The sequence below is a fragment of the Schistocerca nitens genome, chromosome 2, assembly GCF_023898315.1.
Source record: "Schistocerca nitens isolate TAMUIC-IGC-003100 chromosome 2, iqSchNite1.1, whole genome shotgun sequence".
Taxonomy (NCBI): Eukaryota; Metazoa; Arthropoda; class Insecta; order Orthoptera; family Acrididae; genus Schistocerca; species Schistocerca nitens.
The window spans coordinates 933,924,183-934,046,078 of NC_064615.1; the positions used below are offsets into that span (position 1 = coordinate 933,924,183).

General features: G+C 40.5%; 1 protein-coding gene across 1 annotated transcript; it reads left to right on the forward strand.

Moving 5' to 3' along the window:
* Positions 1 to 19,713: 19,713 nt before the first annotated feature.
* On the forward strand, positions 19,714 to 121,695 carry LOC126237255 (caspase-1-like). The gene is made up of 6 exons (XM_049947172.1): positions 19,714 to 19,871; positions 64,459 to 64,598; positions 80,053 to 80,276; positions 84,793 to 84,971; positions 102,864 to 102,990; positions 120,807 to 121,695. The coding sequence occupies exons 2-6, from the start codon at positions 64,459 to 64,461 to the stop codon at positions 121,514 to 121,516; spliced, it is 1,380 nt and encodes a 459-aa protein (XP_049803129.1). The 5' UTR covers positions 19,714 to 19,871; the 3' UTR covers positions 121,517 to 121,695.
* Positions 121,696 to 121,896: the final 201 nt, after the last annotated feature.

Consider the following 121,896-nt stretch of genomic DNA (forward strand, 5'->3'; position numbering starts at 1 on the left):
TTTTCGGTTACAGAAAGCCTCTTTGGGATCATAATAGATGAAATGCATGCCAAATTCGAAATTACAACTGCTACGATGTTCTCAGAGAATGCTCGTCCTCGCAGATCGGTTATAGAAAAGGTTGTGGAAATGGAAATGAAGTTCCATGCTTCTTTACAGAGCGTAGGGGAACGATGCGGGAGATCCGTACCGCCTTACTAGGCAAGGTCCTAGTGGAGGTGGTTTGCCATTGCCTTCCTCCGACGGTGATGAGAATGAATGATGATGATGAAGACGACACAACAACACCCAGTCATCTCGAGGCAGAAAAAATCTCTGACCCCGCCGGGAATCGAAGCCGGGACCCCGTGCTCGGGAAGCGAGAACGCTACCGCGAGACAACGAGCAGCGGACTTGCCGTGGTATTAATGAACTGCAGGAGCATCCAAGGAATGCTCCAAGAATTTGTATTGCTTATTGAAGGACAATGTTAGGAAAACAACGTTGATTCAAGTGAATAGCAATGAAATCCTAAGTTAAGATTGGAGTATTTATCGTAAGGATAGGTTAGTCGACAGTGGTGGCGGCGTATTTATTGCAGAAAAAGAACTCGATAATATCTAGCGACGTTATAACGGATTCCGAATGTGAATTAATCTTGGTCAAGGTAAGCATCAAATGTCGGTCAAAAATAGTAATCGGATGCTTTTATAAACCGCCTGGGTCAGAAACTGTACTGGTAGAACGCTTCAGAAAGACAAATGTTGATGGTGTTAGGACAGCAACCAGTCACATATTTACTTTCAGTTCCTTCATTCAAAGGGTACTGTTAACTGGTTTCGAATCGTTGTGATTCATCTTCAGACGGTTTACATGCTTTCCTTATGAAATGTGGTATGTTTTTTACAGATTAATTGTCCTAAAATATAATTATACATGTCATAAGGAAAGCATGTAAACCGCCTGAAGATGAATCACAACGATTCGAAACCAGTAACGGTACCCTTTGAATAAGGGAACTGAAAGTAAATTTGCGGCTGGTTGCTGTCCTAACACCATCAACATTTGTCTTCAAATAACAGCCACGGACTCCAACCATGTCATCATATGACAAAATTGCTTCAGAGAGAACTTGCAGAATATCGTTAAAATTATCCTGGTCATGCTATTGTAACGGTGGGTGACTTCAGCTTGCCAAGTATAGATTGGGAAAGTCAAACTATCAAAACTGGCGCGAGAGACAGGGAATGAGGTGACGATATTCTGAATGTATTATCCGAAAATTACTTCGAGCAGATAGCTAGAGAACCAACTCATGAAAGTAACGTCTTTGACCTCCTAGCAACAAACATATCTCAATTTACCGAAACAGTTAACAAAGACGAAGATATCAGTGATCATAAGGCTGTGGTAATAGCTACTATGACTACGGGCTTTACAATGGATGTTAGGACAAGACGATATTTTTGATTAGCAAGAGTGATAATATACAAATTACAGAGTATCTGAGTAGTCAGCGTCAAATATTCAGTGATAAGCAAGAAGATGTGGAGCACAAATGGAAAAAAAGTCCAAAAGCATCGTTCAATATGCCATGGACAACTATGCTCTGAGCAACGTCTTGAGGTATGGGAAAGATTAACCGTGGTTTAATAGCTGTGGTAGAAAACTGCTACATAAACAAAGAGAGCTTCATCGCAGACTCAAGTCAAAAGCCGAAAGAAGGGAATAAGGAGAACAACGAGAGAAACGTTCAAAGACTCCGAAAGTAAAATTTTGTCAACCGATCTGAGTAAAAACGCTAAGTGGTTTTTCTCTTATGTAAAGTCAGTAAGCGGTTCAAAATCCTCTATTCATTCGCACAGTGACCATATTGACACTTGGAACGGAAGATAACAGAGTGAAGGTCGAAATGCTGAATTCGGTCTTTCTAAACTGTTTCACCGCAGAAGATAGTAACACGGTTGATCCTTTCATCGTAGTATGAATGCCGAAATAGCAGCTACGAGATCTGTTGAAAAAATTTCGGAATTTTGTCCACAAAATTTTTCTGCGCTTACCGTTCACTTATTGTGCATGGTCTCCGAAACACACTCCTCCACAATTGATACGCCGCTCCCAAAGCCGTTTCTTCCCCCTCCGGAAGCAGTCTTGGTACGTCTCTCGCTGGATCACGCGAAGTGCTGTCTGCGAATTTTATCTCGTCTACCGTTACAAATCTTCGTCCTTTCGACGGGGTTTTTCAACTTTGGAGGTAAAAAAATGTCCGCAGGGCGCCGGTCTTGATAGTATGGAGGATGAGACAGCCTAGTGATTTCGCTTTTTGTGCAACAGTCACGCACCAACTAGGATGAAGCTGCGGGTGCGCTATCGCGACGCAAGAGCCATGAATTGTCTCGCCACATTTCAGTCCGTTTGCTTCTCAAATTTTCTCGGAGGTGTCGCAACACGTCCCGGTAGTATCATCTATTAACAGTTTGTCCCTTTTTGTTTTGGAGAACAGAACCTTTCCCGACCCATTGTGAAGACTGAACCTTGGTCTCGACGTCATACCGGAGACCGACGTCTCATCACCAGTTATGATTGTCTTAAGGAACTTCTCGTTCTCATTTGAACGATCCAAAATCTCTTCATAGATTGCGAGGTGAAGGTCTTTCTGGTTTTGACTCATGAGCCTTAGGACGAACTTCGCGGCAACACGATGCATTCCAACATGCTGTGCCGGGATGTCATGACATGATCCAACTGAAATGTTACATTCTTCTGCACTCTCTGGGACAGTCAGCATTAGATTGGCACGATCAGTTTCGTTGACGTTCCTGATATGAGCGTTGCCGGTAGACGTCGAAGGGCGTCCTGAACGCGGGTCATCTTTAACTTCCATCCGGCCACTTTTAAGCCGTGTGAACCATTCCTAACACCGAGTACGACTTAGGCACTCATCACCGTAGGGTTCCTGCATTATTTGGTGTGTCTCTTTAAACCTTTTCTTGAGTTTCACGCAAAATTTATTGCACGCACGTTGCTCGTCTAACTCTGCCATCTCGAAATTCGCAAACTGTGTGACACAACGTTCTACGTAATACAGCTCTGAACAATAACTAACAAACATACAAAAACGAGACTTCAAGCAGTTACACATTAAACAGAGGCACGTGTAGGGATGCCAACCGCATTTCGCTCAAACCTACTATCGGCTTGAAATTACAAATGTTCCGGAATTTTCTGGACAGACCTCGTATTGAGATAACCGAGCGCAGAATAGAAGAGCGAGTATAATCGCTTATTATTGGAAAGGCATCAGAACCAGATGAGGTACCTATAAGATTCTACAAAGATTAAGCGAAATAACTTTCTCCCCTTTCGTCAGCCGTTCACTGTAGATTGCTGGAGAAACGAACGATCATAGGTGAGATATAGAAAATTATAGGCGTATGGGGTGCGACAATAAAGTAATGAGACCGATTTTCTTTGCAAGATGTGGCAACCCTGCAGAGTTCCGTAGGCACAATATCTTTGACCTTGTACTATAAGCTGCTTCTAGTCCAAGCGGCACATCGATGCAACTGCTCAGTCGTGAGTTGTGCTGTAATGATTTAATACGTGTGTGTGTCTCTCGTCACGGAAATGGAACAGCATAATATTGCGCAACGGTATGCCATTTCTTTTTGCATTAAATTGGGTGAAAACGCGACGACAACTTACGCTAAGCTTCAGAATGCTTTTGGAGAGGAAGTTATGTCAAGAGCTCGAGTTTTTCGTTGACATAAAATGTTTAGTGAAGGCAGAACGAATGTTGAAGATGAAGACCGCAGTGGACGATCATCAACCTCACAGACAGATGTCAACTTGGCCAGGGTGCGTGAACTCGTACGATCTGATCGAATATTATCTGTGAAAATGATTGCAGAAGAATTGAACGTCAATCGAGAAACGGTTCGTCTAATAATAACTGAAGATCTTGGTATGAGAAAGATATGTGCAAAAATGACCCCCAAAAACCTCACACCACAACAGCGAGAAACACGGAAAAATGTGGCAGCCGATCCGTTAGAGCAAACGGAAATCAATCCAGAATTGTTGAGCCGTGTTGTCACTGGTGATGAAAGTTGGTTTTTTCAGTACGATCCAGAGACAAAACGCCAAAGTTCGCAATGGTGCTCAAAGGGATCACCCAGACAAAAAAAGCTCGCATGTCAAAGTCAAAAGTGAAATGCATTCTTGTGTGCTTCTTTGATTGCAAGGGAATTGTTCAGAAAGAGTGGGCGCCTCCTGGACAAACAGTTAACCAATATTACTACAAAGAAATTTCAGAAAGACTTTGTAAAAGAGTTCTTCGTGTCAGTGCCAACATTGCTGGTAATTGGATTCTGCATCACGATAATGCACCATCCCATACTGCCCTGTAAGTACAGCAATTTTTAACCTAAAAACAAATTTCAGTACTACCACAGCCACCTTATTCACCAGATATCGCTCCGTGCGACTTTTTTCTATTTCCAAGAGTCAAAACGGCGGTCAAGGGACACCATTTTCAAAAAACACAAGATGTCCAAAAAGGTGTGACGAGGGCCTTGGAGGATATTAGAGAAGATGAGTTTCAGAAATGTTACCATGAATAGCAGAAGCGCTGGAAAAAATGTGTGCAGTCAGAAGGGAACTACTTTGAAGGAGACAACACTAAACTTGACTAAAAAGGTAACTAACATTTTTTTCACATCAGGCTCATTATTGTCGCACCTCGTATATCATGGATGTCAATCTGTTGTAGAATTATGGAACATTTTTTGTGCTCCTTATTATGACGTTTCCGGAGAACGAAAATCTCCTCTAGAAAAATCAACGTGCATTCCGCAAACAGAGGTCTTGCGAAACTCAGCTCGCTCTGTGTCTGCATGAACTCCCTAGCGCTTCAGACAACGGCGCTGAGGTTGATGCTGTTTTCCTTGACTTCAGGAAGGCATTTGAAACTGTGCCGCACTGCAGTTTTGTGAAAAAGATACGAGCTTACCGAGTATCGGACCAGATTTGCGACTGGATTCAGGACTTCCATAGAGATAGAACTCAACACTTTGCTCTTAACGGAACAAAATCGGCAGATGTGAACTTAATTTCCGGAGTACCCCAAGGAACTGTGATAGGACCGTTACAGTTTACAACATATACAGTGTGGCGCACGAAATGTGTTACCAATTGTTCCTTTCACAATTTACGACGCACATTAGATATCCCGCTGGGATCTCTACAGCAGTACCAGCAGAGCTTGGAAAAACAAATGAGGTACGAAATGACGTGTAATTCACGATACTGCCGCTAGGAGACTAGTAAGCAGCAATGGCTGACAATGGAAGACTGACGACACAGCAACGATCGGCAATTGTGTTACTTTTTAATGAAATGAAAAGCCTTGTGTAACTCAGAGGCGTTTTCGACAACAGTTTAACACACGATGGGTCCCTTGCAAGAAGACCATCCACAGGTTGTACGATATATTTGTACAGGAAGGAACAGTATTGGAAGCGAAGCGACCTCGGCCTAAGCCTGTTTGTTCGCCGGAGATTATTGAAGCGGTACGAGTTGCTGTACAGAGAAGTCCCGGGAAATCGTGTAGAAAGGCTGCAGTGCAAGTGGGAATATACAGACGCTCCGTTCAATGCATTCTTAAAAGTGACCTGCATATGAACCCATACAAGAAGACCTGTGCACAGAAGCTCACTGAAGAACACAAGCAGTAGAGACTACTGTTTGCTCAGTGGGCGGAGGATAGGGAAGAAACTCTCAAGAATGTTTGGTTTTCAGATGAGGCGCATTTTAATTTAGACGGTGTGGTTAACAAACAAAATGTACGCTTTTGGGCCACTGAAAACCCACAAGTGCTTTATGAACGACAACATTATGCTCCGAGGATTACAGCATGAGCAGCAATTTCCAGTCACGGACTTATTGGACCCTTTTTCTTTGAAGAAACTGTGAACAGCGAGCGTTATTTGAGCAAGCTTCGTAATAGCTTCATTCCACAGCTTCTTGCTACTGCCTTGCCCTTCAACACGCAGTGGTTCATGCAAGATAGAGCAAGGCCACATACTGCAAACACTGTGTTGGAGTTTTTACACGAGCATTTCGACATGCAGATCATTTCACTCAGGTTTCCAGGTCGCTTCAATGAAGGACAAAATTGGCCCTCCAATGGTCCAGACCTCAATCGATGTGACTTTTTTCTTTGGGGGTACCTAAAGGAAAAAATTTTCCCGAAACGTCCACGTGATTTAATGGAGCTCAGAAGACTTATTCTTCAAGCTTGCAGTGAAATTACGGAAGACATGTGGCGTAGGGTAATCACTAACTTCAGTGTTCGTTTGAAGGAAGTTAGGAAACGAAATGGTGGACATATTGAGTATGTGCTAAGTTAGAACAAATCTCCATGGACGGCTCTTCATTGTAGTATATGTTCCTTTCAGATTGTATTGACAATAAAGTTTACATTCAAAAACAAAATGGTAACACATTTCGTGCGCCACCCTGTATATATATGATATAGTAGAAAGCGTCGGATGCTCTTTAAGACAGTTTGCAGATAATGCTTTTATCTGTAAGAAACTAGCAATTCCAGAAGACTATCGATTTGCAGAAGGACCTGCAGAGTATTGATCAATGGTGAGGGATCTGGCAGTTGACCCAGAATGTAAATAAATGTAACATAATGCGCATACATAGGATAAGAAATCCACTACTCTACAACTACATCATTGATGTCAGATTGCTGGAAACAGTATCTATTGTATAATATCCACGAGGAACTATCGAGAGCGACCTTAAGTGGAATGATCTCATTAAAAAAAGGTCGTAGGAAAAGCAGACGCCAGACAGATTCATAGGAAGATTCTTTCGGAAATGTAACTCGTGCACGAAGGAAGTGGCACTTGTTCGACCGATTCTCGAGTACTGCTCATCGATCTGGGATTCTTACTGTGTAGGACTGGTAGAACAGATAGAGAAGATCTGACGAAGAGTGGAGCCTTTCGTTACAAGATAGTCTAGTCCTCTCGAGAGCAGTACAGAGATGCTCAACAAACTCCAGTGGCAGACATTACGAGACACTCGTAGCGCATTACGGCGAGGTTTACTATTCAAGTTTCGAGAGAGCACTTTTTGGGAAGTGTCGGAGAAAATGTTACTTCTTCCCACATACCATCACGCGAAATGACCACGACGAGAAATTCGAAAGTGGAGCAGAGAAGGTATCAGAAGTACCCTCCGCCACACATCGTTACGTGGCTTTCGGAGTATGACGTAGATGTAGATGCAGATTATGAACTCTGGTACATAGTTAAAAAAACATGAATTGAGTCATTCAAACTTAGTTTGACTCGTTGCTCAGCTGTGTTTAAATTTCATACCCTGTACATCCCGAAATCACCTATAAATTTAATCATGTATTCTTCCGACTAAGCTGTATTTACACAATAAGTAAAATTTCGTTATTTCCTATACCTCCTGTTTTCTTAGCGTTATTATCATTCGGGTACTTATGTTATCCATTACAATACGCTTAATCCATGTCAGCCAAACGAATTATAATTTCTTCTTAAGGAAGTAGCAAAACGGCTATTTCCTTGTAGTTTGTTGAATGCTTGAGATATGGTCTGCCATGCAAATAAACTACTAGATGTCTGAAATGAAACCTAATCTGATTTGACGGAATCTCATCAGCAGTCGGTTATCTGTACTCAAAGCTATGATCTCACGTCATCTCACGTGCCAACCGTGTCCGTAACTGCAATGAGTCAGATTATGACTCCACTCTGCTTTCCACCTGAGCCTACACAGGCAATAGCTGTTTCCTGTCGCATCCACCCTTCACTATTTACAGCAACATTTGAACCTCATTTTGCACTAAGAGGACACAAGTCATGAGGCAGCCACTGCAAAAACTGTGTCGCTTGTATCAGCTCTGTGCGAATGCACAACCCCGACACTTCTCTTTCTGTTATTGTACCGCAATGGAAAACCAGCAGGGCCGACCTCGCAAGGTCATCGTCCATTTCGAAATTGTTTCTGTAGAGAGAACCTCTTCCGCTATAGCATCACCACAGTCTAACGACAATTATGTTTAGAACGTTCTAAACTTTCAGAATTCTTTGAATACATCAATTTCAGTGGATAAGGTTCTTCACTTAGACATGTGGTTTTGTATGAGGTAAGGTGTAAAGAAAATATAAAAGAATTTTTCTGCCATGACATAAATTATTTTTCTTATCGTAGAGAAATAATATTAATGCAATTTTTCGTTATGTGCACAAAGCTTCTTGCTGCTGAAAGAAAACACGTTTAAAATTGTTTGTTAAAATGGAAGAAAAATTAAAAAATTAAAATGTAACGTTTCGTCGATGACAATGCCATCAGGGACACAGGGAAGCGTGAGGGAAGAAAATTGGCTGTAACCTATTCAAAAAAATCATTCCATTGTCTGCTTAAGCTCTTTGGGGGAAACCATGGAAAACCTTAAGGTGGATGACTGGACTGGGATGAAAAGTCTGTAAATACTGTAATGGCAATAAAAGAGGGTTTTAAAAATATTTTGCATCACACTCCTTTACGGTGCCCTTTTATTAAAATAATACGCCACACTGCGTAATGGGATCAAGCTTTTATGTATCATCTGTGATGTAGGTGTGATTCACTGATTAAATGAATAACTGTTAGTCTAGAAATCCAGAGATGTGGGATTCAATTCACATTTGGCCGCAAAATTTTTTTCTGTTACTTATTGTTTCTTTCACCCTGAGCAATGATTTGTTAAAGTCGGTAATGTACCGCGATCCGGAATCCTCATTAAACTGCATGCCGCCCTATAATTGCTTGGGTTATTCAAATCAAAGGTCGGAGGAAAGTAAAGGCACATCACCTCTGAAAGAAATGCGTGAGCAAAATTATGAGACTGCTTTTCTTTATCTACCAAAGTTTTCATTTTTTCACACATTACTGTCCCCTTCAAAGTAGTTCCCTTCGGCAGCTATACACTGGCGGAGTCTTTGTTTCCAATCTTCGCAGCACGCTGAAAGGCTTCAACTGGTAGGGCCTTTAACATGTCGGTCACATTCTTTTGAAGGTTCTCCAGAGTTCCAAAATGACTTACTTTTACGACATTTTTCAGGTTCAAGAAAAGAAAAAAGTCACAAGGACTCAGGTCAGCTGAACAGTGAGGCTGTGAAACAGCAGGTATACCTTTGAGGTCAAATATGGCCGTGTGACATGGGTCTTTGTCATGATGCTGCGTCCACTTGTCTGCAGTGTCCGGTCTTACTCAATTACCCCTTTTCTTGAGCCTTTCAAGGACATCTACAGCGTGGCGCACGAAACGTGTTACCATTTTGTTTTTGAATATAAACTTTATTGTCAATACAATCTGAAAGGAACATATACTACAATGAAGAGCCGTCCATGGAGATTTGTTCTAACTTAGCACATACTCAATATGTCCACCATTTCGTTTCCTAACTTCCTTCAAACGAACACTGAAGTTACGACACATGTCTTCCGTACACTGTAAGCTTGAAGAATAAGTCTTCTGAGCTCCATTAAATCACGTGGACGTTTCGGGAAAATTTTTTCCTTTAGGTACCCCCAAAGAAAAAAGTCACATCGATTGAGGTCTGGACTATTGGGGGCCAATTTTGTGAGTCATTGAAGCGACCTGGAAACCTGAGTGATGTGATCCGCATGTCGAAGTGCTCGTGTAAAAACTCCAACACAGTGTTTGCAGTATGTGGCCTTGCTCCATCTTGCATGAACCACTGCGTGTTGAAGGGCAAGGCAGTAGCAAGAAGCTGTGGAATGAAACTATTACGAAGCTTGCTCAAATAACGCTCGCTGTTCACAGTTTCTTCAAAGAAAAAGGGTCCAATAAGTTCGTGACTGGAAATTGCTGCCCACGCTGTAATCCTCGGAGCATAATGTTGTCGTTCATAAAGCACTTGTGGGTTTTCAGTGGCCCAAAAGCGTACATTTTGTTTGTTAACCACACCATCTAAATGAAAATGCGCCTCGTCTGAAAACCAAACGTTGTTGAGAGTTTCTTCCCTATCCTCCTCCCACTGAGCAAACAGTAGTCTCTACTGCTTGTGTTCTTCAGTGAGCTTCTGTGCACAGGTATGTATGTATGTATGGGTACATATGGAGGTCACTTTTAAGAATGCGGTGAACGGAGCGTCTGGATATTCCCAGTTGCACTGCTGCCTTTCTACACGATTTCCCGGGTCTTCTCTGTACAGCAACTCGTACCGCTTCAATATTCTCCGGCGAACAAACAGGCTTAGGCCGAGGTCGCTTCGCTTCCAATACTGTTCCTTCCTGTACAAATATATCGTACAACCTGTGGATGGTCTTCTTGCAAGGGACCCATCGTGTGTTAAACTGTTGTCGAAAACGCCTCTGAGTTACAACAAGGCTTTTCATTTCATTAAGAAGTAACACAATTGCCGATCGTTGCTGTGTCGTCAGTCTTCCATTGTCAGCCATTGCTGCTTACTAGTCTCCTAGCGGCAGTATCGTGAATTACACGTCATTTCGTAACTCATTTGTTTTTCCAAGCTCTGCTGGTACTGCTGTAGAGATCCCAGCGGGATATCTAATGTGCGTCGTAAATTGTGAAAGGAACAATTGGTAACACATTTCGTGCGCCACCTTGTATGTAGGACAGTTGGTTAACAGTTCGTCCTGGAGGAACAAATTCTTTGTGCACGGTACCCCTACTGCCTAAAAAGCAGATTAGCGTTGTTTCGATATTTGATTTGCTCATTCGAGCTTTTTTCGGTCGAGGAGATGTCTCAGCTTCCCACTCCTCACTTTTCCGCTTTGACTCAGGATCGTACCCAAAAATCCAGGATTGATCATCTGTGATCACACGACAGAACCATTCGTGGTCATTGGCAGTCCTCTCAAGGTACCATTTTGGCACAAAATGTGCAAAACTTCGGTTAAAATTTGATGTACGGTGAAAGTGTTTAACAGGTCACCCATCATCCCAATTGCTAAACATCGGTTTCACCTCACAAGATCATGCTCACGTTCGACGTTTTCGTCTGTTTTTGAAGTTGAAGATCTCCGTGAATGAGGTTCATCTTCAGTGTGTTTTTGGCCTTCCAAAAGTGATTTGTGCCAACGAAAAACTTGTGTTCTTGATAAGGATGTTCCTCACGGGCCTGTTTCAACTTTACAAAGGTCTCACTCGCCGTTTCCTGAAGCTTAACACAAAACTTGCTGGCGAACGTTGCTGTGAATTCTGCTGTTCTCCTTTCGCAACGCCTAACAAAAACACAACTTCACTGATGGAGCTCTCAAAAATCACGTGATGGCTGTACGGTGCTGAGGCTCAGACTGAGCATCTGGAAAGGAGGAACAGTCGGTCTGCACAAATAGAACAACACAGCGCAGCTCGTATAGTGAAGCACTGTGGTGTTCAAACCATTCTGGTTGACAACGGCTAGACACACTACGGTGCAGGTAGGCAGATCAAGTTCTTATCAGGCACCTTGCAATTGATTAGCACAACAAACGATCAAAACAGTACTGTTCATAACAACAATAAGAACATCTTGAATAATAACCGCTTGGCCACTCTTGTAAATAATTTGTTTATCGACCGGTTTCGTAGCTTTGAAACCACATCATCAGGACAGATCTGTTAAATTAGAAAAAGCGTTCGCTACAATTGCCGTCTGTTATAGTTACAAGCAATAAAGAGAAACAGAGCAAGTTACCTACATATTAAATCATGACATTAAACTTGCTATATGGATAGGACCGAACACTCCTTGTCTTTGAATAAATGACGAAATTAGCGATTCGTCAGGTAAGCGGAAAGCGTGACTCCACGATTCCTCAAGTGTGTCTAGATTTAAAAAAAAAAAAAAAAAAAAAAAAAAAAAACTATAAGAATCGTCAAGAAATATCCGTCCGACCTAGTAGGACATAAAACCATTAATGGGCTGGAACACCCAGCCAGAAAACAAAAACACCTATCATGAACCCGGAGAGAACCACAGTAGGTCGAACATAACCGGTTAACCATAAGATGAGGGTGCAAATCCACCAAAACTGCCTAGAGAGTAATTAAAAACATGTGGGAACTATTGACAAGAGCCCACGTAGTATTAGTATAAAATCGTTAACTGATGGGGAATTTACATGCTGGTGAAAATGACATACCATAAATATAGCATACCGTACTGCATGGAGATGTAGGCAAGGGAGTTCCCAGGTAAGGACTGAGCGGGGAATCATATCGGTGGCGGCCCACAAGACCAGACAAGAGGTTATCTGCATAAAAATAAGAATGTTTTTCTTCTTCTTTACGACCACAAGTACAATCCTCGACAAAAAAGCGACTGTTGTCCCTTGACAGGTCGTGGGTAGTCTTTTTTTTTCAACTCATCAGTATTCTGACTGGTTTGATGCGGTCCGCCCTGAATTCCTTTCCTGTGCTGATCTTTTAATCCTAGAGTAGTAGTAGCAACCTGCATCCCCAATTATTTGGTGGAGCTACCCCGGTCTCTGTCTTCCTCTACAGTTTTTACCGTTTTCAGCTCCCATAGAAGTTATTTCCCAGTGTCTTAATAGATGTCCTATCATACTGTCTCTTTTTCTTGCCAGTATTTTCCACATATTCCCTTTCCTCGCCTATTCTGCGGGGAAGCTCCTCATTCCTTACGTTTATCATCCACCTAATTTTCAACATTCTTCTGTAGCACTACATCCCAAAAGCCTGTATTCTCTTCTGTTCCGGTTTCGCCACAGTCCATGTCGCACTGCCATACAATTCTGTACTCCAAACGTACTTTCTCAGAAATTTCGTCCTCAAATTAAGAGCTGTGTTTGATACTAGTAGACTTCTCCTGGCCAGGAATGTCCTTTTTGCCAGTGCTAGACACCTTCCATGGCCTCCTTGCTCCGTCCATCATGAGGTATTTTGCTGCCTAAGTAGCAGATTTCCTCAATTTCACCTGCTTCATGATCCCCATTTCTGATGTTAAGTTTCTCACTGTTCTCATTTCTGCTATTTCTCATTACTTTCGTCTTTTTTCGACTTACTCCCAATCCGTATACTGTACTCATCAGACTGTTCATTCCATTCAACAGATCCTTTAATTCTTCTTCACTTTGACTGAGGATAGCAATGTCATCAGCGAATCTTATGATCTATATCCTTTCACCTTGAATTTTAATTCCAATCTGGAACCTTTCTTTTATTTCCGTAATCTGCTTCAAAGTAATGATAGAAAATCAGGTGTGAAAAACTAAATCCCTGTTGTAATGCAAAGAGTATGTGGGCGAGTTATTCGTCCACCTAGGCCTAAAACTGGGGAGAGATGAATTTGTTGCACGGCTGTACCCTAGCGGACTCAGGCAAGAATAAACCTAATGTAAACATTACACTAGGTATTCTTCCGCGTTTGGTGGACCCTCATTGGATTTAGTTTCACGTGGAGCAGAAGCCAACTTGTCTCGGGTACAGTCAAGTACGATAGTGAGGATACGTTTTGTGCAGTGCGTTACGCGTACATGGACTCAGCGATAATACGGAACAACAGCTTTACCGGCGCATTTAACTTGGAAAGCACTGGCTAGCCACTTGGTCCAACTGACCTGCAGTGATGAGAACAGTTATAGTAAAGAAGTGAAAAGAGACGAGCCGAGAACGATATAGCCTTGAATGTCATTTAATTCTTGAACAGAAGGAAATAATGGTAAAACTGGCGGTACACTTCTTTGGTGATATGAAGGAAAACAGCCGGCCGCGGTGGTCTAGCGGTTCTGGCGCTGCAGTCCGGAACCGCGGGACTGCTACGGTCGCAGGTTCGAATCCTGCCTCGGGCATGGGTGTGTGTGATGTCCTTAGGTTAGTTAGGTTTAAATAGTTCTAAGTTCTAGGGGACTTATGACCTAAGATGTTGAGTCCCATAGTGCTCAGAGCCATTTGAACCATTTTTTGAAGGAAAACATGTTCTCGATCTTAGCTAACATAGTACTGTAATTAACACGGGTATAATGAAAATTCCTGACTTTAACAAGGGTAATTTTTCTGCATGAGCTATGTGCGGTGTAAAAGCGCACTGCTGGGATTTCACCATGTAGTTAAATATTGTAGCCACTGAAGCTATTACAGTCAGTCGTCTGGTAATCTCTGAATTTCTTCCATATCGGACTCCGAGGAAAGCGGTACATTTCAATACTGCTACGCTGATAACGAGCCACCAAAAAGCCCAAATTTCCTCCTCCTCCTCTTTTGTGACGTGCTGTTCTGCATTTCGCCATCGTTCAGCAGTGACGTGTCACAAAGATGCGTGCATTAGTTCCAGTAAGTTTGGCAGCTTAAATGTCTTGATATTTCGCGCGACAAATCCCTTAACTTGCCTCCAGATCAGTTCTATTGGGTTCAGATACCAGTGGTACGATGACAACTGTAAAAATGCAGCATTTATAATGACGTGCTCGAAGCCCTGAAAATTGTTTTCCATGTTTCTACGACGCTTATCACTCTGGCTCGTGTGAGACAACATCTGTCCCATAAAACAGTGGGAATATTTAAAAAAAGAGTATTTGAGTTTTCATTTTTCTCCAAAAAATTTAAAAGTGTAATGTTTTCTTGACTTCAAAATCTGTAACAATATTTTATAATATATCGATAATTAAGAATGTGTATTTGCAATGGAAACAAGAATTCTCCATATGATATGTAATTAGAAACAAGAAGACGTGCATTTTTCTTCAAAAAATGATGGTTAAGTGTGAGCTAATTACCATATTTTGTTAAATTTCATATTTAAATGCTTTCGTTGTTCAAACGGAACAAAAAAGTTGTTGATCACATACGGTTTCGCAGCAGCGCACACCAGTTCACTCGACTATCCAAAATGACGGTACCGATAATACCAAGCTTGCAGTTGTAATTGCGGCTCTTATATTTATTGTACGATATTTCTCAACAGATGAATACACTAAGCGGATTCAGAAGGATGTAGGTTGCAGTAGGTACTGGGAGATGAAGAAGCTTGCACAGGATAAAGTAGCATGGAGAGCTGCATCAAACCAGTCTCAGGACTGAAGACCACAACAACAACAACATTTCTCAACAAACGTCAAAGCTAATTTTTCTCTGTAATGTTGTGAAAAACATTAAGAACAAGTTCGCCATTCATTGAGAAGGGAGTACTTACTAGCGGATACTTTGGATTTGGAAGGATTGGTTTTTGGGATAAGACTGAGAGGAAGAAGGAGATACAAGATGATAGACGACATAAAGGGAAGAGGAAATTATCCAGACCTGAAGAGGATGGCAGAAGACCGGACAGCCTGGAGAACTGCCTTTTGGCAGAACACTGATGATGATGATGATGATGTTTGTAGCCATTAACGGTGTTCCGCGCGCGTGTTTCACTACGAAGCAGGAAGCAGTGTTATCAATTTTCGCGGTAAATACGAACAGTGAGAAAATCAGAGCACAAGCAGCGCTTACCGAGTCTGTGACTGTACACGATTTTTGAAATAAAAATTACGTAGCTAAAGTATGATTAAGAAAAACGTTGATGGCTGTTAATACATTAGAATGTCTTAAGGTTTCATTTACAGTGAAATAGTAATAAGATATGTAATACATAAGTTGGACCTGCTTCCAAGAGCGGAACAACACCAGTATACGAGAATTAAGGCTGCTGACGAACCATCACGTTTGTGTTTGTTTACATAAGGTCTATTCTGATGATGAACAGAGTATAGTTGACCGTTTCCGCCCCAGGCGAGCTCAGGTGCAGAGACAATCAGCGCGCGTGCCATAAACGGGTAAATCCCTGAGCTGGGAATTTGGACGGTTGATGCTCGCATTGCCTTTCTGCAGAATATGCTCCAGCAAATGCCGTAGTGTCAGACACTCTTAAATATGGCCAAGTTACAGCTCTTTGAGATTCGATAATAACTCACATCAAATATTAATGCAAATCTGAATACATTTGCAATCTCAGATAAATGAGGTGCATCCAATGACACAACAACTTTTCAATATATATAAGGCAGAAATTAATATTTCACAGTGAACAAATATTTACGCAATGAACTTCTAAATTAAAAAAAATGCGACAGTACATTCAAAGTACTCTCATCAGTCACCCAACATAAGCCGAAGCAGCAACCATTGCACTTTGTGAAGGCTATATACAGTTGCCCACGAAGGAATAAATTTTACCAGCAACGAGTGATAGGGCGGAGTCGTTAAAAAAATAGATTCATGTTGCGAGGAATTAAGCTCGAAGGTCCATCGCGCGTCATTGATTTAGGTTGCCCATAGTTAACTTAAAACATTTCAGACTCATATCAGGTCATTTCCTTCAAAATGGAGTTGGAGAGTCTATGTACAGAGAGAGAGAGAGAGAGAGAGAGAGAGAGAGAGAGAGGGGGGGGGGAGGGGGGGGGAGAGAGAGAGAGTGATTCGTGAAATCGTACGTGATAGGCTGCTCAGCTTCGACGCCATTTTTGCGTGGGCCTCCCTCGATTCGTATGTTCGCAGTGTTTTCTGGGGTTGAATTGTAGTTTCGAAGACTACTGGAAATCTGTTTCGGTCTATAGCATACCATGTCTACAGATTTCTTGTCTTGGGAGGAAAACAAATCGAATCTAAAATTTATGGGCAGTATTATCTACATAACATTTCGCCTGTAATTCAGTAAGTAGCAATCAACATTATAAATCGTGATGTTCGCGGTACGATTCTCGCTGTCTCAAAATTACTTTTTTTTTACTTTTATTTGAATTGCACTTGTCGAATTAAAATGTTAATTAAGACATCGTTGATCATAATCCTTTTATGTTTAATTACTAAACGCACGAAAATGCGACTATCCAAAGTAACAGAAGTTTCGTTTTTGAAAATCAGCTACTTTAAAACTGTTTTACCATGCTTACATTCTTTAGCGTTTCTGAACATCGTACATAGGTATATCTTCTGGATTTTGCTGGTATCAGAAAAGTTTCTAGATCCACAATGATCCCATCCAAAGTATATTAGCTGGGAAAGAAACAACTCTATTAAATTTAGAGGATACTAACTTCAACAATGAATATACAATCAGGAAACTCTGAAATCGCTTCAGAGTGGCTAAAATAATATAAATGAAACTCTGTTTTTTCCTGCTCGAGTCCCATTTTTCCGGAAAGTCGTCATAAATAGTTAATACACTGTATCACGCAACACTTTAATTCACTCCACATTAAATGTATAGTAGTCACATACGAAATAACAAACCTAGAATTTCTGCTGTAATGTGTGTCATATCCATATCTTGTGACAGTCAACAGACGACAGCATTTCCCGCGCGCATTCTGGCAAAACAGTCTGTGCATGTTATCTATGGTATAACGAGCAATGACCACTCACCCTCTCTGTATGCAGGGTGTTACAAAAAGGTACGGCCAGACTTTCAGGAAACATTCCTCACACACAAATAAAGAAAAGATGTTATGTGGACATGTTTCCGGAAACGCTTAATTTCCATGTTAGAGCTCATTTTAGTTTCGTCAGTATGTACTGTACTTCCTCGATTCACCGCCAGTTGGCCCAACTGAAGGAAGGTAATGTTGACTTGGGTGCTTGTGTTGACATGCGACTCATTGCTCTACAGTACTAGCGCCAAGCACATCAGTACGTAGCATCAACAGGTTAGTGTTAATCACGAACGTGGTTTTGCGGTCAGTGCAATGTTTACAAATGCGGAGTTGGCAGATGCCCATTTGATGTATGGATTAGCACAGGGCAATAGCCGTGGCGCGGTACATTTGTATCGAGACATTTCCAGAACGAAGGTGTCCCGACAGGAAGACATTCGAAGTAATTGATCGGCGTCTTAGGGAGCACGGAATATTCCAGCGGATGACTCGCGACTGGGGAAGACCTAGAACGACGAGAACACCTGCAATGGACGAGGCAATTCTTCGTGCAATTGACGATAACCCTAATGTCAGCGTCAGAGAAGTTGCTGCTGTACAAGGTAACGTTGACCACGTCACTGTATGGAGAGTGCTACGGGAGAACCAGTTGTTTCCGTAGCATGTACAGCGTGTGCAGGCACTATCAGCAGCTGATTGGCCTCCACGGGTACACTTCTGCGAATGGTTCATCCAACAATGTGACAATCCTCATTTCAGTGCAAATGTTCTCTTTACGGATGAGGCTTCATTCCAACGTGATCAAAATGGTTCAAATGGCTCTTAGCACTATGGGACTCAACTGCTGAGGTCATTAGTCCCCTAGAGCTTAGAACTACTTAAACCTAACTAACCTAAGGACATCACACACATCCATGCCCGAGGCAGGATTCGAACCTGCGACCGTAGCGGTCGCGCGGTTCCAGACTGTAGCGCCTTGAACCGCTCGGCCACTCCGGCCGGCAACGTGATCAAATTGTAAATTTTCACAATCAACATGTGTGGGCTGACGAGAATCCGCACGCAGTTGTGCAATCACGTCATCAACACAGATTTTCTGTGAGCGTTTGGGCAGGCATCGTTGGTGATGTCTTGATTGGGCCACATGTTCTTCCACCTACGCTCAATGGAGCACGTTATCATGATTTCATACGGGATACTCTACCTGTGCTGCTAGAATATGTGCCTTTACAAGTACGACACAACATGTGGTTCATGCACGATGGAGCTCCTGCACATTTCAGTCGAAGTGTTCATACGCTTCTCAACAACAGATTCGGTGACCGATGGATTGGTAGAGGCGGACCAATTCCATGGCCTCCACGCTCTCCTGACCTCAACCCTTTTGACTTTCATTTATGGGGGCATTTGAAAGCTCTTGTCTACGCAACCCCGGTACCAAATGTAGAAACTCTTCGTGCTCGTATTGTGGACGGCTGTGATACAATACGCCATTCTCCAGGGCTGCATCAGCGCATCAGGGATTCCATGCGACGGTGGGTGGATGCATGTATCCTCGCTAACGGAGGACATTTTGAACATGTCCTGTAACGAAGTGTTTGAAGTCACGCTGGTACGTTCTGTTGCTGTGTGTTTCCATTCCATGATTAATGTGATTTGAAGAGAAGTAATAAAATGAGCTCTAAGATGGAAAGTAAGCGTTTCCGGACACATGTCCACATAATATATTTTCTTTCTTTGTGTGTGAGGAATGTTTTCTGAAAGTTTGGCCGTACCTTTTTGTAACTCCCTGTATAGACCCTCCAGCCATAGTTCGTATGCTGCTCCAGTGTTATCCAAATGACCTAATGTTTCGTTCCTCATTTTTTCCGTAGCTCCCCTAATTCGCTATAAGTAAACGCTCCGGCATCGTTTCATCGAAAAATACACGACCGATTTCCTTCCATATCTTTCCGTCAATTCACATTTGTGCTCTGTCTCTACCTACCTAGTCGGCGGCTGAATGCTTCTTTCCTTTTCCAGTTAGGTTAATGTTCAATTATTGTTTCTACGGTGAGCAATGTTAATTTCAGAAAAAAATCGTGATTTCCTGCCAGCTTGCGTAATACTGGAGCACGTGTGGTGGAACCCAGTGACTGCTATTCGTAGTTAGCACAGTCGGCTACTTCCCTGTTAGCATTCTTCGTTCTCTGAACGCGGCGTATTTGCGCGCCAATACACCGGCCTTCTTCTGATGTGTGTTGCCAGTGAACTCGTTTGCCGGCCGTGAGAAGACCGATATCGTGTATCACAGATAAGGATGGCCCGCCATACCGATACACAGAGCACATCGCATCCCGACGGCACAACGACGCCGTCGTTCCATCGATAGAATCACACTCGCAGTGTCTGTCACTTGCAGTCGTCATTCGGCTGCCAAGCTAGACAGGCGGTGATTTGACTACAGGACAATCGCTAAGGTAAGGAAATATCACCACGACAGACGTGACGACATTACAATTCGTATTGTCCAACAGCTATATCCCGGCAGTGTGCTAAGCACGAAGGTATTTTTATTTATTTGTTTATTTTTCATTTAGAAGTATCTTCTGCAGTTCCCAACTAAGTTACTGCATCTACATTTACGTACAAACTTTGCAAATCACATTGAAGTGCATGGCAGAGGATGCTTAGCACTGAAGCACATATTAGTGTTTTTCGTGTTCTAATAGCGAAAAAATTCATTGCTTGATGCCCCTGTAATTAGTCTAATCTTCTCATCGCGGTCCCCACTCGTACATTAAGTAGGTGTTTAAAGTATATTCCAGCGTTCCTCGGTTAGTACAGGTTCCTGAAACATTGTAAGTAGGCTTTCGTGGGATAATTAGCATCCGTCAAGCTTCTGGCAATTCAGGCTTTTAAGCATTTCCGTGACGCTCGCCTTTGAGTCAAACAAACCTGTGACCATTCGTGCTGCCGTTCTTTGTATACATTCAATAACCACTGCCAGTTCTATCTTCAATGTGTCCTGCACACTCGAGCAGTATTCTAAGATGCGTCGCATTAGTATTTTTTAAGCAGACTCCTAGTATCCCGCCAATGAACCGGAGTTTGCCACCTGCTTTATCTGCGACTGAGCCTATGGGCTCATTCCACATCATGTCCATACAGATTGTTACATCCACGTATGTGAGTTGACTGATTCCAGTTGTAACTCGTTCATATTTTAATCATAGACTGCTACTTTTCTTGCTTTAGTCACACGTGTAGTTTTACATTTCTGTACCTCTAATGCCTGGATATCTGTGCAGCTTTTTTCAAGACACCACCGTGGAAACTTTGCATTACATAGCTACATATTCTCCTACGTTCAGATGCAATCTTTGATACTTTAGGTACTTTTCATTTCTATCCGTACAGGCTTGAAATTCTAGTAATAAAATAGATAGAGGGAGAAAGACTGTGAACTACGGTTGAGTTGATAAGTCTGGTAAATTTCCTTGGAAGAACGAAACATTTTTGAAGTGCCTTCGTGGTTGATAAGTATGATTATTCCAAGGATCGTGTGAAGAATTTCAATAATGTATAGCGTACAATTGATTGTTGACAGCGTCTGAATTGGTCAATGTGTAGACTGCAATTGAAAATGGAAAAAACAGAATTCCGTGCTGTTATTAAACATTTTCATTTGAAGGGTTGGATTGCTGCACAAACCACAACAGAAGTGGATTAAGCTCACGCGGACTCCTTCATCACTGAGAACCATTTGCTTTTGGGTTAAAGAATTTAAACGTATTCGGTCAAGCACCAGCCGTCGAATGAGGCCACAATAAAAGTAACCATTGACAAAATCCATGATTTGGTAATGCAAGACCGCCAAATTAAAATTCATGAGATTCCTGAGATTGTCGGCATCTCAGATTAGCGAGTGTGTAACATTCTGCACGGATAGTTGGCTTTTTGTGCGAGGTGAGAGCTGCGATCGCTTACAGTCGACCGAAAGCGCATCCGGCACAATCTACATCCACGTGGATTGCAAATCACACTTAAGTGCCTGGCAGAGGATTCATCGAACCACCTTCACAATAATTCTCTATTATTCCAATCTCGAACAGCTCGCCGGAAAGACGAACACCTATATCTTTCCGTGCGAGCTCTGATTTCCTTATTTTATTATAATGATGGCGTCAACAAGATATTTTCGCATTCGCAGATGGGAGTTGGTGATCGAAATTTCGTGAGAAGATTCCGCCGCAAAGAAAAGCGCCATTGTTTTAATGATTTCCACCCCAAATTCTGTATCATGTCAGGAACACTCCCCTATTTCGTGATAATACAAAACATGCTGCCTTTCCTTGAACTTTCTTGATATTCTCCATTAATCCCATCTGCTTAGGGTCCCAGACCGCGCAGCAGTATTCCAGAGGAGGACGGACAAGCGTAATGTGGGCAATCTCCTTAGTAGAACTGTTACATTTTCTAAGTGTCTAAGTGTCAGTCTTTGGTTTGCATTCCCCACAATATTTTCTGTGTGGTCTTTCCCATTTACATTGTTCGTAATTGTAATTTTTAAGTACTTAGTTGAATTTACGCACTTTAGATCTGACTGATTTATAGTGTAATCGAAGTTTAACGGATTCCTTTTAGCACTCATATGGATGACCTCACACCTTTCATTATTTAGGTCAAATTCCAGGTTTTGGACCATTCAGATGTCTTTCCTAAATCGTTTTGAAACTTGTTTTGATATTCTGATGAGTTTATTAGACGATAAACGTCACCATCGTCTGCAAACAACCTAATTCCCCTGCTCAGATTGTCTCCTCAATCTTTTATGTAGATAAGGAACAGCAGAGGACGTATAACACTACTTTGATGAACGCCAGACGCGCGGTTCTAGGCGCTACAGTCTGGAACCGCGTGACCGCTACGGTCGCAGGTTCGAATCCTGCCTCGGGCATGGATGTGTGTGATGTCCTTAGGTTAGTTAGGTTTAAGAAGTTCTAAGTTCTAGGGGACTGATGACCTCAAATGTTGAGTCCCATAGTGCTCAGAACCATTTGAACCATTTTTGGAACGCCAGAAATCACTTCCGTTGTACTCCATGGCTTTCCGTCAATTACTACGAAATGTGACCTCTCTGAAGGAAAGTCACGAATCCAGTCATACAACTGAGATGATATTCCATTAGCACGCGATTTCACTACAAGTCGCTTGTGCGGTATAGTGTCAAAAACGTTTTGGAAATCTATAAATACGGAATCAATTTAAAATCCCTTGTCAATAGCACTCAACACTTCGTGTGTGTAAAGAGCTAGTTGTGTTTCACAAGAACGATGTTTTTTAAATCCGTGTTGATTGTGCATGAATAGACAGTTCTCTTCGACGAAATTCGTAATGTTCGAATGCAATATATGATCCAAAATCCAGCTGCATATTGACGTTAATGATATAGACATATAATTTAATGGGTTACTCCTACGAACTTTCTTGAAAGGCTGTGTTCAGTAACTCTGTTTTCGCAGCACTGTCGTCGACAATATTTCCATTGCTATCGCGCAGGAAGTGCATTTACTGGTCTTGCCCCCTAGCAGACTTTATATAGCACACAATCTCTTTGGTTTTTCTGACAGGTTTTGAGATAAAGTATCGTTGTGGAAACTGTTATAAGCATCTTTCATTGACGTACGCGCTAAATTTCGAGCTTCTGTAAAAGATCGCCAATCTTGGAGATTTTGCGTTCGTTTAAATGTGGCATGCTTTTTTCGTTGTTTCTGCAGCAGTGTTCTGATCTGTTTTGTGTACCAAGGGGTATAGTTCAACAAAATGTCTGGCGATGTTTAATCGCAATACGTAGGACATTTTGCGCCAGTTTGTGACTGTTGGTGAAACCTGAATTCATCATTACACACCAGGGTCAAAACGGCAGTCAAAACAATGGACAAATTCTGGTGGAAGGGCACCGAAGAAGGCGAAGACCATTTAGTCAGCTGTTAAGGCGAGGGCCACTGTTTTTTGGGATTTCGAAGGAATAATCCTCACAGATACCATGGAAAAGGCACAACCACAACGGAACCTATTATGCTTCACTGTTTGATCGTTTGAAACTTGCTTTGGCTGAAAAAAGGCCAAGATTGGCACGCAAAAATGTGCTGTTTCACCGGTATAATGCACCATCCCACACATCAGCGATGCCAATGGCGAAAGCGCAAGTTCCTCATCCACCCTATTCATCAGAATTAGGCCAAAATGACTTCTTCTTGTTCCCTAACATGAAACCTTGCTGGGAAGAAATTTTCATCAGCCTTGGAAGTGATAGTTGCAGTCAACGAGTATTTTGCAGAATGTGACAGAATCTATTTTTCCGATGGGCCGAAAAAGTCTGAAGATCACTGGACCCTGTGTATACTCAAAAGAGACAACTGCTAGAAGTAAAGTGAATTGTCTACGTAACATTTTTCTTGCTTTTTTTTATCAGACTTATCAGGCCGCCCTCGTACAATGTGTGTTTCAACTTCATGGTAGTTACTCAATTGTTTCAATTAAACTTCCTGGCAGGTTAAAACTGTGTGCCCGACCGAGACTCGAACTCGGGACCTTTGCCTAAATTGTATCGACCTTTTGCTAGAAATAATACACCTACTTACGAGTGTGCTTTAACATTGGCGAATAAAACCAAGTAATTTATTTTGTACATATATATTTTACTCTTATCAGTATTTGAAATGTCAGAGATTTATGTCCGCTTCATAAGTTACGCGCTGTTAAGCTATTAATTTCGAGATTGTTCTGACTCATTAGGAATTAAATACTTGTCAGCAAAGAAAACCGCGTTTTTTCGAGATTTTCCAGCAGTTTCTATTGGTGTAGAGCAGGTTTAGTACTTCGTAATAGGACGAGGTTTAGAAGTAGTTCGTGCGGAAGTGCACAAGAAAACTTACAGGAGCCGAACGTACTCGAATAATTGATGTCACATGCCTCCTCGCTAGATTCTTCACTTTTGTCTGTATCATGCGCTGGACAGAATTGTGCATACTCCATTTACCTGCTGCGATATTTGCCACTATTGTATCACATTGGTGGTTTACCTCTTCTCTGGAAAAGCGGAGAAAGTCGGAATACGGAAGATATCTATTTACAAGAGTGTTAGCGCAATTTGCGGTCGCAGTTGCAACTGAGCTGTGATATGTTTGAGCTGTTGCTGATTACATAAATGTATAAACTGTCGTCGCCAATTACACTGTAAGCTACGAAGATGCAATATTCCGCCCACAGTGGACCATGCCTAAAATGATATTGTGAATTTAGCAACTTTAGTCGTCGTAAACAGTGTTCCTCTAATTAATGTAGTTATTTGCAGTGTATGCTATGGTCGACACACGCCACGCTGTACCGAAGGTCACCTAAAGAAGTGTCCGATGTGGCATCTAGGGGAACCCGACAGACATTACGCATGAGCAAGGAAACCAATATAATAGTGACCGTCGTCTGCGTTACATTAACCTAGGCTGTTAATCCGTCCGTTTTGGTGTTACCAGTTTCGTAGCGCGTCACGTTAATCTCATTGTCAACGTAACTGTGTGATAATGAATCCTGCAAATATAGTGAGCATGATTGTCAGCCATTACAAACACAAAAGAAGATCCACAGAATTACAGTAAAGGAGATAAATGCAGCAGCATTCGTAATCAGTGTGTCAGATGAAACAGTGGCAACCAATGATAATAACATACGAGTACATCACGAAAATACAATAGACTATATTGTGAAAAAACTTTTGCATGTTCCAGGATCTGATAGTGACGAAGAGTTGTTACGAAATGATGGAAGCCAGTCGTCTGCTTATCTGCCAAGCCCACTGAAGAGGAAGAAGTGGGATGATATAACCTTTGAAAAGGCAAAGGAGATAATTGCATTCCGGTATTTAGGGGAAACTGAAATATTAGGCTTCAATACAGTACAGAAACGATATCGTGTGGTGCAAGACATAGGCCTACGCCATCTACGATAATTACGTCACGTGGTAGAGAAATGGGAGGAAGGCCAGGACTCAAAACTTAAGCTGCTTCACGATTACGTAGATGAAAAATTCAGGTTGGCGGCAACTGTTGTAGGCGCTAATGTTCACGACAGGGATATTCGTGCTTGGTGTTTTGTTAACGCCCGAGAAATAGGACTGGCTCGATTCACTGGATCTGTCCATGGATTAATTGCAAGGTTTAAATGGAGACACATCTTGGCTCCCGGGCAATAACAAAATATGTAACCACTAAAGCCTGGAATACAAATGGTGACGTGAATGAAAGACGTGACAGATTTCGCAAGGAGGTAACGTCCTTAATGAACGCCATGTAACTATACGGATTTATAACACCGATCGGAGTGGTGTACGGAACGAACTTCACTCATCGCGAAATCCGCATTTCAAGGGAGAAAAGTCGGTAGAACTTCGATGATCGTACAACTCAATCTTACACCATCCAACCCGTTACGTCGGCAAGTGAATGCGTGCTTCCAAAGATGCTGGTAATTTACCAGGGACCTAGAGGTAAGTTTGGAATGCGAGTAGTGCAACGCATGCTGAAACCGCAAAATCTGATCCAAGTTGCCTCGAAGTCCGGCCTAATCACGAAACAAATACTGACGCGATTCTTTCAAGATGTCAACTTCCCATACGCAGCGAAGGAATCTCTTCTTCTGGTTCATTTGCGAGGTGTATATCGTGACAGGGCTCATATCGATGCTATCCGACCGCAAAACTCGGTGTACACATTTCAGACCGTCCCTCCTTGATGAGCATCTTACGTTCACCCACTTGATGTACTATTTTCCAACAGTTCAAGGCGGAGGTGAAGCGGATTGAAGATCACAGTATCCATAACGACAATCAGCTCACACCACCGTCGAGGTTTCAACGTCGTTCTACACAATCAGTTCTATTCTCCAGTCCTCGCAGACTTTGTTCGCTACTCCTGGACTGTAGATGGGTATGATGACTTCAAACCAGAGAGTATTCAGACATCGCCCGAACGTATTTTTGGTGTTCAAAAGCAGTGTGACTCGGAAAACTGCATCATGAGAGCATTCATGAAGTTCGTCTGCTGTTAACGGCATTTTATACTCTGTGGTCACATTCATCCTCGTAATATTTCGCCAAGAGCTACCAGCAACCCATTTTTTGAACTCGATGACTGAACATACGTATAACTGTCAAGTTCAGTGTAATTTTCGATTACAAATACTGTGCGCTTATTTGTAATATACATGTAAAAGTCTTACACGCTTCTTTGTTGCGATTGCAGTCGCGGCTTGCGCTAATTCCCTTGTTAGTTGTGATGAATACCTGAGTGCCCCTTTAACGACAATGCGTGAATGGATCTATTTTCTTTCTTGACTTTCGTTATTAACCCTACCACACCGTAATCAGATTTCCTCTTCAATGCCTAATTGCTCCACAGCACTATTATCAGCTAAAATTTGTTTTCCTCCATTACCTGATAAATAACATAAACGTTGCTTAATTGTGGTTGCTTCTGCAGCACAAACGTAACTGAATTGTTACAATGAAAACTTTTTCGTTATCTGTAAGGCGGGGAAATACTTATAATATCGGCAACCAACGCCCAGGTGTGCTTTGGAACCACAGCACAGATATGCTGCAAATCTGGCTATCCTCTTTATTCACACGTTGCGTTGTTTCCCATAGCCGCCGAGGAAAATAATTTCTGCGCCACCCTTGTCAACCTCTTTCTATACCTGCATCTACGTACATATTCCGCAAGCCACCGTGTGGTGCATGGCAGAGGGTACCGTGTTCCACTAATAATGATTTCCTTTTGTTCCACTCGCAAACAGAGCGAGGAAAAACTATTGTCTATATGCCTTCGAATGAGCCGTAATTTCTTTTTCTTATCTTCGTGGTCCTTAAGCGAAATGTGTACGTTGTCGGCAGTGTTCTACAGTCAGCTTCAAATGCCAGTTCCCTAAATTTTCTCATTAATGTTTCGCGAAAAGAACGTGGCCTTCCCTCCAGGGATTCCCATTTGAGTTCATGAATCATCTCCGTAATACTAGCGCGTTGATCTAACCTACCATAAACAAATCTAACAGCCGCCTCTGAATTGCTTCGATGTCTTCCTTTAATCTGACCTGGTGGAGATCCCAAACACAAAAATTACTCAAAAATGGGACGCACTAATGTTCTATACGCGGTCTCCTATATCGATGAGTTCCACTTTCCTAAAATTCTCCCAGGTAACCGAAGTTGGTCATTCGCCTACTCTACTACAATCCTTACGCGCTCGTTTCATTTCACATCGATTTGAAACGTTACGCCTAGATGGGTGTTACAAGCAGCACACGACTAATGCTGTATTTGAACATTAGGGATTGATTTTCCTACTCATCTGGATTAATCTACATTTTTATACATTTTGAGCAAGCTGCCATTCATCACACCAACTAGAAATTTATCTGTTGATCCATGGTGGAAATGGGACAGCGAGTGGTCACATATTTACCAAAGAAAAATTTCTAACCAGCTGTATGTTTTCAGAAGTTGTTATTTTGTTATGCTGACCAGTTTCGAGATCTCATTAATGCCATCTTCAGACCGCTATGCACTTCATGTGTAGAGAATCAGATACGGCGATGCCTATACAGGGTGGTCCATTGATCGTGAGCGGACCAAATATCTCACGAAATAAGCGTCAAACGAAAAAACTGCAAAGTACGAAACTTGTCTAGCTTGAAGGGGGAAACCAGATGGCGCTATGGTTGGCCCGCTAGATGGCGCTGCCATAGGTCAAACGGATATCAACTGCGTTTTTTTTAATAGTAACCCCCATTTTTATTGCATATTCCTGCACTACGTAAAGAAATATGAATGTTTTAGTTGGACCACTTTTATCGCTTTGTGATACATGGCGCTGTAATAGTCACAAACATATGGCTTACAATTTTAGACGAAAAATTGGTAACAGGTAGGTTTTTTAAATTGAAATACGGAACGTAGGTACGTTTGAACATTTTATTTCGGTTGTTCCAGTGTGATACATGTACCTTTTGTGAACTTATCATTTCTGAGAACGAATGTTGTTACAGCGTGATTACCTGTAAATACCACATTAATGCAATAAATGCTCAAAACGCTGTCCGTCGACCTCTATGCCTTTGGCGAGACGTGTAACGACATTCCTCTCAACAGCGAGTAGTTCGCCTTCCGTAATGTTCGCACATGCATTGACAATGCGCTGACGCATGTTGTCAGGCGTTGTCGGTGGATCACGATAGCAATATCCTTCAACTTTCCCCACAGAAAGAAATCCGGGGACGTCAGATCCGGTGAACGTGCGGGCCATGGTATGGTGCTTCGACGACCAATCCACCTGTCATGAAATATGCTATTCAATACCGCTTCAACCGCACGCGAGATATATGCCGGACATCCATCATGTTGGAAGTACATCGCCATTCTGTCGCGCATTGAAACATCTTGTAGTAACATCGGTAGAACATTACGTAGGAAATCAGGATACATTGCACCATTTAGATTGCCATTGATAAAATGGGGGCCAGTTATCCTTCCTCCCATATTGCCGCACCATACATTAACCCGCCAAGGTAGCTGATGTTCCACTTTTCGCAGCCTTCGTGGATTTTCCGTTGCCAAATGGAATGACGCTTCGTCGCTAAATAGAACGCGTGCAAAAAATCTGTCATCGTCCCGTAATTTCTCTTGTGCCCAGTGGCAGAACTGTACACGACATTCAAAGTCGTCGCCATGCAGTTCCTGGTGCATAGAAATATGGTACGTATGCAATCGATGTTGATGTAGGATTCTCAACACCGACGTTTTTGAGATTCCCGATTCTCGCGCAATTTGTCTGCTACTGATTTGCGGATTGGCCGCGACAGCAGCTAAAACACTTACTTGGGCATCACCATTTGTTGCAGGTCGTGGCTGACGTTTCACACGTGGCTGAACACTTCCTGTTTCCTTAAATAGCGTAACTATCCGGCGAACGGTTCGGACACTTGGATGATGTCGTCCAGGATACCGAGCAGCATACATAGCACACGCCCGTTGGGCATTTTGATCACAATAGCCATACATCAACACGATATCGACCTTTTCCGCAATTGGTAAACGGTCCATTTTAACACGGGTAATGTATCTCGAAGCAAATACCGTCCGCACTGGCGGAATGTTACGTGATACCACGGTCTTATACGTTTGTGACTATTACAGCGCCATCTATCACAAAGCGAAAAAAGTGGTCCAACTAAAACATTCATATTTCTTTACGTAGTACAGGAATATGTAATAAACAATGGGGGTTCCTATTTTAAAAAACGCAGTTGATATCCGTTTGACCTATGGCAGCGCCATCTAGCGGGCCAACCATAGCGCCATCTAGTTTCCCCCTTCAAGCTAGACGAGTTTCGTTCTTTGTAGTTTTTTCGTTTGATGCTTATTTCGTGAGATATTTGGCCCGGTCACTATCAATGGACCACCCTGTAATACGGGAGTCATCAATACTTGGATTCTGTGCTGATTCTCTGTACATGGAGTACATAGGGGCTTGAAGATGACATTGAGGAAATCCCAAAATTGACCGTGAAAACAAAGTAACAAATTCTGAAAACATACGACTCTATGGTGCTATTTCTTTGGTAAACCAGAAATTTTGTTTTACGTCATCTTGTATCGCCCTACAGTCACTCCACGAGAACACCCTCCCCTAAACCATAGTGCCATTAGCAGACAACCGCAAACTGCTGCTCACCCTGTCCGTCAGGTAATTTATGTATATACAGAATAACAGCCGCCCTATCACACTTGCCTGGGGCGCTCCTGATGTTACTCTTGTCTCAGAGGAACACTCGTTATCGAGGACAACGTACGGGTTTTAAGCGAGAGTAATTTAGTGGAATGTAGCCTTGTATGAAAGTGAAACGTGACCGTAAAACAGTTCAGGCAAGAAGAGGATAGAAGGTTTTGAAATGTGATGCTATAGAAGAATGCAGATTAGATACATACATCGAACAACAAATGAGTAGGTACTGAATCGAACTGGGAAAAAAGAAATTTACAGCAAAATTTGACTAAAAGGATGAATCGGTTGATAGGACATGCCTTGAGGCGTGGAGGAGTCGTCAGTTTGGTAATGCAAGTGTTGGGAGGTAAACGTTTTAAAGGGAGACCAAGAGGTGAACACAACATGCCAGGTTCAAATACATGTAGGTCGCGGTAGTTACGCAGAGATGAAGAAGCTTCCACAGGATAGAGCAGCATGAAGAGCTGCATTAAACCAGTCTTCGGACTGAAGACCACAACAACAATAACAGCAACTTAAAAATAATATACACTCATCTAACGTCTCTTGTCTCTCCAGAAACACAGTGCATCGGAAAGTTTGGCACAGTGTAAGGTGGAAACGTAGTAAAGCCGCTCCTTCCTCTAATTACACGTCTGCTTCGTGCCGTTAACAGTATTTTCACCCTAAGATGCAGAAATGTTTTCTTCGCTGCCGTGGAAAACCTTCTGAAACATAGAACATAAACTTCGAAAATAGCGATAAGGGAGCCCTAGTTTTCTTCAAAGAGCCAAATAAACTCGCGTTAAGGGATATCTGCTCTCTGCGGGGTCCACGAGAAATACGGATCCCGCAAAGAACTTGTGACGTCACACTAATCAGCTTGTCCGCCACACTTCCCATCGCTCGGCTAGGTGCAGGGCTCACAGGAAATCAATGTGTAATAGAAAAGGTACCCGCTAAAAGTCTTAAGTCTGCTATCGAGAGCTTGCTTGCATTTAAATGCGCAGTCAAGAGTAAACTCGCCTGAAATATGTAGTTACTCGGCCCCCGCTGCTGGTACTCGTAAGGCCTGCAGTACGCGCCACAGCCTGTCTTTCTCGTGGGCCTCGCCTCCCTCCTAATTATGACTCGCGAGGGAAATTGCTTACTACGAAGTGGATCGAAAATGTTCTCGGTGACCATTGCTAGAAGAGGTCCCTGTGTCAATATACCCTTGATTTGGTGGTCTGTTGCAACTGCCTTCCGGTCGGTAGGCCAAGCGGTTCTAGGCGCTTCGGTCTGGAACCGCGTGTCTGCTACGGTCGCAGGTTCGAATCCTGCCTCGGGCATTGATGTGTGTGATGTCCTTAGGTTAGTTAGGTTTAAGTAGTTCTAAGTTCTAGGGGACTGATGACCTCAGATGTTAAGTCCCATTGTGCTCAGAGCCATTTGAACCATTTGGAGCAACTGCCTATATGTACTGGGTGATCAAAAAGTCAGTATAAATTTGAAAACCGAATAAATCACGGAATAATTTAGATAGAGAGGTACAAATTGACACACATGCTTGGAATGACATGGCGTTTTATTAGAACCAAAAAAATACAAATGTTCAAAAAATGTCCGACAGATGGCGCTTCATCTGATTAGAATAGCAATAATTAGCATAACAAAGTAAGACATAGCAAAGATGATGTTCTTTACAGGAAATGCTCAATGTGCCCACCATCATTCATCAACAATAGCTGTAGTCGATGAATAATGTTGTGAACAGCACTGTAAAGTATGTCCGGAGTTACGGTGAGGCATTGGCGTCGGATGTTGTCTTTCAGCATCCCTAGAGATGTCGGTCGATCACGATACACTTGCGACTTCAGGTAATCCCAAAGCCAATAATCGCACGTACTGAGGTCTGGGGACCTGGGAGGCCAAGCTTGACGAAAGTGGCGGCTGAACACACGATCATCACCAAACGACGCGCGCAAGAGATCTTTCGCGCGTCTAGCAAAATGTGGTGGAGCGCCATCCTGCATAAACATCGTACGTTCCAGCAGGTGTTTATCAGCCACGCTGGGGATGATGCGATTCTGTAACATTTCGGTGTACCTCTCACCCGTCACGGCAGCAGTTTTGCTGTCCAACGCCATCTGTCAGACATTTCGTGAACTTTGTTTTTTTTTTTTTTTGTTCTAATAAAAACCCATGTCATTCCAAGCATGTGTATAATTTTTACCTCTCTATCTACATTATTCCGTGGTTTATTAAGTTTTCAAATTTATACTGACTTTTTGATCACCCTGTATATACACTGAAGAGCCAAAGAAACTGGTACACCTGGCTAAAATCACGTAGGGCCCCAGCGAGCGCGCAGAAGTGCCGCAGCAGGACGTGACATGGACTCGTATAATGTCTGAAGTAGTGCTAGAGGGAACTGACACCATGAATCCTGCAGGGCTGTCCATAAATTCGTAAAGAGTACGAGGGGGTGGAAATCTCAACAGCACGTGGCAAGACATCCCAAATATGCTCAATAACGTTAATGTCTGGGGATTTTGGTGGCAACCAGAAGTTTTTAAACTCAGAAGAGTGTTCCTGGAACCACTGTGTAGCAATTCTGGACGTCTGGGGTGTTGTAATATCCTGCTGGAATTTCCCAAGTCTGTCGGAATGCACAGTGGATGTGAATGGATGCAGGTGATCAGGCAGGATGCTTACGTACGTGTCACCTGTCAGAGCCGTAGCTAGACGTATCAGGGGTCCCATTTCACTCCAAACTGCACACGGCCCACACCATTACAGAGCCTCCACCAGCTTGAACAGTTCCCTGCTGACATCCAGGGTCCATGGATTCATGAAGTTGTCTCAGTACCCGTACACGTCCATCCGCTCGATACAATTTGAAACGAGACTCGTCCGACCAGTCAACATGTTTCCAGTCATCAACAGTCCAATGTCGGTATTGACGGGCCCAGGCGAGGCGTAAAGCTTTATGTCGTGCAGTCATCAAGGGTACACGAGTGGGCCTTCGGCTCCGAAAGCCCATATCGATGATGTTTCGCTGAATGGTTCGCACGCTGACACTTTTTGATGGCCTAGCATTGAAATCTGCAGCGATTTTCGGAAGGGTTGCACTTCTGTCACGTTAAACGATTCTCTTCAGTCGTCGTTGGTCCCGTTCTTGCAGGATCTTTTTCCGGCCGCAGCCATGTCGCAGATTTGATGTTTTACCGGATTCCTGATATTCACGGTACACTCGTGAAGTGGACGTACGGGAAAATCACCACTTCATCGCTACCTCGGGGATGCCGTCTCCCATCGCTTGTGCGCCAGCTATAACACCACATTCAAACTCACTTAAATCTTGATAACCTGCCATTGTAGCAGCAGTAACTGATGAAACAACGGCGCCTTTTTTTTATATATATATAGAGGTGGAGCCCCTCCACGCCCACACCGGCATGATGGCCAACACAAAAGGTCTACTGCCATCTCTGCATAAGAGTTAGTATTCACTAAAGTGAGGTGTCGCAGGATGTGGGTATTGCGATGTTTGCGTACGTCTGGTTAAGATTAACCATTAATACGCGCTCATCTGGAGATAGATTGGTCGAAATCTGACGAAGGGTAGCGGTTTTAAGGGTAGAGGAAAAAAAGTGCCAAGGCAAGAGCCAAGGGAAAAAAACCTCTGCGATAGTTAGGTCGGGTGGTAAGAGTAGTAGCGGTTGTCTTGCTGCCTGCGATAGGTTGTGCAAGGATAGGCTTTGTTAGTAGTGAGTATCATGCATGTCGATACCTTGACGTTGTGCGTTTGTGCTGCTCGGCGGCTGGCGCTGGGTGCTGGTACAGAGTCCTCGTTCAGCGTCCTGCAACCTGCAACAGTTAGGTTTGTTATCGATCTTGTGTCCGATAGGTCATATACCGGAAGCACAGTGTGAGGGGATGTTGGCAGATTGTTTGTGCGTCTGTGGGCGAGCTCGTCGGTGTCCCTGCTGTGGCCTGTTGGTCGGCTCTAATAGCAGCTGGTAGTTGCCAGTCAGTGTTGCTGATATGCAGGGGCTTACCGACGTTTGTCGCTGTTTGCGTATGTTAGTTTACCATAGGTGGCTATGCCCTAGCTAGCAGTGTCTTTGGCCGCTTGTGCTTCCACCTGTGGTTGTGGTTCTTCACGTTCACATCTACGACGTACTAGGCTCTAACCCAAGCTATTTGCTTGGGCGAGTCAGATTGCGTATCAATTTTTGAAGAGAGATGTTAAATCCGTCTCCTCGTGTACTCCTTCACAACGGCGCCAGACGTTTGTTGTCTTATATAGGTGTTGCCGACCGCAGTGCTGTATTCTACCTGTTTACATATATCTGTATTTGAGTACAAATGCCTATACCAGTTTCTTTGGCGCTTCAGTGTATGATCAGTACCCGAACTATCTACAGCTTCAATAGTTAACTAATGAGAAAGAACGTTATCTAAGGTTGGAATAAAATAGGTACTATGAATTACGAACAACTTAAATTGGATGGAACACATAAAAAATGTGGGGAAGGCTCACCAAAGCCTACGTTTTATTGGCAGGACACTTAGAAAATATAACAGTCCTGCTAAGGAGACTGCCTACACTACGCTTGACCGTCCTCTTTTAGAATACTGCTGCGCGGTGTGGGATCCTTACCAGATAGGACTGACGGAGTACATCGAAAAAGTTCAAAGAAAGGCAGCACGTTTTGTACTATCGCGAAATATGGGAGAGAGTCACAGAAATGATACAGGATTTGGGCTGGAAATCATTAAAAGAAAGGCGTTTTTCGTTGCGACCAATCTTCTCACGAAATTCCAATCACCAACTTTCTCCTCCGAATGCGAAAATATCTTATTGGTACCGACCTACCTAGGGAGGAACGATCACCACGATCAAATAAGGGAAGTCAGAGCTCGTACGGAAAGATAAAGGTGTTCATTCTTTCCGCGCGATATACGATATTGGAATAATAGAGAATTCTGAAGGTGGCTCGATGAACCCTCTGTCAGGCACTTGATTTGGTGATTTGCAGAGTATCCATGTTGATGTAGACGTAGATGTACTAGACTCTCATTCGGAAGTAGTGGGATTCAAATCTCCGTCTGGCTATTCAAAACTATGTATTTTATGGTTTCCCTACAATCACTTCATGTGAATGGTATCATAATTCCTGCAACAGGGGTACCACACATCTCTTTCTCCGTTTGTGTTCGTCTGCGCCAGCACTCCGCTGCTCATTACCTCACCGTCAATGGGATGTTAAAGTCTAATCCCCGTTAGTCGCTTCCTATCCATTGTCCTTTCTGTGAATAACGCCACATTTTCTGTAACTTTGTCTGCAATACATCCCCAGATCTTCAACCTATCTTTTCCGAACTTTTTCTAACAGCAGATCGTTGCAAACTCTATATTAGATTCTCTGCTGACACGATGTTGCAGTATGTCTGAACGATTCATTTAGACGCCTACTACGAAAGTAGTAGACTACGAGGGTAAAACCTGTAGGGGAAACCGAGATTGGAATACATCTATAAAATAATTGCTGCTCAGAGATGAAAATGTTGGCACCAGAGAGCAAATCGTCGCAGGACGCATCAAACCAGTCAAAATACTGACGGCTAAAAAGAAAAAAAAAAAGAAAAACAGAGAGAGAGAGAGAGAGAGAGAGAGAGAGAGAAACTTTGAGTCCTCTGCAAGTTTAGCTCGGACTGCTCAAGCGGTTGTACGCTGCTCACAAAGACACGCCCTTAGGTCAATAGGGGCCACTGAGTGATCATACTTTTTAATCCGCATTGTACCAGTTACTCTACACATTGGCAGGAGTAGGTTCAAATGGCTCTGAGCACTATGGGACTTAACATCTGAGGTCATCAGTCCCCTAGAACTTCGAACTACTTAAATCCAACTAACCTAAGGACATCACACACATCCACGCCCGAGGAAGGATTCGAACCTGCGTCCGTAGCGGTCGCCCGGTTCCAGACTGAAGCGTCTAGAACCGCATGGCCACACCGGCCGGCTGACAGGAGTAGGAACCTACGCCTAAGTTCCTCCCGCTTTTAATAGATCATAACTCAATCCTGTCGGCCTTTGTGGCTGCCTCTTCAACAACAAAACGACGTTTGGAGAGTTTTCTCTGAAGGTTACGTATACGACTATTGACGACACTTGTCAATGTAATGTGTTAACGCATCCACGAATTGTTTACATGCTCCACACAATCCATGGATCCTTGTATGACTTGCACTTTGTATCATAATGACGCGAAATGAGTTGACAGGCCAGTTAAATGATTCGCATTAAAATGTGTTCCATACGCTGGTCATTTAGTAAGTATGTCACTTGGGAATAAAAATAGTTAATAAAACTGAAAGCCTATATTGTCTTTGCACTACACAAGATACAAGCTACTAAGGACAAAAGAACAGGAGGTCTCCTGGAGGAACTTTATTAGCACACTTTCAGATTCGGTTTGGTTATATGTCAAGCTTTTCACACTGAGATGACAAAAGTCATGGGATAGCGATATACACATATACAAGTGGGGATAGTATCGCATATACAAGTTACAAAAGGGCAGTGCATTGGCAGAGCTATCATTTGTACTCAGGTGATTCATGCAAAAAGGTTTCCGAGGTGATCACGGCCGCACGACGTGAATTAACAGACTTTGAAAGCGCGATGGTAGCTAGAGTTAGAACCATAGCACATTCCGTTTCGTAAATCGTTAGGGACTTCAGTTTTCCGGAATCAACAGTATCAAGAGTGTGCCGAAAATACCACATTTCAGGCATTATTTCTCACCACGGACAATGCAGTGGCCGACGGCCGTCACTTAACGCCCTAGAGGGCTAACAGACCATCAACACTGCGTGAAATAACGGAAGATATCAGTGTGGGGCGTACGACGAACGTATCCCTTCGAGCAGAGCGGCGAATCTGGCGTTAATGCGCTGTGGCAGCAGACGACCAACTCGAATGCCTCTGCTAACAACACGACATCGCCTGCAGGCCCTCTCCTGGGCTCGTGATCATATCAGATAGATCCTAGACGACTGGAAAACCGTGACCTGGTCAGATAAGCTCCGATTCCAGTTGGGAAGAACTGATGGTAGGATTCGATTGTTGCGCAGACCCTACAAAGCCATGGACCCAGTTTGTCAACAAGGCACTGTGCAAGCTGGTGGTGGCTCCATAAAGGCGTGGGCATTGACTGGAAATAGTTATGTTCGGCTACCTGGAGACCATTTGCAGCCATCCATGGACTTCATGTTCCCAAACAATGATGGAATTTTTATGGATGAAAATGCGCCATGCAACTGGGCCACTATTGTTTGCATTTGGTTTGAATATTCTGGACATTTCGAGTGAATGATCGGGCCACTCAGATCTCCCGACATGGATCCCATCGAAGGTTTATGTGACAAAATCTAGAGGTCAGTTCGTGCACTAAATCCTACACCGGCAACACTTTCGCAACAATGGACTACCATAGAGGCAGCATAGCTCAATATTTCTGCAGGGGCTAACAACGACTTGTTGAGTCCACGTCACGTCGAGTTGTTGCACTACATCATTTCATCCCCATCAACGCGCATGTCGCCGAAGTGGCGTCAAATCGAAAGACTTGCACCAGGCGAGCGGTCTACCCGACGGGAGGCCCTCGTCACACGCCATTATTATTATACCGGGCAAAAGTAGGTCCAACACGATATTAGGAGGTATGCTATGACTTTTGTCACCTGTATATATTCCGTATTAAAGGAAAGACTGTGCAGCGGGTTTCTCATTCAGAAATAGGGTATGAATTTTGTTTGTTTGTAAGAAAATCGTGGTATGCCTTGTGTAAGAAAGATATACTTTTAACAGTACGTGTCAGCTTTTTTGAGTGCGGCAGGTTCGTGACCTACTGAGCCTGCAATTTATCGTTCCACGAATTGCTGCTCATAGCATTATCGGATAAAAATCAGATTCAGGAGGGCCATAGTCTGCACCACCAGGATTTCAACAGCCCCATGCGACTAGCGCCCGAAAGGGCAGACATAGCTATATGGGTTGTGCAAAATCGTACAGCTACGTCAAGTATCTTGAGTTAGGAAATGGGCTTGTTTGCACCAAGACCAGTGTGATGAAGTCTGGAGAATCACAGACTGTCACACGAAGTCCATTGTTACCACTGTTACGGCGTCGCTTAAAGCAGCAACAGAGAGAGGCGCGCCGACGATAGTGCACCAATAATAGCACAGGACAGACGAGTGCTACTGTGTGCCGGTTCACACAGCATCACGATGGACATATCCACACGAGGATTCTCTGAGGAGAATGGACGCTGCCAAACTGCATTCGTTACCAGCATACCTGGCATGATGCTATGGTGTGTCGTTGGGTGCACAATACAGTCACCTATTATTAGCCGCTAATTTGGACAGTAGGCGTTACATTCCTGGCGCTTTAAGACTGGTGGCTGTACACCATCTTTGAGGTACCAGTGAAGTCGACTCTCAACAAGATAACGGAAGATGGTATGTTGCCTGTGCTGACCTTACCTATCTCGGTACAGATCTGCGACTGTTGCACTGACCAGCACGTTCCCCAGATCTCCCACCCACTGAGAACTTCTGGCCATGGGTTGCTGAGTGATTGACACGCCATCATACTCCAGTCACTACGACCAATGAACTCTGACGTAGAATGGAACCAGGGTGGTATGACGTACTCGAATCTGCCATTCTAACTCAGTTCAACTCGATGTACAGCTCAGTTAGAGACACTGTTGCTGTTAGAGGTCGCAGCTCTCTGTACCAAATTCTGTACCCTGTATATTTCCAAATCACTAACGAATATTGTATTGTGTTCTTCCTGCTATATTATGTATGGTGTCACACCCAACTTTGTCACCTCAGAAGCAAAATGTGAATAATGCAGTTGTCCAGGGATCCACACCTACGTCAAGAACTCACACAATGGGCAAGAATGCACAATCCCTACAAGTAAATGAAAATCATTTTTAACACAAAGTTGCCTTTTTTATGGTACATACAAACTATAGGTACAGTAAGTGAAGGCAGACTTGGTTTCAGTGCTCTAAACCTTAGAACTTCTAAAATACGAAGACTTGAAACGATGGCAACGGCGCCACAGTTTCTGCCGCAATGCACATGCAATAGTTGCTTACACACTACTGGCCATTAAAATTGCTACACCAAGAAGAAATGCAAATGATAAACGGGTATTCATTGGACAAATATACTACACTAGAACTGACATGTGATTACGTTTTCACGCAATTTGGGTGCATAGATCCTGAGAAATCAGTACCCAGAACAACCACCTCTGGCCGTAATAACGGCCTGGATACGCCTGGGCATTGAGTCAATCTCAGCTTGAATGGCGTGTACAGGTACAGCTGCCCATGCAGCTTCAACACGATACCACAGTTCATCAAGAGTAGTAACTGGCGTATTGTGACGAGCCAGTTGCTCTGCCACCATTGACCAGACGTTTTCAATTGGTGAGAGATCTGGAGAATGTGCTGACCAGGGCAGCAGTCGAACATTTTCTGTATCCAGAAAGGCCCGTACAGGACATGCAACATGCGGTCGTGCATGATCTTGCTGAAATGTAGGGATTCGCAGGGATCGAATAAAGGGTATAGCCACGGGTCGTAACACATCTGAAATGTGACGTCCACTGTTCAAAGTGCCGTCAATGCGAACAAGAGGTGACCGAGACGTGTAACCAATGGCACCCCATACCATCACGCCGGGTGAAACGCCAGTATGGCGATGACGAATACACGCTTCCAATGTGCGTTCACCGCGATGTCGTCAACCACGGATGCGACCATCATGATGCTGTAAACAGAACCTGGATTCATCCAAAAAAATGACGTTTTGCCATTCTTGCACCCAGGTTCGTCGTTGAGTACACCATCGCAGGCGCTCCTGTCTGTGATGGAACGTCAAGGGTAACCGCAGCCACGCTTTCGGAGCTGATAGTCCATGCTGCTGCAAACGTCGTCGAATTGTTCGTGCAGGTGGTTGTTGTCTTGCAAACGTCCCCATCTGTCGACTCAGGGATCGAGACGTGGCTGCACGATCCGTTAGAGCCATGCGGATAAGATGCCTGTCATCTCGACTGCTGGCGATACGAGGCCGTTGGGATCCAGCACGGCGTTCCGTATTACCCTTCTGAACCCACCGATTCCATATTCTGCTAACAGTCATTGGACCTCGACCAATGGGAGCAGCAATGTCGCGATACGGTAAACCGCAATCGCGTTAGGCTACAATCCGACCTTTATCAAAGTCGGAAACGTGATGGTACGCATTTCACCTCCTTACACGAGGCATCACGACAACGTTTCACCAGGCAACACCGGTCAGCTGCTGTATGTGTATGAGAAATCACTTGGGAACTTTCGTCATGTCAGCACGTTGTAGGTGTCGCCACTGGCGCCAACCTTGTGTGAATGCTCTGAAAAGCTAATCATTTGCATATCACAGCATCTTATTCCTGTCGGTTAAATTTCACGTCTGTAGCACGTCATCTTCGTGGTATAGCAATTTTAATGGCCAGTAGTGTAGCAAACTTCAGTACAATGCAGGCAACCCGCATTACGGCAATATGGCAGAAACTGTGGTAGCGTTTCATTTCCATAGAAAATTGTGCATTCCTGTCCATTGTATGAGCCCCCGACATAGCTGCATACGTGCCCGGAAACATGAGGTGATCGTTAGGTGGGGCGCCCTGTATATGCGCAATTAGTAAAATCTTGTTTTTTGCCATCGTTGTTGTTGTTGTTCTAATGGCCAGCAACGAATTATTGTTATTATGGACCGAACTGTAATAGATTATGTACGACAAAATTTTGGGAGACTGTATTCCATTGTTGAAATTCGCTAATCTTGGTTTACTTCCTAACCTTCCCCACGAGACAGCAATTTACACGAAATATTGAAATTTTCGGTTGCTGTTTATGAAACACCAAGAAATAGATATCTGCCTCTGGGCTGTGTGTGGCGATGGAGGCTTATTCGACAGTCTGGGATAATAACAATAAGTGCAAGTGGAATATTCTGGCGATAAAGCACAACATCTTATCATAGAAATATCTTGGGCAGAATATGAATGTGACTGATAACGTTGCCTGTGGACCGGGGATACATGTTTCCTCAATGGGATTAACTTTAATCCAAGATTACGAAACTGTTATGGAGTAACTAGTTGAACTATCAGAGCTCATTGGTTTTCCTTTTCCACACACTGGGTATCGCAAATCTCTACCACTGCGCCATGTGGCGCAATGGCAAGAGATCAGTCTGGTATTCGGGAGGATGGCGATTCGCCTCTCCCTCTGGTCAACCAGATTTAGGTTTCTCGTGATTTTCGTAAATCGTTTAAGGAGAATGCCGATATGGTTCCTTTGAAAGGGCACGGTGTACTTGTTTCCCCCAGTTCGAGCCAGTACTCCATCTCTAACGACACCTTCGTTGATAGTACGTTAAACACCATCTTCATTCCTTTCTTCAAAATACACTATCTGATCAAAATTATCCGGACACCCGTATGCAATGCGGAGCGGATCACCAGATTCAAAACTGCGAAAATTGGCAATTGACCCTAAATAACGAAAAGTGTCATTCAAATGAGTGCTAAAAGGAATCCGTTAAAATAAAATCAGTCAAATCTAAAGGCCGTAAATTCAACTAATTACCTACGAATTACAATTAAGAACAACTTAAATTGGAAAGAAGACGTAGAAAATGTTTTGGGGAAGGCAAACCAAAGACTGTGTTTTATTGGCAGGACGCTTAGAAAATGCAACAGACCTACCAAGGAGACTGCCTACACTACGTTTGTCCGTCCTCCTCTGGAATAGCCGGCCGAAGTGGCCGTGCGGTTAAAGGCGCTGCAGTCTGGAACCGCAAGACCGCTACGGTCGCAGGTTCGAATCCTGCCTCGGGCATGGATGTTTGTGATGTCCTTAGGTTAGTTAGGTTTAACTAGTTCTAAGTTCTAGGGGACTAATGACCTCAGAAGTTGAGTCCCATAGTGCTCAGAGCCATTGAACCTCTGGAATACCGCTGCGCGGTCTGGGATCCTTGCCAGATAGGATAAACGGAATACATCGAGAAAGTTCAAAGAAGAGCAGCACGTTTTGTATTATGGTGAAATAGGGGAGACAGTGTCACCGAATTGACACAGGATTTGGGGTGGAAATCATTAAAACAAAGGCGTTTTTCGTTGCTGCGGAATCTTCTCACGAAATTTCAATCACTAACTTTCTCCTCCCAAAGCGAAAATATTTCGTTGACGCCGACCTACATAGGGAGAAAGGATCATCATAATAAAATCAGGAAAATAAGAGCTCGCACGGGAAGATGTAGGTGTTCGTTTTTTCCGCGCGCTGTTCGAGATTGGAATAACAGAGAATTACTGTGAAGGTTGTTCGATGAACCCTTTGCCAGGCATTTAAGTGTGATTTGCAGAGTATCCACTTAGACGTAGATGTCACCTGAGTGACAAATCCATCACGGACATTTCAGTCCTTCTGAAGCTGCTCAGGTGATTGTGAAGTGGAAACGCGAAAGAACAACCACAGTTAAACCAGCAGACCTCGCATACTGATGGACAGAGATCGTCGACAATTATTACAGGTGGTGGTTGTAAAAAAATCACCATAAATCAACAGAAGGAATCACTTGTCTGTTCCACAGTGCTACCAGCAGTGCCGTTATCACAATGACTTTGCATAGGAAGTTAAAAATAATGATATACATTGTTCGATGATGATGTTTGGTTTGTGGGACGCTCAACTGCACGGTTATCAGCGCCCGTACAAGTTCCCAACCTTTGCTCAGTCCAGTCTCGCCACTTTCAAGAATGATGATGAAATGATGAGAACAGCACAAACACCCAGTCATCTCGAGGCAGGTAAAAATCCCAGACCTAGCGGGCATCGAACCCGAGACCCCATGCTCGGGAAGCTACAACGCGACCGCGAGACCACGAGCTGCGGGCTGCAGTGACCGAGCAGCTCCCCATAAGTAAATAGGATATATGTGGACTCTGAAGCAAAGTAGTTCACCAATGATGTCACCAATGAGTCACGTGATTTACCCATCCCTCCCGTATCCCTCTGACATTGACCAGTTGCCCTATGTATATAATGGCGGGAAATTCAAAAAAATTGCAGGAAATTTAAAAATAGCCTAAATATGACCCTCCCCCAGCCACTCTTGCGACGTCACTGTGGAAGTATGTTTGCTGTCCTAAGTTTAAATTGGTGGGAAATTCAAAAACGGCCGGCCGTTGTGGTCGAGCGGTACTAGGCTCTTCAGTCTGGAACAGCGCGACTGCTACGGACGCACGTTCGAATCCTGCCTCGGGCATGGCTGTGTGTGATGTCCTTAGGTTAGTTAGGTTTAAGTAGTCCTAAGTTCTAGGGGACTTGTGACCCCAGATGTTAAGTCCCATAGTGCTCAGTGTCATTTGAACCATTTGAATTCAAAAAGCAAAGATGTTGTATGCTGGTGGAAGAAGGTCACTTGTGCTAATTGTAGAAGACAAGATAGCCACAGGGTTCTCCCCTAACATCACTGTGGAAGTAGGTCAATTATCTAGGTATAGAGTCCAAGAGAGTGACCTCGTATCCTGCCCAGTCTCTATGACATCTGAATCTGAGTTGCTGGGGCAAAGGGCAAAGCGGCTGTCTGTTAACTTATTTAACACGTTTTCCTTAACTATTATTCGCTCTATTTCTGGCAGTCAGGTGACTTACAAATTTGCAGCGTTTCCTCTCTGATAACACCATTTGAACAGTTGTGACACAAAGTTTTAGTTTGGAAGGAAATTCAAAATTACCAACACATATGTCATGCAGAATCCTGTCATTTCAATTCAAAAATCGTAAGCCCACTTTTCCTCTAAGTTTAAACAACGACACATCTCGAACAAGTTGTTTTGGAGCTTACTTTAGAACTGGGTGGTTGTCACTATGTGGTTATCACTATCACCTGTTCTAACCAATTCTAAATCCACTAGTGTTATGTTTAAACAATATTCCTCTGACTTTAAAGTTGAAACAATCCCTCCCTCACCACTCTGACATCTGTTTAAACAATTTAATCTTCAACTACACTAGTGGCCATTAAAATTGCTACACCACGAAGAAATGCAGATGATAAACGGGCATTCATTGGACAAATATATTATACTAGAACTGACATGTGATTACATTTTCACGCAATTTGGGTGCATAGATCCTGAGAAATCAGTACCCAGACAACCACCTCTGGCCATAATAACGGCCTTTGTACGCCTGGGCATTGAGTCAAACAGAGCTTGGATGGCGTGTACAGGTACAGCTGCCCATGCAGCTTCAACACGATACCACAGTTCATCAAGAGAAGTGACTGGCGTATTGTGACGAGCCAGTTGCTCTGCCACCATTGACCAGACGTTTTCAGTTGATTAGAGATCTGCAGAATGCGCTGGCCAGGGCAGCAGTCGAACATTTTCTGTATCCAGAAAGGCCCGTACAGGACCTGCAACATGCGGTCGTGAATTATCCTCCTGAAATGTAGGGTTTCGCAGGGATTGAATGAAGGGTAGAGCCACGGGTCATAACACATCTGAAATGTAACGTCCACTGTTCAAAGTGTCGTCAATGCGAACAAGAGGTGACCGAGACGTGTGACCAATTTCACCCAATACCATCATGCTGGGTGATACGCCGGTATGGCGATGACGAATACACGCTTCCAATGTGCGTTCACCGCTATGTCACCAAACACGGATGCGACCATCATGAGGCTGTAAACAGAACCTCGATTCATCCGAAAAAATGACGTTTTGCTATTCGTGCACCCAGGTTCGTCGTTGAGTACACCATCGCAGGCGCTCCTGTCAGTGATGCAGCGTCAAGGGCAACCGCAGCCACGGTCTCCGAGCTGATAGTCCATGCTGCTGGAAACGTCGTCGAACTGTTCGTGCAGATGGTTGTTGTCTTGCAAACGGACCCATCTGTTGACTCAGGGATCGAGACGTGGCTGCACGATCCGTTACAGCCATGCGGATAAGATGAATGTCATCTCTACTGCTAGTGACACGAGGCCATTGGGATCCAGCACGGCGTTCCGTATTACCCTCCTGAACCCACCGATTCCATATTTTGCTAACAGTCATTGGATCTCGACCAACGCGAGCAGCAATGTCGTGATACGATAAACCGCAATCGCGTTAGGCTACAATCCGACCTTTATCAAAGTCGGAATCGCGATGGTACGCATTTCTCCTCCTTACACGAGGCATCACAACAACGTTTCACCAGGCAACGCAGGTTGGAAACTTTCCTCATGTCAGCACGTTGTAGGTGTCGCCACCTTGCGTGAATGCTCTGAAAAGATAATCATTTGCATATCACAGCATCTTCTTCCTTTCGGTTAAATTTCGCGTCTGCAGCACGTCATCTTCATGGTGTAGTAAATTTAATGGCCAGTAGTGTAGCTACCTTAAATTTCAGACCCAAGAGCGCACTTCTCCTAAGTTTGAAATGGTGGGAAATTTCACAAAATTCACTTGCCCTAAGTTTAAAAATGCCTATAAATTCATAATCTACTCATCCTAAGTTTAAAATGATGGGAAGCCCTACTGATTTTCAGAACTGTTCAGCAGCACTTGACGTGTGAACGCCAATGGATGACGTAACTATAAAGAGTCAGTGTTGTTTCTGTCGTCTTCAGTCCGAAGAGTGTTTTGATGCAGCTCTCCATGCTACTAAATATGCTGCTTCTGCATTTGTAGCCATTCCCTGTGTGGTGTCACCGCTAGACACCACACTGGCTAGGTGGTAACTTAAATCGGCCGCGGTCCTGTAGTACATGTCGGACCCGCGTGTCGCCACTGTGTAATCGCAATCCTAGCGCCACCACATGGCAGGTCACAAGACACGGACATGACCTCGCCCCAGTTGTACGGACGACATAGCTTGCGACCAGACCTACCAAGTCTTCCTCTCATTTGCAGAGAGACTGATAGAATAGCCTTCAGCTTATTCCATAGCTACTACCTAGCAAGGCGCCATGTGTATCAGTGCTTATAGCTTACTACTATTCAAGAGATGTATTCCAACAAGAGAATAAAGTTAAGTATATTATTCCAGCTACGTACTTTTCTTCTTATTCATTAATAAGTCTCATGTTCCAGTACTTCACGCCCGTCTGCGTTAGTTTAGCGTGCACTTTCAGCCACTTCGATCTACAAGGTGTTGGCCCCGCTGTCGACACATCACCCTGTAATGCCAAAATACAGCATACCGTACACGAAAAGCTTCTGCTTCAAAAGTAAGATTAAATCGACAAGCTTTCTTGGTACGTGTACGGAGTTGTTTGACACATCCGTGACTAGATAAGAGCGAACTCGACAGACAAGTTTGCTTCTTTAGGAGGACCTTAACAAGTTTTGAAAAGTATCATTGTCCATTCAAGGAAAGTTGATGTAATCATCGGGTCCTGAGGGTAATATTTCCTTTAGCAGATATTCATGGACAAATCTCTCATTTTAAGCCATTCTCTGGACTAGAGTCTTGTTTTCTTCTTCTTTTTACGCCAGGACTGGTTTGTCTGTATTTGCGGCCGTTCTCAATACTGTCAAAATACTGCGTCTGCTTCAAATTGTGGTTAAACTGACAAATGTTTGAACGTGTACGAGCTTGCCTGGCAAATCCGTGACTAGACAAGAGCAATTTCGTCAAACACGTTTCATCGTTTACGGAGGCCTTTAGTCAAATCCGCGGCATGTGGTGGTATGCTGAGTCACACACGTTGTAGGCATCCTTGCAGGCCCGGCTGATAATATTAGAACAGCGTAGGAACTACATCATACTGTTCATGAAAACACCCACACCTCTGCAGTGAAAAATATCCCTTACGTATCTTCCTGATACAAAATTATTTCAGTCGTCAGGGATGAGGTAACATCGAAACGGACTGAAGATACTCAACTGTAAGGTTTGTGTGTGCTGAAACAGTCGTCTTTGTCGTCATGAATGCGACACTATTGATTCCTCTGTAAATGTGAAAGGATTTCGTGATCATAATCGTAATGGTTTGATGTGTTTTTCGCAATTTCACATGTTTAACGATATTTTATCTCGCAACTACATTATGTCACTGTATTTAGCGAGTGATATATCTGTCATATAAGTAAGAAACCAGGGTCACTATTCTTTCAACTACTTAGTTTCTGAACAGGCTGACACCACAGAGTCAGTTTTTAACGCGGCAGATGGCAACACCTACGTCATACGGTTCATAAAAGCATCTGCCAAACTTCTGCATTGGTTTGATATGTTTTATGCAGTTTCACATGGTGAAGGGAGTTGTTCGTGGTGACGATGAGGGGGGCTTACAACAACTGCTGGCGAGTGCACAGCTACCTGACTACTCAAGACAAAAAATAAGTGAAAGTGCATCACAGTGTAAACATGTTGTGTTGCTCTATATTTGGAAGACGGTTTTGAGGTCTGGCATACCCAACAGTCATACTAGCTGATACGTACCGGTAAAACAATCAAAATGGTGTCATTAAAGTAAACAGAAATGTTAATTTTACTTACAGCAGTTTTCAGAATTGGTAAATAAAATAAGGTGAGCTGTCCAGTGAAGATACATGTATTTCTTTTCTTGCAGCAATTGTCACAACATGGACATAAGACTGTGTAAGATTTCTCTCAGCAATCACTAAATAATTGTTTTATTTCTTTTGCAACTGTTGTTAAAGTAGAGAAATGCATCGAAAACAGTGCATGGACACGATAAATTAGGCAGTTTATTTGTTTCATTTGTGAGTAGGTATTGTTGCTTTTTACGAATCTGTACTGCCGTGAACGAGCTGGCCCATTGAAATGTTTGCTGGACGCCTTTCAAACTTCTTTCGCTCGTCCTGCATCATTTCTGTTTGTGTTTCGTAAGTCATGCAATTCAGTCGTAATACATACGAATTCCACTTCGTCGACAGCCGCCGTGTTCGTTATGATGGCAAGGTTGTAACTGACGCTATCTGGGCATAACTATTGTGCAATAATATTGTGCTGTTCTTGGTCTCTCTTTTTCGCGCTATTTATTGATACCACATTTTTGCGAAATAAATATTGAGCGTGTGAGAGTCCCTTTGCGTTTTCATATTGGAGCTTATGCACATTTTTCAGTGAGAATATTTTCATAAATGCAGTAAGTAAACAAAGTTGGGAAGATTACAGTTTAACGTCCTGTCGACAAAGAGGTCTTTTTTTGACGATGGGGAAGGAAATTGACTGTGCCCTTCAAAAGGGCCTGAATCGAGTTAGGAAATCGCCCCGACGATTGAAAGCATAAGGGAACTGAAGAAGATCTAGGGAAGAAACCTAAATCAGACTGGCCAGACGAGCATTTGCACCGTCCTCCTCTCGAATACTGGTCCAATGTGCTAACCACTGCGCCATCTCGCTCGGTACGGTATTTAAACAAAAAGAAAAATTTTTGACGGAAAACTTTCTGTTATACAAGCTGCTTGTGAGAAACGACAACGGCCTTCAAGCAGTGGTAACACCGGTTCCCGTCAGATAACCGAAGTTTAGCACTGTCGGGCTGGGCTAGCACTTGGATGGGTGACCATCCGGTCTGCTGAGCGCTGTTGGCAAGCGGGGTGAACTCAGCCCTTGTGAGGCAAACTTAGGAGCTACTTGATTGAGAAGTAGCGGCTCCGGTCTCGTAAACTGACATACGGCCGGGAGAGCGGTGTGCTGACCACATGTCTCTCCATATCCGCAACCAGTGACGCCTGTGGGCTGAGGATGACATGGCGGCCAGTCGATACCGTTGGGCCTTCATGGCCTGTGCGGGAGGAGTTTAGTTTAGTTTGTGAGAAACACCATTTGTACAGATTACTTCGTATTCTAGAAATGGAATGGAGCAACCAGTCATAAGCGTCCTAATCCAGGCGTATAGCGAGGATTAAACTCACAAACCGCTGTATCATTATAAGGTGCGTCGGCAGTCGTTTATTTGTGAGAAAATGTTCATATAACTTTACATGTGTGATTTTCGATTTGTATACGTAACGCCTTAACTGACGAAATTTTACGTTTGATTTGGTAGCATCTTTTGCTTTATTTAATTTTTTTTTTTTTCGGCATACCAGTAAAGGGAAACTAGCATTAGTTGGAGGAAGAGTACAGACACAAATGAAAAAACAGTTGTTTAATTATTACTATCGACTAGGTAAAATTTCCTCCTGCCATTACCGTGTCACTTGAGTGAATTCCTTCCTGCATCATCGACTGCAGCTTGTTAAAGTAAGCCACGTCCATTCTTATGAAGTTCCAAAATTCCTGCAGATCTTCCCACCTCAATTCCTTCATTAATAAGGAATACGCTGTCCAGTCACATTAATGTGAGCACCTGTCAAAAGCCTGAATAAGCACGTTCTGCTTCACTGACCTATGCGAGAAACGCATGGAGAGAGTCCGTGGAGTTGTGAAAGGTACCAACAAAGATGGGGAGCCATGCTGACCCCTGTGCTGTGGCCAGCTACAGTAGGTGTTTCTTGGCCGAGGATCTGTTATGTGTACTGCCTGGTCGAGTTGGTACAAAAGATACTCAACTGGGTTTAAATCTGGTGTTTGGTGGCCAGGGGAAGACGGTAAACTCATCTCAGTACTCTTCTAACCACACACATACACGGTGAGTTATGTGACACATTGCATTGTTCTGCTGGTAGATGCCATTGTGCCAAGGAAAAACAAATTGCATGTGGGGGCCGGCTTGATCCCCAAGGATAGATTCATACTTGTGTTGATCCAATCTGCCTTCCAAAGTGATGAAACCACCCAGGGAATGGCACAAGAACATTCCCCATTTCATAATGCTCTTTCCTGCAGCCTGGACGCTTCTGACAATCTTTGTGAGGCAGTACACGCAAATGGCCATCTGTCCGATGGTTCATACAACATCATTAATCTGAAAAGGCTACCTGTCGCCACTCAGTGGACGTCCAGTTGTGACACTGGCATGCTAATTCCAGCCTTCATCGCCGGCCGGAGTGGCCGTGCGGTTCTAGGCGCTACAGTTTGGAACCGAGCGACTGCTACGGTCGCAGGTTCGAATCCTGCCTCGGGCATGGATGTGTGTGATGTCCTTAGGTTAGTTAGATTTAATTATTTCTAAGTTCTAGGCGACTGATGACCTCAGATGTTAAGTCGCATAGTGCTCAGAGCCATTTGAACCAGTTTTTGAACCAGCCTTCATCACTGATGAACAGCAGTCAGCATGAGTGCGTGAACCAGGCACCTGTCGTGGAGGCCCATATGCAGCAACATTCACAGAGTGGTCATTGAGGAGACACTGTTGGTAGCCCCTTGGTTCATCTTGGAGGTCAGTTATTCAACAAAATGGCTCTGAGCACTATGGGACTTAACTTCTGAGGTCACCAGTCCCCTAGAACTTAGAACTACTTAAACCTAACTAACCTAAGGACATCACACACATCCATGCCCGAGGCAGGATTCGAACCTTATCGATGGAGGCAAACAAACAGTTTACAGGTTTAGTGGTTTTGGAAATGCTTCCACCACTGGCCTGAAAGCCAATGATCTTGCCCTTTTAAATGTCAGATATATCGCTGCTTTGCTCATTACGACAGCTACCGCACTGTTGTCCACATCTGCCCGACATGCTTGATATACCCTCCACTGCAAGTGCTGCCACCTGCCATCTGTGGGTTGTTATTGCAAATTGACTTTGAACATAGGCAGTGGACACATGAATGTGACTGGACCCTGTGTATCCCTCTGCCTTCATCCCTTCTTCCCAGCCAGTGTCAAACCTAACAACATTTGGCTTTTTGTCATCATCATCATCATCATCATCATCATCATCATCATCATCATCGTCATTCTACCCAGAACCTATGGGTTACAGACTCAGCCAGGACAACAGCTCCAGAAACAACTGCATCCTCCATGTGCAAAATGCTGTATATCCATCAATTCAGATTAATCATTGCTTGTGGAAATAAGTGCCATAATATGAAATGAACAGTTCATTAATGAACAGAAACCCTGAGCTCTCAGAAATCTTCTTTTGAATCCAAATTATCTGCTGAAGCCACAATAGTGGTCTCAAGCAAAGCATTTGATTCTGTAAACCATACAATACTGCTGGAAAAACTATTGTGTTATGGCATTAGGGATCTGGAGCTCTCCCTCATTAAATCATATCTCAGTAACAGAAAGCAAACTGTAAGCTACAACGGTCAAAAGTCACAGTTACTGAATGTCACTAGAGGTGTTCCCCAAGGATCAGTGCTTGGGCCATTACTGTTTCTAATATTTATAAATGATCTGCGCAGCAATATGCCATGCAAATATGTGCTTTACACAGATGATACAACTTTCATCAATTCAGGGAAGGACATAAATAAACTAAAGGAGCAAAGTAAAGATTTTCTCATATTATCCAATATGTGGTTCGAAGCCAATGAGTTAGCTATTAACTATGAAAAAACTGTAAATATATCCTTCAGCTTATCCAATGCTGATATTGAGTACACTTCTATCAAACTTCTTGGCATATACTTAGATACAAAATTAACCTGGCAGAGTCACATAGACAACATATCTCGAAAGCTTTTGTGAGTTATCTATCTACTGAAAAAATTACGCACCTGTGTTTGTGAAAGTCTGCTGATTAATTCCTATTATGCATTCTTTCATTGCCATATTAGCTATGGTATTCTTCTATGGGGTAATTCTCCATGGTCCAGGAAAATTTTTATTTAGCAGAAGAAAGCCATCAGGAGCATCTCTGGGATTACCAAAAATAACATATCATGTAGGTCATACTTCAAAGAATTACAGATAATGACAGTCCCTTCTCTTTTTATATACAGCTGCCTTTTGTACATAAAAGAAAACTTTAACAGTTTCAACCTTAGGCAGTCCGTTCATAATCATAACACTCGTCAAACATTTAAGATAGACATATCAACAACTCGACTCAAGAAAACACAAGACAGTTATGAATACATGGGAGTAAGGCTTTTCAACACATTACCTGTGCAGGCACATTGTGTCTCTCTTAATATATTTAAAAGTAAAACTAAAAAATGGCAGAAAGACAAAGCTTTTAACAGTGTTAAAGAATTTGAAAACTCTTCAAAAATAGACCTGACTTACGAAACAACTTGCAACTCTGTTTGTACCTCTTCCTTAGCTTTTTTGGTCTGTGTAGTTCCACATTTAACTGTTAAACATGTGGAGAAATCCTTATGTATGAAATGTATTCTTTTATTATACACATTCTTTAAAATGCACACTTTAGTTATGTGGGATATCTTTATGTATCAAATATATTCCTTTATTATGTATGTTCTTTTAAAATGTATACTTTAGCTTCGTGTGATACCTCACAATAGTTATATTTCTTAATATGTAAATTGTACATTACTCATGACGACATCGATTGCGTGTAAATGCTTAAAGATGGATAAATAAATAAATAAATGTTTAATTTGAATGAGCGACTTTAGAAGAAATCAGACATTCCCGTCTGAGTTTCCCACGTTATTGCCATCTAGTGCACAGGCGTGGATTCGCATCATAAATATCCCATGTGTATCGCGTAATTGGTTGACATGAAGCAGTCTGCATTTCTAAACACAAGTGCTTGATGTGCTGCTACAAGAGGTGTACTCCTAAGTGATTTCTTTTATTTTACTCTTCCCTGTTATGTTTTACTTTTAAATCCTAGTGTAAGTCACAGACACAGAGATAGTGAAACAAATAATCTACACAATACATGAAATGTATTTGCAGTTGCAAATACAAACAACCATCAGCTGTTTAAGGGAATGACGACAATGAAAATTTGTGCCAGACTGGGACTCAAAAGATGATTTCCTGCTTTATGCGAGCAGTCACCTTAACTGCTTTGGCTATCTGCAAGTGACTCACAGGCAGATGCAATCTCCCGTATGTCATCGTTCCTGCATCACAATCTGTACTCGTACATACATACATTATGTAATTCCTGTACAGGGAGGACTTTTTAATTGAAAGTTGCTGCCTGGTATTGGTGAATGAATAGGATGTTGCAGTGCCTGTGTTATTAAGAAGAATGATGCATGCATGCCCAAAAGAACAGGCACTGCAGCAACTATGCTGTTATGAAATACATGGAATGTATTCACAGCTGCGAATACATTTCATGTATTTTGTAACGATCGCAGGAATGACAACATATGGAAGACTGAGTCTGCCCATGAGTCATGCACAGATAGCTAAAACAGTTAAGATGACTGCTCGCGTAAAGCGGGAAATTAAGGTTTGAGTCCTAATGTGGCACAAATTTTCATTGTTGTCATTCCCCTGATGGTTGTTAGTATTTGCAACTGCAAATACATTGCCTGTTCCTTCACAGCTGCAAATATGAACAACCATCCACTGCTTAAGGGAATGACAACAATGAAAATTTGTGCTGGGGTGGGATTCGAACCCGGATTTCCTGCTTTATGTGAATGGTCACCTTAACCAATTTGGCTATCTGTGCTTGACTCATGGCAAGACCCAAACTTCCATATGTGGTTGTTCCTGCATTGCAACCTATACATACACACACATTATGTAATTCTCATATGAAGGAGGACATTTTAATTTAAATTTGCTACCTGGTATTGACAGATAAATACAGTACTGCAGTACCTGTGTTATTAAGAAGAATAGGTATTCTCTCGAACATTCAGAGCTGAGCATGACTTTTCTGGCAGGATACGTTGTCTTGCTGTTTAGTTCAACGTTGTTCAAGCACACCATTCACATGCCTTTACATGAGGAGAAGGCAGTAGTTGTTCAGTTTCACATGAAATGGTTGCTGGCAGTTGAGTTGCACCAGAAAAATGAGGGCAGTTTGCCAATATTGATAAAATATGAATTTTGAAGTTTTCACTCATGTGACAGGCAACAGTGAGTGATTAAATGGTGTATTCATGGATGGTGAATGTAATTGCACATGACATCAATGGGCAACTCTGCATCACAAATCTCACTCAGCAACATCCATTAATATATTATTGCTTTAACAATTGTTAAGATTATCTGAATGTGACAGCTTAATTTGGATTTTAATTTGGGAAAGTAATGTGACAATGGCAGACTTCAGTGTGAAAGTGGAACTGAATTTAATTGCTAATATGAATAGGATTGTGTCCAGTCATTGTTAGGAAATGTGTTACTTGTGGACTCAGCAAATGGAAGAGATGGTATCAATTGTTATCCTTTCAAAACAACCTTTTCACTTGAACTGAAGAACTGATGACATTAATATCACTCTGTAAAGAAAAGAAGTACATTTACATTTGGGCAACATTCTTGGGTTTCATTAGAAGCCTGTTGTCTCTGTTAACTGTTGTCGTATCCTGTCATGGTCACCAACAACAACCTTCTTTATGTTTTGATGATTCTTTATTGAAGCAGTTTTCTTTGCAGTGACTGGGATTGGATAAGGAATAGTTAACAGAGAGAACAAGTTTCATATGAAACATACACATGCTGCCTAAATGAAAATGTGTCTCATTTCTTTATGAATATTATTATCATAAGTTCTTCATTTTAAGTGAAAAGGTTTATTTGAAAGAATAAAGTTTGTACCACTTATTGTGTTTCTAAATAATACACCTTGCTACTTCTATATTGCTTTTCCAAATTAATCTGTCACTTTGTAATGGTTCAACGTAGCCTTAGTAACTGTTCATGTAATAACATTGCCCACCATCAGATACTACTGGCTAGATGACTGATTTCATGTGTTATTATGCACACCCTATGTGAATAAACTGATTAATTACTTCCAAATTCATATTTAATCAATGTCTGTGTAGTGGACTGACAAGGCAGCCAGTCCACAGAGACGGGTAGCCGAAAGGGCACACGTACACACATGCCAACTGGCGCGAAGTCTGGAACAGGATTCGTAATGAATGTGATAAAGAAAAGAACGTAGCTACTAGAACACTTAACTTTTATATCGTCCTTTGGTATACAGCATTCTTGATGATACAAGTGAGACTATCTTGAGATACATGCAATGGTACAAATGGCGCCTTGATAGGTCGTAGCCATTAACTTAGCTGAAGGCTATTCTAACTGTCTCTCGGCAAATGAGAGAAAGGCTTCGTCAGTGTAGTCACTAGCAACGTCGTCGTACAACTGGGGCGAGTGCTAGTACGTCTCTCGAGACCTGCCTTGTGGTGGCGCTAGGTCTGCGATCCTGACAGTGGTGACACGCGGGTCCGACATGTACTAATGGACCGCGGCCGATTTAAGCTACCACCTAGCAAGTGTGGTGTCTGGCGGTGACACCACATTCCTCCCCCGCAAATCGGCGAACGGTCGTGTGATAAGGCTTCCGCCCGCCGTGGGGAAGACCCCATGTTGACGTATGCGATGAGGTGGGGAGCCTAACAACAGGCGAGGCTGTGCCACCCGCACCCTGCCATTCGGTCCGAGGGGAGCTAGGAAACGCCTGAAAACCTAGTCCAGGGTGCACGTCAACACGCGGTGTATGCGCCCGTAATGAGACAGGAGGGGCCGAAGGGTCGACCTCCATTGCGTCGGGGGATCCGACACGCGATGACGACATCGGGTCCGGAGCGGGCAAGAGTTCCATGGCGGAGAACAGCTGGTCACGGGAAGCGATCGGCGGCGCGTGACCCAGGGAGGCGCTGGGCGGCTGCAGCGAAGCGTCCACTGCGGGCGGCGCCGGCAGCGGATGCGGCGGCGGCGCGACGCCATGAGGCGAAATGGAAGGCATCGTCGGTAACACCTGGGGATGAGGCGAGCCAGTAGATGGGTCCCCAGGGCGCTGACCGGACGGCACCATCGCTGAAAGCAGACGGGGAGCGGCAGAACCCAGGTGACGGCAGAGGCGCAGCTGATTGAGATGCCGACGCACCTCACCAGAGGCCCCCAAAACCAGATACATAGCGCGGCCGAGGCAGCGAAGAATGCGCCCTGCGAGCCAACACCGTGAACCTCAATAGTGGCGATAAAATACAACGTCACCAGGAGCAAAAACAGGAGTCTGCCGCAGCACAGGAACCTGATGCGGCGGATGTAACAAAGACATCAAGGTTCGATGAGGACGACCGTGGAGCAACTCAGCCGGCGAGCGACCATCGCGGGGCTGAGAGCGATACGAAGACAAAAAGAGCAACAATGCGTCCTCCCGTGAATGCAACTCTTTCAACTTCAACATCTGTGACTTGAAAGTCCGGACCAATCGTTCAGCAGCACCGTTTGACTGAGGCGAAAACGGCGCGGATGTCAGATGTTGAATACCATTGGCCGTGCAGAATGACTGAAATTCTGCGGACATGAATTGTGGGCCATTGTCGGAAACAATAGTCTGTGGAAGACCTTCAATGCAAAAAATAGCAGATAACGCTTGGATGGTGGCAGATGACGTCGTGGAAGACATCCGGACAACAAAAGGAAAATTACTGAAAGAATCGACCACAACCAACCATCGAGCATTCCAGAATGGGCCAGCAAAATTTATGTGCAAGCGTTGCCAAGGGGAAGTGGCGTGCAGCCATGCAAAGAATTTCCGCGGCGGCGCGGATTGTTGTTCGGCACACGCCATGCAAGAAGAGCACATATTCGTAACCGCAGCATCGATTCCGAACCAAGTACAGTGCTGATGAGCAAGTTGTTTCATTCGAACTATACCCCAATGTCCTTGGTGAAGAAGCCGTAAGACAGAGGACTGTAACGAACGTGGGACCACGACTCTGGACTGATCATTATCAGAACGCAACAACAAAACACCACGTCGTACAAAAAGTCTCGACTTGTGAGCAAAAAATTGGCGAACCAGCGGATCCTCGATCCGTGACTTTGACAAGGGCCATTGCGTAGCAACAAAACGCAAAACAGTAGCAAGGACAGGGTCAGCAGCTGTGGCTGCAGTTGCACGACGCAAATCCCATCCTCGTCGCCAATGTAGTGGACTTACAAGGCAGCCAGTCCACAGAGACAGGTAGCCGAAAGGGCACACGTACACACACGCCGACTGGCGCGAAGTCTGGAACAGGATTCGTAATGAATGTGATAAAGAAAAGAACGTAGCTACTAGACCACTTAACTTTTATATCGTCCTTTGGTATACAGCATTCTTGATGATACAAGTGAGACTATCTTGAGATACATGCAATGGTACAAATGGCGCCTTGATAGGTCGTAGCCATTAACTTAGCTGAAGGCTATTCTAACTGTCTCTCGGCAAATGAGAGAAAGGCTTCGTCAGTGTAGTCGCTAGCAACGTCGTTGTACAACTGGGGCGAGTGCTAGTACGTCTCTCGAGACCTGCCTTGTGGTGGCGCTAGGTCTGCGATCCTGACAGGGGCGACACGCGGGTCCGACATGTACTAATGGACCGCGGCCGATTTAAGCTACCACCTAGCAAGTGTGGTGTCTGGCGGTGACACCACAGTCTGCAAAGTTTTCTGGTACAGCTCAATAGTATAAAACCATTCCAGTGAAATTTGTATCTAACCATTTTTAGGAAGTGTGTTACTTGTGAACTCAGTAATTGAACCTGAACAACTTTTGACTTTGCCTTACATTTAGGGAAGTGAATGGTAGCTCAGTGTTGAACAAAACAGCAAGAGGAAAAGGCAACTCAGCTCTGAATATTCCAAAGAACCAGAGATGCATAAGGGGTACAGCTGACTATGTCATATCACTATCGACAATAGCACCCCTTACAGTCACATAGAACAATATTGGTGACTGTAATACAACCAATGGTGCACTCAAGTTGGTAACTGCATCCCATTGTGGGAGGGGGGGGGGGGGGGGGAGGAGGAGGTGCATTTGCCACATAACTACTGTTATTGTAAATAAAAAGAACACTTTATTTTCCAAATGAAATCTTTGAACACTTCATTTCCATGTATATTTGATTTACAGCACTGCCAATCCAGAGCTTATCATGATGTCACAAAACTGTTATTTGAGTGTGCTTAGTGGATACTCCTAATTGTGCATTGATCTGAAACTTCCTGGCAGATGAAAACTGTGAATCAGACTGGAGCTTGAACCTAGAACCTTTGTTCAAGCCTGGCAAAAGTTCTGCTAAATGAGCTATTCAGGCTCACTCCTGATCTGTCCTCACCAGTACTTCTCTCTACCTTCCAAACATCACAGAAGTTCTCCTACATACCTTGTGGAACAAGCTCTCTTGGGTGGAAGGGTATTGTGGGTAAATGGCTTAGCCACAGCCTATGCAATTGTTTCTATAATAAATTTTCACTTTTAAGTGGAATGTACAAAGATCTAAACTTGTTCATATACAGCCTTTCCAAAAGGAGACCTAAGAAATGTATGCTGAGGTTTTGACACGGGGAATGTCTCATGTAGAACCCTTAAGCAGGAAAAACAACATGTAGATAAATTGAGGAAGGACTGTACATAACAAAGAAAACTGTAACAGCAAAAATTCCAAACTAAGACAAGTAAATCCTAATTATCATCATATGTAGATATTGTGTACTCAAAAATGTGGTGAGTAAAATGGAATGGGACTGAAACAAATGACTAAATACAGATAGAGAAAATAAATGTGTTAAAAAGAGAATAAACTCACATGGAAAAAATAAACAAAAATAAATGAAATAAAACATAGTTGTATTAAATTTATTGATGAATGATGGGCAATTGACAGAGAGAATTATAATATTGGCAGATAGATGCAGACTCTGAAAAATTGGATAAAAAGGAAACAAAAGAACAGCAGACAAAGCTGAGTACAATCAAAAGCAGGAATGAAGAACAATAATCAGACAATGCGGTTAGGGAATGAGGGAGAAAGAAGACTTATGAGGGCTGAGGAAAGCAGAAGCAGGCAGAAAATGAATTAAATAAAACACATTTTACTGTCACTCATACAAAAAAATACGTTTAAGTCAAAATGTTTTTATGTAAATTGAAGATGGAAAGAGGACAAATGAAAGGAAAGGGAAGGGACTAATGATACCAGCTGCATCGGGACTTTACACAGAATCATTGGCAGCGAGTGAATATGTGGGCCAGACCAGGCTCATCTTCTACTTACAAGGCAGCTGTTTTAACCACTGCACCTCCTGGACACAGCGTTTATCACAAATGCAGGGACTATCTCACCACGCTCCCTGGCTGACCCATACTCCCACCTGGCACTAACAATGCACAGTCACATTCTTTATCCCTCATGCTCACTGGTTTTATGTTCCTGCTGGAGATCAAATGTAAATGTGCATCCACACTGAAGGCTATGGATTCACTGCCCATTGAGGCAAATCAGTTTTATGAATGTGTGGTGTCTGTTCTAGAATGCATATGTTATGTAAAGTGAAGCTGGTAAGGGGTGACAGGAAAGGAAAAGGAAGGAATTAATGATATCAGCATTATGTGGAATCGGCGGTGATGAGTGGGAATGTGTGCTGGACTGGGACTCAATCCCGGGATCTCCACTTACTGGGCAGTAGCATTAACCAGTCTATCATCCAGACACAGTGTTTACTGCAAATGCGTGGACTATCTCAGCACACTCCCCGACCGAGCCGCACTCCCACTTAGTGCCACCTGCACGCAGGCCCCGTCCACGTCCTCTGTGCTCACTAATTTTAATTTCCCACTGGAGGTCGAATGTAAATGTGCACCCACATTGAAAGTTGTGGATGCATTGCCTTTGAGGCAAATCAGTTATATGAATAATCCACAATCTTCAGTGCAGATACACATTTATGTTCGACCGCCAGTGGGAATCTAAAATTAGCAAGCATGGAGGACACGGATGGGGTCTGTGGGTATGTAGCGCTAGTTGGGAGTGTGGGTCAGCTGGGGAGCATGCCAAGAAATTCTCAGCATTTACAATGAACACTGAATCTGGGTGGTGCAGAGGTTAAGGCAAATGCCAAGTGAACCAGAGATCCCTGATTTGCGTCCCAGTTTCGCACTCATTTTCACTTGTCACCACTGATTTTGCATTGAATCATGAGGCAGCTGATGTCATTAGTTCCTTCCATTTCCTCTCCTTTCTTCCCCTTCCAGCATCAATTTATATAGTATGCATCACAACTGCAGATTCTGTATTCTATCTATTCTTTCAGATATGTCTGACAGGACAGACAACATGTATGCATACAGTCTCTGTTGTTTTAATGGCTGAATGTTGAAGGGTTACCTTGTGAGACATAACTATTCCTTCAAATTATATGGATTTTTTCTTGATTAATGAGCTGTGAGAAATTGTTGTTAGTAGTATGGAAAGGGGGCTCAGCTGTTACATTTAATTTTCTGACAGATTTAATAGCTTGTGACTCATTTAGTCTGTTTCCGTTTATGACTTCCCTCATATTGCCAGGAAATGTGGTGCGAGCAGCGTGTTGTACTGGTTAGCAATGTCAGCTGGCAGGCCCCTAGCTCAGGGGCAGACCAACAAATATTTGTTATTTAGTATTCATTGTTTCTGGAAGGTTATTTGTTGTTTGTATAAATACCAGCATTCTGGAATATTCTGTTTGGATAGACAGCTGCACTCTCTGCCCAGGAGTTCAGTTCTGCTCTGGCTGTACATTAGTGGTGGTACTAAATATGCTTTCAGTAGTAAGTGTTGAGCTTCGTTGGCGAATCTGCCTTTGGATTTGGACTTGATTGTGGTTTATACATGACATTGTCTGGTGCAGTCTCTGGGTATTTCAAAACATCTTCATCATCAGGACCTGGAATAGGGGCTGTTCTGTATAGATTCAGCAAGGTGATGAACAGATGACAGGTTATGCCTCCAGATTATTGTCCAAGTGCAACTTGAACTACTTTACAACCAAGAAAGAGTGCTTTGCAGTTGTTTGGACCATCAACAACTTCCAGTCATACTTACTTGGCACACTGTTCAGCATTGTGATGAACCACTGTTCTCTATAGTGGCTGAGTAGCCTGAAGGATTCATTGGGTTGACTGGCAAGATGGGCACTGAGGCTCTGGAAGTACAACATCACAGTGGTACACAGAAGTGGTTGCAGACACAGTGGTGCCAACTGCCTTTCAAGGAATCCTCTGATGGAACAGCACAATGATTCAAATCTCAGTCATCTACATCTAAATCTATGTCCATACTCTGCAAACCATCACTACGTGCATGGCAGAGGGTATGTCCCATTGTACCAGTTATTAGGGTTCCTTCCTGTTCCCTTCATGTGTGAAGTGGGGAAAGAATGATTGTTTGAATGCTGTGATTATTCTAATTTTGTGTTACATCAAATTATATGGACTTTTCCTTGATTTGTGAACTGTGAGAAACTGTTGCTTTATATAACATTGCTGCTGAACCGAGGGAAGCTCCAGCAGTGCTGAGAACTATAGAAGTCTTGGAAGAAGAAATCAGCCAAATAATTCCAATTAATTAACATTGTATAAGAGGAACTATGATCTAATGGGGTGAAAGTGGTTGCTTTTCATACCAGCTCATCTACAGAAAGCTGTGCTGAAATTTTTCCATGACACTTCGACATCTGGTCACATGAGGCTCATGAAGATGCAGGTATCACCAACCATGTCTCTGCTGAACCATTAGACACTATGTGAACCACCGTACAAAATGCCAACAGTTTAAATATATGCTGCAGTTGCCTCCAGGGCAACTGTTACCAATCCTGTCTGCAATCCAGAAGAGCGGAATCAACTTTTTGGAGAGTTTTGCTGAAGTCAATGAATGTGACTCATTGGATAATGGTCTGCACTGACTACCTCACCCACAATGCTATCACTGAAGCTGTGCTGACTGCAGAAGCTCCAGAAATTATGAAGTTCCTTGTAGAACACATCGTTTTTAAGTAAGGGTTTCCATAAGATGATCTCTGACTGTGGAAAAGTTTTCCACTCAACACTAGTATCAGAGGTAATTTCACACTGTAACATCACCCACAGGATGACATCTGCCTATCATCTACAGATGAATAGCTTCACAGAATGCCTTAATAAAACATTGGCAGATATGCTCCTGATGTACACCGTTATTGAACAGAAAGATTGGAATGCATTACTGCTTATTGTGACATTCCCATACAATGCAGCAAACCAAGACATTTCAGGCTTCACACAGCTGTTTCTGCTCCATGGTTGCAAGGCCAAAACCACAATGGATACACTGTTCCCATTTCAGCCAGTGATATTTAGCATGACTAAGTGAAACATCTCATCACTGGTATCGAAGAAGCAAGATAGCTGGCTCGTATACAGATCCTAGACACCTGGGAGAATGACCAAGAGTGCTACACTTCCAAGTGCTGGCCAGTGAGATTCAGCCCTGGTGACTTATTTCACATCGTTAAACCTGTGCAGAGAGTAGGAATTTCAGAAAAGTTACTAAATTGCTACTTTGTACCTTATTGTATTTTTGTCACTTCCTGGACATTACATGTGAAGTTGAAGATTATGGCCCCTCATCAAGAAGACAAAAGCGCAGAGATGTCATCCATGTCCTCCATATGAATCCCTACTACAGTTCTGAGTTGAGTTGCAGATGGACAATGGGAGGTTCAATGAAACCGAAGACTCACTTGACAATTGTGAATGATGACTGCTGCTCTGCCTGTGTTAGCATCCTGTGCACATTGCCCGTCAGTGTCCACCACTCCACTACTATCATTGTCTGTGCTGATGCCGCCTGGATGCAATGGTATGGGAAGTGGTGCTCAGCTGTGAATTATAGCATCCAATGTCCACACTATCATCATTGGATGTGGACCTCTCTGCACAGCAATGCATTTTCTTTTTCTAGTCTCACTACAGGGCTTCACACCCGACTCAATTGTAGGCCATTATTTATATTAATTAGGCCATCTTGGACCCTAATTTCAGTGGCCTCTTTAACTGCACAATCCCAGAAGAAGGAGGGTACATAAATATCTTGGTTTTGTTATAATTCATAATATGGCCAATTTTTATACTATGGTCACTCACAACTGATTTGGTGGTCTGGTGTAATTCATTATGGTGTTTACCTTCAAGACACCTCTCTCCTACTGTGCATACTGTTTCCCCACTATATACTTTGCCACAATCACAGGGAATGTGATATACCCCTGGACTGCAAAGGCCTAGATTATTCTTTATTGAACCTAGTAGTGTCTAGGTCTTTGGCAGTGGATGAAATACACAATTAACATTGTGTTGCTCCAAGACTCTGCCAACCTCTCTGGTGCTATTGCAAACAAATGGGATGTACACTAGCAATTTTTTCCTCTTCTTTTTATTCCTCGTGTTATCTAGGTACAACCCCATTTTTTATCCGCTTGCTGCTGTATCCATTTATTTGGAATATTGCCTCCAGTACTTCAGCTCAGTTGGAAGGTGGTTTGGTCACAGATGTATTGCATCCTTTGAGATAGTGTACATAAAATGCCTTCACACTGGGAGCTATAGTGACTGCTGGAGGCATGTAGACACAAACCAGTGTGTGTAGGCTTTCAGTACACAGTGTGACCCAGCTTGCCATTGGGTTTCATTTCACTAGGACATCAAAAATGACAGTGTGCCATTATGTTCTACCTCCATACTAAACTGTATGTTTGAGTGAAGCAAGCTGGGGTTGTGGACAAATTCACTTAAGCTATCCCACCCCTGTGGCCATACAGTGAATGTGTCATCCTTGTAATGGTGGAAATAAATTGTTCTTAGTTGGGCTTGCTCCATGGCTTCTCCTAAAAGTCTTCCAATTTCGACACAACCAATGACAGAAGACACTCCATAGTGATGCCATCCTTCTGTTCACAACAATTCCCACTGAACTTAAGTAAGCTGAGGTGAGCACAGGGTCTCATCACGTTGGTACTAAATTTCTTGCTTGTTAATTCCATGGAGTCCTTTTGTGGTACTCCTGTGAAGATGTACACCATGCCAGTACTTACCAACAGGTTGCTGTCATTGGTTCTGTCACTTACACATGCATAAACACATTTTCATTGCAATAACCACAAAGTGTTTATGGAATTACCTTCAGCAAAACAAGAGTTTTATTGTTAAGAATGGATTATATAATATCTATCTCTCGAACAATAATAATAAAAAAATGGTAGTTCGGTAATGTTCACATTCTAAACATAAAATTTTAACATTTTTTCACAATAGATCACATTCTGATAGAACATTTACAAATTTCAATTTGAAATGAATTTCAGATGGCCGCATCCAGCCCCAAAAAAATTAGTAATACAGCTTCCCATGTGAAACATACAGAATCTGATGCCCATAGTTTCATTGTGACAGAGCAGATATTTCCTTCAAGTCAAGGACAAGAAGACTCAACACCAGAACAGAGGTAAGGTGGCTCATCAGAGAAGAAATCTCATTTATGTAGTTTTGCTATGAATGAAAAAACATTATCTGCTGGTATTGTTAGTTTTCTCTACACAAAATTTCAACTATTTTTTTTATAACTTCGGTGCGGTAGGTGCCTAAGAATGTAAAGTAGATATCACAAAACAAGTAACAAACATACAAATATTGATGAAAAACCTGATCTATGCAGTTTATATAATTTGCATTGTAACTATAATACTTTAGAAATGTCGACAGTTGGAGAAGAAGTGAAGTTCTGCACAATAATGGAATCATAATGCTATTAAAAGAAGTTGCTTGGAGAAGATTAAATTAGATGGATCCATAGTGAGGAGATTCTCAAGAATGACTTCTATAAAATGTTATAAAACAAAAATACATTACACATATTTACAAAAAAGAGATGTAATGATGTTACTTCCACAGATACCAGGTGCAATGATCCTCATGCATGTGGAATAAGTCCAAAACATTTCAAACAAATTTTCATTTCAGAGAAATAACAAACTTGTCACAAAATATGCAAATGTATAAAACTTGGGTACATACAGTAATTATTAGGCTAATGCAGTTTAATATCCCATATAGGAATGAATATTAAATAAGAAAAATTGAGACTTTGTATTGCATTTCAGAACAAAATATTTTACACACTGGAGTCAATGTCACAGTGGAATATACAGCTAAAGCTATTCATACTTAATTTGTAATCCAATATTTTAGGCATACTGAATGTTGCTTTTAGTTGTGAAATTTGTCTGGATTTCATTTTAATATGTGGTAAATAACTCACATATAAAATAAAAACTCAACACATATTTTTAATATATATGAAGACAGTAACTGTCCTCGAAAGAATAGATTACTGTTGTTGACCGTGCAGCTTTTCCCTGCATTAATGATGACTAACTGAAACCCTCAGCTGCCGACAGGTGTTGTTGATATACCGCGATGTGGACAGCTGAAAATGTGTGCCCCAACCGGGACTCGAACCCGGGATCTCCTGCTTACATGGCAGATGCTCTATCCATCTGAGTCACCGAGGACACAGATCTAAGCAGGAGATCCCAGGTTCGAGTTCCGGTTGGGGCACACATTTTCAGCTGTCCACATCGAGGTATATCAACAACACCTGTCGGCAGCTGAGGGTTTCAGTTAGTCATCATATATTTTTAAGTTGCATCTTCAATCTTTAATGTGCCTCAGCCAACATTTAAGAAACATATACAGGTACTGTCCAAAATACAACCTGATTAGCACTTCCTACTGACAAATAGCAGCTGACCATTCACTTGTGACCTCTGGTACCAGATGTATATAGCATTTAACAGTGACAATTCTTTACAAACATTGTTACATTTGCAAACTTGAATGAAAAACAATTACAAATTTTGACATTAGGGTAATTCAGGTACAAATCAATGAAAAACATAATCAGTATACATAGATTAAAACTGCAACGATTGCGACTTCAATTTGTAATGGGCTTCAGCTAACTTTAAGAAACATGTACAGATGTTGCCCAAAATAGAGCCTGATTAACACTTCTTACTGACTACTCACTTGTGACCTCTAGCAGCCTGGTGTATATAGCATTTAACAATAATAGTTGCTTACAAACAGTGTTACATTTTAATGAAAAACAATTACAAAATTGAAAATAAGGCTAACTGAGCTACAAATTAATGAACAGCATAAGTAATATACATAGATTAATTGCACAAAATCAAGAAATATGTTTACATCAGAAAAACTGAAAAATAGACAACTACAGCAATACTTAAATGTTATTTCTTATTACATGCTTTTTAATTGCAACACATAGTTCTGAAACTGGTTCCTCTTTAATCTTAATTGTATGGTTTCTCAGTTCAATAATAAAAAGAAAATTAATTTGCACATGAACTCCTACTGTCACTGGACAGAAACACAATATAAAAGTAAAAACATTACTTATCTTTTATTCCACACACTAATTCCAATCAGGCCCACTAGTTATATTATTACGACATGCAGCACACACTCAGGCACAAATAATCATCCGTTTTAAAATTCATTGCTTTGATTTCCATGAATGGTTTACTTACAAGTAACTTTGCTTGTATATTGGCTGAAACTCAAAATAGTTTTCATAAATATGTCAGTTTCACACATGAACAATCACAGTTCCAAACACTGTATTGTAATATCCCACATATGGAATTAATATTAATTGAGACTTAAGATGTGAAACTAGGTGCTGCATTTCAGAATGGAAATTTTTACACATTGGATTCAATGTCATAGTGGCATATACAATTCAAACAATTCATAGTAAATTTATTATCACTAATTAATGTAAATGTACTGAATATTGCTCTTAATCATAACAATTTGCCTGGATTCTGTTTGCATATGTGCTAGATAACTGACATGTAAAATAAAACTCAAACATATTGTTTTAGAATATTACAGCTTAAGTTGTACCGAGTTTTAGAAAAACTTTTTCATAAAGCTTCAGATAGTTTTTTGCAAACAATGTGTACAGATCTCGTCAAAAATATGACTTGATTAGCACTGCCTACAGACGACTAGCAAATAAGTATTCATTTTTGGGCTAAGACAGGGTGTAAACGGTATAGGCCGCCAAAAAAATCCTGTTAGCAGAATTCAAGTAATTGCTTTAAAATATCTAGTGACATGTTTGTCCATTTCCTACCATTGTCCCAGGGGGGTGGGGGGGGGGGGGGGTGGGGGGGAATACAGTTTATCTCAGGTCAATGTTTTTGGAAAAGTAGAACCTGGACAGTGTACACAGATTAGACATGACCTGTGGAAATATTATGCACAGTAGATGGAGAGAATTCATTAAACAGGATCAAAACACAATAGGGTGCCTGCTCCACCCCTCCCCCAACACAGGTACACTTATGTAAACAGTTGGTTTGTATTATTTATCACTGCGCATATTGACATCATGAGAGTCACAAGCATGTAGGCAACAATGGCCTGCGTGATTGAGTCACAGTAAGGTGCTGACCATCAGCAGTCATCGAGTTCCCTGTGCAGATGTTATTGCAACTCTGTTAAACATGAGGATGGAAGGTAAATTTATTATACCTGAACTATGCAATATTCATTTAATTTATGGTGAGGTAAAGTGCGTTGCGAGGGCAACTGTATTAATTTATCAAGAACGCTTCCCACGACATAGATTTCCTGCACAATCGATATTTGTTGCTGTTCACCAAAGGACTGTATCCGAGATGTACTGCCTGTATAGTTTTGGCAGCTTATACCATTTGAGCCCTGTATATAGCATTTAACAATGGTGGCTCTTTACAATTCATTTGTAACAAAGTACTACATTTAATTCTGTATGCGACCACATGCATTGTGTACCAGAGTTGGAAGAGCAAGATTTCCCTCTGTGATGAGGATTCTCAGAGCAGTTTTTGTTACAAAGTGTGCAGCATGATTTTGTAAACAAAATACTCATCACACATGAAGCATGTTTCATTTGTGATGGAATAACTAATTTCCATAACATGCACATGTGGAGTGTACACAATCCATGCCAAGTAACAGCAATATGTTTTCAGCACTGCTTTTGCGTAAATATATGGGTGGGCATAATTGATGATTACACTATTGGGCCTTTCGTTTTACCTACATGATTGACTGGTAACAATTATCAAACCTTTCTAGAGGGGCCTTTGCTGCTGACTTTATTAGAAAATATTCCATTAGCCATACATCTTAAGATGTGGCTACCCCATCACGGTGCTCCACCCCACATTGGTCACAGAGTGTGAAGATTTTTGAATAGATGATTTTGAAGATGATGGATACAGGTTTCAGTCCACATCAATGGCCAGCGCACAGTCCCAATTTAAATCCACTGAATTTTTACTTTTGGCACCATATGAAGAAACTTATTTATTCTCAGCAAGTAAACAATGTGGATCAACTTATGCAGAAGATTTTCCATGCTGTCAACACCACAAAAGCAAATGTACATGTGTGTGTGTGTGATTGAGTGCAATGAAACTGGGTTTAACATAATGAAGCATGTGCTGTATCGAATGGTGAGCATTTTGAATAGTAATTATAGTACTGGTGTCACAGGTAACAAAGTAATGTGGGTTTAATTTTTGTTACTGTAGTGTTGTAGAAAAGTAAAATCATCTTAATTTAATTTCATTATGATATTGTTATAAAAAGAGGAAACAGTTGATTGTAATTAATGCATAACAAATTAAATAGTAATTGGTTGACTTTGCACTAAAGGAAACATATTTTATTTGACGTTAACTTTTCTTTACTATCACTACTTTCATTATGGTAATGTTGTAAAAAAGAAAACATTCGGTTGTACTTAATTCATTCTTTGTGTAAAACAAATTAGACATTCTTGACAACTCACTATGTGTTTACATTGCTTGTTTTGATAGTACCTAGCCACCGCGCCACGTCATTGTACCTATTACCTTTCTCTGGCAGCCATGTTGATGTCAGTAATACACAAGCTAGGTTATGTGCTGTCAGTTGACAATGTAAACAGAAATGCATGTACTATCAAACCTACAAATATCTGTCTATTAGGAATACAAAAATAAAGAATGTGATTCAACAATATTTCATTAGACTTTTTTGCCTAGCATACCGAGATGTACTGCCTGTATAGTTTTGGCAGCTTATACCATTTACGCCCTGCATATAGCATTTAACAATATTTCCCAACAAATGAATCTTAATTAGTAAAAATAAGATACAGTTTAAAAACAAAAAATACTGGGGTTAGATGGTACATCTACTAGACTAATTAAATGCTGCCTACAGTGGGTAGTAAAGTCTCTGACTTTAATACACTGAGGTGAAAAAAGTCATGGGATAGTGATAAGCACATATACAGATGGCTGTAGTATTAGATACATGAGGTATAGATGGGCAGCACATTGGTGGAGGTGTCATTTGATTCATGTGAAAAGGTTGCCAATGTGATTATGGCCACAAGTCAGAAACTGACAGACTTTGAATGCGGAATGGTGGTTGGAGATAGACAAATGGAACATTTCATTTTGTAAAGCATTAGTGAATTCAATATTCAGAGATCCACAGTAACAAAAGTGTGCCAAGAATACCAAACTTCAAACATTGTCATTCACGCTGGACAACACAGTGGCTGATGGCTTTCATTTAATGATTCAGAGCAGTGCCATTTGCAGAGAGTTGTCAGTGCTAACAGACAAGAAACACTGCATCAAATAACCACAGAAATCAATGTGGGATGTATGACTAATGTATCCATTAGGACAGTGCAGCAAAATTTGGCATTAATGGGCTATGGCAGCAGGTGACAGATGTGAGTCTCACTGCTAACAGCACAACATCAGTAACAGGGCCTCTAATGTGCTTGTGACCATATCAATTGGATGTTAGATGATTGGAAAATTGTGGCCTGGTCAGATGAGCCATAATTTCAGTCGGTAAGAGCTAATGGTAGGGTTTGTGTATAGGCAGACACCATGAAGTCATGGACCCATGTTGTCAACAAGGCACTGGCAAGCTGGTGGTGGCTCCATAATTGTGTGGGCTGTGTTTATATGGAATGGACTGGGGTCCTCTGTTCAAACTGAATTGATCATTGACTGGAGATTGTTTTGCTCGGCTACTGGTTTGCAGCCATTCATGGACTTCCATGTTCCCAAACAATGATGGAATTTTTATGGATGACAATACACCCTGTCACCAGGCTACAATTTTTCCCATTGGTTTGAAGAACATTCTGGACAGTTCAAGTAAATGATTTTGCCACCCATCAAACATTTATGGGGTGTAATCGAGAGGTGAGTTTGTGTACAAAATCCTGCACAGGCAACACTTTAGCTATTATGGACAGGTATAGAGGCAGCATGGCTGAGTATTTCTGCAGGGGACTTCCAATGACTTATTAAGTCCATGCCACATTGAGTTACTACATTATGTTGGGCAAAAGGAGACCTGACACAATATTAAGAGGTTCCTCAAGACTTTTGTCACCTCGGTGTAGACTTAGCTATGAAAGAGGTGAGGAGACATAGAACCACTGGCTCTTCCACCCAATAATATCGCTGCCCTACTGCAGCAAAAACAACTGTGCCTTTGCCAGATCAGTCCTCTGTAGTACATGTTCTATGCTACATGCATTGTGTATATGCTGCGGGAATAAAAGTATTTTGGTAAATGACAGGAGTGGGAGTGATTATTTATCATTGTAATTACCACATGCTGCCCACTACGTACATAGGAATTGTTTCAATATCTTTAGGCACCATGGAAGATCTGTTATTCCAAATAACAGAAAGTGTAATTGTTTTGAATCATGTTCACACTTTTACTTATAAAATACTTTATTAAAATATACATATGTTCACTTTACAAAAGACACACGAAGACTATCCATTGCGCCTCATCACTCACGCATATATACACAAACATAGCTGTCACCACAATCGATACTTCTCGAACATACTCGATATAACTTATTCTAGAACGATGTTCTGGAACTTTCTCATATCCGATATAAATGTATTACATAATTCCAACACACCTCCTTACATTTATATTGCGATGTTTAACATATTCCTAATTTTAATGAATTTTTCTTTACATAACGACTTTGTGAATATATCTGCAACATTTTCATTTGAATCTACTTTAACAATATCAATGAGTCCCTGTAAATAATACTCATTCACAAAATGGTAATGCACTTCTATGTATTTTGAATTCTTTGTAAAATTACCAAACTTCGCTATATTTAATGCTCCTGAATTATCTTCATATATGACGATAGGTTTTTCAAATTTAACATTAAAAATGTCTAAAATATCATGTACAAGTTTCACCTCGCTTACAGCTTCAGACAATGCTACATATTCTGCGAAAGTTGAGGCCTTTGTAACATTCGCTTGTTTTCTTGACTTCCAAAATACGACATTACCAAATAATCTAATTACATAACCAGAAGTTGACTTTCTATCCACACTATCACCTGCCCAATCTGAATCCACAAAACAATCTAATATCTCAGCACTTTCATTCCTACAATAGTTTAATTTCAAATCTTTAGTTAAATATAAATATTTCAAAATTCTCAAAGCATATTTAAAATGAGTACTACTGTAACAACTTTGGAATCTGCTCAAGTAATTCACACTATAGCTAATATCTGGTCTAGTGCCCGAACTTACGTACAAGAGTGCACCTATCAAGTTTCTATATCTAACGTCATTACAATCTTCATACGCTGGTTCTAACTTTAAATTTACTTCCATTGGAGTTTTGTACAAGATCGAATCTTCAATTTTATATTTCGCAGCTAACGAATCAATATATTTTTCTTGACTCAAACTCATAACTCTTGTTTCACAATCATAATTAATATCGATGCCAAGATATCTTTTTACCTCGCCTAAATCTTTCATATTAAATCGTTTTGACAATAAGTTCTTAATCTTAACAATTTTTTCTTTTCTCACACAGCAAGTGAGCAAATCGTCGACAAAAATAATCAAATAAATCAAGACATCTCCATCTCGCAATACATAAAGACAATAATCATATTTACTCCTTTTAAAACCTAAACTTCTTAAAAACTCATCAAGACAATTGTACCAAGCTCGTGAGCTTTCTTGCAAACCATACAATGCTTTATACAATTTACAGACTCTATCTGTACCATCATCATATCCTCTTGGCTGCTTTACATAAACTTCAGATAAAACTTTACAATTTAGAAACGCAGTCTCTATGTCCATTTGTTCTATAACCAAACCTTCTTGACAACAGTATGACAACAAAATCTTTAATGTTTGCATATTGGTTACTGGAGAATAAATATCCTCAACGACTTCTTTTTGTTGAAACCCCCTGACAACTAATCTTGCTTTGTAAACACTTTCTGATTTCTTTGTGAAAACCCACTTTACATCAATGGCTTCTTTATCAACTGGTTTATCTACTAATTCCCATGTTTTTTTTTTGTTCAAACAATCAATTTCCTTATTCATCGCTTTTTCCCAATAATTTGATTCGGCGCTGTTAATCGCCTCCTCAAAGCTTTCCGGACTATTTGCACTGCAAAAGTTTACATAAATAAAATTGCTGTAAACATAATCATTTAATATTTTTGGTTTTCTTTCTGTAGATGATCTCCTCAACTCAAGTACTTTCTCTGGTTCATGATTATCAGAAAGCTTTTCATTTTTCTCAATTTCCTTCTGTTTTTCTATTAGTTCAGTTTCATTTTCTATACTTTCGTGTTCAGAATCACTAGAATATTCACTTACTGAATCATAATCTTTAAACCCAATACATTTAACACCACTTTCAACAATGTCCACATGTTGAGCAACAACTATCTTATTATTTATTAGCACTCTGTAGCCTACTTCACAATAACCCATTAAAACCCCCAAATTGGCTTTCCTATCCCATTTCGACTTCCTCAGTTGCTCAGGTACTCTTACAAAAACTCTACTCCCATACAACTTCAAATGATTAACATTAGGTCTTTTCCCCAGTAATATCTCATAAGGAGTTTTCTTTTCAATGGTGTTAGCTAAAGTTCTGTTTTTGAGGTACGCTGCTGCACAAACCACTTCAGGCCAAAATCTCGTGTCTACTTGCGCTTCGGCTAGCAGACACCGAGACATGTCCATGATGGATCTGTTATACCTTTCAGCAGTACCATTAAGCTCATGCACATAAGGTGGACAAGCATTCAATACAATTCCTTTTTGTCTCACAAATTCATAGACATTTTCATTTAAATATTCCTTCCCATTGTCACATCTTATCTTTTTAACAGTTTTCCCAGTGAGATTCTCAACTTCATTAATTTACTCTACAAAACAATTGTATACTTGATCTTTAGATTTTATGGTGTAAACACAAGCTGCCTTACTGTAATCATCAATGAAAGAAAGAAAATATCTTTCCCCATGCATTCCAGTAGTTGAGTGAGGCCCATTTAGATCTGTGTGAACAATTTCTAAGATTTCTTTTGCTTTGGTTCTATTATTTTTAAAAGGAACATCATGCATTTTGTTTTCGATACAGATTTTACATTTCATAAATTCTGATTCTAGTTCTGAAGGAACCCCATCTAACAATTGATGTTTACATAAAGTATTTAGATAATTGAAATTAACATGTCCCAAAATGCGGTGCCATTTTTCCTTTGTTGTCATATTATTGTCTTTACTCATAACATTAACATTAACTTCTCCTTTATTAATAGTACTACTCATTTTATACAACCGACTCTCTTTCCATGCAATCGCAATCAATCCATTAGCTTTATCAAAAATTTTAGCATTATTCCCTACCGATACAATTTTGTGATTATCTGTAATTTTGGCATAACTGATCAAGTTCTTGTCTATGTCTTTTACAAAGAAAACATCTTGCATATTAATTGGAACCATTTGATCATAGACAGGAAAATTACTAATTACATTACCAACTTTAGTAGCTTGCAAAATTTTTCCATCAGCAATTTTTACATTTATAGGTTGTTTTAAAGTTATACTCTTAGAAAAATATTCCTCATTACAGCCAGTACAGCCACTGTCTAATAACCAATTGATTTGAATTTGATTGTTGTTACTTGACTCTACTGTTCTATTTTGACCTATCATAGAATTAACCTCTGTTATAAAACTACTCATACCATGATCACTCTGATGGTAACCTTGCTTGCTGTGATGCCGACCGCTGCTAAAACCATGCTGCTCTCCTCGACCACGTTGCCTGCTGCCATAACCTCCACGCTGCATGTTGCCGTAATTTCCACGCTGTACATTGCTATAGCCTCCACGCTGCATATTTCCATTACCTCTGTCGCTACTTTGAAAATGTACTCCACGATGCCATGTGCCTCTGTTACTTGTTCTTCCCTGGTTACAATCACGTTTGAAGTGACCTGCTTTGCCGCATCGATAACATACTTGCTCCTGATTTCTTGAATTCAATTTTCTTTCTGTGTGAAATGCATTTGATTTTACCTCTTCATTTCCAGTTTTTGCATTCAATAATTGAATCTTACTTTTAACGTATTCAACTGTCTGATCCTCTTCCTTCAAGACGTCCACTAAGTCCCCAATATAGCTCATTGACTTTGGTAACGTTCGCAGCATATAATTTAACTTCTCCTTTTCCGTTACTTTAGCGCCTGCAGATTTCAGCTCATTTACAGTTTTTTCAAATGCACTGAAAAATGTCCCCGTATCGCTGTAATCACTTAACCTCAATTTGTCCAACTTGTTTCTGCATAATATTTGAAGGGCTGTAGACTCTTTCGAATATAATTCATCAAATTTCTTCATGATCTCGAAAGCACTTTCTCTGTCACTCACGAATTCTAGTTGCTTATTTGTGATTGCACCATAAATATAGTTGATAGCCTTCAAGTCCTCTTCATCCCACGTTTCGTTGTCTGAGCTCACTTTTGCCCTCGTAGTCACTGTACGGCATTTCTTCATTTTTAGGTACATGATTATCCGCTGCGTCCAGTTCCCATAGTCCTCGCCATCAAATACAGGAATAGTTATATCAGCCATGTCGAACTTTCTGAATAACACGCGACGGCCACAATATAATATTTAACTTTTACTTTTCTTTTCAATAACCACGCTCTGCTACCATGTTTTGAATCACGTTCACACTTTTACTTATAAAAAACTTTATTAAAATATACATATGTTCAGTTAACAAAAGACACACGAAGACTATCTATTGCGCCTCATCACTCACGCACTCACGCATATATACACAAACATCGCTGTCACCACAATCGATACTTCTCGAACATACTCGATATAACTTATTCTAGAACGATGTTCTGGAACTTTCTCATATCCGATATAAATGTATTACATAATTCCAACAATAATTAAAGGTGAATATTAAATTTTGTAGAAAATTGCTATATTTTAAATGATGAACAGCATGGGTCTTTGAAGGTTAGATCTATCAAAACAGCAATAGCTGAGTTTTTAGTGTTTGTAACTAAGGCACTAAATGAACAGTTGAAAGTCTGCAGTATGTTCTTTGGCTGTTTTGAATCCTTTTATTGGGTATGCAACAACATTTTAGAAAAGCTTCAGTGCTGTGGTATAAGGCAAAAGCAATTGATATTCTAAAATCATTCATGGAAAATGGAGAATAGTGTGTAGAAATAAAACATAAAGTGTAGAATATTGTTAAAAATTTCTATTCAGATTTTGAATTTGTTAAATATAGGTGGAGGTGGGACACAGTGTAAAAGAAAAGTTATTTTCTTACATTTTGAAAAATCTATTTGTGAGAACATTATTGTTTTTCTGTACTTTTCGTTAAAGATCCCTTAACAATCATTTAAAGTTCACAAAGTCAGTTTAGTTTTGAAATTGGTATATTTATTGAGATTATTAAGTATGATTGTAAACTGTTACACTGTGCACTGGTACAGGGCAGAGTGTAACAAACACTGGGATGCAAATGTAACAGGCATGAGAAACTACATTCATGTTGGTATAAATTTACAAGTTACAAATAATCCTAGATAAAATTAATATTTAGAATCTTTAAAAATAGTTTAAGTTTTTTAATATATTCATCAAACATTAAAACATCAAACATTAAAACATCAAATATAGGGCATCCATGCTGCCTTCTGGTTTCCTCCAACCACATAGCTTTTGGTCAAATCATTATTACACTTTCTCCTTACATATGTGTTGTATCAGCTACCTGAGGATGTAGAAATGTGTTTGGATTATTGACCTCCCTATGGACAAATATCACTTCAGCCACCAACGTTATCCTTGTTTGTGATCGCTTTACCTATATAGTAAAATGGATTCTTGTCAGGGAACCCAACTAAACCATAATCATCTTGAACATGTGGCCTAATGTATTCTTCATTGGCCTCATTTTGATCTTTAATATCTTGTTGGAGTAATCTAAAGATTCACACGTTTTGTCTTCCAGTATTACTGGGAAGTCAGACTCTCTGAATACATATTCCTCTAGGCAGTTTTAGCTTCCTTTTCCTCTTTCATCTTCTGCTGCCTTGAACAATTGTCTAACACAATTTTAACTGGGTTATCTGTTGCAATGCAATGCATTCCATTCAATCTATTGTCTTCAGTTGGTCACTCTTTCACAAGCTTTAAGGAAACCTCTAAAAAACATCAGGACCAACTACATTCTGGTATGTTCCTCTGTTGTTATATTAGGCGATCTTCCTGCAACTCACATTGACCCTCATCATTGTCAGTGGCTCCTAGAGTAGGCATTCACATCACTGTAACAATTTTACATTGTGTCCCCTAAGGGCAGTATTATATAATTTCATAACTTTCAATAAAAGTGTAAAATGTTACGCAATGTAGTATGATGCAGTAGATCTGATTGTGGCCATAATCCTGAAAATTACAGCAACTGTTCATAAGTATAAACGGTAGAGACAATATTATATTTGATAAAAATTTGCTTCAAATACCACAAAACACTTTTTTTTATTACACACCAGAGATGAATCTTAACCACTTCCGAAGTACACTAGCCAAAAGTGGTAACAAATGACAATTGAAAATAGAAAAAATGCTACCAATCTACACACAAGAATGTTACACCCTGCCCCATGTTACACTTCCGCTATGTTGTCTCAAGGATTAATGCTGTACCCAGTACTTTTCATTTTGTATGCAAATGTTGTACTCAAAATAGAAGGTTGTAATACTGTCGTGTGCAGATGACACTTCACTTCTTATGAGTAGTGTTTCAATAGATGATTTTTCAAAAGAAATCTTCTCTAAATATGAAAAACTGAAATGTTGCATTTGCAAAAGTAATTTTTTTTATATAAATGTCACAAAAACCACATATATGCAAATAAATGCAAACAAAACATGCAGCTTTAATATTTCCATCAAGCTTGGACAGTTGATATAAAAGGCACAGAAAGTTGTAAATTCCTGGGTGTTGTGGTGGAGAGGTACTTACCATGGGAGAATTTTATAAATCACATGTTGTAAAATGAGTTCAAGCATGCTCTGGATGAGAAAAATGCCAAGGAAAATAAACATATAAACACTACTAGCAATGTAATATAGGCTGGTCCATTCACAAGAATCACATGGCATCATAGTTTGGGGAAATGCTTCAAATGTCTGCATACAAAGATTTTTAAAGCTACAAAAGAGAAGTGTAATAAGTGTAGCAAAATTATCTCATAGAGTTTTCTGCAGAAATAAATCAAGGGATTAAACATATTAATCCTCATTATACACATATGAAAAGTTATCTACATAAAACTAGCTGCAGATGATGCAGTTATCTATAGTGAAGTACTATCCGTAATAAACTGCTTAAATGATCTGTCAGATCTAGATAAGATTTTAGAGTAGTATAGAGACTGTCAACTTGCTTTAAATGTTCAGATATATAAAATTTTGCACTTCACAAAACAAAAATTAGTATCCCATGATTATAATATCAGTGAGCCACTGTTGGAATTGGCCAACTCGTACAAACACCTAAGTGTAACACTTTGTAGGGATATGAAATGGAATGATCACAGAGGTTCAGCTGTGTGTAAAGCAGGTGGTAGATTTCAGTTTATTGGTAGAATACTGGGGAAGTGTAATCAATCTACAAAGGAGATTGCTTACGAATCACTTATGTGATCAGCTCTAGAATATTGCTCAAGTTTGTGGAACCTGTACCAGACAGGACTAACAGGGGGTACTGAATGTACAGCGAAGGGCAGCGTGAACTGTCACAGGTTTGTTTAATTCATGGGAGAGTGTCACAGAGATATTGAAAATGGATGTAAACTATCCCAAGAAAGTCTATGAACAAAGTTTCAAGGACCAGCTTTAAATGATTACTCTAGGAATATACTACAACCCTCTACGTCTTGCCCACATAGGGATTGTGAGGATAGGATTAGAATAATTACTACAGGCACAGAGGCATACAAACAATCATTCCTCCTGCACTCTATATGTGAACAGAACAGGAAGAAACCCTAATAAGTGGTACAGTGGGTCATACCCTCTGCCATGCACCTCATGGTTGTTTGCAGATGTAAATGTAGAGCCATCAGTAAATGGAGATACTGAAAAATAGGCTTTCTTCAGATACTTTTTACTTCTCAGGTTGTAATCTCCTCCCATACACCAGTAAATTTTTAGCCTCTTCATAAAAATTTATTTGTTTCAAAAGCATCGAGAGGTGTAAGATGTACAAATAACTTTTTTACTTATCTTCATTTTTTCATTGTTGACTGCAGCCAGTCACATCTAGGGGTAATTCTTCAGGCTTCAGAATTGTCATTATTTTTATCATACTACTATTCTGCATTTGTCTGACAACCTTAAAGGTATTTACCATATAGTTTTAATCCTTGGACTTTTTTCATCTGGTAAAATACATAAGTTTGGGAAATACTGCTAAAGGTGCTGTTCTTCTTCCTGTTTAAAAATAATACAATGCTGCAAACACTATTTTTATAAAAATAAATTTACCTCAGTAAGAAAGTTGATTTTATACGCAGACCAATAGAAGAATTAAAATACTTCGTATAAACGAAATATTGGTAAAATATAGTATTATAAATGTATGTCATTCTATCAAATTTCAGCTTCCTCTTTGTAAAGTTAGATTCATTTGGATGAAGCTATAATTCTAATCAATGATACATATCCATATACATGTACCTTTGGCTAAGTTTTATGTTTTTTGGCACCTGTTTGAAGTTTTAATTATTTTGTTTCTATGATGTGGGTAATTATCTTTTATCAAATTTATATTGTTGTGTCAGAAGTTCAAAATGTGGAAAATTGAGCACAAGTGCTTGGCTTTTTTGTTTCTGCAAGTGCTGTGGTGTTGTGAATTTTGTTATTAAATCAAGTTTCTTGGTTAACAGCAGATACTTACAATACCCCAATCCAAACTCCACTCCCACCAAAACCCTGCACCTCACTGTTGCTTTTCTAATTGCCTCATCTTTCCTTTCACAAGTCCATAGAATAATCACGTTCATTTTAGAACAACCTTTTCTCAATGACCCATAAAAAAGAAACTTCTAACAGCACAACAGTGAAATTCAGTATCTACTGTTAGTTGTTGTTATTTGGATCGAATTTTCCATGTCTGAAAAAAGTATGAAGAATTTTCTCCATCTTCACACAAACAGAATGTCACCCATGTTTGCTGGAGATGTAAAGATTATGATTGGATCATGGCTGAAATGAATACATTAAACATATGACTGAATATCAGTATTTGGAACTGTTAAGTCACCACATTTTATTTTTGCTATGTAATGTCTATGGTGTGAACATAGTACCACTTAGTTTCATGCCAAAATATTTTGTGTTTAATTTCTTTAGTAACACACATTTTCTTATCATTTTCAGAATAGTACCAGCAGAGTCTGATGATGTATATCCCAAACAGGGTCAAAAAAGATTAGCACTCATATTCAATCATGAAGAGTTCCTGCAACCATCCAACAGAGAAAGAAGTGGTACACAAGTTGACAGGCAAAGTCTTCAGGAATGCTTCAAGAAATACAACTTTGATATAGAACCTTTGAAAGATAACATGAAAAAAGCTGAAATTCAAGAAAAATTAAAAGAGGGTAAGTGAATTAGATTAATTATACTTAAAGAATAGCTTTTTAACCATTTAAATTTAATGTTCTCTGCAGGAAACTAATCACAATCAGTAGCAGTTTCAGTCAATCATCTTCAGAGTGCACATAAAAATTTAAAAAATTAAAATTACTCTATAACCTCAATGCAACACATGCAATAAAACTAGAGAAAACCAAATGTTTCTGAACTAGACCAAACCTGTTAACCTATATTGCAACCATAAGACATCATTAACATTAGTATTAATTTTGCTGCATCATCTAAAATAGCCAAGATGGTTTCAGCCACATAGCTGAAGGACCTTGGTAAACTGCAGTGACTTGAACTTGCATCCACAATCAACTGTAATGGTTTGAGGAATTCCAATCCTCAAAAACTGCTAACCGTACACCAGTTGGGTAGTGAACATTGAATATATGTATGGGTAATTTGTCAACAAGAAATAATTCCCATAGAAAAACTGTGGATATGATGATTATTCAGTATGTTCTTTTTATCACACATGCACTAAGTTGTAACAAAACAAAGAAATACAAAGAATATCTAACAAAACTCATATCAATAATAAAGACTCTCTGCTACTTGTTCAGGAAGAGATGTCACTACACCAGCCCCCACCCTCCCTCTTAATGTGAGTAGCTCGTCAGAATAATCATGTTGGTCTCTGGAGTCTCCAGGGAGGCTGCACTGTCACAAAGTGTCATTGTCTCAGGACAGGTAGGTGGAAAAACTGACAGGCCAGTGCTGCAGAGGCTGCTCCTTGTAGAGGTAAGCAGGCTTTAGTCACTTTATGAAGACTTTTATGCCTGCTGTTTTGGCCTATTTTGAAAATGTTCCATGTTTTGAAAGCATACTGTAGGGACCTGTATATGATGAGTGTAATGGTGAGCACATAGTATCATCTCCAAGCTAGGCATGTGATGCTATAAGCAGATCTTTATGGATGAAAACCTTTCTCTCTCCATCCCTCACAGGTGGAGCTGCATGCAAACTTCTCATCTGGAGGTGAACTGCATTCAAACTCTGTCACTGTTTCTGGAGTGGTCAGCTGGAGTGGTGCTGGTAAAATGAATTCAACTGGCACACACAACCGCTCATCATATACCAATTGGGTGGTGAACATTGCAGATCCTCATTTATTGATGTGCAGAGGCCTAACAATATCAGTGGCAAAGCATGCAACCACACTGATGTGTATCACATCAGTGCTGCATTTAGCATGTGATGTAGCTTCCCCACCATTCCATTATAGAAGGATGGTAGCTATTGCTGCAAAGATGGTTGCATCCATGTAGCTGAAGTACCTAGTTAAACTGCAGTGACTCAAACTGGTATCCACAATCAGTTGTAATGGTTTGAGGAATTCCAAACCTCAAAAACCATGTAAACAACAACACTTTTGTGGATGCCTCTGTGGAGAGCTTCGGGCCACCTTATAGAATGATCCACTACAGTAATCAGGTAGTGGTGACCAGTAGAGTAAAGTAATGGTACTGCTTCGCCCACATAGGAGGGGGTACCCCCCCCCCCCAAAAAAAAAGACTATAGATTTTTTGAAAAGCTATAGATTTTTTGAAAAGCTATAGATTTTCAAATTGTTTACAAAACATCCTTGTTCCCTCCAAAATACTCTCCATTACAACTGATACATTTGTCCCACTGGTGCTTCCACATTTCGAAATGTTTTTTTAGTCATCTTTAGAAATGGTTGACAGCTTCTCCCTCAGTTTTTTCCTTGTCCTCTTCATTGTTGTCAAATCACATCCTTTCATGTCCCTTTTCATGTGTGGAAATAAGAAAAAGTTGCATAGAGCCATGTCAGGTGTGTAACGTGCCTGGGGCAGCAGAACCATGCCATTTTTAGCCAAAAACAGTCTACGAGATGGCTGTGTGTGCAGGTTCATTGTCAAGGTGGAAGAACCAGACTCCTTTCTGCCACAAATTTAGTCTTTTGTGACAAACACTGTTGTGCAATCATCTTAAAACTTCCAAATAAAAGGTCTGATTGATGGTTTGACCTGAGGGAACAAACTCTGAATGACTCAGGCAGTTGATGGATCTCCAGAACAAGGTTTGTCATCAGTCAACATGTCGCCATTTTTAAACTGAGCAAACCACTAGTACACTTGATTTTTTACCCATCTCATCAGCTTGTTATGCTGTTTTCAACATTAAAACAATTTCAGCAGTATTTTAACTGAGTAGAAAACAAAATATCCCAGCTGCACATTGTTCTCTTAAACTTGCCATCATAAAAAATGAAAGACGAACAAAACGGCGCTAGCAAAAACAACCATAGCAGATGAACAGAACAGGCCAGGTTAACAGCACAGGTGGCATTGATCTAAGAATGAGTTGCACTATACATGCCTAGTGGCAGAAATGCTTACTACACAGGCTCTCCTCATGCAATGTTATTCCAGTTTCTTTTGGGTACCCCCTCATATAAACTTGAAAACCTTCCTTTTGGCAATGGAAAATCTGCAGTCGGTATGAGGGTATGTCAGCTGACTTTCCTGCATTACCATTGGAGGCAGGAGCATGCTAAGCTCAGCAGTCCCTCTGGATTCCTGGACACACCAAGTTGCTTGCCAATAATTTTAGTATTGCCTGGATGAGCCAAATTATGCAGTGCCCAGAAAACTACGCGCCAAGATTCTGAGGGGACTGTACTGGCATTGTTTGTCCCAGTATTTGTCACATCAGGTACTCATGGCACAATTTGAGAGAGAAATATGTTGCACCTGCAGGACCATGTGTTGACTTTGGAGTAAGTCATGCGGTACTGTGTCCTCTTGTTGCTTGGTTGCTCTATCAGCCCAGGGGTCTGCCTGGAGGCTGATGCAGTTTCGTGGCAAGCAGTCTGTGACAATGATGTTTCTACATGAATTTTGCCACAAATTGGTTGTAAACTAGGCTATATATTCTGCTTGTTTACAACACTGCTATGGTGAGCCATGAACCATTGCACATAGAAAAATACAAGTTAGTGGTTTGTGGTCAGTAAAAACTACAAATTGTCTTCTTTTCACAAAGAATCAAAAATGTTTAATGGTCATGTAAATTACCAGCAATTCGTAATCAGTAGCAGTCCCTTTCTTCTGCTGTGGCATAAAGCTCTCCGAGTTGACAAACATTGCTCTCAAAACGCCTCTTACTATTACACTGCCTGCATTTTGATATAATTATTACAAAATATTCCTTTAATAATTTGATGTTTTAACACATATTGTAATATTACCTACTACTAACAAATTAAAAAGGTAAACATATTTCTGTCCAATTTAACAATATGTAGTTGTATTCATTTATATATGAGGCACCTGTGTACTTCACAAACAGAACTGATCAGTTACAACTGAACAAGCTGAATCACAATGTAGGTCCCATGTGTTGTGTACCGATTTGCATTTTAATATATGAGTGTTTATTATACCATTCATTTGAATACTGACCCTCTCTAGTTACCAAACCAATCCACTACACCAGGTCATGCCTGTTAGCATCTTAAGCCTTTAACTGCTCTTGATGTGTTAATGCGCATGCCTTTGTACCTGTCCCTATGTGCTCTGAACATGTTTACACCCACCACAAGTCCTTCTACCTGGTACTCTGAACATGTCTACGCATAGAAACATTCAGATTACCAGGCAGAGGGATTGGTGGCACATGTAAACACATTCAGAGCACACAGGGACAGTACAAAGGTGCGCACGTTAACACGTGTAGAGCAGTTAAAGGATTAATATATCAGTAACTTTAATTATTTTTCTTGCACTTTGTTCATTGTAAGTTTTGGCCTCTTTTCACAGATATATCTGGATAATACATTTGTTGCAATGAATTTGATGCCTCATCTGTTATCGTATACTCAGTTTCCTCTTTATCAACTGTAGTGTTTTGTACATAATTTTCTTGAATTCAAAGTCTTGACATTATGATGTATCAAGCAGGCTTTGCAGTAGAATGTTAATTGTAGTGTCATTCCTATTATTCATGTTGACACACTTTCTGCCTTTGTCCTTGTGAATTAGTGTTATTCAAATTAATTAATCTTTATTTGTGCTGAATGCGTTTAGCAGTTATTAACTTAATACCCAGTTTCATTTTACATATTAGATTGCTATTGTTATAAGTTCTGAAAAGATTGCATAATGCATTTGTTGTTTGGTACAACTTACTTAATGTCACTCTGGTAGTCAAATCAATTACATACCCAACTGCCCTTTTAGTAGATATTTAGAATACACATTTCATTATCGCTTGTATTCATTCCCCACGGGAGTGTTTCTTTTGACAGCACACAGACTCAGAATTAACTCCCACAGTTAGAAAAGAATTAAAAACCTATAACCTGTAAGCTTGAATGTTTTAGCAATAAATAAATACTATTTCTTAGAAATAAAATCCTTACATTCTGATGAGTGAGTCAAAAATATTTATAAGTCAATACAATGCTTATTGTAGTTCAGGTGTTTATGTATTTGTATGTGTTAACAGTTGCCGAGAGAGATCATTCTGATACTGACTGCCTTGCTGTGGCTGTGCTCACACATGGGAATGATAGAGGAGGTCTGGCTGCTTATGATGACTGGTACACTGAAGAAGAATTGATTGGATCTTTCACATCCAATAAATGCCTTTCACTTACAGGAAAGCCGAAATTATTTTTTATTCAGGTAATAGAGCTCTTATATTGGAAGACATGATATATAATTCTGCAGGAAATAAAAGTGTTCGAAATAATGATGTTAAGATCACTATGACTTTGAAATGCCAGTGAACTGAATTTGATTTTTGTTGGTCCCAGAAATCCCAGTGTGTGCTGTTACACGTAGATATGTGACAAGTCATAATTATCATTTACATGAATATTATAACTAACTCATAACAAGAAAAACAACTGTTACTTTTGTAGAATCAATAAGTCATTTAAAAACTTACGGAATTTAACAAAACATTTAACTTGATTATTTTAAATTCATAATAAAAAAAATTATAACAATAAAACATTTAACTTGATTATGAAAAGGAAAGTTGCCACTTGCCATATAGCGGAAATGCTGAGTTGCAGACAGGTGCAGCAAAAAGACTGTCACAAATAAGGCTTTTGGCCCATAGTCCTTTGTCAAAAATAGATCACACACACACACACACACACACACACACACACACACACACACACACACACACACACACACAAAATCAAGCAAATGTAACTAACACACACGAGTGCAGTCTTAGGCAACTGTAGCTACAAGTGTGGCTACAGTTGCCTTAAACAGCAGCCATGCTTGTACGAGTAGCATTTGCATGACTGTGTGTGTGTGTGTGTGTGTGTGTGTGTGTGTGTGTGTGTGTGTGTGTGTGTGTGTGTGTGTGAGTGAGTGTGTGCGTGTGTGCATGTGTGTCTGTCATCTATTTTTGAAGAAGGCCTTACAGGCCGGAAGCTTTATCTGTGACAGTCTTTGTTATGCCTATCTGCAACTCAGTATCTCCACTACATGGTGAGTGGCAACTTTCCTTTTCATAATACTGTTACATTTCATACTGGATTTTCCACTGTTTGATAAACATTTAAGTTGGTTATTTTAAACTCATAATAAGAAAAATTGCGTTTACATATGTGGAATGAAATAAATTAGCTATAACTAATGGTATAAGGGGCAGTCAAAGGGAAAAAAGACAGATGGAAAAAAAAGTTAAGTAAGCTGTTTAATATTTCAAAAGTAATCGCCATAACTGTATATACATTTATCCTACTGTGAGACAAGATGGTCAATGCCTCTGTGGAAAAATGTTTACAGATGCCTACAAAACCATTTATGTACTCAGGTGTGCACCTATTCATCCAAAGCAAATCAACAGCCTCGAATGTCTTTCTTATGAGAAGGATAGCTGCTGCTCACCATATTGTGGAGATTCTGAGTCGCAGATAGGCACAATGAAAGGACTGTCAGAAAGTGAGATTCCATCCAACAAGGCCTTTGTTAAAAACAGACAACATGTAGACACACACACACACACACACACACACACACACACACACACACACAACTCACACACTCACATGACCACTGGCTGTTGAAGCCAGACTGAGAGCAGCAGTGCATGATGGAAGATGCAAGCAGGTGGTGGGGTAAGGAGGAGGCTAAAGTGCGCGTCATTTATGACGGCGGCCGATTTAGGTTCGTTCTGCGCATCTGACGTCACAAAACACAGTCAGCCAATGAACAGAGAACGACGTTGCCAGAGCTCGACTGCAGTGCAGAGCATGGACGAGTGTCTTCAGCTTTAGAAACGTTCACTCATAAATAAAGTAATTGAACAAAAGCAATGTCTTGATAGCAGACTTTCTTTTATAGAAAGTTTGGAAAAAGCATTTTTTATACCAATTGCTTCATATTCTATTAATTAATTAAACCAAACAAGCAATAAGCCTCCTAATTCAGGTGATAGCAAGGAAAGGTGTTTGTATCATTCTCACTAAACACTTTTTCGCACTAAAGAACAATGGTAATTGTTATTTCCTATTGTACTTCGACGAAATGTGAGTAATTCATAGTCATACCAACAGTGTTTGTCGGTATTTTGCGTGACATTTTAAAGTCCTACAGGAGACGTGTTGAATGACGAGCTGCGTTAGCGTAATGGTTAAAGTGTGTGCCTGCTAAGCGAAAGGTTTTGAGTTAGCTGGCACGGTAACTCAGCGTGTTCGGTCAGAGGGTTAGCTGCCCTCTGTAATAAAAAAACTGAGGAAATAAAAAAATTTTGAACGTTATTCGGTGCTTAATATTTTCTTTATGAATTTTATACGTTTGAATATAATTTTTTGAAATTTCTAGTGGCAACTAAAGTCGACCATATGGAAAGTATACGCTATGGACTTTTACCTCTGCAAACTCTTCAAAATTTCGTGCAATGGTTTACTACATCTAATGCTCCACAATAACTGCATTGAACATCGAAACAAAATTAAGTCATTTATGGGGGGAAGGTATCAGTCAAGAAGATGTGTAAAAATCAAATTTTTGGGGCGAATAGTTTTTATGAAATCGAATGATAAAGTGTGTCAAAGCAGTCGAAACACCATGTGTCTGCACAGGCGAGCAATGCAATGATGACAAAATCGCACACATCGCGGAATGTGGGGAGCACGTCTCTGTAGCAGCGAAAGGGTTAATGTGGCCGTGGTGGCTTTACTTCATCAAATGCACGCTCCCCCCTAAACGTAAGTTTGCGAACTATACTATGGCGCTGCTTCTCTTGGCGCGTACAACAGGCAACGCAGCTATCTCCCACGTCTGGGCGGGCATGCACGAACCGCCAAGATAAAAGAATTGAACTATAGGGCAGGGAGATGGAGGGGGAGGAGGAGAGGGAGAGGAAGAGTGAGGAATAGCAGGGTAGTGGTTGGAGATGGTAAAGTGCTGCTTCTGGGAGCTTTCAGGAATGAGGTGGAGAGAGGGTAGGGCAGCTAGGTGCAGTTGGCAGGTTAGACAGAGAGTGAGAGGGAGGGGGCTGGGGGGGGAGGGAGGAGGAGGGGTTAGTGGAAAAGGAGAGAAGTAAAAAGACTGAGGGCTATGTAATGCTGGAATGAGAACTGGGAAGGGACTAGATTGGCAAGGGCAATGACTAACGAAAATTGAAGCCAGGAGGCAGGAGGGTTATGGGAACATAGGATATGTTGCAGGGAGAGTTCCCACCTGCGCAATTCAGAAAAGCTGGTGTTTGTAGGAAGGATCCAGATGGTACAGGCTATGAAGCAGTCATTGAAATGAAGAATGTCATGTTGGGCAGCATGCTCAGCAACTGGGTGTCCATCTCTTCCTTGACCACAGCTTTGTTGGTGGGCATTCATGTGGACAGACAGCTTGTTGGTTGTCATGCCCCTGTAGAATGCTGGTTAACTCGAAGATCACATGGTTGGTATCACTGCATTTGATGGGATCAGTGATGCCTGTGACCTGTGTGGAGTTGCTGGTGATGGGGGGATGAACGGGACAGGTGTTGCATCTAGGTCTGTTACAAGGAGCCATCAGCCAAGGGGTTGAGAGCAGGGGTTGTGGGGAATGGATGAGGATATTGCATAGGTTCAATGGGCAGCAGAATACCACTGTGAGAGAGGTGGGAAGGATAGTGGGTAGGTGAGAGGTAGTCGAAACCCTGGTGGAGGATGTGATTCAGTTGCTCCAGTCCCAGGTGTTACTGAGTCAGAAGGGAAACGATCCTTTGTGACCAGACAGTGGGACTTTGGGAGATGATGGGTGACTGGAGAGATAAGGTACTGGAGATTTGTTTTTCTACAAGGCTGGGAGGGTCTGTGCAGGCCTCAGTGAGACCCTTGGTATATTTTGAGAGGGACCGCTTGTCACTACAGATGCGGTGTCCATGGGTGGGTAGGCTGTATGGAACAGACGTCTTTGTGTGAAACGGGTGGCAACTGGTAGGTGGTAGGTTTGATGTGGACAAAGGTATTGATGTAGCCATCTTTGAAGTGGAGATCAACGTTGAGGAAGGTGGCTTCTTGGGTTGAGGAGGACCAGGTGAAGTGAATAGGAGAGAAGGTATTGAGGTTCTGGAGGAATGTAGTTAGGGTGGCCTCCCCCTCAATCTAGATCATGAAGATGTCATCAATTAATCTGAACCAGGTAAGGGGTATGGGATTCTGAGTATTTAGGAAGGATTGCTCTAGATGGCCCATGTATAGGTTGGAATAGGATGGTGTCATGTGGGTGCCCATAGCCATACCCTGGATTTGTTTGTAGGGCCATGTCCTACGTGAGTGACAGAAGCAAGCGACAGCGAGCAACTTCCAGCAACAATCAGCAGCATCGGGCAAAAAGCTCAGGTGCCCTGCTTGCGAGCGACCATGTCACGCTACAAGATAGCTGCTTAGAGCCAACCAGCTGTTTCTATATAATGGCATCCCTAAACTGTAGAGTAGCTGCAGAGTAAGGCTACTGAATTAGGTTTTCTTAAGAAAATAAAGCAAAAAGGAATGCTTTGCATGAAATCTACAAAGGGAGGAATCTCCATGGAGAATTTCATAAATATCATCAACTATGAAGATCACCAGATAAATTCTTCGAATACACGTGAATGAGCAGAGGAGCATTTGAATATCTCATCAATAAATTAAATATGAATATTTTTTTACATGATCAACAACTTTTAACGGCCAATAAATGCGGAGCAATGACTACTATATGACTGACTATGCTAAATACAAATATATGTTCATGGATTGATTCCAGTTAAAAGCTAGCCGTGATGCAGAAGTAGCGTATACAGTTCATGATCACGTGTTATTGCCAGGTCCTGGGTTCGACTCTGGATCGTTTTTGTATTTTTATTGACTCATTTACAATTCTGTATACTAAGTTTTGTGTACACTGTTTACACTGTATTGCTAAGTATATTTTCAAGGTCTTGCCAAAGAACTTGACCCTCACACCTGTCCCAGTATATTACACGCATTTAACTCCTAATAAATTACAATGAACCAAGAAACTTTACAGATATTTGATGTTGTGAATGTAATTCATCAGCAGTCAATGTTAAGGCCAAGTGTTTCAATTACTCTAAATAGTCTGTAAAAGTAAAGCTTAAAAAATTTTTGAAAAGAAAGTCAAACGTTTTGTTTAATGATTTGTCGAAAGGTATGAAATAAAAAAGATTAGGGAAACATTTGGTGCACTTCATTTTCTGTTCATGATTTAGAGCATCATTCAAAGGCATGTAGAATGTTTCTGTGATCTACTTATTTCTTTTACACAAATCATTTCATAAAATATTTGATTGATTTTGTTCATTTTTTAATTTCAAGTTTTATTCAAAAAGCATGATCTTTAACTGACTCCTCATTTGCCTTCCTAATGTACTTGATTCAAAGGAAGCCTTTTTGACATTTAAATACCACACCAATGTATCTCGTATGTGCAAAATAGCTAGGTCTTGAACAGATGAAATTTTTGACACTTAATTTAGAACAGCTTTTTGTGAAGTATTTCAATTTTTCCTCAGCTTATTAATTAAGTTTTCGTTAATTACCCTGATTACTTTCAAGCAGTTATATATTTTCATGCCAAACTAGACCTCATGTTGGTCACTTTGATACCCTGTTTACCTGTTTCTCTCCCTTTGTTTGGCTATGAAAATTTGAACAAAACCTCATGGTGTAAGTTATAGGGAGTCTTGTTTTCGCTCTGCTCACACGTTTACAAAAACATATTGAGTGTTAATCATATGATAAAATAGTCCTTCCTGCATGCTGTCATTTCCAAAATTCGTCATTTTGCTATCTTGAACCTTTTATGAGATACGACGATTTTTACCACTTGATTCCCGAAATGCAGGAAGGGTTCAGATGTGCCGCGAGCGACCCATCCACAGATACAACAACCAATATCTCAAGAATGAAAAGAGATATCATTCCAGTCTCAACTTTAAATACAATTTAGATATAATGGTTACATTTCATACCCAATTATGTATGGCCTTAAATGAACTATACGGAAAGTCTACACAGTGTGATTTTACCTCTGCAAATTCTTAAAAATTTCGTGCAGCCATGTACTCAATTTCATGCAGCACAGTAACTATGACAAATAATGAAAATAAATTCAGATCTTTATCGTTTAAAGAGATCAAGCTATAGGTTGTGGAAGAATCAAATTTTTTCACCAAATTGTTTTCTTAAAATCTGATGTTAAGTAATTCATAGCTGCTGTCGTGTCCGCTCCACTGCTTTGCCGAGAAGACATGTGGCTGTTGCCCTCTGTTCCATGTGCTGCAGTTGCAGCAGGAGACAGGCAGTGACACAGACATCACTCATGTAGCACACATCCGGAACTACACATACGGTCGTGTTTTGTCGCCTGAAGCTGTCGCGCGCTGTCACGCTTCTGTCGCTCACATAGGACATGGCCTAGGTAGTGCCTTCAAAGGAGAAGTATTTGTGGGTGAGGATATTATTGGTCATGGTAGCTAGGAATAAGATTGTTGGTCAGGAATGTGTTGGGCATTGGGAAAGTAATTGTTCAATAGCAGTTAGGCCATGGGCATTAAGGATGTTAGTGTAAAGAGAGGTGGCATCAATAGTGATGAGCAGTGCACCATGTGGTAAAGGAACGGGAACTGTGGAGAGTTGGTGGAGGATATGGTTGGTATCATTTATATAGGAGGGTGGGTTGCAGGCAATAGGCTGAAGTTGTTGATCTACAAGAGCAGAGATTCCCTCTGTGCGGCCACAGTAATCGGCCACAATGGTGCATCCTGGGTGGTTGGGTTTATAGACTTTAGGAAGCATGTAGAACGTAGGAGTGCGGGGAGTGGTAGGGGTGAGGAGGGAGATGGACTCTGGCAGCGGTTCTGGGATGGGCCTAAGAATTTGAGGAAAGACTTGAGATCTGGCTGCCGCCCTTCCTTCCACAATGACTACCATCTGTTCCAATTCCATCAGTCCTTAACCATCACTAGGAACAAGAAACAAGAGTAGTAGCAGTAAGCTGGTAGTTCCAGTCATTTCTCATTACTGGAGCACATAGAGTAGCACAGACCAATGTACTTGGAACAGGGCAATCAAGGTGGTCCCACAGAGTCTCAATTGGGCTTAAATCAGAGGAGTGTGGTGACCAGCGGAGTATAAAAAACTCATTCCAGTGCTCTTCAAACTATGTATGTACACTGCGAGCTGTGTGACACATTGAATTGCTCTGCTGGTAGGTGCCATCATGCTGAAGAAAAACAAACTGCATGTAGAGATAGCTATGGTCCACAAGGGTAGATGCAAACTTGTGTTGATCCATTGTGCCTTCCACAATGATGAGCTCATGAAGCGAATGCCACAAAAACATTCATCAGACCATTAAGCACCCTCCCCCAGCTTACACCTCTCCAATGGTCCAACACTCATTTGTCGAATGGAGCATGAAATGTGATTCATCTGGAAAGGCCACAAGTCACCACTCAGTGGATGTCCAGCTGTCGCATAGGTGTGCAAATTCCAGCCTTTGTTGCTGATGAACAGCTGTCAGGACTGGTGCATGAAACAGGTGCCTCCAGCAGAGGCCCATTCTCAGCAATGTTCACTGAATGGTCATTGAAGGGACTTTGTCAGTAATCCCTTGGTTTATCTGGTCAGTCAGTTGCTCAATAGCTGCAAGTATATTTGCCAGTCCCCATCAACACAGCTGTCATTCACCCCTGTCATCTATGGCCCTTGGTGCACCATAGCTGCCTTGGCACCAGTTTTGGATAGCACCATTTTACCATGCACGGGCTGTTGTAACCATGGTAGCACTTGAACAGATTACAAAGTTATCGATTTCAGAAATGCTTCCACTCTTGGTCTGAAAGTGAATGATGCTCCATTTCCACATTACGACAACAACTGCACTGTTTCCACATCCCAGTGACATGCTTTATATACCCTCCATTGCTGGTGCTACCAAGTGGCATCCGTGAGTGGTTATTGGAAGTTGACATTGAACATAGGCAGTTGTGACATTAATGTCACTTGACCATGCATATTAATGACTTTCCAGGAAATATCATGCATGGAAACAAAATTGTGTTTGGTGAAAACAACAATATAATAATCATGGATAAGATACCAGAGCTAATGCTGTATGAAGCTGATTACATGCTAAAATATGTACACAAATACTCAAAGGAGAATAAAGTAACACTTAAAATAAAAAAGAGAAAGAGTGTGACTTCCTATATGAACAAAAATAATAACAATATTAAATTAAATTTAAATAGTGACTCAGTAAGTTGCATTAAGTAACAGAAAATTTTTGGGAATAGCTATAGACAACCAACTGAAGGAGTGAAAACATACAATATAGATAGCAAAAAGCATTCCGCCTCATGCTATGCTCTAAGGATAGTAGGATTAGTGTGTAGTAGTAACTGCCTTAAAGTAACTTACTGTGCATATGTTCAGTCAGAAATTAGATATGCTATGTTTCTGGGCTTAATATGAAGTATTAAATAATAGAAGAAGAGGAGCAGAAAAGAAAGAGAAGTGGATTTTTTAAAGTCACTACTTTTCTAGTACTATAAAAATAAAAGTAAAAGAATAATCTAGAAGTTATCTGCATAATAAACCAAATGAACAGATTAGCACTTATCACTGAGACCAGCACAGAACCTTTGGTTATTAAAGTTCAAGTTCATAATTTATTTGAGAAGTGGTGAAGGCTTATTTAACCATTACATTTAGAACTTAATTGAAGTATTTTGTAAATAAAATTAAATACTGGTCGAATAACAATACGTTTGGATCAAAGAAGACTACTCACAAAAAAGCAGAAGTGTTGAGTTGTCCACAGGTGCACACAAAAAGAAAGAAAACTTAAAAGCTTACCCGCACACACATGCAACTCTGTCCCTACATAGCACCAGCTGGATGCATAATGCCAGTGCTGAATTTTGGCAGGTGAACTAGGTTGGGGTGGAGTTTGTATCAGCTGGGGTGTATAGAATGAGAGAGAAGCAGGAGGTAGGGACAAGAATTGGTGTGAGTGGCTTGTGGCTCAGAGGGAGGCAGCTGGAGGGAGCGGTGGCTGGTGCATGGTTGTCAGAGCCATCGGGGAGCTGTGCTCACTGAAGGTGATGTGGGGACATGAATTGGGAGAGGGTGACAGGACAGGAAAAGGGAAAATTGTTGGGTGGAGAGTGTGGGGACAGTGGATCATCAGGAATTGAGACAAGAATGATTATGGAAGCAAAGAATGTGTTGCTAGGATAACACCCAACTGTGTTGTTTAGAGAAGCTAGTAATGGAGGCAAGGAGCCAGATGGCCCAGGTTGTGCCACCAGGTGGTCAACTTTGTTCTTGACAAAAGTTTGTCAGTGACTACTCATCCTGGTTGGTGGCACACTGACATAAAAAGCTGTGCAGTGTTTGCAGCTGAGTTTATCTTTTACATGGATGCTTTCACACGTGGCCCAGCCTCTGATGGGATAGGATAAGTCTGTGAGAGGACTGGAGTAGGAAGCACTGGCTGGGTGGATTGGACAGATCTTGCACATTGGTCTTCTGCAGGCATATGATCCCTGTGGCAAGGGTTTGGGAGTGGGAGTGCCATAGGAATGGACTACCATGTTGTGTAGGTTGGGTGAGTGATAGAATACTGCTCTAGAAAGAGTGGAAAGGATAGTGGGTAGAACATCCTGCATTACATGGCGTGATGAGAGATAATCAAAGTCTTGATGAAGAATGTGATTCAGTTGTTCTAGTTCTGGGAGATACTGAGTGATGATGGGGCACTCCCTGTAGCTGGTTCTTGGGGTGGTGGGAGGATTAGGGGTGTGTGAGGATATGGCATGGGAAATCTTTTTACAGGCTAGGTTTGGTGGATAGTGCCTGTCTGTAAAGACCTTCATGAGACCTTCAGTATACGGGGCAAGGAAGTTCTTATCTGTGCAGATACATTTTCCACAGATGGAAATCTGTATGGGAGGGATTTTTTGGTGTGGAAGGAATGGCAGCTGTCAAAATTCAGTTACTGTTGCTGGTTAGTGGGTTTTATGTGGACAGAGGTGTGGATGGAGCTGTCAGAGAGTTGGAGATCAGTGTCTAGGAAGGTGGCACATTGTCTTGAGGATGACCACATGAAGTAAATGGAAGAAAAGGTGTTGAGGTGTGAAAGAATGAGGATAGGAAGGTTTCCTCTAGGTGACCTGTAAACAGGTTGGCATAAGAGGGTGCCATCTGGGTGCCCATTGCTGTGCCATGGATTTGTTTGTATACATTCCCTTCAAATAAAAAGTAGTTGTGTGTCAGGACATAGTTAGTAAGGTGTGTAAAGAGTGAGGTATAGGGTTTGGAGACTGAAGGACATTGGGAGATGTAGTATTCAATAGTGGCAAGGCCATGGGCATGAGGGATGTTGGTGTATTGGGAGGTGGCATCTGCTATGGTGCCCAAGGGCACCAGCCACAACACACATGACAGCTGTAATGTGCAAGTCATGGAAAGGAATGCTCATGCAGTCTGTAGCAGCCATGTGGGATTTTCAAGAATACCCCCAGATTGCTAGGAGGTGCATGAGGAGCTGTGGACCACCACGTACCTTGCCAGGCAACAGCAAGAGATCACTAACAACATTAGAAGACCACATCTACATCCAGTCATGAGTTACTAGGTGGTAACATGCCTCTTCCTGGAGAATAGCTATTTAAGGAAACCCAGGGACCACTACAGACAGTTACTGTCAATGAGACGTGGATGATTCATTCGCCAGCCGTTTGCAGTCCTTCAATTAAGCTCTAGTTGATGTGCCATCGGTGAAAACCGTGTAACACCAAAAAGCAGGCTTCTGCATTGGAAAACAGCTCTTTGAATGTTGGTAATTTCAGTTCTTAGTTCTGGCTCCAGGGAGTTATTAGTTGGAGCCAAATCCACAGAACTGTATTTGGTTGGAACCACACAAGAGGCAGAGTTAATTTGTAATTATAAATTGTGATGAACAGAGTTTTTTTATTATTTGATTAAGGGCAATAAAGAACTGGGACTCTCTTTCAATTCAGAATAATGGACAGATTTTGTAACATCGACACCAAAAAATTCCACACATGCAGTCTGGCCACCCTTGGACAATATATTGTCAGTGATGAGAACTCCCTTGCCCAGTATGCCGATTGTCTCATGAAGGGTTTCACAGACAGGCATTACCCCCTAAACCTAGTCTGTTTCTGTGCCATATCCTATGCACCCGTCATCCTCCCACCACTCCCCAGAATCAGCTATAAAGGAGAGCTCCCTCTTTGCCCAATATTACCCTGGTGTGGAACAAATAAACCATATCTTCATCAGGACTTTGGTTTTCTCTCATCATACCTACCCAACATACAAAACATTGTCATCCATTCTTATGCCACTCCCACTCCCAAACTTTGGCACAGGGATCATATCCCTGTGAAAGACCAAGGTTCAAGACCTGTCATATCCACCCTTCCAGCACTTCCTCTCATAGGCTTGTCCTACTCCACGAGAGACTGGGCCATCAGTGAAAGCAGCCATGTCAAATATAAACTCAGCTGCAAACACTGCACAGCTTTTTATGTCAGTATGACTACCAACCAGCTGTCCACCAGGATGAATGCTCACTGACAAGCTGTTGTCAAGAACAAAGTTGACCTCCCAGTGGCACAACTTGCAGCTGAGTATAACATGCTCAATTTCAATGGCTGCTTCACATCCTTGGCTATCCTCCATCACCAGCTTCTCTGAACTAGGTAGATGGAAATTATCCTCACAACACAACCTTTGCTTCCAGATTTTCCTGGACTCATATCCCTGCACCACCTTCAATGTGCACTGCTCCCCACTGGCTCTGACAATGCACATCACATGCCTAGCCTGTGTACCTGCCACCACTTCCACCTCCAGTCCTAGCTGGCAAACAGGCTGCCTCCCTCTGAGACACTAGACACCAACCTCTGACCCCTATCCCCGCCTCCCACCTCTCTCTTCCCTTAACCACCCTGCCCAACACAACCCTCACTCCAAACTAGTCCACCTGGCAAAACGCACACACGCAACCAGTCCCATGTAGGGGCACAGATGTGTGTATGTGTGCACATATGGGTGCGTACACATATGTGCATGTGCATGTATGTGTGTGAGCACATTTAATTGTGTGTGTGGGGGGGGGGTGCATGTGTGGGTGGGTGTGATGGTGGTTAGGCGGATGGGTGGGTTGGTGGATGGGGGACTGGGTTGGTGGGTGGGTGGGTGTGAGTGTTTCCTGTGTATATCTGTACCCTAGCTCAAAAAAAGATTTCTCCGAAAGTTAGCCTATTTTCTTTCTTTTTTGTGTGTGCCCATTGACAACTCAGCAATTGAAGGATTTTATTGTATTTCTGTTTTTATGTTTACTGATATTTAATTTATTTTCATTAATTTTTCATCTCCATTTATGTACTTTTTGATAAGTATACTAGTACTGTTGCACAAAGCTGAAAAAGAATATTAATCTATAAATATACTACCCCATCATGTTATGTAAGATGTATGGAATATTCTGCTGCCATCAGTTTTTCCTAGATGCTAGAAGGTACTCACTACATGCAGTGTCAGTCCTAGAAATGGATTATTTATTATAATTATCTTGCCTCTCATGACACTAAAGGAAATATATATCATTCAAATGTTTGTCTCACACGCACTTCAGGGAAACAGAATGAGTCAAAGTAAACATTAAGAGATGCAATTTGTAGAAACTTAATCTATATTAACAATAAATTATACAGCTTAATACAATTTGTGCTTACTTGAGCTGAAGGTAACTTATTACATTAGCAGGAAAGCTGTTACTTTAAAGAAAACTGAAGCATCTTCAGTTAAATATTGGTTGCTTAATACTCACTTCAGTACATTAGTATTTTTCAAAGAAATTTGATACCTATAAATGTAACAACAGAGACCTTTCTCCAATCCACTACTACTTACAGCTTTACAATTCCTTGAATCTAGTGACTAGATAATTTATGGTAAGAAATAATGAGTTATGTTTTAAATTTAATTTTGAACTGGTTGGGAATTTTAATTTTTTTCTTTACGTTAAATCAGAAATTGCTGAATACCTTAGTATCAGAGAACATAAAGCCACTCTGGACACTAGACAAGGAGGTGAGGTCAATAAGAAACTTATTTTTGTTGTTATTCTGCAAATCATGGATCAACAGAAAAAGATTTTTGTTATCAGCAACAAATACCATTAAGGAGTAAATGCACTGGGAAGTGAATATCCTTAGGCACACCTGTACAAGACATATGGTTATCTATGAGGAGCGTACAATAAGTAATGCAGCACTCTTTTTGTCAGCCGGTTTCAGTTGAAAATATGCAGAATTTGTTAGGGGATATTGTGGAATATTCCTGCTTCAGCTCCTATGGTGTCATGAAGTTCCAATAGGATGTGGCACTGTGCATAGCCTTCAAAATAGCATCTGTAACAAAGGTGCATTTCAAGCAGAGAGTTATCATTGAGTTTCTTTTGGCTGAAAACCAGAGCACCACAGATATTCATAGGTGCTTGCAGAATGTCAATAGAGACCTGGCAGTGAACAAAATCATGGTAAGTTGTTGAGTGAGTCCTGTACGAGTAATCATTGCAACAAGGTTGTGCAAACCTGTCTGATCTTCCATTTGCCAGCTGGCCACACAATGCTATGCTGCCCTCAGGAAACTAAAGAAAAGGCTTCAGCTTGTTTGTTATCAACTTCTCCTTTTCCATGACAACACAAGGCCTCACAAATGTCTGTGCACCCAAGAGCAGCTCAAAAAATTTCATTGGTCTGTTCTGACATCCTCCCTACAGCCTAGATGTTGCACAGTTCTGCTTCCAACTGTTTGGCCAATGAAGGATGCACTCTGTGGGGAACAATGCGTGGATGATGTGGAGGTTATTGGTGCAGCAAGACATTGGCTTTGACCTCAACCAACAAGTACTGTCATGTGGGCATACAGGCCCTCCCAGTAAGGTGACATAAGACCATCACACTGAATGTAGAGTATGCTGAAAAATAGGGTTTTGTAGCCAAAAGAGTGGACAATAATATGGTGTATTGTAATCCTGAATAAAACCAATCTACTTTCAGAAAAATTGTGTTGCATTACTTTCTGAATGCACTTCATATTTCTCATAATATTCTTAGTGCTCACTTCAGATGAGTCAATTATTCTTATCCTTTAGGTGATTTCCCCATAAGATAGTTCTACAAAATAAAAAGGGGGTGAAAATATGTTAAATAAACCAACTCTTTTGTCTTTAAGGAAACAAAATGAGAGATACTTTTAAGAGCAAAACACCCTGAACTGAGGTCCTCCATCATAATAAGGTTTAAAGAATACAGTGCAGTTTAGTGAGAGTGACTACCAAAAGCTTTTGTTACAGTAGAAATACTTAAAGTATGTGGCATTTGTGGACATGCAGCATAATGGATTAAATCATATGTGAACATCAGAAATTACAATATGGGGAAACTCCATCAGCAGTAACACAAAAAAAAAAAAATATCTTTTGTAGTCCAGAAAAGGAATATTTGAACCATTCCTACTAAAGAATAAGCTCGGTCTTGCATAAATGCTTTTCAGATGATTCTAGAAAGTGGTTATATGTGGCTGATTTTGTTCTTTATTAGTAATGGTCCAAATATTGGCATCCCCATTTATGTATCTATAAACTTGTCAAAAGTAGTTTTGTATCATCATATCTCTCTTTTTTTCCTTAGTAATCTTTTGATCTTAGAATGCTGTTACATACAAATACCCGTGTGATGGCTATAAAAGTAAACCTGCATTCTCTATGTGCTTCAGCAGAGAGTGCAGCATCCCCATACATAAAGGTGACAATGTGGCTTGTGTACACTGTCTGTCAACATGCACTGCAGGGCCAGTGCTTGCTTAGACCATTTGCCCATTGTCCTTTTATACAAAGATGTACTTTCTGCAGAAAATGTTACTCATAGACTAAGATTTCCTGCAGAAATTAATAAAATGTCTGACAAAAAGTCTAAAAGATATTATGAGCAAGAAGAGCATCCAAAAGGTCTATTTAATTCATGACAAATTTTATAGTGTAAATAATTGTACAACTACATAAAGTTTCTGCTGTATGTACTGTGGATACTTACATGAAAGAGTGGTTGTAAATAAGCACATAACAACAGTATCTTATGGTATTAACACCATAATATGTAAGAACAGAGAAACATTTGTTATAATGCTCCTTATCATATTTTTTCATTATTCATTTTAAATTATGAAGTGTTAGCTATATTTTAAGATTTCTTGGTAAGATGCTGCCTTGTTTTGTTTTGCAAGTACACACTGTGCATAATTTAGTCAGATGGGAAAATATTAAAATCAGTCAATTTGGTACTACTCAACAGTCACTACATACAGTGTTATATGCACACCAGATGTTTTGGTGTCATCACTGCAGTGGCACATCAGTCACTATACTTGTGATCGGTCAACAGCATACACTCTGCAGGCTCCACAAAGTGAAAAATTGAGCAGATGCACTGATTTCCATTGCAGTTTCCCCAAAAATATTTATAAGCCTTTCTTGGATATGAGTTTGTGTTTCACTTTTAGCATTTATCAATTCTGTCTCGGCCCTTCATATGATACATATGTCAGTGCTGGTAATTTTCTCAAACATTACTCTGCTGCCACCCACCACAAATTTATTTGTTATTACAGTACTCTACAAGGTAAAAATTACTTATACATATAAAACTCCGAAAGAAATAATCATTTACAAAACTTATTTGTATAGGGTGTTATCAAGTCTTTGTATCAAACATCTAGGGATGATATATTACATCATGGGGAACAACTTTCTTTAGAGACAAAATTTTGCTGATGCTTCCTGGTGACACTAGGCATCTTTGGCATTAGCTATGCCCCAGACAGGCAGCACAGCATAGGGACCCTGCTTCATGTGCATGGCTTGTGAGTTGCCCATAATCCAGTTGTCTGTTCCACATGAAAGATGTCTTTCTCCATTTAGAGACTTTCATTCCTTAGGTTTTCTTGTTGAAAATCAGTCTATCAGTTTACAAGGTAGGTAATATGCAGCTCACCTGGTTAGTAGACACCACTATTTTGGTGAAATCTCGTCAACCCAGGGCTGGCAAATACTAAAGGAGACTTAGCATTGCTCAAAAGCATCAACAAACATTTTGACACTAATGAAAATTGTACCCAATGATGTGATCTGTCACCCTTAGATGTTTGATGCAAAGACTTTGCAACACCCAGTATAATGAATATGATGTTTCTCTCTCCCCCCGAATCATATGCCTTGTTATTGTGAGTTGGTTCATGTTCGTCAACAATGCAGATAGCCATGCTATGCCAGAGTGGTAGGTGTATACAGGTCAGACTAACATATGGTTCGTGCAGAGAGGTAGCAGCCTAGTTAGTAGTTACAGGGGTAAAAGTCTTTGACAATATAATGCAATAGGATAGATAAAAAAATCTACTCACCAAGTGGTGCTGGGAGAACACACATATAAAAAAAAAGGTTTCAGGTATGCAAGCTTGCAGAGCCAGTGGCTCCTTCTTCCAGCAGAAGGGTTGAAGAGGACGGAAGAGGGGTGAAGGAAAAGAACTGGAGAGGTTTAGGAAAAGGGGTTACTGTTGTTATGGTCTTCAGTTTGAAGACAGGTTTGTTGCAGCTTTCCATGCTATTCTTTCCTGGGCAAGCGTCTTCATCTTGGAATTACTACTGCAACTTGCATCTCTCTGAACCTGCTTACTGTATTCATCTTTTGGTCTCCCTCTGTGATCTCAGGAAAAGGAGTGGAGTTCAAAAATTGATTTTTGATGCATCCAGTTACATTATTTTGTCAAGAATCAATTATTTAGGGGTAATAGTCTGGATTACAGATTGATCTGGCTTTGCAATATTAGCCCCAGTAGTGCGTTGCTTGTGGGTGCTGAGGACAGGTAAAAAGCAAGGGGAAACTACAGCTATTAAAACATCCTGTTCTGATTAAGTAAGTAAAATAGTCCTCCATTGTGATCACCAGGTGGGGAGCACTCAGGAGATGTTGTCATCAGAAAAAATGAATCTATTATTCTATGGGTCAGTGAATGTTAGACACCTTAAACTTATTGATAGTTTAAAGAATTTGAAAAGAGAAATGGATTGGTTGAAGGGATGTAGTGAGAATTAGTGAAATGTGGTGCTAGGAAGAACAGGATTTCAGGTCAAGTATGTAGCCTACAGAGGTATCAACATGAAATCAAATAATGATAATGGAATACCGTAGCTACCAGGGATAAAATACAAGGAGGGAAACGCTAACTATGACCTGTGTATAAACCAGACTGAATTACAAGAGTTGATGGATATAAAAGGGAGGCAGCTATTGTGAAAAGAGTGAGATAGGGCTGTAGCCTGTGCTGCACATTATTCAATCTGTACAATGTCCAACCAGTAAAGGAAACCAAAGAGATACTTGGAAAGGAATTAAAATTCAGTGAGAATAAAAAACTTTAAGATTTACCAATGAAATAGTAATTCAGTCAGAGATATCAGGATCAGATGATTAGTTGAATGGTATGGGTGGTGTCTTCAGAAGAGGTTGTGAGATGAACATTAACATAAGTAAAACAAGGCTAACAGAGTGTAGCTTAATTAAATCGGGTAAATGGAAATGCCATGTGACAAGGGCCTCCAGTCAGGTAGACCATTCGCTTGGTGCATGTCTGTCAAGTTGACGCCACTTCAGCAACTTGTGCATTGATGGGGATGAAATGATGATGATAAGGACAACACAACACCCAGTCCCTGAGCAGAGAAAATCTCCGACCCAGCCAGGAATCAAACCTGGGCCGTTAGGTATGACATTCCATTGTGCTGACCAATCAGCTACCAGAGGTGGACAAAATGAGAAAAACTGCTTATAAATATCATTTCTCAGATTTACACTTGCATAAAAATGTCCTGTCTGTTCATAACTAATTTATTATTCTTTGCATAAAAATGTCCTGTCTGTTCATAACTAATTTATTATTCTTTGCTTTATTTCTCAAGGCATGTAGAGGAGATAAAACATCTGTTGCTGCTGGAACAATTAACATTCAAGCAGATTCCTCTGAATCAAATGTGTTTTCAGTTCCTGAGGAAGCAGATATTTTAGTGTTCTACAGCACATACGAAGGTTTGTTAAATTTTAATTCTGCTAGAGATGTTAAATTATTCTAGTACATGAAATCATAATAACAACATAGAATTAATCAATTTTCAAAAATATAATGTAATTGGATAGATAAAAAATCTGCTTACCAAGCAATGGTGGGAGAACACGCTTATAAAAATATTGAAATTTGCAACCTTTTTGACCCAATGGCTCCTTCTTGTGGCAGAAGGGGAAGAAAGAGGGGTTCAGGAAAAGGACTGGTGAGGCTTAGGAAAAAGGGTAGAATTTGGAAATGTCACCCAGAACCCCAGATTGGGGGAGACTTTGCTTTCATCCCATCTGGTAAGTCTCCTCTGTTCTGGGATTCTGAGTGACCTTTCTGAACTCTTCCCCTTCTCCTAAACCTCATCAGTCCTTTTCCATCACCCCACTTCCCCTTTCTTCCAGAGGAAGGAGCCACTAGGCATGAAAGCTTGAAAACTTTAATACTGTGTCTTTTCCAGCTACTGCTTGGTGAGTAGATTTTTTTTTATCTATCCTATTACACTATAATGCAGCTGGACAGCATATTGTAAAAAATTTGATTATTCTTGTTGTTCTATTAGGTTATAACTACATAAAAGAGTTTATTGTAATATGACTCACAATATGACATTGGATCTCGTTTTGCTTAAATCATATTAAATCATAGGGTATATCTGTAGGGACTAAATAGGAAGGAGTTTACAAGGACTAATAGGAAGTTTCAGAGAAATGACGATGTCGAAAGTTTCTACATATTTTAAAGAAGAATGAAAGATTAAAGTCTAAAACGCCATTGATAAAGTGGTCATTCAAGATAAAGGGAACTAACTCAACTGTAACCAATCAAGGTCATAAAAGAAGTCATCCTGATATTAGTTCACATTAAATTCATTAGGATAACCACAGTTAACTTAAATCAGTATGGCTGGATGAAATATAACCATTTCTCATCCAATGAATACGGACTAAAAATTTGAATACGTAGAATAAGTTCCTCAAAATCCCATGTTAAGTGAATGAGATACAAAATGAAAAGAATGATAGGACACAACATACACAACTTAGGCGAATCCCATGTTAAGTGAATGAGATACAAAATGAAAAGAATGATAGGACACAACATACACAACTTGGCGATTATTCACCATAAAAATTCAGTGTTGCAAAGTCATGGATCACCTACTCGCAGTGATAGAATTGGAGCGGTAGATGTTAGTGAAGGTCATCGTGTAAATTTACAAAACTGAGCACATAATAAATCTCATAGGTTTTCATCTACACCAGTCTCCTTCTGATGGTTATTAGGTTCTGTAAAGAGTTAATAATAATTTATCACAACACTGTCGTTCATTTTTATTTCATTTACATTTATATCTTTAGACACATAAAGATCAGCAACTCACATAGGCCCTGAGTAAACTACTGAATTTTAACAAGTACAATGCAGATAATTAACATATTCACTTCACTCATTGAATGCTAGAGCACCAACGACCATTCCGCAGTGGTAACACTGGTTCCCATCCGATCAGTAACATTAAATACTGTTGGACTGGGCTAGCACTAGGATGAGTGACCATCCGGTTTGCCAAGTGCTATTGGCAAGCGGGGTGCTCTCAGCCCTTGTGAGGCAAACTGAGGAGCTACTTGATTGAGAAGTAATGGCTCCAGTCTCATAAACTGACATACAGCTGGGTGAGCAATGTGCTGACCACGTGCCCCGCCATATCTGCATCCAGTGACGCATGTGAGCTGAGGATGACATGGCAGCCGGCCAGTACTGTTGGACCTTCATGGCCTGTTTGTGCAGAGTTTAGTTTTATTGAATGCTAGGTGATGACTCATTAGCTGAATGAACAAACTGAATAACACAATGCCAAACATTATGTTATGGAAAACAATATTTATGATAAAAATTAAACAAATGATAAAAACTAAACAAATATTCATTATTTCCATGTACTGATTACATACTTATGTAATGATCATTAATTACAGAAATACAATTTATAGTCTCTGTGTTTAACAGTACAGTGACCATTACCCCAGTAGTTGTCTGGAAAACTCTTATGTGAAAGTCTTTTGTACATTTATTTCTCTCTGAAAGGCGTTTTCTAAGTTTAATATATTAATTTCATAGTGCAAAAATTCAAATATAATTTTAATGACAACACTTCTAAGAATCGAGTGTGTTTTAGAATTTCAACTTGCAATGCAATTTAAATATTTCATATCTTGATAATGATTCAAAATGCAAGTTTAACAATGGATAAAGAGGAGTATTTAGCACTAGTCCTTGGATTTGACATATGACTTAGGAAACATGCAACAAAAGTCATAAACAACATGGCAACTATAACATGACATTAGTGGCAATATTTTTCAAGTAGACTGTCATAGATCAGTCCATCACAACTAGTAGTTTTTTTTGCTTTCACATTTGTTGGTATCACCAACTCATAGCCAAACTGTAACAGGCCAATGGAACCTAGACCTTGGGCTAAGCTACAGATCAGTCTGTCACCACAACCACATTGTTGTTCCCTGCTCCCCCCCCCCCCCCCCCACACACACACACATTTGATGGTTTCACAAAATCACAACCTAACCTAGAACTCAGGCTATACTACAGATCAGTCACAGGTCAAATCCAAGGACTAGTGCCAAATGTTCCTCTTTATCCCTTGTTAAACTTGCTGATTGAGTTATTATTGAGATATGAAATATTTAAATTGCACTGCAGTTTGAGATTCTAAAACACACTCAGTTTTTAGAACCATTGACATTAGATTTCTATTTGACTTTTTGCATTAATTAAATTAATATGTTAAACTTAGAAAGTGACTTTCAGAGAGAAATAAATGCGCAAAAGTAGTCTTGTCATGAGAGTATTTAAGACAAGTGCTACTGTTAAACACAGAGACTATAAATTGTATTTCTGTAATTTTTTTGCTTAGATATTCATGGGTTTCACCAACTAACAAACAAACTGTGAAAATATGGACCATAAGGTGATCTGACACAAGCCATTAATATTACATCACTGGTCAAAGTTGACCACAAGTACTGAATATTCATCTTGAACCTCAACAAGATTTAAAGTGCATTGCAACTACTCTCTCATCTAAGCTTTCTGATCATTTATAAACACTTAAGAGGTACTTACGTTTTATAAATATGCATTCTGTAGCAGATAAGATGGCTGTTCAGCCTCATGCAGAAGTTGTGTTCATTATCAAAGTATATTGAGTATTATTTGTGTTTAAATTGGTTCACAATGCTTTAGTGTGGCAAGTTTGCACATTGAAAATGTAGTTGTAACTGCAGTCTCTAAATAACCTTTATTCACTTTGCTAATTGTAAGAACATAAACTGAACATTTTAACATTGTGTAACTATACAACTAGAGGTATCAAAGGTAGTATTCCATTGTTTATTCTTTAAATTATGAGGTTTATATGCAACAACTAAGTGTGCAAACGTTTAGTGAAGAACATGATACACAGCATCAGTTATTGCACTGCTCAATGCCTCACTGGATTCAGTTTTTAAATACCTGATCAGCACTCTAAAATGTTATAACAGCCTCCTAGAATTCCATACATATTCCACTATGGATGGAATTCTATCAGTTTGGCCCACATAGATGTTACAATTTTCTTACTTAGAATGAAGTCATGTTTGTTGTCATGTTCAGAATGGCCAAAGCTCTTAAAGTTTCTTTTTTTTTTTTTTATTAACCATTTCATACATTTTGTGCTACATATTGTCACAGTCTTTTTTTATAATAATTACTTTATCTCTTTTGTATCTTCTTTTATAGTCTTTTGTAATAACCATTTTTTACTTTATAGACAATTTACTCTGTTCAAAACATCTAAATATGTGTTATGTTTCAATTATGTATTTCATACAGTTGAATGTTTATCTCCATAATATCTGCTGTTTGGCTAGAGCATTACTAACCATAATTTTTAACCACTTTGCAGAGTGAAAATCTCATTCTAGAAACATCCCCCAGGCTGTGGCAAAGCCATGTCTCCACAGTATCCTTTCTTCCAGGAGTGCTAGTTCTGCAAGTTTTGCAGGAGAGCTTCTGTGAAGTTTGGAAGGTAGGAGATGAGGTACTGGCAGAAGTAAAGCTTGAGCATGGGTCATGAGTCTCAGTACAGCACACAGTTTTAACCTGCCAGGAAGTTTCATATCAGCACACACTCCACTGCAGAGTGAAAATCTCATTCTGGAAACATTCCCCAGCCATGTCTCCGCAATAACCTTTCTTCCAGGAATGCTAGTTCTCCAAGTTTTGCAGGAGAGCTTCTGTGAAGTTTAGAGGGTAGGAGATGAGGTACTGGTGGATGTAAAGCTGTGAGGACAGGTCATGAGTCGTGCTTGGGTAGCTCAATTGGTAGAGCACTTGCCCTCGAAAGGCAAAGGTCCCGATTTTTAATCTGCCAGGAAGTTTCAGGTGTAAGAATGTTGGCTCACAGACAGGAATTGTTAAAATTCAAATATAGTTGAATAAACGCTATAACTGAAGACAAAGTGAGTGGGGAAATGCTAACTGGTCATGATGTCTGTGGTGACTATGTTCTTGATGTATACAGTACAGGAAAACAGAGGCATAGAGCACAGCCACCCTGCACACCACACAAAAACTATGTTGCGGTGGTTACTATATCGTGGAGGGTGCACATTCTTTGTTGAACCATAGTAAAATGCCAAAAGAACTGTGGGCAGAAGCAAGCATACTAGTACATAACTTTTGAATCACAGTAGGAAGTACTCTGCCGTAAAAAAAACTTCTTATAAACTGTAGTATGGACAGGGATGGTTTTGAGAACATTTCCATATGCAAGTGACTTCACATTTGGCATCTCCTTCCCCCTCCCTTCTCCCATTTTCCATCATACACTTTCACCCATGTGAGGTTTTGCTAGTATTTGTTATGTTATATACAATGTATACAAATCTTGCAGTTGTGGGCTCCTGGTGATCCTTTCAGCTTGGTGCCCCAAGCAGTACTAATGGTAGTATCTTGTGTATAAAAATCTTACAACTGTAGCACCTTTAGAGCCCCTCTTAGCTTCATGCCATAAGCATCAATGTGTATCACTTGGGTCTTAAACCAGCCTTGGATATGGATGAGCAATAGGCAACCTGTATCACGTGAGAATCTTTGGAACTGATTGTTATGAACATGTGAACAAGAATTTTCATTCAAAGTTTGATGACAAGGCTGTGCTTGAACATCTGGCTGGATAAGTAAATGACAGAGACAGCTTTAGGGTCTGGGTTTCATCTCAAAGGAAGATTGTACTAAGTCACATTAAAATTCAAGGTTAAAATTGTATACAGGAGTCCATGATATGCAGGAGGCAGCTACACAGGTAGCAAGGACTGTGTGGCCTAGAATGGGTGGTTTTTTTAGTTTAGAAGGTCTCAGGAGAAAACAAAAAGTGCTTCACTCACAAAGGGTGCAGGCTGAATACAGGAAGAATGTAGATACAGCAACCATTGGTATAACAGTTGTAAATTCTCATAGCTGTGTTGGGAAGGCACCAGAGCTCCAAGTGCTAATAGAAAGTACTGAAGCCCAAATTGTTATAGACACTGAAAACTGACTACAACCAGAGATGAGCTCAGCCAAAATTTTTGTGAGGAACCTAATGGTGTTCCAAAAGGATAGACTAAGCACAGTTGGCAGTGGAGTGTTTGTTGCTGTTAGTAGTAGTTTATCTTGCTGCGAAATTGAAGTAGATAGTTCCTGTAAGTTAGTATGGGCAGAGGTCATTGTTGGCAACCGGAATAAAATAATAATTTGATCCTTTTTCTGACCTCCCAGTTCAGATAATTCAGATGTACAATTGCTGAAACATTCAAAGAAAACTTGAGTTTGATTTCAAACACGTACCCGACTCATACGATTACAGTTAGTAGTGACTTTAATTTACCGTTAATATGTTGGCAAAAATATGTTTAATTCTGCAGGTATGCATAAAACATCATCTGAAATTGTGCTATACACATTCTCTGAAAATTATTTCAAGCAGTTAGTTCATGAATCCATGCAAATAGTAAACGGTTGTGAAAACACAATTGACCTCTTAGCAACATATAATCCTGAGTTAATAACGAACATCAAAATGGATACAGGGATTAATGAACACAGGATTGTCATAGCAAGATAGAATACTTTAACACCCAAATCCTTCAAAAATAAACAAAAAATATACCTTTTCAATAAATGAGATAAAAATTCACTTCATGCTTTCCTGAGAGACAGTCTCCATTCCTTTCAAATTAACAATGTAAGTATAGACCAAATGTGGCTTGAATTCAAAGAAATAGTATCAGCAGCAACTTAGAGATTTATATCAAATAATTAACAAATAACAGATCTGATCCTCCATGGTACACAAAATGGGACAAAACACTGTTGCAGAAACAATGAAAAAATCATGCCAAATCTAAACAGATGCAAAATCTCCAAGATTGGTGATCCTTTACAGAATCTCAAAATTTAGAGTGGACTTCAATGCGAGATGCTTATAATAAATTCCATAACAAAACTTTGTCTCAAAACCTGGCAGAAAATCCAAAGAGATGCTGGTCATTTGTGAAGTATGCTAGTGGAAAGACACAATCAATGCCTTCTCTGCATTATAGCAATGGAGACACTATTGAGGACAGTGCTGCCATAGCAGAGTTACTAAACACAGCCTTCCAAAATTCCTTCACCAAAGAAGATGAAATAAATATGCCAGAATTTGAATCATGAACAGCTGCCAACATGAGTAACATAGAAGTAGATATTCACTTAATAAAAGCAAGTCTTCTGGTCCAGACTGTATACCAATTAGATTCCTTTCAGAGTATGTTGATGCAGTAGCTCCAAACTTAACAATCATATACAACCATTCGCTCGATGAAAGATTTGTACCCAAAGACTGGAAAGTTGCACAGGTCACACCAATATTCAAGAAAGTTAGTAGGAGTAATCCACTAAATTATAGGCCCATATCATTAACATCAATATGCAGCAGGATTTTGGAACATATACTGTGTTCGAACATTATAAATTACCTTGAAGAAAATGGTCTATTGACATACAGTCCACATGAATTTAAACATCATTCTTGTGAAACATAACTAGCTCTTTACTCACATGAAGTGTTGAGTGCTATTGACAAGGGATTTTGGACTAATTCCGCATTTCTAGATTTCCAGAAAGCTTTTGACACTGTATCACTCAAGCAGCTTGTAATGAAATTGCATGCTTATGGAATATCATCTCAGTTGTTTGACTGGATTCGTGATTTCCTGTCTGAGAGGTCACAGTTCATAGTAATTGATGGAAAGTAGCAAGTAAATCGGAAGTGATTCCCCAAGGTAGTGTTATAGGCCCTTTGCTGTTCCTTATCTATATAAACAATTTGGGAGACAATCTGAACAGCCATCTTAGGTTGTTTGCAGATGATGCTGTCGTTTATTGACTAATAAACTCATCAGAAGATCAAAACAAATTGCAAAATGATTTAGAAAAGCTATCTATATGCTGCAAAAATTGGCAATTGATCCTAAATAATGAAAAGTATGAAGTCATCCACATGAGAGATAGTAGGAATCCGTTAAGCTTTGGTACTTCAGTTACCCAATAAATCTGTCAAATCTAAAGGCTGTAAATTAAACTAAATACCTAGGAACTACGATTACAAACAACTTAAATTGGAAGGAACACACAGAAAATGTTGTGCGGAAGCCTAACCAAAGAATGTGTTTTATTGGCAGGACACTTAGAAAATGTAACAGATCCACTAATGAGACTGCCTAAACTATGCTTGTCCGTCCTCTTTTAGAATACTGCCGCATGGCCTACTGTAACTTCATATGCTTTCCTTTGCCTGCTTGGAGTATTCATAAAGTTTAGAACTGTTAACTGCTTCAAACGGGAGGATTCGGTCCCATCGTTTTTCAGACTCTTGTAGGCTTGGGAGGATACGGGGATACGGTACCATTTTTCTGACCGCGGGAGGATTCGGGGCTGCGCCCACACAGAGTGGCCGGGACGTAACGCACCGCACTGCTCCATGGCCAAAGGCCGACTGTACCAATCCACTAAGGGGACAGATGCACCTCTCTTTGTATCTTCTACAGCTGTTTAAGCTGAAGTACGGTCTCGATGGCATCCCTGAAACAAGTGTACTAGTCGCTGCGTCTCCCGCAAGTGTCTTCCTACTTAATGAAACGTAAACCAGATAGGATTGATGGAGTACATAAAAAAAATTCAAAGAAGGGCAGCATGTTTTGTATTATTGCAAAATAGGGGAGAGAGTGTCACTGAAATGATACATGATTTGGGGTAGACGCCATTAAAACAAAGGCATTTTTCATGGCAGTAGAATCTTCTCATGAAATTCCAGTCACCAACTTTCTCCTCCGAATGTGAAAGTATTTTGTTGACACCATGATAAAATAAGGGAAATCAGATAGTGTACAGAAAGATAAAGGTGTTTGTTCTTTCTGCACGCAATACGAGTTTGGAACAATAGAGAATTGTGAAAGTGGTTTGATGAACCCTCTAACAGGCATTTAAATTTGATTTGCAGAGTATCCATGTAGATGTAGATGTAGATTCTGCACACCAATGTTACTGAATCTTAAGCTGCTCATTATGAAACTGTTCAACAGAGTCCACCTAATCAGATATCTGATGAGAAAAAAGAATCAGAAAATCTCATCCATGACAAGATGACAGAAGGTTTAAGTGAAGAGGAAAAAGATTAGGATATGATGTCAAGTTCTGGAGGAAGTCAAGTATTAAGTGTGAAACAAAGAAATGAACATAAAAGAAATAGCCAGAATGGATGACCAGTAGAGGTTGTGTGTTCATGGCTAGAACTACTATCATCAGGGACTATGATCCAAGTTCATATACTGAAGCTTTGCAGTATAGAGGCCATTCGTGAAGAACTGAAGCCCCTGATGGAGAATATTACTTGTGTGTTAGTTGAATGTCTAAGTGGTGCATAGATTTTGCAGAATTGATGGGCTTTACTCAAAAAAATTACGAAACTTAGCTTTGAGGGTTGGCCTATGGGCAAAGGACCATACAGCAGCAGGAAACTGACTGTGAAGAAACATGCAGCCTTGTTGCACATTATGATGCTATTCAAATACTGTTGATATTGGCTGCTGCAAAGAAAATGAAGCCTGACCAGTTTCACATTTAAAAAAAGCTTTTCTAATTGTTGTAACCAATGAAGATGTACATATGGGACAACCTGAAGTCTTTGAAGATGATACTGGATGTGTGTGTTTACTGAAGAAATGTCTGTATGGTCTCAAGTGGGCACTGCATTTTTTGCAACAATGTTTTATAGACTTCATGACAAAAGCTGGATTTAAAACCAGTCGTGCTGATCCATCTCTTCGACCATTGGAGCAACAAGAACTGTTCATATGTCACAATTTATGTCGGTGATGGCTTAGTTGTGGGCAGCAACAAAGCAGGTATTGAAGAGCTCATGAAAATGTTGGAGCTGAAGATCCACACAACTAGAGAGTGTCTCAACAACTTTTTGGGTATGAAGATACAGCAAAATGAAGATAGGTTGATAGTAGTAAATCAAAAGGACTGTACAAAGGAAATTCCAGAAATATTTGGAGTGTCTGAGTCTAATAGAGTTTGCACAACAATTAGGTACACATTATTGTGAGGTAGTGAGCTGTCTGATGTGTTTGACTACAGTCTCTGGACATTTCTTTTGCAGTAAACAAAGCAGCTAGAGCCATTGAAGGTCTTACAGTTCGAAACTGGAATCAAGAAAAATGAATTTTTAGGTACCTGAAGAATACAATGGATTATGAAATTATCTACAAGTACAATTAAGGTTTAAAGTTCTACAGTGATCCTGATTATGATGTTGACAAGTACATGAGATGGTTGACAGCTGTTGTCATGATTCTCATTCACGGAGCTGTATCGTGGACCTGTCAATTACAAAAGACAGTGGCTATATCCACTATAGAAGGATAAAAAATGTCAGCAAACAAGGAGCAAAGAAATTCGTCTGGCTGAAAACATTGCTGTATAAAATGATTGAGCTTCCAAACAAGTGAAACCTCCTACACTTTATGTTGACAATACAAGTACAGTGAAGCTGTCTAAAAATCCAAAATATCCTCAAAAGATGAAGCACATACAAGTCTGTCACTTCTACATCAAGGAAACATTCTTGAACGGGAACCACGGATTAGTAGATATAAATGGTTCTAACCAATTAGCTGATACACTAACAAAGCCATTGCAAACCGTCCAACTCGACATGCTGTGTGAAAGAATTGGAGTACAGAAGATTAAATCCATATGAAATTCAGCACTCACTTTTATATTTTTCTTTGGAGGAAGTGTTAACATCGGAATGGAAAATATGAACTCTATTGTCATATTGGTGTAGAGTGAGTTTCCATATCTTTGTTATGTATGTGCAGTAGAATCCTTGGAGAGGTAAAACTGTAAGTGTTTTGGTACTATATTGTCATGAAGAACCAAACTTTTGTAAATCTTTTTCAAATTGTTTTAATCTGTTTTAAGTTAATAAAATGAACAGTAGGGCCTATATTACATTTCCTTGTAATGCTTTTGTATAAAATTTACATGTACAATTGGAGAACATTCATACAATATCTGTTGTCTATGGATGGATAAATAAATGAAAACAAATAAATAAAATAGATGGAAGAAGATGCTAGTGTGAAATTCAATGTCCAGAAGTGTGCACATCTGATAAAAATTCATAATGCTAATAATATGATTCAAGCAATATGGGATATCAACCCAAGATACTGTATCAATTAAACTAATTGAAAATGTTGTGACAGATATTCACAAGGCGTGAGTATTTTTAATAATCACTTTGTAAATGTAGCAGTAAAAACAGAATTAAATGATTCAGTTGAAGAAAGAAAAGAATATATTAAAAAGTTATTTCACAAAACTTAAGGGAACTGGAAGTAGCACCAGCATACTTCTCAGAAATTAATATAACTATAAAATTTATAAAACCCAAAAGCTCAAATAGTGTTGATTGAATTTCAAACAGAATTCTGAAAAGTTATTGTAACTTTCACTGGTACAGAATTTTTTGAGACAGACTAAAATAAGCAACTATTAAACCTCTTCTTGAGATAGGTGACAAGAAAGATGTAAATAATTATCATCAAATTTCCTTACTGACATCTTAATACAAAATATCCAAAAAAGTAATGTACTAAAGAATAGTTCCACATTTAAGTAGAAACAATTTACTTGGCATATCACAGTTTGGATTCTAGATGGGATGCTCAACTGAGTATGCTATTCATACATTCACTCATCATCTAATATAAACCTTAAATGATAAACTATCACCAGATGGTATTTTTTGTGATCTTTCCAACAAATTTGATTGTGTTGTCTTGTTACTCTTTTAGAAGAACTTGTTGTTGTTGTTCTGGTCTTCAGTCCTGAGACTGGTTTGATGCAGCTCTCCATGCTACTCTATCCTGTGCAAGCTTCCTCATCTCCCAGTACCTACAGCAACCTGCATCCTTCTGAATCTGCTTAGTGTATTCATCTCTTGGTCTCCCTCTACGATTTTTACCCTCAACGCTGCCCTCCAATACTAAATAGGTGAGCCCTTGATGCCTCAGAACATGTCCTATCAACCGATCCCTTCTTATAGTCAAGTTGTGCCACAAACTTCTCTTCTCCCCAATCCTATTCAATACTTCCTCATTAGTTATGTGATCTACCCATCTAATCTTCAGCATTCTTCTGTAGCACCACATTTCAAAAGCTTCTATTCTATTCTTGTCCAAATTATTTATCGTCCATGTTTCACTTCCATACATGGCTACACTCCATACAAATACTTTCAGAAATGACTTCCTGACACTTAAATCTATACTTGATGCTAACAAATTCCTCTTCTTCAGAAACACTTTCCTTGCCATTGCCAGTCTACATTTTATATCCTCTCTACTTTGACCATCATCAGTTATTTTGCTACCCAAATAGCAAAACTCCTTTACTACTTTAAGTGTCTCATTTCCTAATCTAGTTCCCTCAGCATCACCCGACTTAATTCGACTACATTCCATTATCCTCGTTTTGCTTTTGTTGATGTTCATCTTATATCCTCCTTTCAAGACACTATACATTCCATTCAACTGCTCTTCCAAGTCCTTAGCTGTTTCTGACAGAATTACAATGTCATCGGCGAACCTCAAAGTTTTTATTTCTTCTCCATGGATTTTAATACCTACTCCGAATACAACTTTTGTTTCCTTTACTGCTTGCTCAGTATACAGATTGAATAGCATTGGGGACAGACTACAACCCTGTCTCACTCCCTTCCCAACCACTGCTTCCCTTTCATGTCCCTCGACTCTTATAACTGCCATCTGGTTTCTGTACAAATTGTAAATAGCCTTTCGCTCCCTGTATTTTAACCCTGCCACCTTCAGAATTTGAAAGAGAGTATTCCAGTGAACATTGTCAAAAGCTTTCTCTAAGTCTACAAATGCTAGAAACGTAGGTTTACCCTTCCTTAATCTAGCTTCTAAGATAAGTTGTAGGGTCAGTATTGCCTCACGTGTTCCAACATTTCTACAGAATCCAAACTGATCTTCCCTGAGGTCGGCTTCTACTAGTTTTTCCATTCGTCTGTAAACAATTCATGTTAGTATTTTGCAGCTGTGACTTATTAAGCTGATAGTTCGGTAATTTTCACATCTGTCAACACCTGCTTTCTTTGGGATTGGAATTATTATATTCTTCTTGACGTCTGAGGGTATTTCACCTGTTTCATTCATCTTGCTCACCAGATGGTAGAGTTTTGTCAGGACTGGCTCTCCCAAGGCCGTCAGTAGTTCTAATGGAATGTTGTCTACTCCCGGGGCCTTGTTTCAACTCAGGTCTTTCACTGCTCTGTCAAACTCTTCAAGCAGTATCGTATCTCCCATTTCATCTTCATCTACATCCTCTTCCATTTCCATAATATTGTCCTCAAGTACATCGCCCTTGTATAGACCCTCTATATACTCCTTCCACCTTTCTGCTTTCCCTTCTTTGCTTAGAACTGGGTTTCCATCTGAGCACTTGATGTTCATGCAAGTGATTCTCTTATCTCCAAAGGTCTCTTTAATTTTCCAGTAGGCAGTATCTATCTTACCCCTTAGTGAGATAAGCCTCCACATCTGCCCCTGGAAATGTCTTACAATTTAAAACCTGGTTCCTAAATCTCTGTCTTACCATTACATAATCTATCTGGAACCTGTCAGTATCTCCAGGCTTCTTCCATGTATACAGCCTTCTTTTATGATTCTTGAACCAAGTGTTAGCTATGATTAAGTTGTGCTCTGTGCAAAATTCTACCAGGCGGCTTCCTCTTTCATTTCTTAGGCCCAATCCATATTCACCTACTACGTTCCCTTTTCTCCCTTTCCCTATTACCGAATTCCAGTCACCCATGACTATTAAATTTGCGTCACCCTTCACTATCTGAATATTTCTTTTATTTCATCATATATTTCTTCAATTTCTTCGTCATCTGCAGAGCTAGTTGGCATATAAACTTGTACTACTGTAGTAGGTGTGGGCTTCGTATCTATCTTGGCCACAATAATGTGTTCACTATGCTCTTTGTAGTAGCTTATCCGCATTCCTATTTTCCTATCATTATTAAATCTACTCCTGCATTACCCCTATTTGATTTTGTGTTTACAACCCTGTACTCACCTGACCAGAAGTCTTGTTCCTACTGCCACCGAACTTCACTAATTCCTACTATATCTAACTTTAACCTATCCATTTCCTTTTTTAAATTTTCTAACCCACCTGCCCGATTAAGGGATCTAACATTCCATGCTCCGATCCGTAGAATGCCAGTTTTCTTTCTCCTGATAACGACATCCTCTTGAGTAGTCCCCGCCCGGAGGTCTGAATGGAGGACTATTTTACCTCCGGAATATTTTACCCAAGAGGACGCCATCATCATTTAACCATACAGTAAAGCTGCATGCGCTCGGGAAAAATTACGGCCATAGTTTCCCCTTGCTTTCAGCCATTCGCAGTACCAGCACAGCAAGGCCGCCGTTTTGGTTAGTGTTACAAGGCCAGATCAGTTAATCATCCAGACTGTTGCCCTTGCAACTACTGAAAAGGCTGCTGCCCCTCTTCAGGAACCACACATTTGTTTGGCCTCTCAACAAATACCCCTCCGTTGTGGTTGTACCTACAGTACGGCTATCTGTATCGCTGAGACACGCAAGCCTCGCCACCAACGGCAAGGTCCATGGTTCATTGGTGTGTGTGTGTGTGTGTGGGGGGGGGTAGAAGAACTGAATTGATAGCTATATAAATAATTTGTATAAATCATACTTAATGAACAGAGTGCGAAAAGTGCACTGGATTATTCAAATAGTGTTGGAAGGAGAGAAAACTTTACAGACTGTGGAAAAATAATGAATGGGATCTCAAATAAATCCCATTAGAACGAAAACAATGGAAGAGACTTACTGATATTTTCCAGAGAATTATTAAGTGGTTCTCCTACAATGGAGTCTTCCTAAATTTTGAGAAAAAACACACTGTATTCTGTCCTGTGCAATAAATATTCCTAATAACAATCAATGTAGCACATGAATGGTAAACAGAGCAGCATGCTCCAGCATTGTGGGTTCACACCTTGTTGAACACTTGAACTGAAAGAGGAATTTTGCTGAGCTACACAAACCACAGAGGTCATGAAAGTGGTAGTCTTGGAAACAAATGAATCAATCTCCTAACATATTTTGAATTTTTCCATTCATTATTGCATTATGGAAAATTTTCTGTGGTATCTCATCACTTAGAAAGAAACTATTGATTACACAGAAACAAGCAGTAAGGATAACCCATGGTTATCTTGTAGGTATCTCTTCAAGGAGTTAGGAATTTCAACTGCTCCATCACAACATGTATACTCAGTGAGAAATACAGTTCCATACCTGGAACACTTAAGGAAAAAATGTCATTTATTACCTATTATCAAAATTGTCAGTGGTTCAGAAAAAGAGTTCAATATATAGCAGACTATGTTTTGATAATTTGCTCAGTTTTAAATCTAACCTAAAATAATTCCACCTGAGCAGCTTCTTTCTATAGACAAATTTTTATTCAAAAACTGCTACCCTTTATTAAAAAAGTAGTCTTTAAATGTAGCTGCATAAATAGGACTGAAAAATATGTTCATTAATGCTAAAACTAGTCATGTCTACATATCCTGTAAACTGGCTAATTCCACATCATTTTGATAAAAGAACAGTTCAAATGATTTATGACATATTTAACTAACTAACTGCCATTTCCCTAAGGGGTACCATTATTCACTATTTGTCCTCCAATTTCAGTGAAAGACAGCATGTTGAACTTGTTGATTAATGGGATGGGTTGTCATATCCTGAATTCTTTTGGGTTCATGCCTCTCCTGTAGAGGCCAGCTATACCTACTGCTGACACACCATTCATAGTCAAGTGCATGAGTGGTAATATACCCTCTACATCTCTGAAAAGAGACAGTACTCAAGGTAGAGGATAGTATTTTAGGCATCTTTGGTATCTGCATGTATCCCTTGGTACTCCTCTCAACATAACAATTCACAGTAGCTTCCAATTACTGGACAGCAATAAGGGAAATGTTCATCTGCTTATGAATAGCTCTATTTCATCTCTTGCCCAAGAATAGCATTCACAGTGTGGCTGCATTGTGACTGTGCAATGTTTTACTGAATAGTATACTGATAACTTGAACCCCCACTTTCTGATTCTCTTTTAATTTTTGGATCTGTTACCCTACAACAAAGATTACAAGTTCCCTTTAAGAAGCTACTCAGAACTTAGACATTCAAACTTTTTTTTTTCAGGGGTATGATCACTAACAAACTAAAGTAACAAACGCAAAAATAGTGGAAATTTATGACAAATGCAGATAGCATACAGTGTTGTTTAAATGTAGCATGATTTGACACTTTTAGTATATGCAGAACACACCCAGCAGCTAGCTTCATAAGAGCTATATTTAAATGATAGGTATACACTTTGAAACACTTTCTAGGGATAAACACAAAAACAAGTAAAAAAAAAAAAAAAAAAAAAGCGAAAATATTGCACTGGTTACTGGTACATAAATACCCACACCGTAATTAAGGAGCAATGATTTCTTGCACCACACATTGCTCCTGATATTTGTAGAATATGCAACTGTAAACCTTTAATTTTCTATGAAAATCTTAAGCTATGCACGACACACACAAATGTTATAAAATTGCCAAAAAATATAACTTTATTCACACAGATACACACTGGAATTAGGGGCAATGATTGTGTGAAATTAGATATCTGTGCCAAAATTTGCAAAGCACATGTGTAGATTACAACTGATGCTATAATATAAACAAGATAAATTTTTATGGCACACACATTTGTAAATAAGTGATATATATGACACACACACACAAGTCTTGACACCATCAGTATGAAAATCACATGTACATTTTATGTAAAATAGTAGGATCTAGATTTTTGATGTGAATTTATCTGACATACATGATCTCATTTCTACACAAAGGAAATATCAGAAGTTGGCTTGTTATGTAAATGAATTTCAATAGCATATATTTTGCACTTAGTAAATAATTTAGGTTTAAGGTTCATTCTTTCTTGTGTGTTTGTCAGTGACTCAACACTTCTACTATTCCATAAGTTGTATCCTTTACTCCTAATTTATTTACATTCTACCAGAACTTTCCTAACCAGATTTTCCACTAGGTGGTTTTGTGACAGCTTCTATGTTAGCTTGTGCCACATCCAGTGACGGTGAGTAGACTGTCTTCCTGCGAATGCCCATCTTCCTTTCTGACACTACTAGCTGTATTGTCACCTCAGTGTGCAGTATGACATATGCCTGATTGCTACCAAATTGGTACACTACAGGGTGGTCATTACAGGGCCCCTACACCAGCAACTGCTACAGTCACTTCATTTATCACTTTGGGGCATTGCACAGATGAAGAATTTAGACCCACATCACCCTTATTGATTGGCCAGCGGTGCAGAAATTGAGACGATGATCTGTGCATGTGCAGCCTGTACACAGAAGCTTGTATGCAGAACATGATTGTCACCATACTATCACTCACCATGGCTGAACCCACAAGATCCACATAGTTTGAGCAGACACCTTCTTGAGCTCCATGTGGTTCCTGATGATGGATGCCTTAACTAGTTTTCTATACAGCATCCACCATAACCACTGCTCTGGCAACTATTTTCACTATTTAGACCAGTGACATGTACACATAAATACACATATTTAGTAATTCACATATCCACTTATGCTTGAGAGCTTTTAATATTATGAGAATATATAAAGCACAGATCTGAGTATAGAAATCATATTTTCTCTGGGTAGTGAATGTTACTAATCATCCTGTGAATTGCTAATTACTTTTACCAGAATTTGTCAGTTGAAATTGTTCAGTTTTGCCTATGAAACAGAAACAAACACTATTGGTAACCAGTCTCATTATAATCTGTGTTATGAAGAATAAAATGAGTGCTTTCAACTTATGAGCAATATAAAGACTATACATTAACAGTTCAAAAATGCAGATTTATGCAGTTGTGTAATAGTTGAGAGTTTTTGTACTTCCCTTAATTTTAGAAAGTGTGTGTAGAAATTTATGTGAGGCTACATCAAAGATAAACACTATTTTGTTTCTGTTTCCAGGTAGGGTGGCATATCGTGATACTGAGGAGGGATCTTGGTTCATCCAAGAGCTGTGTAGTGAACTAAACAAAAATGGTGAAAAATATGATCTGCTGACAATGCTAACACATGTTAACTTCAATGTGGCTGCCAGAAGAGTGAGGTTAAGTGGAATACGTGAAAGGAAGCAAATGCCAGTGATTCAGAGTTCTCTAACAAGAAAGTTTTATTTATCTGAGAAACCACAATTTAATGAAACAGGTATCAGAAGCAAATTAGATGAAATGCATGATCTTCTACTAGATCTTCATACAAAAAAAGAGAAGGAGCCTTCACCAAGAAGAACTGTTAAAAAAACTGTAGTTGATAAAGACTGGGAAACCCCACTCCCTGCACCCATGAGTACATATTCTGTGGTGCCTGAAGATAAAGTAATGCTACAATTAAAAACTTACTTAGACATGTTTTTAAATTATGAAGGAAACTTATTGTCTGAAGATGCAATAGATACAGGAAATATAATATTAAGCCATTTATCTATGTGGAAGAAAATGGATAACAATAAGCGGAAGTTTTTGTATGAACAAGTTATAAAATTTTTTGTCAAATATGGTAGAAAATGGCAGTATTTTCATGTTCTAAATATAAGTGACTCACAAATTGCAAACATTCAAGGAAAATCAAAGCAGCTGTCTGGTTCTTCACAGTCTGTTAATTCTGACAAAAAGTAACAACAAGATCTCTACTTTTAAAAAAATCCATTTACATTTTATATGGAAATATGAAATGTAAACTGATGAGAAAGTTCCTACTAATATTACAAATAATGAATCAAATGATGACTGTAGTGTATTATAATATGTTTCCAAACATTCTTTTAATCTAGATATTTACTACAATTTACAGAAGATTAATTCTGCAATATTTTACTTTGCTGCAGTGTACTTTTCACAATCAGTATCAATAAGAAATGTTACAAACACTTTTTACACATTTTCCGTTGTGAACTACATTTAGACAAGACAATAACATGTGAAAGTTGATTGTTTTTCTCATAAATTCAATAAACTCCTTTGTCAAATTTAATAACTTACTATTTACATATTTGTAA

Coding starts and splice junctions, on each gene's coding strand:
- LOC126237255 (XM_049947172.1), top strand. CDS start 64,459: ATGGCCGCATCCAGCCCCAAAAAAATTAGTAATACAGCTTCCCATGTG. Junction 84,972..102,863: donor CGAAATTATTTTTTATTCAG/GTAATAGAGCTC, acceptor TTATTTCTCAAG/GCATGTAGAGGAGATAAAAC. Junction 102,991..120,806: donor GTTCTACAGCACATACGAAG/GTTTGTTAAATT, acceptor TTCTGTTTCCAG/GTAGGGTGGCATATCGTGAT.